The sequence below is a fragment of the Nuphar pumila genome, chromosome 13, assembly GCF_984573655.1.
Source record: "Nuphar pumila chromosome 13, dmNupPumi1.hap1.1, whole genome shotgun sequence".
Taxonomy (NCBI): domain Eukaryota; kingdom Viridiplantae; phylum Streptophyta; class Magnoliopsida; order Nymphaeales; family Nymphaeaceae; genus Nuphar; species Nuphar pumila.
The window spans coordinates 48711004-48855182 of NC_143261.1; the positions used below are offsets into that span (position 1 = coordinate 48711004).

The 144179-nt window shown below is 39.5% G+C and overlaps 3 protein-coding genes across 3 annotated transcripts in view; 1 reads left to right on the plus strand and 2 right to left on the minus strand.

Moving 5' to 3' along the window:
* The first annotated feature begins 8259 nt into the window (after positions 1-8259).
* On the plus strand, positions 8260-53871 carry LOC149818301 (uncharacterized). Its single transcript, XM_089984868.1, has 8 exons — positions 8260-8894; positions 49207-49386; positions 49477-49569; positions 49645-49755; positions 49954-50073; positions 52827-52964; positions 53046-53363; positions 53521-53871. Exons 1-8 carry the CDS (start codon positions 8388-8390, stop codon positions 53818-53820), a joined length of 1767 nt encoding a protein of 588 aa, XP_089840994.1. The 5' UTR covers positions 8260-8387; the 3' UTR covers positions 53821-53871.
* Positions 53872-69228: 15357 nt separating this feature from the next.
* On the minus strand, positions 69229-78938 carry LOC149818302 (phosphatidylinositol/phosphatidylcholine transfer protein SFH13-like). Its single transcript, XM_089986503.1, has 16 exons — positions 78843-78938; positions 78351-78479; positions 78073-78188; positions 76326-76623; positions 75789-75888; positions 74616-74882; positions 72597-72674; positions 72417-72518; positions 72286-72335; positions 72092-72191; positions 71880-71975; positions 71690-71800; positions 71091-71232; positions 70209-70567; positions 69671-69745; positions 69229-69578 (listed from the first exon to the last, which is right to left on the minus strand). The coding sequence occupies exons 3-16, from the start codon at positions 78077-78079 to the stop codon at positions 69549-69551; spliced, it is 1815 nt and encodes a 604-aa protein (XP_089842629.1). The 5' UTR covers positions 78080-78188; positions 78351-78479; positions 78843-78938; the 3' UTR covers positions 69229-69548.
* Positions 78939-144045: 65107 nt separating this feature from the next.
* Positions 144046-144179, minus strand: part of LOC149818303 (homeobox-leucine zipper protein HOX32-like) — a 1041-nt gene continuing 907 nt past the window's right edge. The window contains exon 3 of the mRNA XM_089984649.1: positions 144046-144179. This exon is cut by the window's right edge and continues 119 nt beyond it. Coding sequence (XP_089840775.1) covers positions 144089-144179 — 91 coding nt within the window. The 3' untranslated portion in view covers positions 144046-144088.

The following is a 144179-nucleotide window of genomic DNA, read 5'->3' on the forward strand; positions in this document are numbered from 1 at the left end:
TTTGAGATAAATCTTCTCACACAGATTTATCGCCTCAGACGCTGCTTGTGGGCGGGCTGAGATGAGATGTAACAAAATCCAGGGTTGTTGAATTAAGAAGCATGTCGAATTTTGGAGATATCATGGGATAATAACTCAAAAGAGTGAGAGTACAATGAGTTATGATATCCGCTATATATACGTATATGGGATACATCGCCCTAACTGGGTTAGGATGAGGTCTCGTGTATATTTAACTATATGGAGAGACCGACCTTGCTATCTAAATGTCAAGGGTAACCTGGTTGACCAGATCTAAGGACTTGAATAGACATTGCATGGGAATGTGCATCCTGAAGGACTCAAGTTAGTTTCTCGGGGAGGAACTGAACTAGTAAAGATCTGTACGGCAAAGAATTAATGGTGTATACATACACTCACTGGAGTGAGAAAGTCTTACCGTAATACGTGAGTCATACCACGTATGTCGCACCATAACTTTAATTCAACCACAAAAGGAAATGAAGAATGATCCTTACTTCTTCATTGTGTGAGTCCTTGATATATATATATTGGTGTCCTTATTGACTTTTGACCTTATTTTAAGGAGAAAGATGAATGTTGCTATTTTAGCATGTTGCTTAAGGCCATGTATGATTCGGTCTAAAAGAACATGTCTGGGAAAGCAACTTATCTTGATTTAAAGAATAAGAGTTGAAAAGAAAGATCATTTGACATTTTCAGATTATGCACATGTTAAAAGCTAGCTTATTTTTTCACATCCTAGGGATGTTTGGATTTATGATAAAACATGTGATATAGTCGAAAACCATGTCTAGCATAGCTTGGCACTATGATATGTGCAAAGGGATTCAGTATGCTAGAATGTGAAAAATATATTTAATCTAGGACACAGTGAGCTTCTTACCTGGCTTGTGCAGGTATACTTTGTGTCATCTTATTATTTGCAGGTTTAGGCTATTATGTTACACTAACCAGTACATAATATGCCTCCACTCCCTAAGCTCACGGGTCGCACGGTCCATTTGCCAGTATGGATACTCGATCTTATTCACCATATGAACACGTTTAGTGTTCCTTCTTCTGATATCTCTTTCCATCATGTGCGAGTGGGAGAATGTTGGGTTGGGTACCAGGTTCGCCCATGATGGGCGAGATCTGGACCCGTCCCACCATTTGAGGAGAGGGCGGTTTGAAAACCGCTCACCTTCTCATTTTTTGAGGACTCCCTCTGATATGCGTACAGATAAGAGAGGCAAAAAGAGGTGAGTCTAAGAGATGCACAAAAAAAAGAAGAAAAAAGGGAAAAATACACATAACAGAAAATAGAAAGAACTGGACTGTGTAGGAGTTCTTTTCTTTGTAGAAAGACTCCATCATCAAACAGGAGCAGTGTGCTCAGTGTATGCACAATGTGAAAGACGAAAAAGAGGGTGACGTTTAAGAATCAGAGGGCATTTGGACTTGTGGAATCATCGTTCTCTCCAAGTGAGAGCACTAACCCGTTGAGCAAAGCAAGCATCAAAGATCCTTATTTCCGCTTTCGCAATAACGATAAAAAGGTATGTATCGTTATCCTACAGTGCTAATATAAACAATCTCAACTTACCACCACTGTATATTTATAAATATCTCAATACCTATTTTTTTTTTCATTTAGCAAAGTATATAACAACAAGAAAGTAATGTATATAACACATAATTCTTGTAAAATCCTTGACATAAGCAAAGTATATGACACATTATTCTCTGTAAAATTCCTGACATAAGCAAAGTATACAATAACAGTTTATATAACACATTTTCTTGTAAAATCTCTGACATAAGCAAGTATATAACAACAAGAAAGTAGAAACTATAAAGAACATCCCACATACTGTAGAGATCCATAAATTCATCATTCATCTCTCGTAAACCTAAGATTGCAATAATTTTTAAGCAATAGAATAGTATCAAAATATAAGTTTTAGGCATCATTAACAAAACAAGAACCCAAAATATAGTCAAATGTATATGATAAGACACAATATTCATTAACAAGAACAAAAGTTCAAGTTTAAATTTCTCAATCATAAAAGTAACTCTCCATCATGGTCCCAATCAAGTTATCTACATTCACCAACTAATTGATCTCACTGCAATGTAATTCCCTACACAAAACAAAAGATAAAATAACGTATAACTTAGTACAACTATGAAATAGAACGTAGTCACTACTCACAAGTCTTGTTCTCGGGTGTGGTATAATCTCTGCTATGAAAAATGCCACAAAACATTTTCAAAAGTCTGATTTTTCTCGAGAAAGTACAAGTGAAAAATATAAATTATGCATAAAAATATAGCAAACATATAAATAATACAAGAATTTTACAAAAAAAACATTGAATTAATATCACATTAAGGTGACATTAAAAAACAAGACATTGACAAAATAGATGACTTTTTTTAATAGTCCATTTTTAATGAGAAAGTAATGATCAATGTAAATAACACACGTTAAAATCGAGATAATGCTGGTGACATTTGTCACTATGGTTGAAGAAAGTTCTAATACATTAATTACACACTAAACTCAGGTTAGAAGCAAGTCATTTTCAAAATAGATGATTTTTCAAACAATATTGGTTTTTAAATGGTAAAATAATGGCCATTGCAACTAAATATCAGGTTAAAATACAATATTCTTAAAATGCCAGCTACATTTATTATAGAGAGCGAATAAGGTTAAAGGCGACTCAGGCGGTAACACTCTTTGAGGCGCCTTGGATGTCGTTCACCTTAAAAATGTACACCCATCAAACTGTGAATAAGGCTCATTATGAGCCGTTCATTTTAAAAGATTCAGATGGACACATCAATAAAAAAAAAAGTGAAGCCCATCCAAGTGATGTGCATCTCATTTGTACAGGTTTGGATGTCGTTCATCTTAAGATCAATGGTATCCAAAGAAGCTCTGACGATATTCAGATCAATGAATGCCGTTCATCTTAAGATCCCATCTCTTTAGTATATGGTCATCGCACTTGTCGACACCCATAACCTATAGCAAATGGCCACACCTTGGGGGTTTAAGGGACATGACATGACGTACAAATGAAATTTAAACATCATGTTTAATATTTTTTTATGTTTTATTATTAATAAATATTTTTATATTATAATTACCAAAAAATACTTATATTTTAAATATTTAAAAATATTTATCATCATGTTTAAAGAATTAAAGTTGTGAGTTGTGTGCCATGTACCATGTCCAGTGGTTCGTTGTGCCACCCCTATTACAACATCACTTCGAAGCATCTATGAAAATCAATTCTTCATCAAACTTGAAAAGAAAAATAATCAAATCAATGACAAGCATATTAAATCTAAGAATACAAATGAATAAAATACAATTACAAGTACAAAATCAATCACACGCATAAAAGAAATAACAAACTAGTTAAAAATTATTATTATTATTTTACCTGTGAAGTAATTTATTCTTAAAAGCCTTTTTATCCAATAGAAGTACAAACAAATGCTTCTTAGGTTGATATTGATAGCAGTCTACTACGAGATTCATCGATGACTCGACCACTGATACTAAATGCTGACATCAAAACAACTGCAGTAATAGGAATGAACAATATATCACGAACCATCGTTGAGAGAATAGAAAATTTCAATTCTTTATTTTTCTACCATACCAAAATGTCAATCTTTCCAGATGCTTGCTTAACTAACCTTTCTTTTAAATATATGTCCAGATATAATTTGGTATCTTGGAAAGAAACATGTTTTGACTCTCAAAGAAATCTCTAGTCTCACTGATGATGTTAAACCTATAATCAAGCTTATTAATTAATGTCCGTCCTATTATTAACTTGACTTATACTAATACCATACTTAACAATATAATCATTATAAACCACATGCAAAATGCTTATCATTAATTTAATATGCATAACTTTTCCTTTTTTATTATAAACAAATGAAAAATAAATTGCAATACCGTTTCCTGTAGCCTTGAGTTTAACACTGATGCAAGATCATTGATATACTTTTTAAACTTATAACTTTTTTTTTTTGCCATTGATCTCAAAAACCCAACCTTTGCAATCTCAAGAAAAAAATAAGTTTAACGTTGGATACTGTCCATGAAAAAATGCAAGTAACATTATAGAAAACTTTAAGAAAATTACATGTCTCGTACCTTATCCCATTATTCTTTTCAATTACTCAACGAAAAATTTGATTAACCACCTTATAACGGGCAAAGGCATTTTTTGTATATCAAGGTACACTCCAACAGGAGGTACGTAGAGTTTTATTGAGTTGGAGCATCCAAAAACAACTTCTTTGATGTAGGAACATCAAATTCATTTGTTACAACCCGAAAATCATGAAGTCTTGAAGGAGAAACCATGCTCTCTTTAATGAAATATATTTAAAGAAACATAAAAACACCAACATATAAACTAATTGTCAAAGACAAATCCAACTCTAAATCACAAGGATACCCCAATTTACCACTATGTGTATCCTCTTGTGTACTACTTTTGATAAGGTGCCCATGTCCACATTCTCCATGTCGAATACAAGTAAAATCATCCCAAAACATTTCAACTTAAAATTCAATCAATTTACTCTAGTAATCATTCATAATCTCCTGTTCATTAGGAGCAATTTCTATTTTTTTCCTTATTTTTTAATCAAAGTATTTTTCTATAAGAGATACAAATAAATCCAAGTGACCAAGTTTGACTTGTTTGCTGGCTCGAGCCTCAAAATCATGTTCGAGCTCAACTCCTTTGCTGGGTCGAACAAGCTTCGGGTCGAGCTTAACCGAACCGAGCCTGGCTCAGCTTGGTTCGTTGTGCATGCCTTATAAAGAAAGTGATGTGTGGTTGTAGTATAGTTAAAGTTAATTCAGTAACTTTAGCAAGGAAGGTGATACATGCGATCATATGAGCAATATGCATGAAAACACATGCATCCCTTAAAAAAGTTTTGGAAGACATGCAGTTAGATCGTAAAATTTTGCAAATAAAACTATTTGCTTTGTACACTCACTCATTAGTGTTACTTATTGAATGGTTCATTTGAGTCATTGTTGATAAAAAGCAGGTCTAATGCAGCTAGAGCCACGTAGAAATGAGCTCAAAGGAAAACATTAGACATGCCTCCTTTAAAGCAAAAGTTGCCTCACTTAGGAGCCCATCCTTTGATACAAAGTGAATTCAAACACCATTATGTTCTCAAGATTCAACCGAGCTTTGCCTAGCTCACTAGGTTCAATCTATGGCTTGTATTGGCCGAGACTAAAAAGCTCCACATGATCACCTTTGAATAGTTCTCAGCAATGAATGATTTGTAGAGAAAAGTAACAGAAATTTGGAGAATTCCATGATTCAATAAGAGGACTTGAGTTTATATAAACTGAAATCCATCAGTTAAGAGCAAATGACCAATTTATTACTATGGTCAAATAGCAGCTAGTCATTGAATCGCCTAATGATCAAATAATTTAACCACTCGCTCTATTAAAAATCCAACAGTCAAGTACTGGCTAGTTAACGGGTTAGCTGACCACTAATTTGGGATTAGCGCAGTGAGTGTACGTACATTTGAAAACTGTTGAGATATTCGCCAACCTGGATACTGAGATAATGCTTGATCCATGCGAGTGTACGTACATTTGAAAACTGTAACGTGTTGTATAAATCCCTAAATATGAGGGAATACTGTATTTATTCAGCATGATTCTCTTAATGAGAAGAACAAACGAAGTTTGTAGATAAGTAGGTGCACAACATTAGATGAATTTGGAGTACCACCGTAATTAAGTGTGTAGACAAGTAGGTGCATCAAACACCCACTATATATGTTATATATGCGAATAATGTACATGTGCATGAGAGGGAGATGTGTGTTGTTTTTTTTTGACAAAAATTAGTCAGGTTTTAAAAAAGTTGAAAAAAATGCTGCTATGTAAAAATTAACAAGGAAAACATGAAATATTAAAAAGTGTTTTTATTTCTATATTTTCAAAATGAGCCATATCTTTAAAATATCATGATTTTTTCATATAATTAATATCAGCTTAATTTGAGTTGAGATCACGACATTTTAAAAAATATCACCAGTATTTGTTACATTGTTCGAAAGTGGCCAAATGATCAAATCTGGATACATGAAAAGTCTAGAGAAATACAAATTCTAATTTTCACGCAGCTCGGACACCTAGGGTTCTTGTGTTTGGCAGATTTATGGTATTTGTTTTGAGAATTCTCATTTCTCAACAAATTCCACATTTCAAAAGTCAATATCAATGTTTAGTTTTCCTATCTAGAAGGTAAAAAGCTGATATCAGTTTGGTATGACAACTATGGGCTGCTGATAATTGTTGTTGCACCTTTCTTTTTTTTCTACAGAGAAAGCCGGGGTTAGACAGATTACTACCAGTTATACAACCATACCATTGGGAATCGAACTTGCAACGTGCCAACACAAGGTGACGTGCACTAACTGCTCCTGCCAGACAACCGGATCGCCCCGTTGGTATTGTTGGGGGCACTTATTATTATCACAAAAACGACTTTGTTATCCAAAGGAAAAGTTGAAAAAGAAAAGAGTAGGAGAAGGACAACTTGATCATCACCTACCATGCCTCATTAAACCCACATGCAGTGCGTTCTAATTCCCACCTATCCTGACATTGAAAACTCTTTACTATCACACTGCCCTTCTACATGTTTAATCATATAAAGCTTTCACAATTTACCCTTTCTACTGCATCCATCTTTTTAATAGTAAATAAGAGCACGGTTAATTAATGCACCAAAGCTGAATGCAAGCAATCAAAACAGAGGTAACTATGTCAGTGGTAATTAAACCACATACCTCTAAACTCAATCCAAGAAATGTCTTTGCCAGATCATTTAAACCTCATGCTCAAATGATTTAACATGTCTACTTCAGCTGCTGCCCTGCTTCCAACTCTTTGATAGTAGCTTGATAGAGAAGGCAATGAGGTGCAGTTGTAATAGATTTTTTTTTGTTTGCTCACTAATTTCTGAAACACAAGTACAAAATATTTTCTTATTTATTTATTTGATGAGGAAGAACCCTTGCCTAAGCGAGGAAAACCCCAGGTGAGGCTCCACCAAGTATTAATCTTTATTAGTTGGAGTTGGACATTACTGCATCCCTACCCTCTCGCTTTTACCCATTTGGGAGGTGAGAGCAGAGAGACGCATGGACCTCACATCTCCCTATTTCGCTTTTACCCATTCTCATCACCCCTCGCATTTTCGCTCCAATACCAACTCCACCTTAGCTAAGGCGACCTTGGTCTGAGGCTTGGTTTTACTCCCCTAACGGGCAGAGGAGTACCTCAAGGATTTTATTTTTTGGGATAACCCAAGGGAAAAACACTTCATCATCGACCGCACCTTGGCTGGCCTTCGGTTGGTAAAAACCCTTACGGCCTCCCTGCCCACCGGGGAGTACACCCAGCTTTGACCTTGCAGCCACCCATGAGTTTTGAACTTGTGACATCCGTCAAGGGTTTTCACCAACCAAAGGCTTGACATTGTGCATTTATTGGTTGGAGGGTTTGTTTTGGCTAAGCAAAATAAAACATTCATTTTTTTTTTTAAGATGAAAAAAACTTCGCTGAGAACCGAGTCACTTAATGGGCCGGCCAGGCCTCCCCCCTGCAAGGTAAAACTCTGGGTTGAGGACATGACCACCCAGCTGTATGCGACCCAACCGTGATAAAACAACGACGTCACAGCAGGATTCGATCCAGGGCTTCAGCTTGACACAGGACCCCGCTGACCACATCGGTAACCGCCGTTTGTTTTGGTCATAACATTCAATTTTCTTAGTTGAAGTTCGTCGTATTACCATTTTTCTCACGGCGAGCACTGGAAACGATGTTTTCAACCGTCCATCCTCCAAATCAATGGTCCGATAAAAAGCCACCAGGCTCACCACGGCGCCAGGGTGCTGAACCGTTATTAACGTAAATGACGTCGCGTAATCTCGTAATTAATCCCCGATTTTCTTACGGCGGGAAGACGGAGAACGTTTTTCTTTCAAAATGATCGGACGGCCGAGTCGCTCCCCTCAACGTCTTTACCGCCACGTGGCGGTTGCGATTTTTAAAACCCTCCACCATAACGCCGCTCCCAATTTAATAATTTCCGGTCACCCAACTTCAACTCTCTCTCTCTCCGCCATTTTGTTCAATTCTAACTCGTGAATTTCATCACCAATTCTTCCTTTCTCCCCCTCTTTTTGGAACCTTAAAACCCTAATTGTGAAGGAAGAATTCCGGCGGCACGGATAGCGGATTCCGACTCCGGAACTCTTTGTCCTGAGTAGTCTTCTCGCCGGAGATGGCGACGGCCGCCTTCAAATCCACGACGAAGCGTTCGCCCATCGGCGTGGCGGAGAATCCGCCGGCCTCCTCGCTGAGGGCCGAAGAAGACTCCCGATCGTCCAATCGGAGTGCGATCCACCGGCGAACGCGGAGCCTGAGCCGCGGCCCCTCCCGTTTCTCAGTGTTCCGCGAGCCGGAGTCCGGAGTGACGGGCGATAGCTCTGGGAGGTTTGTCAATACCGAGCGTGGGTCGGCGTTTCCGGAGGTCAGTCTTGAGGATCTCGTTAATGAGTTCCTTGCTGAGGTAGCTGTGGAAGAAGAGGCCAGGGGGAGCGCGGCGAGGAGGAGCTCGTGTGTAGGGGTGCTGGAGTCGGAGACGTCGAAGAGAAGAGGAAGATCAGTGTCTAGGCACGGTAGGCCGGCAGCGGCGGCTGCAGAAGCAAGGGTTGCAAAAGGTTGTACGGAGAACGGGAGGAGGCGGCGTTCGGTTTCTGTTGCGAGGTATCAGTTCAGCGATTCTGAGGTACTCTTTGCATGATATATGAGTTCTTTGAATTCTTGCATTTTATCTGATGTTGATGATCATTGTGATGCTGATGGTCAATTGAGTCATCGACAAAAGAATGCCTATCTTTATGCTCATTGTAAGAAGTTCAAATATTCATGTGGTACTTCATCAACTGCAACGCAGTTTTATTTCGTAGATTTTTAGTCAACACTTTCTCACATTCCGTGAGGTTTCTTAGTTACTTTGCTAATCTGTTAGAATGTACGCATGAATTTTCATGTAGTTCTTGGTATACGGCGGTACAATGCAACTTTTTTTCCTTTTAATGTTTAGGTAGACTTATGTGTTTAAAGTTTGGATTGCTTGGGATCTCAAAGATAGACCGTTTTCTCAGAAGACTCCTACCTGGAATGGACATGTCAGCACCTTATGAAGAATCCAACAGAGAGAGAGGGTGAACATGCCAACTGCAGGGGGAGTCCAATTGGAGCTGAAACAAATGTTTCCCAGTTGGATAAGGTTGCTGATGAGATCTCTCCAGATAAGTTAAATGTCAAGAAGCTGGGAAATGCAAAAATTCCAACACGCAAAGTGGTTTCTGACGAGGACTGTGTTAGACTTAGGGAAAATCGTGAGATGAGTAGGACTCTCCCAAAACCTTGTATTCTGTAAATTTATAAATATTCAGTGGAACCTCTCCTCTCAGGTGTGTGAAAAAAGTGATAGAGAGAGAAATCCTTTTAGATCCTCTCTATATCGAACCATGTTAAATCCCGTGCAATTGTGAGTGTTTGTGTGTTGAGCCTTACTTTCACATGGTATCAGAGTTGCATTGATCATGCGTGTGGCCTGTGAGGATCTGGCTTCTTAAACGTTTCCTTCTGCAAGTGTGCCATCCTCTCTTTGTGTTTCAATGTTCATAATGGCTGAAAACAACAGCTCTACATCAAGTTCAAACAATCATTTTCCTTTTATTCTTGCTCCAACTAGTTTACAACATTTTTGTTTGTAAAATTGTCTACATTCAATTTTTTACTGTGAGAATCTCAATTTATCTCAATATTGAAAAGCTATAATTTAATGGGCTTTGTGGATGGGCCAAAACCCCATCCGAATATGTTTATTATAGAGCCTAACAAAGAGACTAGGAAAAACCCTGAATTTGAGGAGTGAGAAAGGATGGATCAACTGTTATTAAGCTGGATCTTGTCTTCTCTAATTGACACAGTACATTGTCAAGTCGTGGGCCTGACTACATCCTATAGTGTGTGGAATACACTGAGAAAAACATATGTTGCTCACTCTAAAGCCTGAATTCAACATAAATCCCAGCTACAGAATTTGAAAAAGAGGAATAACAATAGTACTGCCTATTTTTCACAAGGCCAGAAGTATGGCCCATCAATTGGCTATGGCAGGAAATCCAATTTCAAATGAAGGTATTACTATGCATATTTTAGTCGGTTTACCCATGAGTGAATATGGCTCCCTAAGGACTGTGCTAAACACCATGATTTATTGAGGATATTGCTAGTACATGAAGCTCAATTAAATGAGCTTGAAGATCTAGAACCTTCGATGGCCAATCTGGTTTTTCGGCCAAACAATCCAACCTAGTCTCAAGGAACTTGTGGGAACCAAAACCGGTTCAACTCTTCCAGGGGACGAGGCATGCTTGTAGTAATCAAGGCCACATTGCTTCTCAATGTCGTATAACATGTCAAGCCTGTAGAAAGCAGGGCCATGGAGCTTTGCAGTGCAAAGTATTTAAGCTTCAGAGAGAATACTCCAAAGGCCTACAATGCAACAATAAAGAATCACTTTGATGATGGAGCATGCTTTTCGGACTCTGGAGCTACACATCACGTTACTGCAAATCTGAACAATCTCTCACTGCAATAAGAATATCAGGGACATGATCATATTAAAATCGGTAATGGTTCTCACTTGAACATTCAACATGTTGGTAATTCAATATTTGTTTTCTCTACGCTTGTCCTAAAGGGTATTCTTCATGTGCCTGAGACTACTCGTAATTTATTATTTGTTTAAAAGCTTAGTAAAGACAATTATGTGTTTCTTGAATTTCATCATGACTGGTGTTATGTAAAGGATTGCAAAACTCGAAAAACAATTCTACAGGGAACCAATCATCAAGGGCTCTACAAATTGGACATCTCCAAAATCGACCAGCCATTGCAGAATCCTCCTATGTCAGCTCTTGTTGGAGAATGTGCCTTTGTGGAGCAACAACACAAAAGATTGGGATACCCTTTTATTCGTATTGTTAATCAGTTTTTGCACAAACATAGTTTACCTTATTTGCATAAAAATTCTAGTTTCGTTTATAAAGCATGTCAAATGGGTAAAAGCCACACTTTACCGTTTGACTCCTCTATGCATAAGGTTAAAAGATCTCTTGAGTTGATTTATTTTGATGTTTGAGGATGTGCTTTTGTTCCTAGCAGTAGAGGCCATTTATATCATGTGAGCTTTGTTGATGCTTTTTCTAGATTTACTTGGATATTTCTTATTCAGAAAAAATCTTAAGTTTTTCCTATGTTTCAAAGTTTTCAAAAAGTGATTGAAAATAAGTTGGGATGTCCGATTAAAGCCCTGCAAACTGATTGAGGAGGATAATACCATGGTTGCCAGTTGAGGAAGCGGGAGCGGGAAGCGAGGCACTTTCAAAATTTTAGGAAGCGGGGAAGCGTGGGACCACTTAGGACCGATTCGGGAAGTGTCTCGGAAGCGACCTAGGAAGCGTCTCGGAAGCGTCTCGGAAGCGAGGGGAAGCGAAAAAAATAAAAATAAAAAATAAAAAATACAAAAAATTGAAAAAAGCAGGGGAAGCGAGGGGGAAGCGTGGGGGGAAGCGAGGGGAAGCGTGGGGGAAGCGAGGGGGAAGCGTGATGGGAAGCGCTCTTCCCATTAAAGGGAAGCGTGATGGGAAGCGCGCTTCCCATTAAAGGGAAGCGCGTCCCCCATTAAAGGGAAACGCGTCCCCCATTAAAGGGAAGCACGCTTCCCAAAAAAGGGGGACGCTTCCCCCCACGCTTCGGGGAAGCGCGCTTCCCCTTTTAGGTAGGCGCTTCCGGTAACCCTGGATAATATTGTTAAATTATGTAAATAATCATGTAATGTAATATATATTATATATATATAAGGTAATACATATACATATATTAATCTATGTCACACGGACTCTGCTAAGGAGGTGCCGCACCCGAGTCGACACGCCCCGACACGGGTGCGGCTTCGGACTTGGCCCGGACTCGGACAACGCCGAGTCGGACTCGGTCAACGAGTCCAGGTCGAGTCCGTCCACATTTTGGACTCAGTCAACTTTGACCGAGTCCAAAAATGTCCCTAAAAACCAATTTTTTATATTTTTTATTTAAAAATATATATATAAAAAAATATTTGAGGCATATATTGTGACACTTGGTTCACCACATAAATAATATCAGACCTTGTGAATGTAATACTCCTGGACTTGGTAGGATCATCATATAAATTTCCTTCATCGCGACTAAGTTTCTGATTTAATGGACTGGAAGATAAGAGAGCCTTACAAGTCTTTCATGCCGGCTTTGTTCAGTAGATCAATAGTATATTTATGTTGCTTTAACACCAATTTATCCTTTCCTCTATCAACTTTAACTCCCAAGAAATATTTCAGCTTACTCAGATCCTTCATCTTAAACCTACGACTCAAGATTTCTTTGATTTCCGCTATATGCTTCTCAAAATTTCCTGTAAGTATTATATCATCTACATAGATGAGTAAAACAATTAGCTAGCCTTTACCTTTGTATATAAAAAGAGAGTGATCTAGTTGTGATCTGACAAATCTATGCCTTTGAATCTCAAGGGAGAAGCTCTCAAACCAGGATTTGGATGCTTGCTTAAGACCATATATAACCCTATTTAATTTGCATATATATGGATAGAAATCTTTTTCACTATATCCCTGAGGTTGCTCCATATAGACTTCCTCCTTCAAGTCTCCATGTAAAAATGCATTCTTCATGGTTTTATCATAGTCTAACCTGTATTCCTGTGTGAAGTCTTCTGCCACCAACCTGGCTTTGTACCTTTATATACTTCCATCAGGTTTATATTTAATCTTATAAGCCCACTTCGATCCCACAACATTTTTATCAACAAGTCTTGGAACGATGTCTCATGTTTGACACTCATATAGCGCCCTTATCTCCTCATTCATAACTTTTATCCACCTGTTCGATTTTTATGCAGTATGATATGTTTTGGGCTCTTCGTGCTTCAAGACAGCAGTAAAGAGTAATTGATGATTCCTATGTGAAGTCTTCTGCCACCAACCTGGCTTTGTACCTTTATATACTTCCATCAGGTTTATATTTAATCTTATAAGCCCACTTCGATCCCACAACATTTTTATCAACAAGTCTTGGAACGATGTCCCATGTTTGACACTCATATAGCGCCCTTATCTCCTCATTCATAACTTTTATCCACCTGTTCGATTTTGATGCAGTATGATATGTTCGGGGCTCTTCGTGCTTCAAGACAACAATAAAGAGTAATTGATGATCTATACTGAAATTTTTGTAATTGACCCATCTCTCTACCGAATGGGTGCAACGAAAAGAAACCTTATGTAAGGTCATAAGGTCAAATGCTTTATTACAATGTGCAAGAAGACTATGCCAAAGATTAGAATCACCTCACATTGACTCGTTGACAAAACATGAAGACAAAATATTGGATTGCTGCAAGCTTCTATTGAATCTAGCCACATGATCTTCCTTGAAGATATACATATTTTCTCGCCTTTGTCTTTTAGCGTACATCCTCTTCATGTGAAGATCTTTCACGTAAACGGAAGGAGTAAAAACAACACATGAATTGATATTATCAACTAACTTAGAGACAAACACTAGGTTCGTTTGAATATTTGGGACAAGAAAAACATTTGACAATTGGAGACTAGTGGGAGACATGGGAATAGAAACTTTTTCTAGTGTGAATGATGGAGTGGCGAGTTCCATCTTCAATAATGACTTTATCATTTTCAACATAAGAAATCAAGTTTCAAAATTTACCTGCATCCCCAGTAATATGATTGGCGGCTCTTGAATTGACATACCAAACACCCTGTTCATTTTGCTTCAAATTGAGCCCTGCAAGTGCTGCCAATAAAAGTTGTTTATCCACCAGTGTCTGGGACTCTCAACTTGCTTATGCTCCTCCCACTTTATCTGTTGGTTTTCCTTGATTTTTAGCTTCTGAATTGTATTTGGGATCGCCTTTATACCTGTTAAGATTAATGGTCCTATTGAGGTTTTAAGCTTAAGTTTTCTTAAAAGGTAGGTTATTGGATATTTCATAAATAAGGAGGGACTTGTAAGTAATTTTTTGTATTGGCTTCTCTCTATTTAACTTAGAAGAGATTAGCCCTAATTGAATTAACGTGTTCTCTCCTCTCACAGTTGATCTCTCTCTCTCTATCAGCCTCGGTTCTGGTGCACCTTATTAAGGTTTTCACATGGTATCAGAGCGGTGGATCTCGGGAGCGTGAGCACGTGATTGATCGACATCAAAAAGGTTGAAAAAAAATAAACAATGTCGATCTACATAAAAAAAGGCCCGAAAAAAATTAAACCGTAAACAGGTGTGCGTATCTTTGCTTGTCTTCTAATTGCAATAGATCTGATCACCGATCTGATGTCTGACTAATGTCATGACACAAATATGTAATCAGATCTGAAGGTCACGGTGATACATATGTTAACTGGATCGGGTTGCTGTAGAGTTGGGTGTTGCGAGCAAATAAATTTTTTTTTATGTAAATCCTGTTTTGTGGGAGAATTTTTTTTATGTCGTGGGATTATTGTTGTGGGATTACTGTGGGAGTACAACTGCTCATAATGGATGCCGAGTTTGATTATGTTCTAGTTTTTCAGATCTACGTTTCTGATTTTTATTATTGGTTCTGATGTGGGTTGAATAACCCAATGAGATCGTGAAAAATGCTGTCTCTGCTGGCGTGAATTCGATTCTGATGTGGTGAAATAGCCTTGTGTGGTTGTGAAAGTGGCTGTTGCGTGATCATAAAACACGCTGTTCCTGTATCAGTTGAAAGTGTGTCGTGAAAGTGGCTGTTGCGTGATCATAAAACACGTGGTTCTTGTATCAGCTGAAAGTGTGTGGTTGATGAACATGTTGTTCCTGTATCAGCTGAAACTGTTAATTCAACACTGAAGTCGTGAAATAGTCGTGTGTGGTTGATAAACATCCCAGATTCAGAATCTGAGAGATTAATACAATGAATCTCTTTTGGTTAATTGCAGTTGTATCACCGTGTGAGTACTCTTCATTATGGGTGAAGTTTCGAAATTTGCTTCCAAAATTGAAACTAGTGGGGAATATAAGGCATTTGCAAACCCCTTCTCGTATGGTTCTTTTATGGGATTGAATGAAACAAACTATGCCAGGTGGTCCAAACCTTTTATGATGTCGATATCTGGACATCGTAGAAAACACATTTTGTTGAACCTAATGAAAAGGTGGGAAAATATATTACTTGGGACGAAGATAATGACATAGTTATGTCATGGATCATGAACAGTGTCGAACCTCATATTGTAGATGGATTAATTTACTATAATACAACCAAACAGATGTGGGACAATCTTCGAGATACGTACTCTCAAGAGACTAATGTGAGTCGTATCCTGCAAGTCGAACAGGAGATATACAATTTGCAGCAAGGAGATCAGACCTTGGCTCAGTATTATGCCTCAGTAAGAACATCATTTGAAAGACTAAATGCCCACATGCCTCTTTGTTGTTCGCATCAAAATGATCATCAAGAACAGACTATGGTTGCTCGGTTTCTCATAGGTTTATCTTCAGAATTCTCTGTTGCAAAAGTCCAAATGTTAATTGGATCTGATGTACCTACTCTTGCTGATCCATACAATCGTCTGAGTAGACTTGTGATTTCTCTTCCACAATCTCAACCTATGTCCCAGTCATCTGCTCTAGCTGTCCCATCTGGTTATGGACGTGGAAATTTTCAGAATATTAGAGGACGAGGACGAGGACGAGGACGAGGACGTGGAAGAGGTATGGGAGGCAGAGGCAAACTTCAATGTACTTTCTGTGGAAAATCTGAACATTTAGAAGATCGTTGCTGGGATAAGCATGGACGACAAACCTCTTTTGCATCAAAGTCTGATGTTCCAAAAGCTAATGTTACTACACTAGAGATAGCAAATGCAAATGATAACACTTCTGCAAATGACAATATCATCCTTAGTCGAGCAGAATATGATGAGCTGATAGCTTGTCGTCCTTCAAGCTCCTCTTCTCCTGTAGCTGGTGTGACCTACTCAACAGGAGATCATCTTCATCTGAATGATAGTCAGTGGATTATTGACTCTGGTGCATCCAAACATCTGTGTGGGAATTCGCTTTTCTTTTCAGATCCAAAGGATATTACTGTTCATCGAGGAGTCTCATTAGCAGATGGGAGTTTCTCACCTGTTGTTGGTCAGGGAAATATTTTTATATCATCTTCCTTACAGTTGAAAAATGTTCTTCATGCTCCCTCAAAGTTTACTCTCTGTTAGTTGTCTTACCAAAGAACTAAACTGTAGAGTGATATTTGACCCGATCGATTGTCATTTTCAGGATTTGCTGACGGGGAAGAAGATTGGTGGAGGCTATAAAGAAAATGGAGTCTACTACCTACATCATCCAGTGGGCAATGTTTATGCTGCAGTAGAACACTCATCCAGCCCTGTTCAGTGGCATCGCCGTTTTGGTCATCCTTTATTGTCAAAGCTTCGTTATGTCTTTCCTCAAATTCCTTCTATTACATCATTTCAATGTGAAGCATGTCAGTTGGGCAAGCATCATCGTAGTTCGTTCCTTTCTAGTCAGAGTCACTCTAGTCATAAGGTTTTGAAACTTCTTCATGCAGATGTATGGGGTCCTAGTAATATTCCTACCAGAACTCAGTGTCGTTATTATCTTGTTATTGTTGATGATTTCTCGAAGTTGTCATGGGTGTTTTTAATAAAAGAAAGATCTAAAGTTTCAAGTATTATCAAATCCTTAATTCTTGAAATAAAAGCTCAGTTTGAATCTGCTGTCAAAATTGTTCACACTGATAATGCTCTTGAGTTCAAAACAAAAGCCTTATTGCAATTTTATCAAGATCATGACATTCTACCCCAAACTACTTGTGCCTATTCATCTCAACAAAATGGTGTGGCTGAGCGAAAACACAAGCACCTTCTTGATGTCGCACGTACCCTTATGATTCAATCCAATGTTCCTGCGTTATATTGGGGTGATGCGGTTATCACTGCTTGTTATCTAATCAACCGCATGCCTTCATCTTCCGTAGGAGATCAAATTCCGCTACATATCCTAAATCCTAATGCCCCACTCTTCTCTTTCTCTCCTAAAATATTTGGGTGTGTTTGTTTTGTGCACAAACTTGGACCTGACCGTGATAAATTATTTGCTCAAGCTACAAAATGCATGTTTATAGGTTATCCAAAAAATCAAAAGGGGTATAAATGCTATGATCCAATTTCTCGGTGAGAGTATGTCAGTGCGGATGTATCTTTCTTGGAATCCATTCCATATTACTCTAGTACCGACACTCAGATGCAAGTTAATCCAGTTTATTCTTTTTCACTTCTTGTACCTCCTTTTCCTTTGGAATCTGAGCCCGCATTATCGAACCAAACTTTATCTTCCTCACGGTTTCATAATCCTCCATTGGTATATGCGTAGAGCTCCACCTCCTCCAGTGCCTTCATCTTCTTCTTCTCTTGAGGTAAGTACTACTGATAACAGAGACCTTCATGATGATGATAACATGCCAATTGCTCTACGGAAGGGGACACGACAATGTACCTTATATCCCATATTTCATTTTGTGTCCGATGCTAGAATTGGAAATCAGATGAAAGCATTTATTTCAGCCTTATCAGCTGAAACTATTCCTCTGAACTATCAACAGACAGAGCTCGATAACAGGTGGAAGCAGGCTATGCAAGAAGAAATGGATGCCTTATTGTCTCAACATACATGGGATCTAGTTGATTCCCCAGTGGATGCTGACATTGTTGGATGCAAATAGGTATATATAATAAAGTACAAATCAGATGGTTCTATTGAAAGGTACAAGGCCAGATCAGTAGCAAAAGGGTATGCTCAGACTTATGGTATTGATTTCTTTGAAACTTTTTTCTCCTGTTGCACGGATGGATACCATTTGTCTTGTTCTCTCCGTTGCCATTCACCATGGATGGAGTTTGTGTCAATTAGACGTGAAAAATGCATTTCTATATGGGGATCTATCTGAGACAGTATACATGCAGCAACCTCCTGTATTCGAGGTTGAGGGGGAGTGTCAGAAGGTGTGTAGATTGAGAAAGGCGATATATGGTTTGAAACAAAGTCCGCGTGCATGGTTTCAAAAGTTGTTTGAAGTGATGTCAAGTTTTGACTTCAATAGGTCGGCGGCAGACCATACTCTATTTTTTAAGAAAACTAAATCAGGTATTGTTGTTATGGTGGTATATGTGGATGACATCATTCTTACAGGAGATGATATGAAAGATATTGAAGCTACAAATGCTCATCTTCAGAAACATTTTGTTATAAAAGACCTTGGTTCACTTAGATATTTTCTGGGTATAGAAGTTGACAGGAGCCGTGAAGGGATGGTTTTGTTTCAACGGAAGTATGTTCTTGACTTATTAAAAGAGACTGGAATGTTAGGAGTTAAACCAACAAATATTCCCATGGACCATAAAGTTCAGTTGTTTGAAGAAGGGTCAAAACTTGTTGATAGCAAAAGCTATCGCTCACTGGTAGGGAAGCTATTATATGTAACTGTGACCAGACCTAATATCGCTTTAGCAGTAAGCAAGGTTAACCAATTTATGGATAAACCTACTGAGGTACACTGGAATGCAACAATAATGATTCTCAGGTCCTTGAAATCTTCTCTTGGAAAAGGTTATTATTCAAGAAAGGTGGAACCCTGAAAATAGTGGTTTACTCTGATGCTGACTATACAGGATCTGTAGTTGATAGAAAATCTACCACAGGATTCTGTGTGTTTATGAGAGATAACCTAATTTCATGGAGATGTAAGAAGCAAAATGTGGTTGCTAGGTCGAGTACAGAATTTGAATATAGGGCTATGGCCCAAACAACTGTTGAATTAATATGGGTTCGAACAATACTAAATGATCTTCAGGTGAAGGTTTCATCTCCTATGACAATGATGTGTGATAACAAGGCGACCACATATATAGCGAACAATCCAGTCTTCCATGAGAGGACAAAACATATTGAGGTTGATTGCCACTATGTAAGAGATATGGTTCAAGCTTGTCATATTGCTACCAAATATCTAAAGTCGGAGGACCAAGTTGCAGATATGTTTACAAAGCCTCTTGCTAGACCAAATTTCGCAAAATGTTGTGACAAGCTGAGCATGATTGATATCTATGCTCCAGCTTGAGGGGGAGTGTTAAGATTAATGGTCCTATTGAGGTTTTAAGCTTAAGTTTTCTTAAAAGATAGGTTATTGGATATTTCATAAATAAGGAGGGACTTGTAAGTAATTTTTTTATATTGGCTTCTCTCTATTTAACTTAGAAGAGATTAGCCCTAATTAAATTAACATGTTCTCTCCTCTCACAGTCGATCTCTCTCTCTCTCTCTATCTGCCTCAGTTCTGGCGCACCTTATTAAGGTTTTCACAATACCGTTAATCTTTCTTTACATGGCTGGCTTTTCGTAAACATAACATGTGAGAATTCTTCTTCCTTGATTTGTCAGAGGTGGAACATCTGGAAGTGGAAGTAGACCTCGACCTCCCTGGTTCTCAAATTGACCACGTCCTCTACCACCTCTCATTCCTTCTCAACCTCTTCCATACTGGGAATCAGTTATCAATACATTATGGCCATCAACACTGGAGGAGTTGTTTCCTAAACCTTCTGACATGTTCATTTCAAACATGAGCATTTTTGACCTCCGAGTCTCAAAGTCTGTCTGCTCAGGTAGGCACGATAATATGGTGTAGACAAAGGATAAAGAAAGTGAGACCAATTTGAAGTAACAGAGGATGAAGCTAAGTAAAGAAAATAACATTGAAAGCCCATACGATTTTTCTCAACAGTTTTTTTTTTTGCTAAACTTCAGGTATATCAAATATCAAAATATATATAACTATTTTTTTATCTGAAATCAGGTCAATGAAGACAAAATTTTTCCTGTGAATATAAACGTCACGTGTCTTGGATGGAACCCTGATAAGAAAATACTTTATTTTTAGATATGAAAAACAAGATATCTTCAAATCTGAAAATCAATATAATATTCTAGATCTGAAAATCGGATCAATGGGTTCAGGATGAGAAAGACATTTTCAGATCTGGAAACCAAAATAGGATTTTACACATCTGAAAAAAAAAGATTTAGAAACTATAGTTTTCTTTCCGAGAACAAAACTTCCAGATATGAAACGAGGTTCAATGTAACCCCCCAAACATCCAGGACTTGTAACTTTTAGAATAATTTAGAAAGCTTTTGAAATTATCAGAGTTTAAATAGCAATTCAGCGGAAAATAGTATTTTTAAGACAAGTCAATGGATCTTGAGCACATTACAACATAAACTTTCCTTTGTCGAATTTCGCACAACCATTGAAATCAAATGGTTGCAAAATGCAGTTTCAATAATTGAGAATTTTCATATCAAATTTGCAACTCATTATATTTATTGAAACCAAAAAGAAGTTCAGTATAACAATTTTAGTAACTCAAGGTTTAATTAAAAGAGAATTTTTGAAAGACACTTTATAACAAATTTACCAACATGTCCTCAGTAGCGAAACGTCAGGGAAAGAGCTTCATCTTGATCTCATCACATCATCGTGCCATCACAAGGTGTATCACTTGTACACCACCTGCTCATAAATGAGTTAGTTTCACAAAAAACTGGTAGGTACGCAAGAGAGTCGATATAAAACTGAAAAAAACAATTAAAACAAGTTATGAGTTATATTTAGCAGGTGCAATAGACTATGCAAATGAGTAAACATTTATAACATGAACATTTGAATATGTAAACAAATAAAGGTTTACAAAATTTTACGGCAAGTAACTACCTAACTTATAAGGTGCAAGCAATTGCACAACAAACAGTTTATAAGTTGCACACGGTAACCAATCATACAACAATAGTTATACTAATCACAAGCTGTAAGCAACTAATAAGATAAGCAACTCCATTAGCCCTAGTTATAAACAATTCATGGATTACGAGCTGGAAGCAGTCACATTAATCTTAAGATGCAACTAGTTTATAGATTACGAGCTGTAAGCAATCACATTGACAAACCAGGATAGTTCGACCAAGTAGTAAAGCATGTCACATGTGTCATATTGCAACTAGCATAATGCTATTATCATAAGCATTTAATTAGCATGAACATCCAATTATTACTAACAAGGAACTAGTGTAACGCTACAACAATCGTGCATAATTCAACGAGTAGAATATTGAACTAAACAAGCAAGTCATGTCACAACGTGCATATCTCAATAATGTGAATAGTTTATCTTATGTTTCGATATTAGCTGACCAGGCGGGTACGCGCAATGCACGAAACATAGAAACAACCGAGACCAGTCTGGGCGTTTATTATGCTACGCATTTTAGATAACCCGGATGACTGACTGAGTCCGCTCCTAAGGGGATGACCAGTGACCAAGAGAGTAAATCCCCAAAGGCATAGGTGGTCCGTGGATGCATCCAACTATAAGCTACCATTTGTAACCCATTTTTTTTAACTCCGATGACTGGGGAATCCGAGTCTTTTGCCCATAACTGCCATTAAAGGATTTGTCCATCGGAGTTTTGTACAATTCGTCCTCTCTCTTGACGAACCGTGTCAAACGAGCACGACAGAGGGTTTCTTAATCGTCGCCCCGTTCTACATGCTCCGGTCTTTTGACCCACTCGAGCATCTTGCCTGTGAAGGCGAAACCATCACCATTATGTGAGTTATATGCGCCATTGCACGTTTAAGGTAAACATGAACCTCTCATCCTACTCATCGTAATACGCAACGTACCTGTTCAAAAGTACAACCATGATGAGAGGAATGGATTTCTTATATGAAATCCCCAACACATTTGCTTCGTAAAAATACACAGTGTAACCACGTGAGTTCATATTTGTCATGCTCTGGTCCTTTAGACCCTCACGAGCCTTTTGCCTGTTAGGCGATCATCAACATTACATGATTACAATAAGGTGCCAAAACACGTTTCGAGGTTACCACAAACCTCTCATCTGATCATCGTAACACCAATGTGATGTACCTGTCCAAAGGTACGGCCTTACTTATCAAAAGGTACGACTACGATAAAAAGGGAAACGATTTCTCAAAAGAAGCCCCAACATTTATCTTTTATAAAAGCGATACAATAATTACTCAGTTTGATAAGATCAAGTCTTTTAATTTATATTAATAACAATGGCATATTGCACGATACGAGATTGCCTTGAATCTCTCTTTTGGAGTAATAATACAGCATTGCATGCAGAGGATCGCTACGGATCTTGCTTCCGTTCTCTAAAGATATGGCAAATTGGGAGACTTGCTTGATATATTGCAACTCCCCAAAACCTTCGAGCTTGCTTTGCAAGACTGCGCCCTCGATAGGTTGTAGCCATTTTCAGAGTTTCTGAATCATTTCAAAATATCAAATTATAGTTGTAAAACATTCTTTTTGAAAGTGTTGACTTGGAAAACTTAATTGCACTTTCGCAACCTGCATGACTTTCAATCTTTGCTTTTGCAAAATGGTGCATTTGAAAACTGGATTCGCATAAGGAATCCTTTTAAAAAGAACTGTTGCGCACAAGCGCCACTCACATCCTTCGCAAATTAGCGAAAATAAGATATATAAAAGACTGCATTTACTTGTATACCACAACTGCGAGCATGTGCCCATTATAGCATGACAACAAAGTGCTAAGCAATACTCGATGAGCAAAATTGCACATTGAGCGATAAAAATGCATAAGCAAAATGAATGAGATACGAAACCGTACCTCGGCCAAAAGACGGACAAGCAAGTAAATGTGTATGCAATGCACGAGGTACGAAACCGTACCTCAGCCAAATATCTGAGCAAGCAAGTAAATGTGTAAATAATGCACGAGGTACGAAACTGTACCTCGACCAATAAACATGCAGGCAAATAAGTACAGGAAAAATAAAGTAAATTTAAGCATATTTAGCATGGCCATTTTAATAATTTTAATTTAATCTGGTTCATCTACTGTCCTTTTTGCGCAACTTTCCCCTACCTTGAGGGTTTTAGGGTTGCACGCGTCGTTTAACGTAGTAATGTACGCCTCAGGATGCAGGACGCGAGCGTGCTTCGTCGTGCAATCTGTGAAGAACAAATGAATAACAACTTCAATAAGAAATAGAAGGGGCTGGGTGGACTCGGCTGTGATCCTGATCCAACTCGACATCAAACAAGGGATGTCGGTCTGCTAGAGCATCTGGCGGTGACAGAAGGTGGTAGGGGCCCGACCCTCCGCCAATCTTCTGACATCGCAGACAGAGGCAAATGCTAGGTTGCTGCCACCTGCCAGAAGGCAGAAAACGACAGAGCTTAGCTCCTACCTATTAGTTGGAAATCATAGGAGGCAGCAGGGGCTCAACCCCTGTTGACCGGCCAGTTAGGCAAGGAAACGGCGGAGGCTTAGCCCCTGTCGTGTCTATCCAAAAAGGAGGCAGGGCTTAGCCCCTGTCGACACACTGAAAGAACTCAGTCGACAGGGGCTCAACCCCTACCGATTTGCCAGAGAGCGAGTGGCGGGGGAAAAGCCCTCTGCCGGAAGGGGGTGCATGGCAGGGGCGGAGGCCCCTTCTCGTCAGAAACATCAAACGGCAGGGGTCAAGGCCCTTGCCTGATAAAAACCCCAAATGGTAGGAGTCGAGGCCCCTGCCTGACGAGAGCAACAGACAACAGGGGTTGAAGCCCCTGCCTACCAAACAAGTCGAAGGGAGGGGTCGGGCGAGGACGATGAAAGCAGGGATCTGGGGAGGTGAGCGAGCACATAGAGAGGGAGACAGGGAGTTACCTGAATGACTACGACGTCGGGGCTCCGGCGATGCTGCGAGGACCGGTGGCAGGGGGAACGCCGGACGGGAGGGCATGCTTACCTGCAGGATCGTCAGCGACGGTGGCTATCGGGGAAGGCTCACGCACAAGGGCTCGTTGGAGATGCAACAACGAGGAAGCGAAGGAGGAGGAGAGGGGCTGCGAGGTTAGGGCCTCCTCTCCCCTTGCGTGTTTTTAAAACATAGGGGGGGGGGACATTTTGGGAAACCCTCAAAGGGTTTCCTCTTTTTTTCGTAAAGGGGGAGTGCGGCGCATGGGAGGAGAAGAGGGTTTAAAAGAGCCCTTGTCCCTCCGTGCTTTAACCCTAATGGGTTCGGGTCGGGTCTGGATCCGACCCCGGTCCGACTTTTCTTTTTTGTTTTTGTTTTACAGGATTTACATTCAGATCTTAAATAAAGGAGGAGAAAAATACTTTAACCCAAGAGAATTTGATCAAGATCGATGAAGAATATAGGTTGACAACAAAGGAAGGAAGAAGGGAACAAGAATTTTTTAGAAGGGAAAATGACAGAGAATTGAAGAAAATAACAAGATTTGAGAAAGGAGATTTTTTTTTGCAGCCAAGATTTTTTTATCTTACCTCGATGTTCAGTCTTTAACAAGCGACCCGCTCTAATACCATGTAAAACTAGATCTTTGCTTGGAAGAAGAAGATGATGGAGAGGAGAAGAAGTTGCTGCAATACCCCAAAACGTCAACAACAGGGATGATTGTGCTCTTTTCCTTATATTAAAGAAACTTTCTAATTTACATGAACATTTACAGTATTCCCCTATATTAACAACAATCTAATATACAAGGAAAGGGGCAAAACTGAAAAATACAATACAATACTCATAATAAAACATGATAAGCAAAAAATAACTTCAGCATAGACCAAATCTGGATCCAGATCGTGAATCCATGCAAGGATGTCACCTCTCAACAAATTGTTAGTGAAATACATTTCTTCTTCGGACAGCTTGCAGATCTTATGACTAAGCATGTTTCTTCTGTAATGAAATATGCGGAAAAGCAAAGAGTGCATTAAGCACTTACAACATCCACTAATGAGCAAACAAAAAGGGCTAATACCCAAACCCACAAGAGACAACACAACATAAAAATATAAATGTCTCTTATTGAAAGAGAGAGAGCTCTCAAGAGTGAAAAATACAAGAGGGGTTCACCCCTATTTATACACAAGAGAGGGAGAGGGAGAGGGAGAATGGCCAAGAGGCCTTAAAAGGAGAGCCACCTAGGGGCTCCCCATGTAGTCGTTGGGAGCCCCCAACGGTCACAAATGTGACCGTTGGGAGCCCCATCGACTACATGGTGGGGCCCCTTTTGTGTGAGCAAAAAACATAAAAATAAAAAATATGTTTTACAAAAAATAAAAGGGAAAATAAAAGAGGAAAAACAAGTACCCCTATCGGGTACTTGTGAAATGACTAAAATACCCCTATCGAGTATTACATATATATATATATATATATGTATTACATGTATTTTAACATCCTCCCTCAAGCTTTACGGGGATATAACCGAAAGCTTGTTAAGGAGAAACAAAACCGAGGAGCCGCAAGAGCCTTAGTGAAGAAGTCCGCCAACTGGTATTCTGATGTGACGTAAGGTAGTGCTATGGTTCCTCTTAGGTATTCATCACGAACGTAATGACAGTCCATCTCAATATGCTTAATACGCTCATGGAAGGTGTGGTTGCTTGCAATATAGATTGCGCTTTTGTTGTCGCAACACATCTTCGAAGGAGTAGAGATGACAATGCCCATATCACTGAGGAGACTTCTTAGCCACACAAGTTCCATGGTTGTAGTGGCCATAGCACGATATTCTGCTTCCGTCGAGGACAAGGATACTTTGTGTTGCTTCTTGCATCTCCAAGAAATCATAGAGTCACCTAAGAAAACACAAAATCCGGTAGTTGAGACTCGGTCATTGGGATTTCCTCCCCAATCTGCATCAGTATACGCAATTAAATCAAGTGACGAGGCAGAGTAAAGAAAAACTCCCTTAGTTATGGTACTTTTGATATATCTGACGATCCTTAAGACTGCACTCATGTGCACGGTTGTAGGTGCATGTTGAAACTGACTGACAGAGTGGACGACATGAGCAATGTCTGGCCGTGTGATGGATAAGTAGGTTAGAGACCCAACAAGTTGCCGGTAGGGAGTAGGATCCTCGAGAGGTGTTCCATCTTCCAACTTTAATTTTGCATTGATGACTTCTGGGGTTTCTGTCTTCTTATCATTGGAGATACCAGATTTGGAACAGATGTCAGCAACAAGTTTCATCTGAGAGAGAATGTACCCTCGAGGTGAGTACACCACTTCTATTCCTAAAAAATATCTTAAGAAACCAAGGTCAGACATATCAAAATTTTCTTTCAAAACCTTTTTAATATCATTAATGCCTTGCTCATCACTTCTTGTGATGATCATATCATCAACATAAAGTAGTAAAATAACAACTGAAGACCCTGCACTTTTCACAAACAAAGCAGTGTCAGTATAATATGAACGAAAATTCAAACTTGTCATTACATTACTAAATCTATCATGCCAAGCCTTTGGGGCTTGTTTTAAACCATATAATGCCTTTTTAAGTTTGAGAATCTTATTTTTACCAATACATACTCCTGGTGGGGATCCATGTAAACTTCTTCATTTAATTCGCCATTTAAAAATGCATTCTTAACATAGAGTTGATAGATAGGCCATTTTTTCACTGACGCAATAGCAATAAGAGTCCTAACACTAGTCATTCTAGCAACAGGTGCGAAGGTTTCTTCATAATCTATACCATATTCCTGAGCATATCCTTTAGCAACTAACCGTGCTTTATAACGTTCTAATGAACCATCACTCTTGGTTTTAATTTTGAAGACCCATCTACATCCTATTGATTTCTTTCCAGTGGGTAACGAAATTATTTTCCAAGTTTTTGCTTTTTCAAGGACACTAAGCTCTAAGTTCATGGCTTCAACCCATTGGGGAATATCTTTGGCCTCATTATAGTGTGAGGGTTCATGAAATGAATGCAACGCAATTAGACATGCTCTATATCTTGGAGTTAGGGACTCATAGGAAACAAACCTATTAGGAGGATTGGAGATTCGACTGGATCTCCTTAAAGAGGTTTCTTCTATGTTGGATCCTTGAGAGTATTTTTCTAAGGCGCTCATTTGAGTTTGTTGACCACGCCTAACATATGTTTGGATTGGTCTATTATTCTCATCTATAACATTATCAAGAGGAATTTCCTCTAGGTCATTCAAAGACTCATTAGAGATTTCCTCTTCTTGAGATAGAAGATCAAACAAAAAAGTATATTCACTTTCGTCAATATCTTTAGTTTTCACAAAACCATTTTCATTTTCCAAAAATGTTACATCTTTGGATACATAGAGTTTGTTATTTTTCAAGTCAAAACATCTAAAACCCTTTTGATTTTCTCCATAACCCAAGAAAACACATTCAATAGCTTTAGGAGATAATTTGTCCCGTTTATGAGTAAGGACAAAACATTTACATCCAAAAACTCTTAATCTATTGAAGTCGGGTGTTCTTTCAAATAGTTTTTCGTATGGAGATGTATTTTGTAAGGATGAAGATATCATTCTATTTATTAAGTTGAGGTTAAGGCCGCTTCGGCCCAAAAATTCTTTGGAATTTCTTTGGAAATAAGGAGTGTCCTAGTGGTTTCCATGATGTGTCTATGCTTTCTTTCGGCCAAGCCGTTTTGTTGGGGAGTCCTAGGGCACGATCTTTGATGACAAATTCCATTTACTTCTAAATAGTTTTGAAATTCATTTGATAAATACTCTCCACCCGAATCAGATCTAAGAGTAGAGATATTACTTGAAAATTGATTTTTAACTATCATATGATTTTTTTTGAAAAAATCAAAGACTTCGGATTTTAAATTGAGAAAGTAGATCCATACATACCTAGTGTAGTCATCGATGAAAGTGACGTAATAGGAGTACCCTCCTTTAGACATGACGGGGGAAGGACCCCAAACATCCGAATGGACTAACTCAAAAGGTCTTTTGGACACAAAAGTTCGGTTTGGAAAAGGAGTAGATTTCATTTTGCCAAAAATACAATTCTTGCAAACAAAATGTTTCTCATTACAAAATTTCTTTCCAAATGGAAAGGAGTACATTTTTGAGAAACTTGGATGTCAAGTCTTTGATGCCAAATATCAATATTTTTATCTTGGACATGGTTACAAAAAGAGTTAGTGGGGAGTTTCAAGTTGCTCATGTAATAGAGATCTCCCCTCCTATGGCCTTGCCCAATCAGCTTCCCGGACCAGAGATCCTGTATAGAGCAATCCTTAGTTGAGAAGGAGATTTTACATCCATGATCACATATTTGAGCAACAGAGAGGAGATTTAAATTAAGTTGAGGTACAACTCTCACGTTTGGCACAAAGAAATATTTTGAAAAGTTTAAGGTTCCAAAACTTTTTACTTGTAAAGATGTACCATCGACAGTTGAAACATAGGAGTTTTTATAATTATTACATAAATCAGAAAGCTCATTTTCAAGGGGGGTCATATGAAAGGAAGCTCCAGAGTCAAGGGTCCAAGACGACATACCTGGAGGAGAGGAAGAAGCTACGGCGGCACCCGAAGTGATGGAATCTTGAGTAGAGTTTGTAGTGCTTCCGATAGTTGAGCAAGAGAAAAAGAGTCCTTTCCTTTGATTGCTTCCTCTTTCTTTTGAGTAGCTTCTTCAACAGAAGCAACCTTATTTTTTGGTGCTTCATTCAACTTAGGGCAATTAGGTCTTATATGACCCGGTTCTTGACAATGATGGCAAATGGCTTTTCTATAGTTGCCATTATAGTTATTTTGCCTTCCAAAATGTGGAGGTTTGTAAGTTTTCATATGGTTGCCGGGTTTAGATACGGCCAAGACATCATCTCCTCCTTTAATCATGGCAAGACGGGTTTCTTCTTGGCATATTTCGGCTATGGCATCTTCCAAGGGAAGAGGCTTTGATCTATGTAGGAGGGAGGATCTAACTTGTTCATATTCGGGCCTAAGCCCATGTAAAAATTGGAAAAAGTGTTCTTTTTCCATTTGTTCTCTCCTTAACTCCACATCTATACTAGAAACCCATTTTGGTTCTAGTAAAGATAGCTCATCCTATAGAGGGCCAAGATTGCTAAAGTAGTCCCTAACACTCATTTCTCCTTGCTTGATAGTTCGGATTTTTTCTTGAAGAAAGAATTGACGAGCAAGGTCTTTTTGGGTAAACATACCTTTCATGAAGAACCATGCTTCATTTGCCATCCGAAATTTGGCAATGTTGGCGCAAATCTTGAGCTCCACATTGTTCATGAACCAAGCAAGAATCTTGGCATGCTTACTTTCCCAATCTTCTATTTTAGATTGGTGATCTTCAATGGCCTTCATGCGGGCATCTCCTTCAAGAGTTTTTTCTTGATCACCTTCCATCTTAGTTAGTTGGAGTTGTGGTTCCGGAATGGTGCCCATAACATATCCCCAAAGCTTTTTTCCTTTGAGGTTGTTTTCCATGGCGGCGGCCCACATCATGTAGTTGGAGCCATTGAGCTTGAAGGAGAGATCAATCTTTTGTTCTCCTTCCATAATAATCACTCACAAGAGGATAAAAGAAGAGAGATACAACACGAAAAAAATATAGCTACACAACTAGCTATATCTAGAAGAAGAGCATACACAAGGCTCTGATACCATGTAATGAAATATGCGGAAAAGCAAAGAGTGCACTAAGCACTTACAACATCCACTAATGAGCAAACAAAAAGGGCTAATACCCAAACCCACAAGAGACAACACAACATAAAAATATAAATGTCTCTTATTGAAAGAGAAAGAGCTCTCAAGAGTGAAAAATACAAGAGGGGTTCACCCCTATTTATACACAAGAGAGGGAGAGGGAGAGGGAGAATGGCCAAGAGGCCTTAAAAGGAGAGCCACCTAGGGGCTCCCCATGTAGTCGTTGGGAGCCCCCAACGGTCACAAATGTGACCGTTGGGAGCCCCATCGACTACATGGTGGGGCCCCTTTTGTGTGAGCAAAAAACAAAAAAATAAAAAATATGTTTTACAAAAAATAAAAGGGAAAATAAAAGAGGAAAAACAAGTACCCCTATCGGGTACTTGTGAAATGACTAAAATACCCCTATCGGGTATTATATATATATATATGTATTACATGTATTTTAACATTTTCATCCAAGTTCACTCGGTTACGTGACAAGCTCAACACCCTCCCTAGGCCATTGAACTTAAGAGGGGCTATTAAGGATTCATTGTCAGATACACATAAGAGTTGTGCTAAACCTAATGAGATGGCTCCTTCTCAGAAGACTCCTACCTGGAATGGACATGTCAGCCACCTTACGAAGAATCCACCAGAGAGAGTCAGTGAACATGCCAACTGCAGGGAGAGTCCAACTGGAGTTGAAACAAATGTTTACCAATTGGATAAGGTTATTGATGAGATCTTTCTATATAAGTTAAATGTCAAGAAGCTTGGAAATGTAAAAAGTCCTACAACACACAAAGTGGTTTCTGATGAGGACTATGACAGACTCAGGGAAAATCGTGAGATGAGTAGGACTCTCCCAAAACCTTGTGCTCTGTAAATGTGTAAATATTCAATGAAACCTCTCATCTCAGGTGTGTGAAAAGAGAGAGATAGAAACCCTTTCATCATGGACGTAGATCCTCCCTGGATCGAAACACGTTGAATCCTGTGCAACTGTGAGTGTTTGTGTGTTGAGCCTTACTTTCACACATGGGTACAATTATGACAAGTGTACAACACAAATTTTTTTTAAAAAGATGGGTACATGGTGTGCATATATGTGCAAAAGTGTTCCTTTATGATACATTTTACAAGATGTTCTAGATATGAAGTTAGTGACTGTCGATTATAAAAGAAAAGCCTAAAGCATGTCAAAAATATGTAGCTAACGAACAAATAGTGATGTAGCCTACATGATGATTGGATCCTAAGATAAACAAAATGAGTGGAGTTTAAGTTTGAAACCTAGACGACCAGTACCTAGGGCTAGGAGTACCCAGTACTAGTACGGGTATGACACAAGTAGGAGGGTTTGGTAGAAGTACCCATGTTATATGGCTTAGTCCTTTTTTTTCCTTTAAGGATATCTTCAAGTGCCTGTCATTTTGTCTCACTTTCTTGTTATATGTATTGATATTGCCAACATTATACAAAAATTGGATGGGCCTCCACATATGATCATTTTGTTAAAAAAATAGTTCTTAATATCTGCAATTCTGGTGATGAATTTTCATTGTAGCAATCTAAGGTTGAAGTTACACCATAAACTGGATTCAATGATATTTTGCTTTATATGCTTTTTCTAGAATGAAACAAGTCTAGTAAGCTTTATGAATAGTTCCTTAACTGCTTAGGTCAATTGCATCAATGGATGATATTGTGATGCAAACAATAGTAATGGAAATTATGGTTATCGTGAAAGGAGAAATGGTCCATATTTATAAGCAGAATCTATGAGTAGCATTGCAATTTGGTGGCAACTCTCATGACATGCATAGGCAAGCCAAATATTTGATGTTGTTTGAAGTTTGAACGTTGTTGAGGCCAGCATGGTATCCATGGATAAACTAGATGAAGTACTGCTAATCACCTATTTTATACGCCTATATTAAAGGCCCCACCCTACCAATCAAAATCCAACAGAAATGAGCCGAGCTTCCAATGTCTCAACTCTCAACTGTATCTTGAAGGAAAAAAGAATGACAATGTGAGTTCAAGTGTTCAACTTTCAGCATGACTGCACAGGAATTTCTTAAATTGCACAAAGTGCCAACTTTTTAATATAAATGTTTGCCAGCTTTGTTGTTGTCATAGGCATATGGAAGTGAAAGTTTTTCATCTTGTACCTGTATTGATTGAGAGAGAGAGAGAGAGAGAGAGAGAGAGAGAGAGAGAGAGAGAGAGAGAGAGAGAGAAGAACCCAAAGTGACGATTGCGGCTGTCACGATTTCTTCATATAGAAATCGTGACCTAATGGCTGTATTAATATACTTAAGTTTACATTGTGGGTCGGGTCGGGTCTAGTGTAATATCCGAACCCGGATACAAGTGAAAATACAGAGGACTTATACATTGTGGGTCGGGTCGGGTTTGGTGTACCAGACCCGAAACACTGTTCACCTTTTTCACCCCCCCTCAAGTTGATCATGATTATGGACCATGAACAACTTGCCTTAAACATCCAAAAATGATCCTTTGTTAACCTATGTCACAGGGATTCGGCTAGCAGGGTGCCGCACCCGACGCGACGCGACTCGACGGGGGTGCAGGTGCGGTACCGGGTGCGGTCAACCCGATCCTGGGTGCATTGACCGCACCCAGGATAATTTAGGTCCATTTTTTTTTGGATTTTTTTTAAAAAAAAAATTGCCCTATGAAATGGGCTGCGGAATTTAAAAAAAAAAATCTGCTCACAGCTGCTGCTCTTGTTTTATAAAGGGGCACTTTTAAAACCATCTAAAATTGAAGAGCCTTTTCAATCCAAATCCTTCTTTTTCGTAAAGGATTTTCTCTCTCCATAATAAATGATAATGATGGTGGTAGCCTTGCTGGCTATTAGTATTCACTGTTCTCCTGACGAGATGGGCGCTCTAGCTGTAGCCTTGTGTAGACCTCTCTTTTCCACATGTCCAATCCAATAATTTTTTTTTAGCTGTCGTGCAACTGTATATAAAATGAAATTTGAAGAATCCTATGGTGTGACAGTGGAGTTGTAGGCCTCATGAAGACTCTCTCTCCAACAAACCACATCAAACCTTGCGCTTATATTTTTTTTCGTGAAGACCAGGGAGTTTCAGACATGATTGAATCATGACAGTCAGCAGAACGCAGCAGGCTGGGTCGATCGGATTGCCAATCCTTTCGTTTCATCAATTTTGTCCCGTTGCCTCAAAGTACACAACAAGCAGAACGTGGGTAACGAGTCTTCAAACAAACACACCAGCAAAAAAAATTGGACCCTCGACCCGCGTCGGGGGAACCCCCCGGACCCCCTTATATATGTATTACATTTTTGCCCCTACCGCACCCCCGTACTCGGGTTTTTTGGAAGTGCCGAATCCCCGTACCCGCACCCATGTGACATAGTTGTTAACCCTTTCGTAAATAGGTATGCAACTTGTCTTTTAGTATTGACGAACTCAGACTCAAACTCTTTTTCTTCAACTTTCTGTCGCACAAAGTGTTGGTCAATCTCAATGTGCTTAGCACGACTGTGATGTACTGGATTGAATGACATGTTTATAGCACTTTGGTTGTCACATAGCAAGATAGTGTGGGAGATCTTTTCTCCTACTTCAGTTAGTAGATGTTTGATCCATGTGGCTTCGACAGTAGCAGCAACCATAGATCTATACTCAGCCTCAGTACTTGATCTAGTGATAGCCTTTTGTTTTCTACTGCTCCAGGAGACTAAATTTCTTCCAATGAAGGCACAATATCCTGATGTAGATCTTCGTTCATCAGGATCTCCTGCCCAGTCTGCATCACAATATACAGTGAGTCTGTGCTCATCTTTTCCATGTGACTGTGGTGAGTATATCAATCCATCCCCAATAGTCCCTTTCAGATATCTAAGGATCCTCTTGACGGTTTCCATATGTCCAGTACGTGGCGCATGCATAAATTGAGACACTTGATTGACTGAATAAACAATATTAGGTCTAGTGAATGTGAGGTACTGTAACATTCTTATTATGCTTTGATACCTGGTGGGGTCATCACACAGATCTCCATTATGAGCGCTAAGTTTTTGATGAAGCACACTCGGAGTTCTCAGAGGTTTGCAGTCTTTCATGCCTGCCTTGTTGAGAACATCTACGGTGTACTTGTGTTGAGTGAGTGTCAAGCCATGAGCCTGATTATCAACTTCTACGCCAAGAAAATAGCGTAGAGCTCCAAGATCTTTCATTTTGAACCTCTGACCTAGTAAGTCTTTTACTTCTTGGATGTGGGCCGCAGAGTTTCCTGTGATAACAATATCATCGACATAAATTAATAACAGAGTAGTCACAATCTGACTTCTGAAAATAAACAATGAGTGGTCCAGCATAGAACATGAAAATCCATGTTTCTGAATCTCTAGTGAGAAGCTATCAAACCAAGAGCGAGATGCTTGCTTCATACCATAGATAGCTCTTTTTATCCTGCACACATGATGTAACGACCCCAACTCCTTCCTTTTCAAAAATGCAAGATTTTTTTTTTCCATATACAGAAACCGTCCCAAGGATCTGGGGTCCTCACAGTTCCACTTTCCGTTGGATATCCCACCACCACAATGTACCGACAATCATCATCAATGAGTAGTAACACCAACCATTTATTCATTGACCGAAGTAAATTGTTATTATCGTTCTTCATACAACCAAAGAGTACAAGAACTGAAGAGAACAATGGACTAAAAGACAAACATAAAATCCCTCTGCCACTGCCGAACTATCCAACCCAAAATGTGAACCTCGTCCATCCATAGTGAACAACTCATCTCTCATTGCTCTCCATTTCCTGTAAAACCAACGAAGTAGAAGGGTCAGAACAAAATTCTGAGCACTACTAATTCAAGGAAATTAGGTGAGACAAAGATCATGAGTAAGATTTCATATGTTGGTTTGATTGAGTGCAGATACAACCAACATGCAACATCCGATTATACAAAAGGGTAACAGATTATTCATACTCACGGCTAAAGGACAGTAAGACAGTAACACATAGAAATACTAAAACATTTCAACATGCTTTTAAGAAATGAATTGCATACATTTACCATATCATGAACTAGAGATCATTTCAATTGATGCATGACATAGTGCAAAGAAGAAAATGCATGACTTCCTTATTATCATACATTTACATTTGAGTTTTCTTTCCATATGCATGACCTTATTTAATGCATACAACTTTAAGTTTCTCTTTTAAATTTCCATCGCCCGCGGATACACCAAACGGGTAAAAACCCCGAGGTCAAGTAGGTTCCCAGGGTAGATTAACACACAAATTTGTATTTTATTACTGGGTCCCAACCTAGCCCTCGACCGAGTCACCCTCGGAACATTAGACCTCCCCATCAAATGTCGGGGACACAAGGGACACCCCACGCCCACAAGTGCCACTTCCTTTGGTACCAAACAAATTCACAGCTGTGACCAACACCACCACTCCCGGGTAAATTGGCGGGTTCTCCTAAAACCGTGGCCAGGAGAAAGAACCTCCATATCGGGTTCTGGGGACCAAAAATTTACGCACACGGAGTTTTTTGTATCCTCACAGCCTCCCCAGGACTGGAAACTCTAAGATCTCCATTCTCCAGACGGATGACCTCAGATCAAAAGTTACACTGTTCTTTATTATGTGTTCATTTAATTCAGTTCTAAATTTTGCAACACCCTATGCAAAAGTGAAGTGTAAAGCTCGCATACACCCCTGCGAGAACTCATATGGGACTCCCGCCCACGAATACCATGTGAACAGTGTAGTTGTATGCCACCATCTTACGTTGTGTAAGTGATGCAGCCAATGTGGAAACAAAACCAACTTTCTTAATAAAGTGCACAAATTACCACACCATATGCATGTACTATCCATGTACAAGTGTCTCTATGACACCCCCTACCTCTTATGCATTCATCCATCGTTCATAAATTCATGACAACAATCTATGCATGATATCACATTTTAAAACCCACATTGATCCATATATGCACATGAGGCTTTAAACAATACATACTTCCATGTAACATGCCACATATTTCAACAAGCATTCATGATTAAGACAAACAGCAGTATACTAACCAAGCTCACATTTAAATATCATGAAATGAAATGCTATCATTCATCCATCCATCAGAATGGTGTAAAATCCTAGCACCTACTATAAGAAGTAGTTAGGCTTGCCACACTCGGCCTTTCGTCCTACTGTCTAAGTAGTCCACACTACTTAGACTGCTGGTTGGACTAGCTAGATGAGATCATCCAGCACATCCCCTGCTCATATTACTGCACATACACCATCATAAAAAAAAACAGAAAAGAAACAAACAGGCTAATCCCCTACGGCTGGTGGTCTTTATACAAAGAAAACACACCATTAGCAGCCGATTATGGAGAAACAGTAATAGCATTTAGAAGTAATGTTAATAATGGCAGTCATCGGTACCCAGACATCTGTTGACAGGGGGGTGTCCCCTGCAAATCCTCATAACATTAAAATGAACATCTTAAACTGCATTATGTAATTGTTTTAGATTTAAAGCATGCAAAATGTATACTTAAATTATTTCAGAAACATCGGCTTAAGAGTGTCACTATAAATCCCCAACTATCACCATTGCTCTCATGAACTGCAAATGAAATTTAAGAGTTATTTTGATACACTCATAACTGGTTGAGTCCAACCCTCAATACCTTAACACAGCTCAGAAAAATCATAGACTTCAGCAGACCCATGATAAAAATGACACTTCGCAGCCCTGAAGTTATGGTGAACCGAGCTGCTAATATGAGACTCCCTCATACATACACCAAATTTAACCCACTGTTGCAACTTAGTATAAAGCCCATGATCAAGACTATTGTAATCAAATCAAAACTGTAAAAAGATACTACGCATAAAATAACTTAACGTTCATGGTTTTAATTCTATCAACACCCCTGTACAGGAGAATCAGATTTGCTTTACGAGAATCGTGTTTACCCCAAAATCGACCGATGAAACCCTAGATTAGGCAAATCAGGTGCTTCCATACTGATTCCCTAAATTAATACACACCAAACCCACAATCGGTGTAGAGCACGCATGTAAAATCAGGGATTTACATTGACAAGTTAAACCCTCATTGCTGTCCGAGTTAGGGCTTCCCCTATAACCCCTCACATGGAAGATCCGAAACCCCAATTTCACCGATTTGGGGTTTTAGGTTTAGGGCTAATGTAAACCCCAAATCCTACCCTCAAACCCTCATACAAGATCGAACCCACGTTCGATCCCTCATCCATTTCTGAGAATAGCCGTACCTTTTTACGGCGATTTTCCGGTGGCTGGAGGCTCCCGTCGCGAAGAGGTGCAGGCTAATGGCGTTCCCCCCTACTGCCGTGAGGGAAAATCCTCGCAAGAGCCTTGACGGGTGCGGATGGTCGAAGCTCCTGCCGTGAAGGACTCCTTCCTCCACTGTGTGCGCACCAATCGTGAGAGAGAGAGGGAGGTCGAGTGGGAGAAAACAAAAACCTGAATGTAGGGCTTCCCCTCCTTTATAAACCCGAGCTTTCCCCCCCCCTTCCGAGAAAAGAGGGGTTAGTTACGTTCGGCATAACCTCCCCCTTTCACCTTTCTCGCCTTCTTGAAATGCAAGAATCGTGCTTGAGGCACGATTCTTGATTTTTATTTCATAATGCTCGCACTCGGGTCCGGGTCCAAACCCTGCGACCCGCAACACCCGATCCAACATGTGCATGGATCCGGGTCTTTCTGGGCTAATGGATCCTCAGTTGGATCCTTGCGGGTCCAACTGTGGATCCGACCCTAATACCTAAGTATTTACCTAATTACATTTATTATAAAATCTAAATTTAACACCCATTTATTGATTCCTTCATGGGTCCGGATATCGGGTCCTAGACCCAAATCGACTAAATATACCCTAATTCTTCCGGATGTTACATCCTACCCCCCTTAAAAGAATTTTGTCCACGAAATTAGAACGTACCGAATAAGTGTGGATAATGTTGGTGCATGTCCGCCTCGGGTTCCCACGTGCATTCATCCAACCCATGATGCTGCTAGAGCACCTTTACAAAAGGGATTGTCCTACTGCGTAACACTTTTTCCTGGCGTTCCACAATCGCTATCGGCTTTTCATCTGTAGTTAAGTCGGGTTGTACCTCGATTGCCTCATAACGAATCACGTGCGAGGGGTCTGGTACATACTTCCTCAACATAGAGACATGGAACACATCGTGAATCTGCGAAAACTGAGGAGGAAGTGCTATACGATATGCAGTTTCTCCGACCCGACCAAGAACTTCGAAAGGTCCTACGTATCGGGGACTCAACTTTCCTTTCTTACCAAACCGAAAAATACTTTTCGTAGGTGAAATCCGAACAAAAACGTGGTCGCCAACCTCAAAATTGAGCTCGCGCCGCCGCCGATCGGCGTAGCTCTTTTGCCTACTCTGAGCCGCGACCAACTTTTGCCGTATTAAGCGCACCTGATCCGTATAATGCTGAATGATTTCGGGAGACTCCCCCGCTCTAATCCCAACTTCATCCCAACACACTGGAGACCTACATGGTCGACCATATAAAGCTTCATACGGCGCCATCCCAATACTAGCATGGTAGCTATTGTTGTATGAAAACTCCGCAAGTTTCACGTGCTTATCCCAATCTCCTGCCCAGTCCAGGGCACACGCTCTCAACATATCCTCGAGAGTTTGGATTGTACGTTCTGATTGCCCGTCCGTCTGTGGATGGAAAGCTGTACTGAACTTCAAGGTAGTACCAAGAGCCTTCTGCAGTTGTCGCCAAAATCGAGATGTGAACCTTGGATCTCGATCTGACACTATAGAACGAGGCACACCATGGAGCCTAACAATCTCCTCTACGTAGAGATCGACCAAGCTCTCCAAACTCTGGCTGATCCTAATCGGAAGAAAATGCGCACTCTTAGTCAAACGATCCACAATTACCCAAATGGCGTCATGCTGACGTCGAGTCTTAGGAAATCCTACGATAAAGTCCATTGAAATATCATCCCACTTCCATTCTGGAATCTCTAGTGGCTGCAGAAGTCTACCAGGTCTTTGGTGCTCGATCTTTACCTGCTGACAAGTGAGGCATCGGGACACAAATTCCGCTACACCCCCCTTCATTCCACTCCACCAGTACGTCCTCTGAAGATCCTTGAACATCTTGGTGGAGCCAGGGTGAACAGAAAACCTAGACCTATGAGCTTCACTTAATAACTCTTCTCGCAAAGCCTTTGGGACCCACCATCTATTCCCAAACATGATGGTTCCATCCTCTGTTCTGCGAAATTGTGCTTCTGGTTTCTTAGCACTCTCACATAACTTCTCAAAATCTGGATCTTCCGACTGAAGTTCTTCGATCCGTTCCAATATTTCTGGTCGTACCTGCATCCCTGAGCAAAGGATGCGTCCAGAGTTATTCACAAAAGGTTGCCATCTGACAAACTCCTCGACCAGATCCCAACTACGTTCTATCAAGATTGCCGCTGTGACTGATGCCTTTCTGCTGAGCGCGTCCGCCACCACATTCGCTTTACCCGGATGGTAAGCGATGAAAAAGTCATAATCCTTCAAGAACTCCAACCACCTTCGCTGCCTCAAATTCAAATCCCTTTGAGTGAAAATATATTTGAGGCTCTTGTGATCGGACATAACCTCAAACTGTTCCCCATAGAGGTAGTGACGCCAAATCTTCAACGCGAAGACCACTGCCGCCAACTCCAAGTCATGTGTGGGATAATTCTTCTCATGCACCTTCAGCTGTCGGGAAGCATATGCTATAACCCTTCCGTGCTGCATAAGAACACATCCTAACCCAGTCCCTGACGCATCGCTGTATACCACCAAACCACCCGTACCGGAAGGCAATGACAGAACTGGGGCCGTGGTCAACCGTTTCTTTAATTCTCGAAAACTATCTTCGCATCGAGGGGACCATTCAAACTTTACCCCTTTCTGCAACAACCTAGTCATTGGTGCTGCAATACGAGAAAAGTCTTGGATAAATCGACGGTAATACCCCGCCAATCCCAAGAAACTTCTTATATCAGTCACTGTCTTTGGTTGTTCCCAAGACAACACAGCTTCTACCTTGGCTGGATCAACCTCAACACCCTTTTCTGATATTACGTGACCGAGAAACATTACTTTATCGATCCAAAACTCGCACTTTGAGAATTTAGCGTAAAGCTTATGTTCCCTCAGCGTCTGCAGTACAATACGCAGATGCTCCCTATGATCATCCACGCTTTCCGAGTAGATTAAGATGTCGTCAATGAACACGATGACAAAAGAATCCAGCCATAATCTAAAAACACGATTCATTAGATCCATAAACGCCGCAAGAGCATTGGTGAGTCCAAAAGACATCACCAAGAACTCATAATGCCCATATCTGGACCGGAAAGTTGTTTTTGCAATATCCTCAGTCTTAATCCTCAGTTGATGATATCCCGACCGAAGGTCAATTTTTGAGAATACTTTGGCCTTTCTCAATTGATCAAACAAATCGTCAATTCTCGGCAGGGGATACTTATTCTTTATGGTCACTTGATTTAACATGCGGTAGTCAATACAAAGCCGCATAGAGCCATCCTTCTTCTTAACGAAAAGGACCGGTGCTCCCCAAGGAGACACACTTGGTCTAATAAATCCCTTGTCCAGAAGCTCCTGCAATTGTTTCTTTAATTCTCCCAATTCCGTGGGTGCCATACGATACGGAGCGCGAGAGACTGGTGCCGTGCCAGGCACTAGCTCAATTGAGAACTCAACTTCCCGCTGCGGTGGAAGCCCCGGTAAGTCCTCAGGAAAAACGTTTGAAAACTCGCAGACAACATCTAGTTGATCTAAAGGTATCGCCTGATTATCTTGAGCGGATACACTGGCCAAGAACACCATGCAACCTTGCTTGTAATACTTGGATACCTTCAAGGCGGAGACAACCTTTACTCCACTGGTCGGTCTTTGCGGAAGGAAAAACAACATATAGAATTCGGGGCGCTCCAACATCACTTTCTTGCCCCGACACTGGAGAGTCGCGTTATGTTTTGATAACCAATCCATACCCTGGATAACGTCATAAAAGGTCATATCCAAAATAACCAAATCAGCGGACAATTCATGGCCCTCGATCACGACGCATATCGCGGGAAAATACTTCCCGCAGGAAGAAGACACACCCATTGGTGACATCACATCCAAAACTTTTTCGAGGCTATAAGGAACTAAATTGAGTTATTTTGCAAATGCAGAAGAAATAAAACTGTGGGTTGCACCCGAATCAAACATCACACGTGCAAGATGATCAGCAACTAGGAATATACCTTCGATCAGGTCAGGCTGATCGTCCTGAGGGGCTGCTGTAGCAGCGTAGACTCGCCCATTGGTTCTGCGTGGACCTTGTTGTTGTTGCTGTTGGGGCCTCTGTTGTTGGCCTGCGGCTGCTGGCTTGTTTGGGCAGAAGGGAGCGATGTGCCCCGGTTGCTGGCACTGAAAACAAACCCCTTTGAACAATGGACAGAAGCCTGGTTGATGGCTCTTGCCGCACTTACGACACACGGGCGAGGCCCTCCCCTGCTGCCTCTGGTGTTGGGGTCGTCCCTGTTGTCCCCCACCATGGGTCCGCTGTTTCTTGCCACCATGCACTTTACCCCCAGTTGGTGGATTCTTCCTTGTTCCACCAGAAGAACCTTCTCCGTTGCCGCCTCCTTTCTTAAACGTAGCTCGTGACTTCTCCCAATCTTTGGTTAGGACAGTGGCTGACTCGATAGCATCGGCCAACGTAGGAGGCCGGCTAGTCAGAACACGAGTCCTCAACCCATCTTTCAGTCCGTGCACATATTTGGCCGCCCTTGCCTTCTCGCTCTTAAAGAGGTTGGGACAATACTTCTCGAGATTCCGGAACCGGGTAGTGTACTCCATCAAACTCATGGTTCCCTGAGTCAGATCAAGGAACTCTCGTTGCATCTGTTCCTCAGCATAAGGAGGAAAGTATGCATCCAAAAACTCATCCTTAAACAATTCCCAGGGAATCCCGTCCTGGCCGGCGAACTTTACCCTTCGCAGGGTATCCCACCATTTCTTGGCATCTCCCTGCAGACGGTACGTGCCAAATGGAGTCTTTCTGTCCTCGGGAACAGGTAGGACGTCGAACGCTCGTTCCATTTCTTCGACCCAGCTCTCGGCGGCTTCTGGGTCCGACTTTCCTGAAAAAGTTGGCGGGTCCAACTTCAGGAACCTTTCGAACGAGACACCACCCACATGTGTACCAATGTCGACCGGATGGTCACGCGCTGCCGCCTGTGCTGCCTGAGCAGCCTGCGCTGCCTGAGCAGCTTGCGCCGCCTGCATGGCCTGTGCAGCCTGCAAAGCCTGAGCAGTCTGATTTGCCTGAGCCGTCATAGTCTCGGTCAGGGTGTGAATGGCTTCCATCATAAAGTCTCTCGGCTCCTGCCAGTTTGCGGGAGCAGCAGTAGATGACGAAGCACCTCTGCAGGTATAATGTGACATCTACAACACCCACATTATTAACATGATTAGCCTCATAATGGTCCTACCCTCTCGGGTTTAATCACGAACAAGACCGTTCGTAAAAACATATTAAACTTTTAATTCCCTACTAATCAAACACATCGAACTATGAATGCAATCAATCAGGTATAGTTCATATACTTTTAAATAACAACATTAAATAACTTTACCAGGGAGGATGACTGCTCTGGAGGACGGGTCACAACCAGTGGATGTTTCGGGCAGGGCTCTCTTACAAAAATACAGATCTCTTACTACTTAGGGATGATAAAAATTTCAGTCCTTTATGGTGGTTTTGATACCAAACCTGTAACGACCCCAACTCCTTCCTTTTCAAAAATGCAAGATTTTTTTTTTTTTTTTCATATACAGAAACCGTCCCAAGGATCTGGGGTCCTCACAGTTCCACTTTCCATTGGATATCCCACCACCACAATGTACCGACAATCATCATCAATGAGTAGTAACACCAACCATTTATTCATGGACCGAAGTAAATTGTTATTATCGTTCTTCATACAACCAAAGAGTACAAGAACTGAAGAGAACAATGGAGTAAAAAACAAACCTAAAATCCCTCTGCCACTGCCGAACTATCCAACCCAAAATGTGAACCTCGTCCATCCATAGTGAACAACTCATCTCTCATTGCTCTCCATTTCCTGTAAAACCAACGAAGTAGAAGGGTCAGAACAAAATTCTGAGCACTACTAATTCAAGGAAATTAGGTGAGACAAAGATCATGAGTAAGATTTCATATGTTGGTTTGATTGAGTGCAGATACAACCAACATACAACATCCGATTATACATAAGGGTAACAAATTATTCATACTCACGGCTAAAGGACAGTAAGACAGTAACACATAGAAATACTAAAACATTTCAACATGCTTTTAAGAAATGAATTGCATACATTTACCATATCATGAACTAGAGATCATTTCAATTGATGCATGACATAGTGCAAAGAAGAAAATGCATGACTTCCTTATTATCATACATTTACATTTGAGTTTTCTTTCCATATGCATGACCTTATTTAATGCATACAACTTTAAGTTTCTCTTTTAAATTTCCATCGCCCGCGGATACACCAAACGGGTAAAAACCCCGAGGTCAAGTAGGTTCCCAGGGTAGATTAACACACAAATTTGTATTTTATTACTGGGTCCCAACCTAGCCCTCGACCGAGTCACCCTCGGAACATTAGACCTCCCCATCAAATGTCGGGGACACAAGGGACACCCCACGCCCACAAGTGCCACTTCCTTTGGTACCAAACAAATTCACAGCTGTGACCAACACCACCACTCCCGGGTAAATTGGCGGGTTCTCCTAAAACCGTGGCCAGGAGAAAGAACCTCCATATCGGGTTCTGGGGACCAAAAATTCACGCACACGGAGTTTTTTGTATCCTCACAGCCTCCCCAGGACTGGAAACTCTAAGATCTCCATTCTCCAGACGGATGACCTCAGATCAAAAGTTACACTGTTCTTTATTATGTGTTCATTTAATTCAGTTCTAAATTTTGCAACACCCTATGCAAAAGTGAAGTGTAAAGCTCGCATACACCCCTGCGAGAACTCATATGGGACTCCCGCCCACGAATACCATGTGAACAGTGTAGTTGTATGCCACCATCTTACGTTGTGTAAGTGATGCAGCCAATGTGGAAACAAAACCAACTTTCTTAATAAAGTGCACAAATTACCACACCATATGCATGTACTATCCATGTACAAGTGTCTCTATGACACCCCCTACCTCTTATGCATTCATCCATCGTTCATAAATTCATGACAACAATCTATGCATGATATCACATTTTAAAACCCACATTGATCCATATATGCACATGAGGCTTTAAACAATACATACTTCCATGTAACATGCCACATATTTCAACAAGCATTCATGATTAAGACAAACAGCAGTATACTAACCAAGCTCACATTTAAATATCATGAAATGAAATGCTATCATTCATCCATCCATCAGAATGGTGTAAAATCCTAGCACCTACTATAAGAAGTAGTTAGGCTTGCCACACTCGGCCTTTCGTCCTACTGTCTAAGTAGTCCACACTACTTAGACTGCTGGTTGGACTAGCTAGATGAGATCATCCAGCACATCCCCTGCTCATATTACTGCACATACACCATCATAAAAAAAAACAGAAAAGAAACAAACAGGCTAATCCCCTACGGCTGGTGGTCTTTATACAAAGAAAACACACCATTAGCAGCCGATTATGGAGAAACAGTAATAGCATTTAGAAGTAATGTTAATAATGGCAGTCATCGGTACCCAGACATCTGTTGACAGGGGGGTGTCCCCTGCAAATCCTCATAACATTAAAATGAACATCTTAAACTGCATTATGTAATTGTTTTAGATTTAAAGCATGCAAAATGTATACTTAAATTATTTCAGAAACATCGGCTTAAGAGTGTCACTATAAATCCCCAACTATCACCATTGCTCTCATGAACTGCAAATGAAATTTAAGAGTTATTTTGATACACTCATAACTGGTTGAGTCCAACCCTCAATACCTTAACACAGCTCAGAAAAATCATAGACTTCAGCAGACCCATGATAAAAATGACACTTCGCAGCCCTGAAGTTATGGTGAACCGAGCTGCTAATATGAGACTCCCTCATACATACACCAAATTTAACCCACTGTTGCAACTTAGTATAAAGCCCATGATCAAGACTATTGTAATCAAATCAAAACTGTAAAAAGATACTACGCATAAAATAACTTAACGTTCATGGTTTTAATTCTATCAACACCCCTGTACAGGAGAATCAGATTTGCTTTACGAGAATCGTGTTTACCCCAAAATCGACCGATGAAACCCTAGATTAGGCAAATCAGGTGCTTCCATACTGATTCCCTAAATTAATACACACCAAACCCACAATCGGTGTAGAGCACGCATGTAAAATCAGGGATTTACATTGACAAGTTAAACCCTCATTGCTGTCCGAGTTAGGGCTTCCCCTATAACCCCTCACATGGAAGATCCGAAACCCCAATTTCACCGATTTGGGGTTTTAGGTTTAGGGCTAATGTAAACCCCAAATCCTACCCTCAAACCCTCATACAAGATCGAACCCACGTTCGATCCCTCATCCATTTCTGAGAATAGCCGTACCTTTTTACGGCGATTTTCCGGTGGCTGGAGGCTCCCGTCGCGAAGAGGTGCAGGCTAATGGCGTTCCCCCCTACTGCCGTGAGGGAAAATCCTCGCAAGAGCCTTGACGGGTGCGGATGGTCGAAGCTCCTGCCGTGAAGGACTCCTTCCTCCACTGTGTGCGCACCAATTGTATCAACTCTGTCATCAAAATTTTGTTCATCAAAGACAACATTTCTTGAGATTCTGATACGTTTGTTGGTGGAATCAAAACACCTATATCCTTTGTAGTCATCTGCGTATCCCACAAACCTACACTTCTGGGTCTTGTCCTGAAACTTGTTTCTCAGGGACCGATCAATATGCACATAGCAAACACATCAAAAAACACGCAGATCATGATAACTAGGATGAGCTCCAAAGAGACAGTGATAAGGAAACTTATTTTCCAGAACGACCATGGGCAATCTATTTATCACATGCATGGCAGAATGAAAAGCTTCTGTTCATAGGTTGATGGGAAGATTACTGTCATGAAGCATACTCATGACACTTTCAACGATATGTCTATATTTTCGTTCAGCATTCCCATTTTGTTGAGGGGTGTGAGGGCATGACACCCTTCTTCCTATTCTGTTATTTCAAAGAAATGAAATAAAATCACGGGATGAGAATTCCCCCACCTCCATCACATTGGAAAAATTTAATGGACTCAGAAAATTGATTTTTGACCAAGGAAAAGAAATTTTGAAACAAAGAGAAGACTTCTGACTTATTTTTTATGAAATATATCTAAGTGTATCGAGAATAACTATCAACAAAGATTTAGATAATATCTGCTTCCAGACCCATAGACAATTGGGACGGGTCCTCACACATCAGAACAAATAATCTCAAAAGTTTTTGGCTCTCTTATTAATAGAATAGACAAATAATCTTAAAAGGTTTTGAAGCTCTCTTATTAATAGAATGAAAAGGCAATACATGATTCTTTCATGAAAGACAACTAGAACATTTATGACTGCTCTCATCCCCATTAAGACTTTCTTTTGGAATGAGATTATTAGAAACAAGTTTCTCAATAAAATGACTCCCACAATGTCCTAACCGACTATGCCATAAGATTGACTTACTACATTCAGAGATGCTAAAAACACTGGCAGAAGAGGATGAACACGACTTTAATGAAGGCTTCGAAATCAGGTGAGCAGGACGAACAACATGACATGAAGCTTCTTCAAAGGCATATATGTTGCCTCGTCTCTTTCCTTCAGCGAATGTTTCCCTCATGCGTAGGTCCTTGACCTGCACAGAGAAGGGAGTGAATTCAACTGAAGCATTATTATCATCAATAAGTTTGGAGACAGAGACAATATTTTTCTTAATGTCATGAGCATGAAGAACGTGAGAAAGAGTAAGGGTAGAATGTGACATGGGAATGACAGTCTTTCCAACATGAGAAATAGGATGGTGGAATCCGTCTCTAGTGACAATCTTACTTTTTCCGAAATAAGGAATAGGGTTAGAAATTTTACATGCATCGCCGGTTACATGAGTTGCTGCCCCTGAATCGACAAACCATGTGCTTTCATCACTCTTCTTCAATTTTAACTCTGACAAGGCAGATATCATCAAATCTTTAATCTCTCCATTGTCTCTGGTATTTGTGGACTTTCTTTTGGTTTCTGTCTGTGGACCCTTTCCTTTATTCTCTGGATTATGCCAACAATTCGCCTTGATATACCCTTTTTTGTTACAAAGGAAGCAAGTAGGAATGGATCTTGGTCCTTGCGCATAAGTTAACATGTTTGGAGTGGGAAGCAGACCACGCCCTCTGTGTCCACTTCGCCCTTGCCCTCCTCGTCTCCGTCTTCTACCATAAGTCACTCCTGTGGTCAAAACTTCTTGAGTATTTGGATGATTATGAGTTTCTTCAGAGAATCCCTTCAGAGTCATTTTATACTGGATCAATTTGGCTCGTAGCTCATCGAAGGTGGGAAAAACAGTAAGGCACAATAGTGAAGTGACTATCATATTGTAGTCAGATCCCAATCCACTCAGAGTTTGTTGCACCATGTCATTATCACTAACGTCACACCCTATAACAACAAGCTGGTCTTTGATGATCTTTATCTTGTTCAAATATTCCATGATGGTCATAGAATCTTTCTTAGCAACTGAAATTCCCTTTTTAGAAAGACCACCCTTGCTTGAGAAACCTGCGAATACGTCTGAACCAGTCGTTCCCAGAGTTGTAGCGCTGTACAGTTGTCAGGAATGACAACGAGAATCTCTTGAGACAGAGTTGATGTGATGTATGCAACAACTGATTGATCTTTCTTTTCCCAATTGAAAAATTCAACATTTTTGACATATACGATTGAACTCGCCCCTTGATCATCTTTTTTTTCTCTTGGGACAAATTTTGGTGGGACTGAAGTGGTTCCATCCAGGTGACCTAAGAGACCTTGACTCCTTATGAAAGGAATAATTTGTCAATTCCAAATCAAGAAATTTGAGGTGTTTAACTTTTCAGAAACAAGTTGGTTGAGAAAAATTGAAGAAAGGTTTGATTGAGAGTGATAAGAATCCATTGAGAATGAGAATCAACCGAAGTATCCACAAAAAATTTTAACCCTCTTTTCCTTTTTTTTGGAAGAGAGGGTCGTAAATGGTCAGAATCGGAGGATGCAGGAACTGATGTTTAACTTGTGAAAACTGATATCCAACGACGTGTGAAAAACACCTTCACACGTTAAATATACCTCTCCCTTTTGACAAGTGTAGAAATGAGTAATCAAAGTATAGATTGCACAACGAAGCAATGAGAAATTATGGGAAAAACTGTAGCATTCGAATATGCAGAGATAGATTTGGAAAGGTAGGGCAAAAGATGATCAATCAATGAATAAAAATGATTCTCGTGAATGGGTTCACGTGAATCAGTTCACGTGAAATCCTATAGCCCCCTTTTTTGCACGATCTGGGTTCAAATGAATGGATTTCACGTGAATCACAGATTCACAAAAGTAGTCCCACGCGAGATGTGAGAACACAGGGGACTTCAGAAAAAGGAAAAAAACAGATAAGGAAGGGGAGTAAGAGAGGAACGAAAAACTTTGGATTTTCAGATTGTCAACTCTGCCGGAATTCCTTTTCAGCCTTTAGGGGATCTAGGCTCTGATACCATGAAAGTTTTTCATCTTTTACCTGTATTGAGAGAGAGAGAGAGAGAGAGAGAGAGAGAGAGAGAGAGGAACCCAAAGTAGCGATTGCGGCTGTCACGATTTCTTCATACAGAAATCGTGACCTAATGGCTGTATTAATATACTTAAGTTTACATTGTGGGTCGGGTCTGGTGTAATATCCGAACCCGGATACAAGTGAAAATACGAAGGACCTATACATTGTGGGTCGGGTCGGGTCTGGTGTACCAGACCCGAAACACTGTTCACCTTTTTCAGGAAGATCATCTATTGATGCCAGAAATTGTAATTTTCTTTTTTGACTCAGTAGATGCTTGTAATTGCTCATCCTTTTATTTGGTTGCTTAGTCAAGTAATTTATTTTATGTCTCTTGTCCTTGGCTTCAGAGCGACAAAGACCATTCACATAGTTTAATTGAACATAAACCTGTGGCATCTGTGAATGAGAAATCTATGAAAGGATTCTTGAATAAAGCCCCACCTAACACCAGCCTTCCAAACTATCAACGTGGCTTGAGGAGGTCCTTGAGTCAAAAAGATCTACCTAAGTTCCAGGGTAGCCATTCGGTAAGTGTTTTATCTCTTTGATTTTGATAGTCAAAGGAAGTATTTTATGAAGAATTTGAAATACATTGGAATCTATTCTCGTTGCATCAGGCCTACTCTGCCCTTACTGATGATGAAGGGCAGGACACTTGCTGTAATAGAAGTGGAGAGAAGACGATAAGGGCTGTTTATGCTCAGAGAAAGGTGTGCCCTTTCCACCAGCTTCTGGCAGTCAATGTCTGTGGCAATATGAAATAACAAAATATTGTCTCTCTTCAGGCTGAACATCCTGATGGTGATGAGATTGGTGCGGGAGCAGATGGACTATATGAAGCTATGCGCAAGGAAGTCAGGCAAGCTGTTGCAGAGATAAGGACAGAGCTTGAACAAGTCAGTTTAGCTTGATGAACAATTGATGATTACTTTCTTTTGTTTCTTTTCACCACTTAAGTGTTCTTTTCATTTATGCCCAACATCTTTGATTTTGTCTTTAATATTTTGGCTTGATGATTGGCAAATGAATCGTCAATTTATTTTCTTATTTTTCGCTTGGCATTTTCTGTTTTACTTCTTGTGAATGCTCTTAAGGTCATGGAAAAAGCAAAGTCAACCGAGCTTCCTGGTGGTGATTCCTTAGGATCAGATGATAAAAATGTTGTACAAGCAATTGCTGACATAAAGAAGAATTATACTACAAAACTAGCACAGGTACTATAGGAGAAAACCTTTTCTATTATCAAGACTGTTTATTATGGGTTTGATGTGAGTGATTTAGTTTGTGACACTAGTGTTGTAGCTGAAAATTCTGCGAAGTTGCAATTTGCAATCCTGGCTGCATGTTATCTTTACTGTTTGCTTGCTAACTTTCTTTCATTTAGTTGCTTTGGTGTTAGAAAAACAGAAAAAAAGACAATATGAACGTTGACTTGATGCCATTAATATGCAGCTAGTTGTGCTGTTATAAAGATACTTAAGATTCAGGATGCAATTAACTGTGAATAATTATGATTGTGCCTTTGAAACATTGCCCTTCTATCTTTTTGTTTTTTCCTCTGGATTTCACTTAATGATGATGATGATGAAATCCCGCTTGGTGGTACTTTGTTGCTAGATAATTGTTCCTTGATAATATTTTGAATTGTAGGTGTTTGTAATTAGTAGTTCACTTTTATTCTTGAGCTTTATAAGACTATGTAATGAAAAGCACAGGTGACACTTAGTTGCAAGGCCTTGCCTGGTTGCCTGACTTGCCTATCCATGTTTAGGTGGTGTGCAGGATTGCTTGGAATAAAAAGAATAAAGAAATTTCTATAATATAGAAAAAAATGATCATGATAATTAGCAATCTTTTATTTGCGATAACTGCATGATGAAATGACATCATTAATAGTTTCATTATGCAAAATCAGTTAGCTACAAAGCAGAAATCACGTCAAGTGTGATACTTTCTGCAGTACTGCTTAATTTACAAGATTAAAGCTTTAAAGAGTACAAAACATCAAAATAATCATCCTAATCTAGTAAAATAGAAAAATAATGGGGGATAATCTTTTTTGTATGGCATTCACAGACCATTCTTTCATTCTTCACTTGTTTTTTAATCCCGATGATGCTCCACAACTCTTCTCAAAGCCAAATGTATCTTCACCATTATCATCATCACTTGATGCAAATCCATAATCACTCGAGTCATGAGTCATCTTGCCCAATACATACCACCTTTTCCATTTTTTTCAAACCTGCTTTTTCTTCTTCTAAATATTATAGCTTTGTTCACGATTTTCCTTTCCCCTTTTCTGCCTTTCTGTTTTCTTGTAATAGGCCTGCATGTTCGGATGCTCCCATTGCTTTTCAAACAAGTTGTCATGTCAGAGAGGGGTACTATTGATGGGCCCGACTATCTTTGTGTTGTGTGTTATGTAACATGGGTACTTTTATCAAGCCCTAATGCCCGTCATATCATGTCAACAAGGGTGCTAGTATTGGGTACTCTTTATGGGTCAGTTGGGTTTCAAACCCAGCGCCACCCCTTTTTCTTATTCTATGATCTGGTGAACTTATGGCCAAGAGTCCTTTCTTAACTATACATTTGTTGATTATTAATTGTTAGTTAACTATATATCTTTGACATGTTTTAAGCTTTTAGTTTATGATTCACAGTCATGTATAGAGGATTTTGTAGATATAGCATAGTTGTGTGTTTTTTATACATGTTTGTATTTTCTTTTATACACATACCTGTCTGTTCAGAAATTACATGCCATGCCCTTCATTCCTATGTCGCACCCCTTATCTGCATCTGTACCTTTCTGACATATGTTGTGGGATTAACCACTCGTCATTCTCATTTGTTTTCTACTTTTGTTTTCTACTTTCCTTGGCTTTCAGCATGATTGGATCACTATTCATCCCACTACCGATATGATCAAGGTAGTGCTTTTTGTAACTTGTATTGCACGTGCACAAGGTCATTGAGCTTCTTGTGCAAGAGGTTGTTCCTCTTCTTTGTGCATATATGATCTATTACTAATTACTACTCTCAGAGTTGCTCCAATTATGTCCGCAACTAATTGTACTACATGCAAGGCTAAGAATTTATGAAAATAGAGAAATGGGGATGAACAAAGGCAATACAGGGATCATCCAGTCACCCAAGCTCACAATAAAAAACCTGAGATGAAACACCAAAGATGGCTTGTGATCCTCTTCATATTCCAGTTTCATGCTGAACAATGATGCTAATCATACACTTGCTTTTCTTGTCAAAAAAAAATTATGAAAAGAAAAACCACAGAGACGATATCATTTGGCAGAATGTGTTACGTAGGACAGTGTTATCGTCTGCAACGAGACACCAAAGTTTGTTTTTTCATACACAATTATGTTTTCTTCATATCTTCAACTGATGGGGAAAGGAAAAAAGGTGGGAAAGACAGCTTCATTGAGGTAAACTGAAATTCAATCAGGTACAGACTTTGAAGTCCACAAGTCCATCCTAAGAGAGAATTTCTGATGAATACATCTTGGTGCCAATCGCCAAGAGGCTTCCATATATTCCTCAAGACCAATGGCGCCTTTGGCTCCAAAATTTTCAATAAACATGGATTACATGCAGACGCTAACAGGAAAGCTCCTACTGCGGAAACTTATACAACATTACCAGTTGTAAACAGCACACAAACTTGAAGACAAATATGAATTCTAAACAAAGCATTGGACAGGCCATGACCTATGACAATGCATACCAATCAATTGTTGACCATTTTGAGAACATTTTTGGGGAAGTTCTAGTTTATTTCCATACTTCTGCTTTGGTATGTGGATAAATTCAATTTCAGTATTGGTTGTATAGCCATTTAGCATTGTGGTTTGAATTACACCATGTTCTCTACTTATCTTGGTAATTTCCAAGAGGCTCTCTTTCAGTGTACTATGCTTGACAATCTGTTATTTTGTCCTAGTCGGAGAAGCGGACACGAGAGCTTTTGGCTGAGTTGGCTGTTGAAGGGCAGCGAGGCCGTGAACTTTCAAAAATTGTTAGAGAGTTGCTTCCAGAACCAAAACAGTCTGAGCCCGCAAAGTCATCACGATCAAGAAAAGTAATTCTTCTCTGCTAGCACTTTGGTTCAGCTTTGTCATTATCATACTTCAATTGGCTGATGCCATCCAATATCTTCCAGAGAAGCACGGATAGAACCAGAATGTCAAAGTGCCTGAGCCAGGAGGCTGAGAAATATTTTGAGGATTTCATATCAAATGTTGAAGATACAGATTTTTCATCCTTTGATGATGAAAAGAGTGATGCTACTTTAGGAGAAAACACGCGTTCAGGGGATCGTGTATTTGGGAATACACGCAGCAATCCCCTGCCTACAGACAATGATGGGGTTGTGCTACCATGGTTGCAGTGGGAAGCAAGCAATGATGGCCCGTCTCTGTTGCCAGGGAATCAAATCGAAACACCAGCATCAAAGGGACACCTGTATGATCTAGCTCAGGTAATTGCATGAAAATAACAATATACTTGTAAAAAGCAGTTCCACAGCATGTTATATTTTTATTTCTCAAGCTCTTGGAATTTGATAAAAGTTTCTAAATAATATCATGGGATTTTCCATTATTCAGGCTAACTTTGGAATGTTGTTTTCATGGCAGGAAACCAGCGTTGAAAGCAAGTCAAGATATAACAATACTGATCATGTAACAAGCAGCCGAGGGAGTTGGAACCCTGAGGACATAAATGAACCCACGCTCTTCGCATCTGTTGATTCATACACTAAGATAGTCGGAGAGATGGAAAAATTTGGAAATGGTTCAAGCTGTTCCATCAAGTCATTTGATATGGACGGTTACCTACAATGTCTACACAATGAAGACCTCCTCATAGAAAGAGTGAGGCAGAGACACAGAATATATAATGGTGGGCTTATGTTATGTTTCAACAATATCTCTTGATCTCTGCCAGGCTTTTTTAATCTCAATAGATGTCAGTTTTTTGCTTGGTATTATTTAGTTATCTTCGATTTCTGCTGATGTGTCCTTGTCAAAGAAACCAAGTTTAAAAATTTCTGTTCACGTGTCATCCGGCCAACCTTTTTGACACTGGCGGCACCTTATATTTTATTTTTATTTTTACTCGGAGAAACCGCTCTGGCTCAGCCTGCCGTACTTATGGTCTCTGTCCATGCCAACGTAATTCTCCGAGGGCTTACCCTTAGACCCCAGGGAGTCGCCAAGCTTCTGCTTTACACATGTGGGTGATGCCCCATGAAATTTAAACCTAGACTGCCCGTCAATCTGTATAGGCCCCATCCCACTACTGCAAACCCCATGTGTCGATATTTACTTATCCTGGCTTTCTCTATCGCCTGTTTTGTTTCCTAATATGAGCTCGGAAACAAATTTACAGTTGCTGCTGAAGTATGAAGGCATTTGTTCACTGAATTGACGGCCTGGGGTCTGCAAACCAGGCTAAGTGGGTTACTTAAGGTTTTCGAGTTGAAAGTGGCCAAGAGTTCAAAAACTGCAGTACACGTACGTTACCTTACGGTGCGTTTGAATTCTTCGGATCTAAAATTCAAGGGATTTTAACTACAGAATCTCTAATACCACAAACGCCCGTGTGCCCTCCGTACCCCCCCAAAAAATTGGATTTAAAATCCGTGGATTTGTGGGGCTCTTAGTTTTGAGGTCCTCTGTTTGTATGGAGGTTGGATAAAGGCATTGGGTGTAAAAACCCACGTAAAAAATCTGGACCCGGTTCGGATCCAGATTTGACCCGGATCCAAACCCGGTAAGGCCTCCCCATTATTTAAAGCACTCTGGGGGTAGGGTTTCTCATTCGAGAAACCCTCCCCTGCTGCCTTTCTCTCTCTCGTTTGCCAGAACCTCCTCTCAAGCCTATCCTTTCTCGAGCCCTCGTTGGAGCCTTGTCTCACCAGCAAGCTTAGTCCAGCGAGCACCTCCCCGTGCTCTCTCTGCTCCCCTCTCACCCTTGCCCGACCCTCTCTATTGCTTGTCCACCGACGCTGACACCGGCGACCTCAGCCCTTTTCCATGGCTGTTACAGGTAACCCCCGACTCCCCTCTCTTTCCTCTGTCGTCTTCATCTTCTTCTGTTGTCTTCTTCTTCTTTTGTTTTCTTTTTCTTTGCCCCCCCTTTCGCTTCTTTGGCAGAACGGCAGGGGCCACGCCCCCTTGTCGTCTGCTTTGGGTCGATCGGCATGAGTGACACCCCCTGCCATGGCCTTCCTTTCTGGTCGGCAGGTAGGGGTGACACCCTTGCTGCCCCCTCTTTACTGACAGGCGGGCAGGGGCTGCGTCCTTGCCCCTCTCCCTTCTGTCTGAGCGACGGGTAGGGGTTGCGCCCCTGCCTCTTTTTCTCTGTTGATCGGCAGGCCCCTGCCCCTTTCCTTTTTTCATGATAGGTTAATAGGGCAGGAGTTGTGCCCCCTGCCTCCCCTTCATTGTATTCTTTGGATCGACCCCTAATGCAGGTCAACATGTCTTTCTGTTTTAAAGTAATCACTTTTTGCCTTTTGCAGCTTGCACGATGGATCCCGCTCGCGCCCTACGACCCGAGCGCTTTATTACATACTCTCGAAGGCAAGCGCAACCCCGAGACTCCCCAAGGTAGGAAAAAGTTCCGCAATGGACTTTGGATGAACTGAACTAAGCTTAAACATTTAAAAATAAAAATTAAAGCAATTAAATATATATAGATATATATATTTATAGAAGTATACTTTTTAATTCAAGGACACAGTTTTGCGATCCTTGTCCTTTCCATTATGTCATTTACATTGCCATCGCGCTTTAGCGCACAAGCTACTGCTTTATGTCATTTACTTTGTCGTCGCACTTTAGTGCACATGCTACTGCTTTGTGTCATTTACTTTGTCGTCGCGCTTTAGTGCACATGCTACTGCTTTATTTTATTTACTTTGTCATCGCACTTTAGTGCACAAGCTACTGCATTATGTCATTTACTTCGCCGACGCACTTTAGTGCACAGGCTATTTGATTTATGCATTTACCTGCTTACGCATTTATTTAGCCGAGGTACGGTTTCATTCTTCATGCACTACTTATGTATTTTTGTGCTCGATGCGCAGTTTTGCACAACAAGGATTGCTTGGGTCTGGCATTCGTACTGGATTGTACTCGAGCTGACGTATTGCTGACTTGCACTTTCGTAAGTGCATCCTTGAGTGTATCCCGTTTCACTCATTGTTTTAAAAGATGTGAGTCGCACTTATGCCTTTCAATTCTCTAAAAAGGGGATTCCTAGCGCGAACATGTTTTCCCGAATGCGTATTTTCAAAGCAGAAATTAAAAGTCTTTCCTATTGCAAGATAGCAACCAAGTCTCTCAAATTGCTATATTTGGGAGAAGTATCTCTACTGCTTCTGTCTGATATGACTTAGAAAACCCCAATAGGGGGCACAACTTGTGTTTTGGTATAGTTCCTTCGAAAGACCCTTATCCCGTTTATCGGGACCAATATCATGAGATATGCGTAGCATACGATACTATGATAGTCGAATAAGAGATTCGTGGTGATCTTGCCTCGTACAAGTTGCACAGTGATGTACTCACGGTTTGGAAGATAAATCATGATCAAAATAAGATGTTTGGTTCAACATATTCCAATTATGCTCTTTTTCAAAAGATGCGGGTTTGCATGTGAGTGCTAAAATTCTAAATAAAAGATTTTTTATTCATGAATTCAGTTTTCCAAATATACAGTTTTGCAAAGTAAAGTTTGAGAGTCTTTTTATTGAAAAATAACATCCAAGTCTTCCAAATCAACGTATTTGGGAGTAGTGTGTTTGCTACTTCTGATTGCGTATCTGATACAACTCGGATAACCCCGATTAGGGGCATGGGTATGAGTTTGGGTGGGGTTTCTGTTGAGAAACCTGTATCTTAAACAGTATCGCAAGACATTCACAACATGTTGATACTGCGATAAATTGGATAAGAGATTCGTGGCGATCTCGTACCGTGCAAAGTGCACAATGTTATTCAAGTGGTTTAAAGGACTTGAGCATGTCAAGTCAAACTAAATATTTGTTTGACACATGAATGAAATCGCATAATGATGATGTTTCGCCTTCACAGGCAAGATGCTCGAATGGGTTGAAAGATTAGAGCATATAGAATGAGTATTCAGTTAAGTAACACCTGACGTACCCATTCGACCCGTTGTTTTCATCAAGAGAGAAGATGGATTGGTACAAAACTCCGATGAACAAGTTATTAACAACCACCGCTCGGGCAATGACACAGTATCCTCAGTCATCAGAGTTAAGGGACAGGACTACCAAAAATTATCCTAGGTGGTAGATTCCATAGACTTCTGCAGAAGTATGATGCATTCGTTGTCTGCGTACGCCTTTGGGAAGTCATCTCTCGGTCACCGACCGTCCCCTTAGGAGTGGAATCAGCTAGATATTCAGGGTATTGAAAATACATGGCATAATAGACCATGAACTAGTCTCGGTTGTTTCTACGATTCGTGTCTTGCGTGTACTCGCAGGCCAGCTAATATCGAAACAAAAGTTATATAGTTCACATTACTTGTTGGTTGCGCACTATGCACTGATTAATTGTTAATGCTAGTTGTAGCATTTCGCATGCGCTGATTGACTGTTAATGCTAATTATAGCATTTCACATATGCTGATTTACTGTTAATGTTGGTTGTAGCATTTCGTGTGCACTGATTAACTGTTAGTATTAATTATAGCATTTCGTGTGCACTAATTAACTGTTAATGCTAGTTGTAGTATTTCACGTGCGTTGATTCACTGTTAATGCTAATTGTAGTATTTTGCATGCGCTGATTTATTGTTAATGCTGGTTGTAGCGGTTCGCATATGGTGATTGACTGTTAATGCTAATTGTAGCATTTCACATGCGTTGATTAACTATTAATGCTAGTTTTAGCATTTCTCTTGCATTAATCAACTTTTAATGCTAGTTGTAGCATTTCTCTGTGGTGATTAAACTGCTAATGCTAGTTGTAGCTTTTTTCCTGCACTGATTAATTGTTAAATGCTAGTTTTAACATTTCTCTTACCCTGATTAACTGTTGATGCAAGTAGTAGTTTTTTACTTGTTTCAATTGCTAAGCCTGATAGAATTAAATATAAATACTTAATTCTGTTATATATTCTCACTTGTGATCAGTTTTTCGTGAAACTGACCCATCTTATGGGTACAAGTGATGATTAGGTTTGTACAGACTGCGATGACGTGATGAAATTAAGATGAGACTCTTTTCTTGACGTTTTGCTCATGAAGACAGTTTGGTAAATTTGAAAGGCTTTCTTAAAAACTCCTTTATATAAGTCTTAAATTATTATAAAGTGCATTTCAGAATCTATTTGGTTTATTAAATGTATAAAGTTTCAAATCTATTGTGAAAGAAAGTTTGCACTGTAATGCGCCCAAGGTCCATTGACTTGTTATTTCAAATATTATTTTTCGTTGAATTACTGTTTAAAAACTCTGATAAACAAATCATTACAAAGCTTTCAAACTTTTCATAAAAAGTTATAAGTCCTGGATTTTGAGTCGTTACAAACTTGGTATTAGAGCGATAGGGAAAATAATGAATATTGATCATTCAGCATCTGCATCGCACTGTGAGTATTATTATTTAAATTGTTTAGTATTTATTTTAATTAAAGGAATGTGTTTCTGCTTAAATGTCGTTCAAATGAATTGAACAGGTCAATAGATGCATTGACCGGAGTAGTTGAACAACTCTAAGCAATCATCCAAAACCTGGATTATAGGGTGGATGGGTTGGTTTGCGAAAGCACCAACCTAGGATGTCATGATAATCAGATGAAATGCCATCAAAACTCTCTCAACACAAATGTGCCCTTGAGATTCTTATGATTGTGAGGCTTATAAAAGCGTATAGGTGAATGACACATCACGCCTACAAATGATTAGTTTTGACTTATGAGGTGAATGATATATCACACCTACATAGTTTCATTGCAATCGGCCACGTTATGATTGTTGTGGTGAATATATCATACCTGTATAACTTGATTGATGAGTATCATGAATATCTAACTAAATTACCTAGAAGGTATATGCGTGTGTTTCACGCTGGAATAGTCGAATGAGATTTGATTTGATTTGATATAAGAATTGTGAATGCATATGAAGATAATGCAGTGATTTGAATGTCTTAGATGCATATATGTCTTGAATCCCGTGTGCATAACTCGAACTACATAGGAGTTATGTATGTTGAGGTTTAGTCGCTTCGTGTTATAAATTGTGCATATTCATGTGTGCATGCATAGACCTTATGCTTTGTTTACGCATGCTTTGAGGTTCAATTTGCGAAATGCAATATTCCTTATGGCCATGATATGAGGCGTATGATATTATGCTTCTGTATGATATGATTTAAATGCCACATGATATGAAATTATGAATGCATGTGATAAATGTTTAAGTTTAATAGTGAACTATGGTTCATGAAATCTTATTGGTGAAATGTGTGATTTTATAATTTAAGTGCCATATGAAGTGATATAATGTGTATTGATGGTATACATGCTTGTGCCCATATTGGTGGTTATCGACCTTGAGAGCGGTCATTTGTATTAATGCATGTATCACAATAGTTTTCACAGAATATGGTACTTGTTGATGAACTGTCCCCAAAGAATTCTCTGTAAGGGTATGTATGAACAAGATTTGGTAATCCAAGTAGACCAGTAAATATTTGTGAGGAAATACACTATCTAAGAGCGGGTAGCCGCAAATATGGTATATTCTTATGAGGAAGTGTATTGTCCAAGACCAGGTAGACCATCTAGGGCAGTGATTTCTTGTGAGGTTGTATATTTCCCATACTAGGTGATCCGGCATGGATCTTGTAAATTTTGATTACATAAAGAGTTATGGTGAGTTGTGATGGTCTTTTGAGGTTGATTGAGATGGCCAGTTCTGAATCTATAGATTTGACTTTCTGTTGTAACATGATTAGAGAATCAGATCCTTATTGATTCTAGATCTTGATTCAAGGTTATGCTTGGGTCTTTTGTGAAAATGTAGGTCATTCTGTGAAAGAATGACACCTTAAGCAAAGTCACGACAGGAGACAGCTGACCGCGCAAGGCCTTGAAAAATAGAAATAAGTTAAGGTTATTCAGGACAAAGTGTTACTTAGAAATGGTGAGGGCATCAAACAATAACCTGATAATGATAACATACAGAGACCTCATTCAAGAAACAAAAACAAACTAGAGAAGTATCTCACCGTGTCTTTTCCTCAGTGATCAAACAGGTTGAGAATAGCGAATAGACACTCTAATAGTCTTAGGTTAAGACCTTTTGTATTTTAAGTACGGATTTTGTCAGGCAAAGGTCCATTAACGAAATCACATATGAATTTTGTTCTATCGAATTGAAAACTCAACACTTCTTGGTTGTACTTTTTGCAATGATATTTTTTAAAACATATTTTCAAGAAAAGTTTTGAAAAATCGACAACCAAATAAATAAAACCGACTTTCCACTTTCGTGGTGAGTACGGGTCGAATCCTCAGGGAACAGGATAATATTCTAATTAAATCTAAAAAATTTAATTTATTAATATAACAAATATTTACAATAAAATCAAACACTACAACTAAGTTACCAAAATAAAAAATAACTACAGCTAATTCTAAATGCAACTGCTCAAGCTTTCTCCTGGTCACAAGGGCATTTTCGTTATTTCACCAAGTATAACTTTCTTGCGCTTGACGTAATTAACCTTTAATCTGTAAGAGACTTGTCAACCTATAGAAAAATAAAATAAATAAGTCAGTATTGAAATAACTATAATTAATTCTAAATTACAACTAATTCTAATTCTAAAAATAACTAAAAACTAAATTGTAAGTAAAATAAAAACCAACTAAATTATAAATGTTAATTAAACTAACTAATTTGTATTAAAACTAATTAAATTAACTAACTATAATTACACTAACTATTATACAGAACAATATGAAAAATTATAGAAAATTAACTAATTAGTAAAATGTCTATTTTGCCCTCACTATAATGCATAAATCACTTTCTGATAGGTTTTAAAAAATAGACAGTTTGAAGGGTCAAAACAGATCCACAAATTTGTTTTGTTTGATTCCTGACACGTGTAGGAATCTGATCCTTTTTACAGATGGCAAAAGTTCATCTGGAAGCTCCAGATATAAGCGTTTTAAAATCAGTAAAAATCTAAAAATAGGTCTGTCCCGAAATTCTAAGTTCCGAAAAAATAGTTTTTGCAAAATATTTAAAAATCCAACCAAATCAACTCTGAATGAGTTGAATTTTGGTTTTCAGACAGTAGACACATGAATGAAGAAAATAGAAGTGATTTTTCATAAAAACCTTGAAAAATTGCACATAAAACGATAATTGCAATACGCGATAATTTCTGGTCCAAAAATTCAATTCAATTTAAATGCAAGTCATTCAATTCGTGCACTATTAAGATGCAATAAAAGAATACTCACACCTATATGCTGCTAAAGTACAATTAAACAAAATTAATTATGCTAATCATTAAATTAAATCTAACACAAAACAAAACCTAAGTTATCTTAAAAGAATGAACTTACTTTAAGAACAAAGAAATACATCATGAGCTTATACGAGAACCTAAACTAAAATGTTATCTAAGATAAATGCAACCTAAGGTTAGAAATGCTAATATGAGAACCTACCAATTAATAAAAAACACAATATGCAGACCATAAAAGAACACATACACTTATACACTTACCTAACTACATTAACCTCAATGCTATATCATATGACCCGTCCCCTAGGTGGGACCTATTTAATAACTAAAAAAATATAATGAATCATTAAACATAATTGACTAATTAACTTAACAATATGCACGGCTAAGGATGAAATGAAATGCAATAAAAACTCAGTCAAATCCTTCATAAATGGTTAATGGAATGTTAAATACAAAATATATGAACATAACCTAACTAGAGAACGACAATTAGTACTTAATTAGACTAAATGGTCTTAAGGTGGGGCCCATGCACTCTTGCCTTAAGAAGGAGATTAGATGTTCAAAGTAAAAAACATCAGCCTTGAAAGGCTCACACATTTTTTACTAGAATCTAGTAATTAAGAATGAATCCTTCCCTAAATTAAATTAATTTTGAAAATTAAGGCAAGATATGTGAAAATCAAACTCACTTGCCTAAAATGCAGATAGGAAAATCTCTTTTAGTATGGGTCTTAAGAAGACCCAGACTTTCTAAAAATCGAATGCAACAAAATTAGAAACTTCCCCTGAATGACAAAATCGCCACTTGCTATGCATTTACAACAATGCCCCCCATTCAAAATTCGAACATCACAATTTATACTAATTGACTTACTTAACTCAATACTAACCCAATTAATATTAATACTAATTGCATGGCTATACTTGTAAAAAAAATCGTAAGCAACTAGGAATTTTAAACAAATAAAAAAATCTAATTAAGTTAACTATTGACTAACCTAGATACAATGAACCAGACTATGAAAATGAACTTTCCTAAACCTAATTAAACCTTCTAAAAGTTAACCACACCAAGTTGAACCATCAATGGCTTCCGTCTTCTTTGAGGAAGACGCCAGCCCTTGAACTCAAGAACCCGCTTTTACCTATACTAAGAAAAATGATTTTCACTACATAAAATACAACAACAAAAAAAAAAAATTATTTATATCATTCCTCTAGCTAGACTCGACCTTAGAATATGAAAAAATAAAATATGCAGCTACCTTAAGTTGCTGTAAAAAAAAAACATACATAAAAAAAATTTGCAAAGACTCAAATCGGCTAGACATAGTCTAGCCAGTTTTCACTAGTTGGAAAAAGAAAACACTATCAAATAACATGACACATTCAACTACTACCAGACTCAATCCTATACCTAAAAACATGATTTGTAGACATTGTTAATACTGTAAAAAAAATCAAAAAATAAAAATGCAATTGGGTATGACATAACTCTACAAGGGTAGACTCGATCTAATCTAGAAGAAAAAGGGAAGAAAGACTCACTTCAAGGGTTGTCCGACGATGAAGGGGGGAGGAAGAGCGGTTGATGGAGCTTGAAATCGTGCCCAACACGTTCTTCAATGGGCTGCAATACCCCTTTGCACTGTTGCATCCACCTGGAAGCCGAATCAAGAGAAGGGATCAGAGAAGAGAAGAAGAGGGTCGTATGGAGAGGAGGCAAGGTCAACCCGCATTGGTGTAGATGGCACACCACCGAGGCAAGCATCCACATGGTCGCAACACCTGCAAAAGAACAAATACAACACATAAAGAATGACAAAAACAAGAAATGAAAGAAGAAGAAGAAAAGAAGAACACACGCACAAAGAGGGGGGCATGTGAGAGAGGGAGAGAGAAAAGAGATAGATAGATAGAAAGGGTTGGGTGGAAATTCCAAAGCATCCAAAAATGTTGAACCCTAAAAAAAACTATTTATATTACCTAAGTTAGTCCTAATTCTAAAAACCACCTAACAGAAAAGTTAATTCTAAGTAAAGCTAAAACTATGTATTATTTACCTATAACTACCTAAATGCATTAGAAAGAGGGGGTTTTCAAAAAATATTTATAAAAAAATACTTTGAATCACATGGGTTTATGGATCTACAAGGTTTCGGTCCAGTCTAAGATCCAAACTTGAGCTCTTGGGTTGGATCTGGATCCGTTCTGCCTCAAAAATTGATCTAAAACCCTAAAAATACATTATTTTTTTCATTTTAACTCTGATTGGAGTGAAATTCGAACTATAGCCTCTTTGTACCTAAATATATCAATACATGAGTTCTAAAACATTAAATCATGTGAAAATGCATGAATATTCTATAAAAATGATATGAATTTCATGCATCACCACTTCTCTTAAAAACACATTATGAGTTGTCTTGATCCTTTAGAAGCGTATACGTTTGGGATCACACACACATTATGTGCATCTTCGTTGACATCGATTAACTTAGACTATGATCTCTATAGTTAACCTCTAAAAGAAATTTCGCAGACGAAATTCTTTTAAGGGGGGTAGGATATAAAAACCCACATAAATTTTTTTTAGACCCGGTTCAGATCCAGATCCGACCCGGATCCAAACCTGGTAAGGCCTCCCCCCGTGCTTATTTAAAGCATGCAGGGGGTAGGGTTTCTCATTCGTGAAACCCTCCCCCGCTGCCTTTTTCTCTCGTTTGCCTGAACCCCCTCTCGAGCCTACCCTCTCTCGAGCCCTCGTCGGAGCCTCGTCTCACCAGTAAGCTCAGTCCGACGAGCACCTCCTCGTGCTCTCTCCCTCATTCTCTCTCAGCTCCCCTCTCACCCTCGCCTGGCCCTCTCTATTGCTTGTCCGCTGATGTCGACGCCGAAGACCTCAACCCTTTTCCGTGGCTGTTATAGGTAACCCCAACTCCCCTCTATCATCTTCTTCTTCTTATTCTATTTTCTTTTTCTTCGTCCCCCTTTTCTCTTCTTCGGTAGGATGGCAGGGGCCACACACACCCTATCGTCTGCTTTGGGTCAATCGGCAAGGGTGATGCCCCCTGCTGCCTGCGTTTAGTTGGTCGGTAGGGGCTTTTAGCCCTTGCCTCTAGTTTTCTGGTAGATCGGCAAGGGCGACGCCCCTGCCGCTTGCATCTAGTCGGTCGGCAGGGGCTAAAAAGCCCATGCCTCCCCTTTTCCTGGCAGGTCAGTGAAGGCAACCCCCCCCCCCCCCCCCCCCCCCCCCTGCCCCAGTCCTTTCTCCTTTAGCAATGGAGGGGCCGAGCCCCCTCCCTGCTCCCTCATTGTGTAGGGAGGGGCCAAGCCCCCCTCCCTGTTCCCTCTGATTTCAAAGGAGGGGTTGAACCCCACTCCCTACTCCCTTTGATTTCAGGGGAGGGGTCGAGCCCCTCCCTGCATCCCTGTTTTGGCAGGGGAGGGGTCGAGCCCCTCCCTACTCTCTTGCTCTCAGTTATCGAGGAAGGGGTTGCACCTCTTCCCTTTTCTTCACTAAAGTCGGAGAAGGGGTTGTGCCCCTTCCCTCTATGTGTTGGTGACAAGAAAGGGGTTGCGCCCCTTCCTTGTTGACCATTAGGGTGCGAGAAGGGGCACAACCCCCTTCCCTTCTCTTTCTCTTTTTTCGGCCAGTCGGCAGGCAGTGGTATTGCCCCTGTCGTCGCCTTCCTTTCTGGTCGGTAGGTAGGGGCGATACCCTTGCTGTCCCCTCTTTACTGACTGACAGGCAGAGGCTGCGTCCTTTCCCCTCTCCCTTTTGTCTAAGTGATGGGTAGGTTGTGCCCCCTGTCCCTTTTTCTCTGTTGATCGACAAGCCCTTGCCCCTTTCCTTTTTTAGGACGGGTTTATAGGGCAGGAGTTGTGCCTCTTGCCTCCCCTTCATTCTATTCTTTGAATTGACCCCTAACATAGGTCAACATGTCTTTCTGTTTTAGAGTAATCACTTTTTGCTTTTTGCAGCTCGCACGACGGATCCCACTTGTGCCCCGCGGCCCGAGCCCTTCGTTACATACTCTCAAAGGCATGCACAACCCCGAGTCTCCCCAAAGTAGGGGAAAGTTGCACAATGGACTTTGGGTGAAGTGAACTAAGCTAAAACATTTAAAAATAAAAATTAAAGCAATTATATATATATATATATATATATATATATTTATTTATAGAATTATGCTTTTTAATTCAAGGATGTAGTTTTACGATCCTTGTCCTTTCCATTATGTCATTTACTTTGTCGTCGTGCTTTAGTGCACAGGCTACTATGTTATGTCATTTACTTTGTCGTTGCGCTTTAGCGCACAGGCTACTGCTTTATGTCATTTACTTTGTCGCCGCGCTTTAGTGCACATGCTACTGCTTTATTTTATTTACTTTGTCATCGCACTTTAGTGCACAAGCTACTGCATTATGTCATTTACTTCGCCACCGCGCTTTAGTGCACAGGCTATTTGCTTTATGCATTTACTTGCTTACGCATTTATTTAGCCGAGGAACGATTTCATTATTCATGCACTACTTACGTATTTTTGTGCCCAATACGCAGTTTTGCACAACAAGGATTGCTTGGGTCTGGCATTCGTACTGGATTGTACTCGAGCTGACGTATTGCTGACTTGCACTTTCGTAAGTGCATCCTTGAGTGTATCCCGTTTCACTCATTGTTTTAAAAGATGCGAGTCGCACTTATGCCTTTCAATTCTCTAAAAAGGGGATTCCTCGCGCGAACCTATTTTCCCGAATGCGTATTTTCAAAGCAGAAATTAAAAGTCTTTCCTATTGCAAGATAACAACCAAGTCTCTCAAATTGCTATATTTGGGAGAAGTATCTCTACTGCTTTTGTTGCATATCTGATATGACTCAGAAAACCCGATAGGGGGGCACAACTTGTGTTTTGGGATGGTTTCTTCGAAAGACCCTTATCCCATTTATTGGGACCAGTATCACGAGATATGTGTAGCATACGATATTGTGATAGTCGAATAAGAGATTTGTGGTGATCCCGCCTCATACAAGTTGCACAATGTTGTACTCATGGTTTGGAAGATAAATCATGATCAAAATAAGATGTTTGGTTCAACATATTCTAATTATGTTTTTTTTCAAAAGATACGGGTTTGCGCGTGAACGCTAAAATTTTAAATAAAAAAATTTCTATTCGTGAGTCCAGCTTTCCAAATATACAGTTTTGCAAAGTAAAGTTTGAGAGCCTTTTTATTGAAAAATAACATCCAAGTCTCCCAAATCAACGTATTTAGGAGTAGTGTGTTTGCTACTTCTGATTGTGTATCTGATACAACTCGGATAACCCCGATTAGGGGCATGGGTATGAGTTTGGACGGGGTTTCTGTTGAGAAACTTGTATCTTAAACAATATCGCAAGGCATGCACATCATGTTGATACTGCGATAAATTGGATAAGAGATTCGTGACGATCTCGTACAGTGCAAAGTGCACAATGTTGTTCAAGTGGTTTAAAGGACTTGAGCATGTCAAGTCAAACTAAATAGTTCTTGCATCGAGTTGGGGTTCTTCTAATAAACCAATACCCCTTTCATCATAATTGTGCCTTAAGACAGGCACAACATGCTTATATTATGCTGATTGGATGAGAGGTTCATGTAACCTCAGAACGTGCAATGACACTTGAATGAAATCACATAATGATGATGTTTCACCTTCACAGGCAAGATGCTCGAATGGGTCGAAAGACGAGAGCATATAGAATGTGTATTCAGTTAAGTAACACCTGATGTACCCATTCGACTTGTTGTTTTCATCAAGAGAGAAGATAGATTGGTACAAAACTCCGATGGACAGGTTGTTAACAACTACCCCTCAGACAATCACTCGGTATCCCCAGTCATCGGAGTTAGGGGACATGACTACCAAAAATTATCCTAGGTGGTAGATTTCATATACTTCTGAAGAAGTATGTTGCATCCGTTGTCTACGTATGCCTTTAGAAAATTTTCTCTCGGTCACCGACCATCCCCTTAGGAGAGGACTCAGCTAGCCATTCGAGGTATTGAAAATATATGGCATAATAGACCCCCGAACTAGTCTCAGTTGTTTCTACGATTTGTGGCTTGCGTGTACCCGCAAGCCAGCTAATATCGAAACAAAAGTTATACGGTTTACATTACTTGTTGGTTGTGCACTGTGTGCTAATTAATTGTTAATGCTAGTTGTAGCATTTCACGTGCGCTGATTGACTGTTAATGCTAATTGTAGCATTTCGCGTGCACTGATTTTCTGTTAATGTTGGTTATAGCATTTCACATGCACTGATTGACCGTTAATGCTAATTATAGCATTTCACGTGTGTTGATTAACTGTTAATGCTAGTTGTAGCATTTCACATGCGATGATTGATTGTTAATGCTAATTGTATCATTTCACATGCATTGATTTACTGTTAATGCTGGTTGTAGCATTTCGCGTGCGTTGATTGATCATTAATGCTAATTATAGCATTTTACGTGCATTGATTAATTGTTAATGCTATTTGTAGTATTTTGCTTGCGCTGATTAACGGTTAAATGTCAGTTGTAGCATTTTTCTTGCGTCGATCAACTTTTAATGCTAGTTGTAGCATTTCTTTGTGGTGATTAAACTGCTAATGCTAGTTGTAGCTTTTTTCCTGCACTGATTAATTGTTAAATGCTAGTTTTAGCATTTCTCTTGTGTTGATTAATTGTTGATGGAAGTAGTAATTTTTCATTTGTTTAGACTGCTAAGTATGATAGAATTAAATGTAAGTACTTAATTCTGTTATATATTGTCTCACTTGTGATCAGTTTTTCATGAAACTCACTCATTTTATGGGTACAGGTGATGATTGAATTTGTACAGACTGCGATAGCACGATGGCGTGATGAAATCAAGATGAGACTGTTTTCTTGACGTTTCGCTCATGAAGACAGTTCGATAAATTTGCATAAAGGCTTTCTTGAAAACTCCTTTATACAAGTCTTAAATTATTATAAAGTGCATTTCAGAATCTATTTGGTTTATTAAATGTACAAAGTTTCAAATCTGTTGCAAAAAAAAGTTTACGTTGTAATGCGCCCAAGGTCTATTAACTTGCTATTTCAAATACTATTTTTCGTTGAATTACTGTTTAAAAACTCTAATAAATGAATGATGACAAAGCTTTCAAACTTTTCATAAATAGTCCTAAATTTTGAGGCGTTATATTGGGCCATGCCTTGATCCACAAGGCCGAAGTTCTCAGAGATCCAAAGTAATTATACACACCCTTAAGGCCAAAGCTATCTAGGCAACAATCCTCGATAAGCAAGGGAATGAGTTTTACATTCAAAATGGGGCCATGGTGAATGCACCTCAATCTGTAACAGGATGTCCGAACTGTAAGTCATTATGAGAAAAGAAAAAACCATGAATTACATGGCACCTCAGTGTGTAACGGAGGAATGCCTGAAGTCCGAACTATAACGGACGCTACGGGAAAAAAAAGGAAATAAAACCATGAATTTCATTAGTTTTCGGATAGCATACAAATGTTCAGTGCGTGTTAATAATACCTATGAAAAGAGGGTCTCTTGAGGTAATAATACCTATGAAAAGAGGAAGTCTCTTGCGGTGGTCGGACAGACCCCTTGACTGGGACCCTGTTCGGAACCTTAGCATTTTTGTTCTCTACATATTTTAGTACCAATGGAAGGGGGCCTAAACCCCAGATCACTTTTATTTGTTTCTTATATATATATATATATATATATATATATATATATATATATATATATATATATATATAAAGAGAGAGAGAGATGTAAAACTTTCCTTTCATGGCACAACTGACAAAGACCAAATGTACAAAAAGCTGTTCTTTGTGTCTACGTATACTCAGAAGTCAAAACGATTGGCATCTTCGAGAGCCCATGTTCGCTCTGAAAAAAATTTGCATATGGGCCGAAAATCGAATGGCATGTGATTGTCCAAATAACTACATTCTTTGGAGAGTTGTCAACGAGAAAAACCGTTCAATCAATATGATGTCATTTCAAGGGTATCAGCGTATTCGTCTTTGTAAGCCCTCTCCTAACAAAGTGCCCTTTTCTGCCACAAGTCACCCACCCGTTAGCCTTCAAAGATGAGCAACATGCACACCCACACTCTGTACGCATTATGGACATGCGTGGGGACGTGTTAAGAATGCTATCAAGAATGACTTTTTTGAATCATCAATGCACGACCAGACTTGCTTACTTGTGTCTTAAAATCGTGGATGTTCTCAATGGACTCGGATAGCTCTAATTGCTTCAGCACCGTTGCCTGTAATGCCTGCATGTTTTCGAAACAATAAGATCAGACTCAAGAATACTCGGGTGTATATGTATGAAGACCAGAGCCCAATGTGGCTCGATATTTCAGAATCAGATGACACATGCAAAGCCGACTAGTAGGATCCGTGTAAATGAAGGATGAATTTCAGGTCCTTCCGTAAAGGAAATGCAGATATTGCCACAATCACGCTTTTTCCTTTTCTCCCCTTCAAGCAACTACAGCATCGAGCCTTTAAATTGCGTTTTTTTGGATTAAGAATGCTCTACTATTTTTGCTGAAGGAAGAAAATGTGTACTTCAAATGACAACAGAAAAAAAACTAAATTTTCTATCAATAATGAAAAGCCCGTTAGGCTAAAATACATAATTTTTATTTCAGTAATTTTTGAAATCTGGCCCACGATTTCATTAATTTCCAATATGTTCCACTACCATGAAAATTATATGATAAATGGACTTACTTTCTTTGTCTTCTCCAGGTCACATTCCATGGACTTGATCCGATCAAGTGAATCCAGGAGCAGATCCTCCTTGTCTTTGGGAATCGACACTGGCCTTGTGCTTAGTTCACTGACCATCATCTCCAGTCTCTGGAGATGCTCTAAACATGGGCGAGCACATTCTTCCATGATGTCATGATGTTCACACAGAGACTCATGTTTAGGTGCGTTTGAGAATTGGATGGTTTCTTGCTGTTTCTGCCCACTAAAAATGGCACGGAATAGTGCAAACACTTCAATAAGGACTTTGATAATCACTCTCACCATACACGAGAAATAATTCTCTGATCTATTATTTACAGCACTGACATCTTTAGTACCTGAAAACCAACAAATATCTACACGTAAGCCTTGCCATAACCCCAAACACTCATGCCCATGAACATCAAAAGCAAGAACTTGTAAAGCCACCAGTATGGAACTGAAAACTCAAACCAGTAGACAGGGATATATCCATGCATACGTGCTCAAAGAAAAATGGTGGAATTCCTTGCATATGTGAAGGCATATAGAATGTATTCTCATGAATATTGAACAAAACATGAAAAAATAATTTCAACTTGGTAGAAGACTTTCCAGGAAAGTAAAGGGAAAAAGAATGAATCCCCAAACACCAACAAAAACCGGTCACCCACAAAATAGAAAACGAGAGAATGCCTAGGTGACCATAATTTGGTATGAGTCATGATAAAAATGACACAGCCAACATGTCCATCATTCCCGGAACAATAACACTCTGAAATGTGATCCTATAAAATCTTAAAAACCAGGCAGCCTAACTACAGTTTATCTAGTGGGAATCTTATGTCTGAAAAAATAGTCAAGGTCTGCGTATTATTATACCATCAGTACGAGGGGAATCATTGTCTTTACTACTTGATGGATTTCTTGCAAAATTTACTCTTTGCCCACAGTCTACAGCCTTATCCACTACAGCAAAGTGGTCATCACAACTGTGATAGGCAGCTGAGTCGGTTGTTCGGACCTGCAATAACAGACAAAAGAAAAGAGTCACTGTAACATAAACAGCAACAACTTGCAGGAGCAGCTGCTAACCAATTACCACTCTTTGAAGTAGGAAAAAGAAAAAAGGTATTTTCTAGGAATAGCTTCATATTCTTGACAAAGATTTAGACCATTGAACAGTGATCACATTCTGCAGAGAGTATAACATTTTCCCAGGATTTTGAATGCATAAAGAGCCTAGGCTGATTCTTGTGGCATGAGTGATCTTCAAAGAGAAAATTTCAGGAAAAAAAAGGTTTTTTTTAATGAAATTTGCATCACATGATAAAATCATGCTCAACAAATGGAGTATACCATGCAAAGATCAACAAAAAACCCGAGTTATGAATCTCCTGTATGAAGATGGCAGCAAGAAATCTTCAGGGATTCCTGCTAGCATAACTCTATCAAACCAAACAAGTTAAAAAGAAACTCACTTCTTCATGAACTGGATCCAGTGGAATGAATGAACCACCACGCAAACCAACCGGAGAACCAATGTCTTCAACATCTGATCCAGACTCAGCTGTAGAAGTATCACTACTTCCCTGTTTCTCATTGAAATAAAAAGCACATAAACCAAAGTACGAAAGAACATGCCAAAGATTCGAAAGTTTGAAATTTTACCTTTAAATATGGTAGCCTAGAATTTTGTTTTGTTCTCTGCCATGCATCTGAAACTCTACTGACTTGTCTGATTTTGGCTTCCCCACTATGTACAAGCTAAACAATCAAAAGAAGTGAACTTTGAAATTTTCAGCATCAAGCTTTCAATAATCCTTACTCTATATTTCACAGGAAGAAATAGCTGAAGCAAATGTAAGACCCACAAACAACACCTTTATAATTTCAGGATCATTCCATGGCCCTTTGCTATATTTAAGACAACCTCCTTCAGCAGAACATGTGCAAGATCCACCCAAGAACTCTGGAAGCTGGCTGGAGATAATAAAAAGAAAATAAAAAGAAATTAGTATTTCAACCGTCCATCTTCCACACTCAGCAAGAAGAAAACAGATAGAAATGAACATACCATGAGTCAATGTTTTCAAGCAATTTAATCTGGTATTTTGGACCCAATACCTGAAATTCACAAGTGTAATTACAACTGGGCAGCTCAAGACACAATGTCAAAATGATTTAAGAGCCATATGTCATCCATACATTTATCTTTGCAGCAGTCATTGGGTCCAAAAAACCCTTAACAGTGTTCCAAAGCAGCTTGAAACCAGGTCCTGCATTTATGATGAACATTTGATGCAAAGTCTGCACACAAGAATAAATATAAGAATGTCACAGCTTTTGCAAAGTGACCTCAACAATGCCACGTGATGAGAGAAATACCTCTGGATAATAATCACAATCAATTTGCTGAATACGCATCAACAAATCTCTTGCATTCTTAGTAAAATTCTTCCAACCCTGTCCATCTCTTATAAGATCAGTATAAAAGATATGCCAGACAAATGAGAAATTCTCTCAATTGATTTGTTTTCATAAAACTAACCAATAGGAAAAATAAACAAGAATGAACATCAGCTACACTTAAAATAAACTATACTAAGAAAATGCCTCGGTCACAAGACAATGAAGGAAAAACATCAAACAACTTCTAAACAGTTTTTTCCTGAAATGTTACGCAAGAATCATCCTGTAAACATTGCAGAGGGAGAGAAAAAAAGAAACATCAGATCAGAAAAAGAGAGCACATTCCAAGACCATGGCACTAGCAATGACTAGCACTTGCAACATTAACTCTCTAGATATGCAATTGGACCCATAGCTAGAAATACGTGGAACCAAAAAAACATTAAATACTTCATGATTCACAAGGTTTTGCATTAAAAAAGACAGATGAAGAAAATGGCGTAAAATGAATTACAAAAGATCAGCAAACAATATAGACTGGTCAAATTTGGACTTAATTTATAAAATGGGAACAAACTAGTGTATAGAAACTATGGGATTCAAATTCAAGAATCAGTGGGATCCAATTCCGAGATATGATAAAAATTGGATCCACAATTGGTTTTTTGTGAAAAAAAATTATAAATGTACCTTTTATGTTCTAAAGGTTTCTCTTAAAAGAATAAAAATTTTGCTCATTTTTTAAAAAAGGACACCAATTTTTTTCATTTTCAAAGCTTTATTAGAAGGTGTGTTTTAAACATAGGTTTGCTCCCTATGGTTGGACCCAAAATTCATTATAAATTCAGAACACCGGAGAAGTAGATTTTTCAGAGTGATAAGCTGAAGTGATGACATCAAAGGTTCAATAGGTACATGCATGCTGGTCCTCATGTCATAACCGTTGGACAACACATACAAAGAAAGCTGTATGATCATTTGGTAGAAGTGCCATATGTGAACTAGTATTTGTATTACTCTACAGTAAGTAAATTTTCCCTCTTCAAATCAAGATGGAGTGCACATTACTTATCCGAGGCTAAAAATCTGGAATTGATCACTTCCACTAAAACTAATATTTTCTCTTGCTGCCCATTACATCAGGCTGAAACTTCATCATAGAGATGAGCGTCCAAATGCAAAATGCAACTGGGGGAAAATTGTTGAGGATAGCTTGGTGGTTTGTTTAGTGAGAGAGGAGTGAGAGATACTTCCAGAACAAGGCATCCTCCATGGAAGGCCTTATTGCCTGGATGAAACTAGGTAGTTGGCCATTCTTTTCCATAGCTTTTTGCTAGCTCGATGGTAGGTTCAGAACAAAGCATGGCCAAATTCATCCTAATCCTGGTAGGGGCCTAAACAAGGATCGTTCCACTTTCCTGTAATTGTTGATGCTATTTTTGTTGTTTTGGGATGACTTCTCGTGACAACCATATTCCTCTTGCGCCAAGCGAGAGACACACACAAAATAAGGCCTCCTCCATTGAAGGCTTTGTGGAATGGACGACACTAGGTAGTTGCCTATCCATTTCCATAGATGTTTGCTAGCTCGTAGGTAAGCTCAGAGCAAAACCTGGTCAAATTCATCCTTATCCTGGTTGAGGGCTAAACAAGGATTCTTCTGCTTTCCTTTGTAACTGTTGTTGCAAGTTTTGTTGCTTTGGGATTTATTGTGGCTTGCTTTCAGAACAAAATGAAGGAAAGATCAAACATGCTTGAAGAAATGATTTTCTTTTAAAAGTAGCACTTAGTTTTGTTTAATTTATAAAACAAAAAAATTGCCATCACCTGTAGGGAAATTTCTAACTGTGTAAACATTGATCTAGAGCTAAAGCATTCGTGCACCACAGATATTGCAAGAGAAACTTGGCACCAGGACTATTTAAAAAAAAACAATACTTTTCATGTAGCACAATCAAGACACATGAAGACATTGAAATCAACTTAGTAACATACCACACCATGTACATCCAATATTGTAGTTGTCGAACCAATATGTCTTTTAGCTGCAATAGAACATGCTGGAAACTTCTCATTCAAAGCGTTTTCAAACTCTTGCACATGATACTTTATGTAGCGATCCAGGGTAGTGATGTGCATAAGCCTATTTGGTTCTACTTTTCCCAGCTTTTCGATGTAAACTGGTCTGCCTTCTTTATCAACACCATGATAACCCTGTGGGTAATACCTGAGGACTTCTTCTAGCTCTTCAAAATTGAATTCCTACATACAGTTCAACGGTTCAACCCACTATTATGTAAGAAAAAATTGAAATAATATCAGCAACAAAACCATATAACATTATTCCCTTAAAAAGGAAAAGGCATCATCACATTCCTCCCAAAGTGCATCTACTGCATAAAAGGAACTGTGTGTAGGGCAGCACATAAAAGCAACCAAAACAAAGAATCTCAGTAGAAACAACGTCCAAGGACTTTGCATTCCAATAGACCAATGTTCAATTTTTACCCTATGCCAGTGAGATGACATGTATGCTCAAACGTACGATAAATGATAAAAATGAAACTAGTATAATTTATGGCTTCAAGTTATTTTTGACCACCACAACAGAACTAGCTAGTTAGGATCAGTTCTGAGTACATGCAAGCTCTGCATGAAGGAAAAATTCAGAGACAAAGAATCATACATATGTTCTTTTCAGCAAAAGGATTGACAATCCTAAGTAATTTGACGGGAATTTATCTGGTAAAGTATAGAAATTCTAATCACTATAAGCAGACTCCGCCCCAGTCAACTTTCTAAAAGATTCCCTTAAGCTGTTTCGTTAATTGTGTACTGAAATTCAACTTTTAGAACCTATATGGATACCTGTAACTTTGAAAATATTGCAATTTTGTAGGAATACTATGAGACGAAATGTATATTTCAGGGTTTTTTTTTGATGGATGTTTATTGTAACTATAATCCAATTGAACTGAACATCTTCCATTTTTTCCTGTCAAGTAGTTATGGAACTAATTAACCATCCTAACTGGCGTCACGTATATAAAAATTAGAGTGCATTATGTGTAATAAGTTTGACAAAATACATGTTTGGTAGCCAAAATATAATCCAGCCTTGATGAGATAACAACAAAAGGCGTCCTTAAAAAAAACACGATTCCTCACCTCAATGATAGTGTCAGTTCCAAAATCTTTTCTCCACTGGAGCATATCTGCCCACAGTTGCATTGCTTTTTCGGTGTCAAATTTCCTGGCTTTTAGAAATCTGTGCATATTTCAACATACAGTGAGCAGTAAAAGGTTAATGTCATGCCATCTTTAGAAATAAAGAAAAAGAACAAAAAGGTATTGGGAATATCAAATCGTGAATCAGAAAATGCAAGCCACTATCTGAAGGAAATGACAGTTCGAGAGAGAACAGTGATGTATTATCAGAGTGGTTCAACATTCAAGCTGGTCTGAAGCTTACAATGCCCAAAATTGTTTCTCTCGATACATACCATATGAATCACACAAATAAAATCCAAGGCTCCAAACACTCTAAGAATGTCATACCTTAATTGCTTGTACACGTATCTAATACTTCATAAAAAACGTTTGTCTGGAATAATTTTTGTCTTAATTAAAAGTGGAAAAGGTTTTTCTGGAAAAAAAATGTAACAGAGAATCTCAGCAATTCTCCATTAAATAGAAGCAACTAACCTGAGCAAGGTGTGATAATCGTCATGCCTAGGAGGCAGCAGCTCCGCAGCAAGAAGTGCTTGACGGAATGCGTAAACAGCCTTCTCCTCCTCTGCGTCTCGAACATCCTCGATTGAGATCGATGGCAACCCCCCAACTTTCCTTTTTCCCCTTCTCTTTAAGGAATGCGTAAGCTTGTTAGAGGCATTTATGGCCTTCTTCTTTAGAGCCCCGATTTTTGTTCTCCTCCTCTCATCTTCGGAAATATCAACATCAGATCGCCTTTCCCTTCTATCATCTTGAGGGAATCCATCCAAACCTGAAGGTGATAAGACAGATTGAGACTCGATGGAAAAATACTTTCTTCATTAAATGCCGAAAAAGAAAAACAGAAACATATCCTTCATGGCTCCAAGCCAAGCGGGGTCAATTCGGAGCATTAGAAGTCAACTAAAACTGCAATTAATGTGATCATTGTCACCAAGATGGTAGATCTGTTTAGGCCCGTTCGCAAGCACCCCTGCTCCTGCAGTTTCCAAATGGCTTATCTTTTTATATTGCTGATTGTTTCTACAATACTTCAATCTTCCTCCGGACAAAAGAACAGTGCATTAACCATTTCTCTAAACCAGGTCCATCATAGACAGCTCGAGAGAATATAATAAGATAGACAACCATTAATACTCTCGACTGCGCGGGCTTCATTGACAACACATTAGTCCCATCCGTACTTCAAAAGAAGGTGGCGCCATCAAATCGATCATTAATTAGAAGGGACAAAACATTCCCAGCATAAATCCCTAACGGACTCCGATTTCACGTTGTTTTCCCACTTCCTCCGTTGCATCGCGTCTTCTAACGCACAAGCTATACGATACGCTTTGAGTGCGGATCAGGTCAGGGGTACTCCCTCAGGGGTCCCTTTGGTACCGTTCATCCATGGTGATGAACGGCATCAAGCAACCATGGCTGGATAACTTATCTCTGCGACGGTACCCACAAAAATTTTAGAGCCATTGATGCTCGGAACGAAGGGGATCTACGAACAGCATCAAAGGACCCCTTAACCCGATCCGCGCTCGTTTTCTTTGCGGTGAACCAATCCTTTTTTGTTTTCTGAAGTGACATCTACAAATTTTTGCTACACTCGAATAAAAACCATGACAACCATAACACATACAGAATCAAAATAAGGAATAAACTTTTCTTTTTATTTCCCCTATACTCAACTATGTTTACCATAAAATATTACGAAAAAATCTGTTTCTAGTCGGTTTTCCTGCTTTTATTGCTTCATAAAACATATTATAACGCAGCTTTACACAGACAAATAAGCATTTAGAACTTCAGATCTGTAGCCGCAAAAAACCATGACATAACATGAATAATTAAATGTACAATACCAATTTATTTTTGCTTATTAAAAAAAAGAAATAATGACATATTTCGTGACCATAACCACGCCCAGAAATTTTTAAATGAATGTTAAATATATATCTTATCTTCCCACCGATTTAATTTACTATTCGTAAAGATCAAATTTGATGTATTCTGAAAATAAATAAGCAAAATATTTAGCTACCATCAACCAAATGAGAGAAGGAAAAAAAAGGGAAAGGGAGAAGAAAGAAAACCACTTCAAAGGCTTGTGAGAAAACGATTATCGATTATTCAGGCAAACAAAATTAGGGAGGAGAAAAACCAAGGGAAGCAAAGAATCAAATGAAAACACAAGTGAGAAGAAAAAATAACTAATATCACAACTTACTCGACATATTTCCTTCCGATTCAACAGAAATCCCTCTCTACTCTGCCTGGAAAAGCCCGGGCCAGAACATGCGCCAAGCTCTCCAAGAAGCACGCTATGATTGCAACTTCTCTTCCCTATAAAGATGAAATGCAATATAATATAGGAACAGAACAGCATGTGCATTTTCTTTCCCCCCAAAACAGAGTAACTATTACGTCGAAACAGTGTTTCAAAGAATCTTAGGCAGAAATTTTGAACAAAATCTTGAGAGAAAAGAGTTCAAGAACGAAAATGACCTACTGACAGAGAGTGCCCGCCATAAGCAATAGAATTCCGGAAAAGAATCTGGCGGAATCACTCAAAATCAACATCTGCATCGTCTACGATCGTATCAGCGAAAAAAATCCACCAGTTTTCATCATGCTCTGCAAAAACTACGAAAAAATTAATACATTCTCCACACGCGAAGATTCATGTCCGCCCGGAACTCGATGAACCATCATAAAACCCCAGAACTTCGAAAAAATAGGGCTAAAATCGCTCAAAAATCGAACAAATATAGTGGTTTTCAAAACCTCCAAATGCATTTTTCAGATCTAACGACAAAAACCGCGCAAAAAAAAAAAACCGAAGATCCACTCCAACAACCAATAGCACCCACAAACAATCCAGAAACCGCCGGAAACTCGAGCTTTTCGGCCAAATCCACTGATCAAACCGCCAAAAAATCGATTAGCATTACGTAAAACATCGAAAAGACGGCCTCAGAAACCGAAAAACGAGCTCACCTCGCATGAAATCTCGACCGAAGAGTTCGTCGATCGTAGGGAAACGGTACTCCGATCGGATCCGTTCCTCCCTTTCTCTATCGCTCTCTCTCTCTCTCTCTCTCTCTCTCTCTCTCTCTCTCTCTCTCTCTCTCGCGCGCGCGCGCGCTCGCTCTCTGAGAAAAGCAATGCAAATCGAATGTTCTGAGGGTTTCCTACTGCGCTCTCTCGCTGCTTCAAATATGTACGCGCACCGTCGATCCTCACTAACGCTTTTAATTTCCGCAACTTTTTTGTTTTTTACGATTCCCCAATTTATTAAAGTTTTGTTTTTTTAATTTACTCGTGTCAAGAAATGTGAGCGGTTACGAGAAATCGGCAAAGAGCCGATCTTTTGCTTTTCTGCCGATTTACTGCCATGGGCGTCTTCCCGCGGTAATTCGGGGTAACGAGAAACCACTGTGTCAGGGCAGGCTTTACGCTTTTATGCTGCGGTGCGTGAGTGCGAATTCGCGGACCCGAGAGATCCATCCGCGTGTCTCATGCCGGCCATCATCGACATCGACATCGACATCCTTGGATGAAGATCATTGTCCCTTGATGTGTGGTTGATGACCCATTGCAATTAATGAAGTTGGCAATTGGGTAATGACCAATGTTGTCAGTTTCGGTATCGGCCCTGAATCGTTGTGATTCTTATTGTATCAGCTCGATACAGATACTTAGCTGAATCGTTATGTATCGGCTCAAAAATAATAAAAAATTATTACGTGTCAATCATAACTTTACATGTGTTAAAACTATTAAAATAATATTTAAAAAATAATTTTTGATATTTTTTACATTTATTAAAAAATAATCGATTCGATCCTGCAGTTGCCAATACTATGTGTATCGGCCGTCGATACTGATAACATTGGTGTGGTTTCTAATGAAAAAAATAAAAAGTTAGGGGTTACCACCAGGTTTTGGTTTGCTGCTGCACTTAATCACCTGCCATCGCTGTTATAAGGAGCCAAAGATGTAAGGTGATGAGCTACAGCAGCACACTAAAAGTATTCAATCACATTACACTTTTATTACAAACCCACTGTTTTTCTTACTTGTTTTTAACCTATTTGACAAGTTTCGAACAAACTCTTTACCAGCCAACCTGCTTTCTCACAGGTGTTAATTATGTCACTTGGTTTGGAGGGAGGTTTTGAAATCTGTTCCTCAGATGAGGAATCGTGTGTGGTCCGATATAGGTTCTCTCAGAGCTCCAAACCAAGTGTGCAACAGTATAATTTTCATCTATGTTTGACGGATATATAATTTGGATCGGCGTTTAAGGTCCGACCATGACCCACCCGCATCCCCTGACACAGGATTTCATCCAACGGCTTAGATGGAGTTATTCACAAAGATCAACGGGGGGGGGGGGCGTTTGTATTAGAAGTTGCAGGCTAGGCCCTGGATTTGAATGCGTGGAAAAAAAACATGGCAATTATTTGATCGTTTTTTATCTCTTTTACCCTCTTCGGTTTTTTCAAGTTTCGGTTTTTGGAAGTTTGTTCCTTAGTTTGATTTGTTAATTTTATTTTTCATTCTTTAAAAAACCAAAAAAGAAAAAGAAAAAGAAAAGAAAAGAAATGTCCTCATGGAATGGGGCCCACTTAGGGTGGTATGTAGGACACTGCCCGGCCTTTGTGGTGTGGGTGTCGCAGAATTCGGCCATTGCCACAGTTACAAGCCACGGAGGGCTGTTCCTCGCTGCAGCAGCACCCTACACCCCCAGCAATGTGGGCCCCCACACCGGTGCCACAACAATGCCGTGAGAGGGGAATTAAAACGTTGGGCCTTTCCCTTGGTATCGTTTTGAGGCCGGTGGGGCCCGCAAGAGATGATGGGGCCCCACTCTGCTGGACTTTTTAAATGGCCTCACCTGACCGCTTACCAGGGCAGTGCTTAGGTGCACCCACTCTGTGCAAATGCCTCTCTCTCTTTATATATATATATATATATATATATATATATATATATATATATATATATATATATATATATATGTGTGTGTGTGAAAGAGAGAGGAGGACCATGCTACCAAAGGAAAAGAAACACCTGTAACTAGCGATGATCCTGTTCCTATTGAAAACAACAGGTAGATCAGATTCATAGGGTCAATTGAACCCAAAAAAAAAATAATAATAAAGTTTTCTAAGTTGATTGTATATATATATATATATATATACACGTGTCTTGACCTTTGTCTTTGGATTTGCGCAAACAACAACAACAACTACACCTTCATCCCAAAACAATTGGGGTCAGCGATATGAACCAAAAAGAAATTCATTTTGGGTCTTCCACATGAATCCTTTTCCTCCAATCATTTCTATCCAACGCCATGTCCTCGGTGAGGTTCAAAGCATTCATATCCTTTCCTATCATCTCCATCCAAGTCTTCCTAGGCCTACCCCGACCTCTTTTAACTAATATATTTTCTCATTTCTCCAACCTTCTAACTGGAGCATCATTAGGCCTTCGCCGAATATGTCCAAACCACCGTAAACGATTCTCTCGCATCTTATTTTCAATGGGTGCAACACCTACCTTCTTACGTATCTCTTCGTTCCGAATCTTATCTTTTATTGTATTTCCACACATCCATCTAAGCATCCGCATCTCAGCTACACTCATTTTTTGACAGCCCAACATTCCGTACCATCGGCTGGCGACACCCCAATGGCATGTTCCACCCTTGTTGTGTGTGTGTGTTTGGTAATGGCACGATATTGTAGAAAATTGTGTGTTTGAACTGTATGGATGGAATATGACCACACAAGCATGTTCATCATGCTTTATTTGCTAAGGATCACACATTAAATCGTGTTTTTTCATGTATAATCACACATTTTTCTGAACCAAGAAATCTTTGAACATATAAGTCGATTTTTGAAGCCATAAAAAAACTGGCCTACATGTCAGAATCGCACTGTCCATATAACTCATTTCTTACTAAATAAACTCTGTAGATCTGTAGACTTTGATACGTAAAAAACTGTAAAAGAAACGTGAAAGAAGTGTTGCTTGGACATGATGGTGCCCTGACCAGATATTATCCCTCAATTATAAAGAGAAAGTGTTATTAGTTATACGTCATTTTATTTCAAAATGTCTGCCACACTCTAAAATTTCCAGACGACTTTTTCTCATTGAAAACGATGGGCCACCATATATCACTGCATTTTTAAGACTAACTTCAATTCTCCAGCTGTTCGGTTTTCTAACAAAGATTATAGCCATTCCTGCAATACTATCCAATCCCCAAAACCAGTATGTCATGCAAACGCTACTGTTTTTTTTTTTTTTTTTACGAGGAACTCTCATCGAGAATCAGGTCGCAATAATGGACTCGCCCCGGCCTGTAAGGTAAACTCTGAGCCGAGTCGCGATTAGGGGTGGCTCAAGAAAAGTTGAGGCCCTAAGCATATCTCATTGGAGGCCCATATTTTTTTCCATGTTTTTTTTTTTTTTCATTGGAGGCTCTTAGCATGAGGCACACGCATGTGCCATGTTTCATTGGAGGCCCCAAGCATATGAAATATAAGCGTTATATAATTTTTTTCATTTGAGGCCCTAGGCGGGGGAGGGTGGTGTATGTTCGCCCCCGATGATTCACTGAATCCCACGTCTGTGTTCGGGGGGTCGAATGAGCGCCACGTATTTATGCACATGGGGCTTGTATTCCCGTGTATGTTGACATAACTTTGCATCGTAGTCTGGTGCTGTTGCAAAGACTTAAGTACCCTTTCTTGCTATTCTTACCCTGAAATGACGGCTCGAGGAAATGACAAAAATATCCTCCATTGAAAAGTTGGGAAACTACGGTTCGAGAAAAGGACAAAAAAGTCCTCCATCCAGAAAGTTTGATGTTAACTATTTAAAGTGGTGACGTTCCCTATTCATTAAACTTTTGCGCAATCTGTTGCAACAGTAGCTCCCATTATCAACCCAAACTTTGCCTTCGTCTCCAGTCGAGGTTTCCGCCTTGTATTTTATCATGTTTTACAACACATTGTCACCTTCTCGTGCCTGCCTTGTGTTACAAAACATTCCCGTGTCTTCTCTTCATTTTTGTTGTCGTTAGGCATTATGGAAGAAAACAATGATGCACAAACATTCCAACCAGTGCCATTAAGGCGGCGTGAGTAGCTTTCCATCTCATCATGCTATCGATGAAGAAGGCATGTCGTCTTGTGTGCCATTAAGGCATTGTTTGGTTATTGCAGGTAGATCTTGTTCTTACGATGGTTGAAAACTTATTGATATTTGTAAGACGCTGTGACCTGTTGACAAGAATGCTTGTTTACAAATGCTAGGAAGGGCCTCTACCCCATCAGGTATCCTACATTCACTCATTATATGCATTGTATCTCAAACCGCTGTATTAGTAACATATTCCCGTTTTTGTGAGATATATTTTTGTTAGTTAATATCGATTTGTTTGCTATTATGCTCAATTTCTTCCGTATCGATTTGTAATTTATTGTGCGATATATTTAGCGACCTTTTAGATATTATGGTTTTGTATTGTTGAGTTGTAAGTTATTATGCTGAACTACCGTATCGATTTTCAATATATTATTCGATATGTATATCGATTTGTAAGATATTATATGTTTTGTAATATTTATTTCTAAGATATTTGTACACAGACTTTGAAAACGTGTGCATGCAGAAACACATCGTTACACGCATGCGGGGGCGATTTTCGCATTCATATCGCTGCTCTGTCAGTGATTTCTATTGAACTCGCTTTACAGCCTCGTGGATATAATAAGAGCGTTATCGTCAACACACATGTACGACATGTGTCTTTTATTGTCATGGTAAGTGACAACTCGATGCTCAGTATAAGCAAATATCAAACCGCACTTGCTTTGATACTATCATTCATTAAATCGTTGCTTTGACTTGCTTAACCTTATCGGTATCCGTTGTTATATGCATCCTGATTAAATCGTAGTAAACGTATGCGCTTGCTAACGCAAATTGATATATTGCTTACAAAACATTCCACTGTCTTCTCTTCTTTTTTGTTGTTGTTAGGCATTATGGAAGAAAGCAATGATGCACAAACATTCCAACCAGTGTCATTAAGGCGGCGTGAGTAGCTTTCCATCTCATCATGCTATCGATGAAGAAGGCATGTCGACTTATCTGACATTAAGGCATTGTTTGGTTATTGCAGGTAGATCTTGTTCTTACAATGGTTGGAAACTTATCGATATTTGTAAGACGCTGGGACCTGTTGACCAGAACGCTTGTTTACCAATGCTAGGAAGGGCCTCTACCCCATCAGGTATCCTACATTCACTCATTATATGCATTGTATCTCAAACCGCTGTATTAGTAACATACTCTCATTTTTGTGAGATATATTTTTGTTAGTTAATATCGATTTGTTTGCTATTTTGCTGCAAACACAAATTGATATATTGCTTAAAACATTGTTGAGCTATCATCAGGTTGTAATAAAGATGATGTAGCTCAATCAATTGAAAGATCTGGAGAATTGAACATCTATACTAATGACGCAACTGAAGAATTGAACATCTGCACTAATGATGCACATGAAAAGAAGGGTGCAGACATTAGACCCACTCTTGACTTGAATGTTCCAGTAGAAGAAATGCAATTCAATAATAAGGTAGATTACCATGACAGTACACATAATAAAAGTGTAGGCACCGGGAATGTACATGGAAGTACACTTGACTTGAATGTTCCAGTAGAAGAAATACAAATTAATAATGAGGTAGATTTTGATGTCAGTATACATAATAAAAGTGTAGGAACTGAGAATATACAAGAAATTACACTTGACTCTGTTCCTGTAGAAGGAATGTAGTTTAATAATGAGGAAGTTGCATATAAATTTTACAATGATTATGCCTTAAAAGTTGGCTTCAGTGTAAGAAGGTTTTCTTGGTCAAAAAATGCACAAGGTGTCTTGGTTAGAAAGACATATGTTTGTTCCAAGCAAGGTTGGAAGAAATCAATGGGAAATCCAACAAGGAGCATGCCAGAATCAAGATGTCGATATCAAGCGAGAATGGTTTTGAGAAGACATCCGAATGGGAAATTTGTAGTTCGTACTTTAATCAGTGATCATAATCATGATTTATCTGCATCATTTATGACTCCTATGCTAAGGTCACATCATAAAGTAACTGTAGCGCATGCTGCAATGACTGAAATAGCCGATAGCGCCGGCATTGCACCAAGGAAGACATACAATTTGTTTACCCACATAGATGGTGGTCGCGATAATGTGTCATTCACACCTTTGGATCTAAGAAACCACTTGAGAAGGAAGAGGACAGATAACATGAAGAATGGAGAAATATGTTCTTTGGTTGATTACTTATAGAATAAATCAAGCAATGAACATGGTTTCTTTAGTGCAATGCAAGTGGATGAAGATGGATATGCTGTGAATATGTTTTGGGCAGATTCAAAGTCAAGAGTAGATTATGAATGCTTCAATAATGTGCTTGTATTTGATATTACAGTAAAGATTAATACTGAACAATGGCCATTTGCGCAGTTTGTTGGAGTGAACCATCACGCACAGAGTTGTATATTAGGTGGGGCATTTTTGTATGACCAGACCAAGGAAAGCTTTGAGTGGTTGTTCAGAGTATTTACACAGACAATGAACGGGAAGCAACCTGAAGCTGTACTTATAGATGATGATCACGCAATTGCGGCTGCAGTGCTTCATGTGTGGCCAGATGCACATCATCGTCTATGTTTGTGGCATATATTTCAAAATGCAGCAAAGAACATAGGACACATATTTAATCAGAAGACAAGGTTTGACAAAAAGTTTACTAGGTGTGTGCTTGAGAGCGTAGACGAGATCACCTTTATGTCTGATTGGGAGGAAATGATTTAGACATACAACCTTGAAGATTGTCTGTGGTTACAAAATTTATATGCAAAAAAAGAGAAATGGGCATTGGCATATGGAAGACAATACTTTTATGCTGGTATGATAAGCACACAAAGAGTGGAATCTATGCATGCCACGCTGAAGAAAACCCTGTATTCATGTTTAACAATGTTTCGTTTCATGGAACAATATGAATTATTTGTAGACGGTCTAAGACAGAATGAGCTTGAACAAGACGTGAAATGCTTCAATACACGACCTCTAACTTTTGGCATGAAAATATTGATGTGACCTGCAGCTCTGTATACACTAACTGCATTTGAATGAATCAAGAAAGAGGTGTTACATGTCATGAATTGCAAAATAGAAGGACTCGTGCAAACCGAGAATATGCATAAATACCATATTTTATGGCAGGGCGAAAAGCATCACGAAAGGCAAGAAGCACATGTCACGTACAATGTTGACAACAGAAGAGTTGAATATTCGTGCAAAATGTATGAATTCAAAGGTATTTTATGATGTCATGCATTAAAGGCACTCAATCAAGAGAATATACAAGAAATACCTAAGTCTTACGTAATGCGAAGATGGAAGAGACGTGCAATGATTGAAACCATTGTTATGGACAATGTGAGTAAATCTGGTGTTTACGAGAAGTGCCACATAGCCTCCCGTTACCAACAACTGTGTAGGTCATTTATGCATGTTGCTGGTTTGGCATCGAGAAGTGAAGAAGGCTATGTATGCGTGAGAAAAGCTTCAATGGAGTTACTTGAAAACTTGGAGTTAATTCACCTTAAGTCGTCGAAGGGCAAAGGGTGCACTAGAATTGGTTGGCAAGAAAGGGACTAAGAAACAACCAACCTGTAATAAAAAACAACAAAGCCCTTTGAATGAACAGGTATGTAAGACATTATATTGCTTCCCATTACGTGAAGCTTGTCAATATCTAACTCGTGTAATGTCTAACATGTAACAATACCCTATAGAAGTAACACCAAACGTTGAAACCTTCATTCCTCCCGACCAGATTTCCGGCAAAGATAGCTTCAGTTTTACAAGTCTTTTGGTATGTAATCAATGTTGGGAGGAGGTTTGCATTTCTTGTGAAACTTAATGCAGTGTCTTATATTTTCTATTTCATGACAGGCTCTGATGCATTCGACAGATAGGTATGGGACACAGGAATCTCGTGTGGGCTATTAATTTAGTTGTCATGCCTCTTTGCATGACCCGATTTCCACATTGTCGGATTTGTTAAGAGTTTATAGTGATTTGTCAGTGACGACTTGCGGTCCGTGGTTGAATTTGCTTAAATCGATAGATAGTGATTTGTGGCTTCTGCAGGAAGTCGATTCATGACATCACTGAATGGCGATTTGTGGTTATCGTTGAATAGCGATTTGTGGCATCGCAACATAGTGATTTGCGGGTATTGTTGAAATGTCAATCCAAGCGGGGTGAGAAGGGTTATTCCAGTAAGCTTTTTTGGGCCATTGATCAAGGTTGCGATTCATTTTATGATCTGAGTAAGCTTTTACCTGCATTTTTCAGGTATGTGGTTGCACAATGTTGGACTTGTGTAATGATAATAAAAAGAAATCATTTTATGATATGAGTTTTTTGGTTGATTTAAACAATTTCTTTATTTATTGAATTGCAATTTACATCAAATAAATAAAATGTGTCCCAACATAGCGGCCAATCTACTTCCAAGATAGTGTCAAGTTCACAAACTATGAGTGTCCTTTTTCTTTATACTTGTTCTTCTTGACAATTTTTTTATGGTGCATGCTCGCCCCTTGCAACTAATAATCCTTTAAGCCCTTATTGACAAGAAAAATCGCTGGGTCTACATGATAAATCGCCTTAAAGTATAAACAACTTGTAAAATAGATTATTATTTTATTTATCGTCATTTGCCCTTTAGAAGTCTTTTGATATGTAATCAATGTTGGGAGGAGGTTTGCATTTCTTGTGAAACTTGTAGTATGTGTCTTATATTTTCTATTTTAATGTTGGGAGGAGGTTTGCACTTTACAAGTATTTCGATTTACACAATGATTAAAGCGCAAATGACGATAAATAAAGAAGGGCACTCATAACTTGTAAACATGACACTATCTTGGAGGTAGATTGGCAGCTATGTTGGGACACATTCTATTTATTGGATGTAAATCGCAATTCAATAAATAAAGAACTTGTTTAAATCATCAACCAAAAAAACTCAGATCATAAAATTATTTCTTTTTATTATCATTACACAAGTCCAACATTGCGCAACCACCTACCTGAAAAACGCAGGTGAAAGCTTACTCAGATCATAAAATGAATCGCAACCTTAATCAATGGCTCAATAAAGCTTACTTGAACAACCCGTTGGAAGTTGACAATGGTTTACGGCTTGACATTTCCCATCTCGTAAGATTCCATCTATATGAGTATTGTGTCGTGTACTGGGGTCATGAATTTACTTTCGGCCGCATTATTCTCAGATCGGTTTCGTCAAAGCCGTTTTGGGAGTCGACGTTAGCGAGTGGATCTATCGCACGGCATACCATGCTCCTTTACAAAATAATGGCGTTGATTGCGGCGTATTTGTAATGAAGTACATTGAAGCGATATACAATGGTGCAGAACCCTGTTTCGACGTTGTATGCCATTTCTTGGCCTCTATTATTGGGGATTAAATGCATGTCTATTGGTTCCACATTACAATTTGTTTTTGCAGGTTAATATACCTGGATTCCGCGAAGAACTCTGCAAAAAATTGACGTCCTTTCTAATTGCAGAGGAGAAACTAACGGAGCTGCCACGAGGATCTAAAAGGCAATGACCAACGGTGCCCACCACGCAAGAGTAATTTCATGTTCGTCTATTTCAAGTAGATTTTAGAGACGGTACAACCAACTTGTGTGTAATCTATAATATGTTGACCGAATATTAGAAGCCGTTGTTGACTGCATGAATCACAATCTTTTTTCGCGGTTTGCATTTAAAGTGTCTCAGCAAAAGAGCGATTCCTGATAAGCAAACAAATCTTACCGCTATTGACCTTTATCATGGGCGCATATCTTACAGCAAAATGTATATGTTCGCCCGAAAAATAATAATACTCAACAGCGATAAGGAACGGTTGCTGTTCTGAAATCGCAATATTCTTTGTCGTCATTTAATGCAAATCGCAAGAAAAACATAGGATTAATATGGTAAGCATGTGCAAATAATGAAAGCTTGTAATTGGTAAAAGATGTGCGCTCAACCCGCATGATTGATAGTAGCAGAATTAGATTATGATGTATGCAATGAACGAAGCCTTCTGATGTTCGAAATGATAATAGTCAACATCGTTATGAAATGTTTGATGTTTAAACATCGCTTTATTGCTGACACGCACAGAATGAAAATTGCAGAAGAGATTCGAGATGAATACGGTGAACAAGAGCCATTAATGTCGCTTTCGTAATTAGAAATAGTACACAGCGATAAGACAAGTTTGTTGTTCAGAAATGGTGGTCTAACGTCATGTTCACTGCTACTACCATGAAATCTTGTGTAAGAATTTGAAAGTTTTTTGAATTTTAAACGACGTTTCCTTTAATTATGATATTGCAGACATATGAAAAAAGTCTGGACGGATACCTCAACTGCGTCGAAGCCGCCTATACACTCGATTCAAGAACAAGTCGTTTTTGCAGGAATTGTCGGTTTGCCGGTTCCTTATTCGCGAAGCAAAGTGGAACACATCCTTAACCTGTGTGATGTGTCATTCAAATATTAATGAAACGTCCTATCACCCTCCGTCAGTTTCCAAATAAACACGACAGTTTTAATAAATAAAGAGCAAATCTCAAATAAAATACACTCCGCATTAATGAAATCAAACAATGTCATGTCAGAGAGCTATTCTCAAAACTAATCAATGCGATTGGACCTGGTAGTTCAAATCACGGTAGCACGTAGCATGTGGGTTTGATTGTAGAAATATTTTTTGGTCTTATATAAATCAACAACTTCGTTCACACACGTCCCAACAAATCGCCTTAGGTGTACATTATGGACTTACACCTCGACATTGGGTTGTCCCGAGTCACTCTCATCTAGCTATGCAGTACATTCGTTCATGATGGGGCATATATATTACGATTCTCATTCTCGTAAGTTCAGCAACACAATGATTTCTGAGAACAAACCTTTCTTATCGATAAATACTTCGTCATTTGTTCAAAGTGAACATTACGTGCCTTTGTGGACCACAAATCGCGGAAATCTATTTTCGCTCTTTTCGTTCACGTAATGCCAGTTATACAACGATTTCAGAACATCAATAAAATATCTTTCGTTGTACAATATTTTTAATTACTGAAGAGCAGCATTACTAGCATTGGTTAAGCGCATACAACATAAAACTATTTCTCGATACGATTTAGTTTTCGTAGATGAAGCAGTACAATGATTTACAAGCGTGTTTTGTAATGTTCAAATTATATTTCAACGGAGACAGATTTACAAAATTTGTAGTCTTACAAAATTTGCCTACCAGAAGTCCTTCTCCTACATATCTTCAGTCTGTCTCTCTCTCTCTCTCTGTCTCTCCGATTATGTTGATACCAGAAACCAAACGATTCAGATTTCGACGAGATGAACCCCCGTCACCGGAACGACCGCTCATCTGAAACCTCCTCCTCGTGAGGGAGAGGAAGAGGACGCGATGGAGCTCCTGCTGGCCACCCTCAGTGCGCTGACTGCGTCCCTCACCACCGCTGACGACCGCAAATTAAATGCCCGCGACTGCACCGCCGGCAGCTCCACGTCAGCCAACTCCACCTCCACCGACTGCTCCTCACCATACTGCGACTGCACCGCCGGAGTTGGGTGAGAACGGTGATGGCGGAGCTCGTTAGGTTGTACAGATAGAGCAATCGATAGGTTTCACATTACATATTTTGTCTGCCGTTCTTTTTAAACTCAATCAAATTTCTGCATATTTCCTCGCGTAATTCTGGTATATCTTCTTGCAACAAAATATGTAATGTGAAACCAATATATAACAGGAATCCCCAATAACAGCGAATACAAAGCTTATACAGCGTCGAAAAAAGGTTCTTCTCCTCTATATATTGCTTCAATATGATTCATTAAGAATATGCCACAATCGACCCCATTACTTTGTACAGAAGCATCGTCAGCACAGAGCAACATCCACTCGGCAATATCGACACCCACAAGGTCGTTTAGGAATCCCGCCTGTGATAAAGGAAAAATATAGTATAGTCTGGTCCACCTCAAATAGCTACGATTCACCTATGGGCAGAAGCTTACCAAATGCATAGTGTCACGTTCTACACCACTGTGGCAGTCCAATGAGTTGTAGCACAATAGTTGTTTTTCCAGAAAATTCATCTCATATAAGACCCAATGTTCGGGATTTTTCCAGAGTATAGGAAGTAAAATCTGCGAATCGATACAATAATTTATAATTCCATAGACATATCGTGATGGGGATGTAACGACTAAACTTTGGAGAAGAGGTTTGTTCACTTACCTTTTCAAAATTTGAAAAGTCTACGCACTCATCATTGTTGTTCCAACAAGGTAGTGCATATAGGAATCCACTGGTGTATGGCTTTCGCCGGACGTACATCTGTTGCACGAAATAGTAAGGTTTAACCACCAAGAAAAGTGAGTAAGTCATAAAATCAAATAAAACAATGGCAGACCAGACATACCATGAAATAAGGAGTGATGATGTGTACTATATTGCTCGTTGCGTTGCTTTGAATATAATTGACAAAATCACACATTGTCTGGTTGCAAAAATTTATGAACTTCAAAACATACGAACCGATGACCTAGAAAATGATAGTGGTTACATATGTACAAAATTACTAATAGTGTTCCCGTCTGCAAATTCATCTTGCATCTGCTCGATGTCATCTACGAACTCGTTAGGGCGTTGCCGCCACCCTTGTCTGTGGATGTTGCACTGAGTGCACCATGAGTGTAGTATTCAGAATTCGACATTAAAATTATTTTCTACAGTAAACAACACAAGTCGAAATACGACATAAAAAGGCAAATGTTGACTAAACCGATCAGGAGGTTCAAAAAATATACGTCTTAAGCGCTAGTGCTGGTACTGTGGAAGTGGTTGTCTTCTTCTTCAGTGTCGTGCCTGGTCGTATTGCTCCCATTGTCCTCTCCTTTGGCACCATGCCTGGTCGTATTGCTCTCATCGTCCTCTCCTTTGGTGCCATGACTGGTCGTACTGCTCCCATCGTCCTCTTCATCGGCGTCATGCCTGGTCGTATTGCTCTCATCGTCCTCTTCTTCGGCGCCATGACTGGACGAAGATATTGATGTCACATTTGCAACGCAGATACAAAATCGACGTCGTTAGTCAAATATAAAGGAAACGTCCTTTAACATGCCGCCCTTTTTCAAAAACCGTCCGCAAATTAAATGATTGCATTTTAAATAAATAAAAATATGTCTTTTCACATGCTGCCCTTTTTCGATAAACGCCCGCAAATTAAATGATTGTGTTTTAAATAATTAAAAAACCATCGTTTCACATGCTGCCCTTTTTCGAAAATAACCCGCAAATTAAATGATTGCGTTTTAAATAATTAAAAAACCGTCGTTTCGAATGCTGCCCTTTTTCGAAAACAACCCGCAAATTAAATGATTGCGTTTTCAATAATTAAAAAACCGTCATTTCGACTTCATATTATAACAATAGTTGAGTGAGAGATTGACCCGACCCGAACAAACCCATTTTTCATGTATGAATAATCTTTAACGATTATTGAATTGATTATCAAATATGGATATATCGATATATTCATGCCACATATCTTAGCCCTTATCGGTTTTTTAACAACAAACGTTCATTATCGCTTTATACTAGTATCATTTAACATCGCAAATCGATCTTGACTTACAACGTTTACAAAGGGACAAGCCATTGCCGTTTGCGTTGTTGACCTCATGAATTGCAATCCTATTTTGCGGTTTGCATTGAAGGTGTCCCTGCAAATGAGTGATTTCTGACAGGGAATCATATCGTACCGATTTTGGTTGACCGACATCCTATTGCGCGATTACAATTTACTTATGATCATCAATAGCGATTTCTGAGCATCAAACTTTTCTTATCGCTATTGATTGTTATCATTTACGACGTCAAAACTCGTTAAATTATTGTTTACGACATACATCGCAAATCCTTTTTGCGATTTTCTATCGAGGTGGAGACAAATACAGTGATTGCTGGGCAGAAATGCTCTATCATAACGATGGCGACCTTAATCATTTTCTAACGTCGATTACGGAACCATGTTTACCGCATAAATCACATGTTTTTTGCAATTTTCATTAAAAAATGATGAGTTATATTGTGATTTGTGAACAATATTACTCGTGCCAATCTGACATCTATTGCGACTGTCATTCAAAAACGACGAGTTAAATTGCGACTTATATTGTGATTTTCAATCAATCAAGGAGGTTAGGCAATGCCACGCATTCTGAACAACAGACATCTATTTTCGTTTAAAGTTTATTTATTTACGAGATCCACAGATGAAACATGTTTGTTAGATATAATAATAAAGAATTAAACAATAAAAGAATGTCACGTTACGATAATTAATTATACAATTACAACAAATACCTATCGTGATAAAAAAGAATACCTAGGGTTTATTCCGAGGCACTTGAAGAATCAGATGAAATATCATAGACTTGTTTCTCTCTTTTTATTGGTAGACTGTCTATCCTGGGTGGCCTCTTGGTTGCGTCCATCTTACTAAAAAAACTGGTCATCATTTCCACCACTGAGTTCAATTGTATCCCCATATTGATTACTTCTGTCCTTAATTTCTTATTCTCCCTCTCCATAAGTTCGAACCTTGCGACAGAGACAATATTCTCTTTTGTAGCAAGTGTTCACTCTTCATCACGCTTTGTTACTGAGGGAATCGTTGTTGTAACCAGAGAGAGATGACGTTTTGGTTGTAGAGGCTGGGCTGCAACATGAGAGGGGGCAGTTGGGAGGCATGGGTTCACAATTTTCTCAATCTTTCGATTTCGCCGCATTGGTTCCCAATACCTTTCGAAGTAGAAGGGATCAAATTGTCGTCATTTATCATACGATACGACACAGACACCACCTAAGTTCCAAATTAATAATTCATCCATGTAGCGATCGCGCCAATTCACGTTCCTGCCTCCACCACTATTTATCTTCCTTCTCACTTCCAAAGGCTTATTTGGGATAGACTGCCCCAAGCTAGATTGTAGGAGAACTCGACTACCATGCTGCAACTCGGCTTCATAATTGCAAAACAGTCACAAATCGCGGTCAGACAATCTAGCAGCCTCTGCAACAACGTCTTGGTCATCGTCCTCCCCATCTCCATAAGGTCTCCACAAAACCTGTACATTGGTAATTCTTTTTAATAACGAGTGACAAATATGTTACAATTTACTTAAGCATGATATGACGACAATGATATGTACTACGGAAGACAATCCTGCAGCGATGATTACTTAAGAATGCTAAACATTATAATGATTTATAATACTCAATGATAAATGCTGACACGATTGTAAACAATTTTAGAACGTTTACCTCATTTAGTTGCAGCCCATCTAAAATGGACTTAGCATTATGAACTGTGACATTTATTTTAGCCCAGCGACCGATCTTTGGAAAACCACAAATCGCAGGGCCACAACGTGGACACAATGGGATAATATGTTCCCACGCCCAAGCCTAACAAAAACAATATTATTAGTAACACTACAACCTTCAATGAGATTAGTCTACAATTACTAAGTATGTAATCAACAAATACCTGAATAAATGGCCAAAATCCCCCAACTGTTTTCGTACTATTACTCGCACGATAGAGTTGATTGTATAAGTGTGCGAGCATAGCGGCACCCCAGGCATAGTTGTCGACTTCGTCTAAGTCTGCCAGGTACTGCAGCCACATGGAACTTATTCTCGAACCAGAACAATCGGAAAATAATGTAAGACCAAAAAAATAAAGAAGGAAGCCGCGCAACTCTTGATCAGCTGTTTCAGATGCACAAGTAGGGGAGCGACCTTCCCATTTAGTACCAAAAAATGAGACTTTCATTGATGTGGATTTGATTCCACCAGAAATACATTGACTCCATTCGTCCATTGACATTCCTAAAAGGGCCGTGCATTTTTTCCTTTCGTTATAGTTTGAATGTCGTAATAGGACAGCACTGCCATCGCACTTAAGGCCAGTGATCCTCGTAATATCTTTTAGAGTCATGGTGATCTCAAAAAAATCAAACTGGAATGTGTTTGTCTTATCATTTCACTTATTTACCAGGTGGGTCATGGTATTCCAGCAAGTTTCAAAATATTGTTGGTTCAAAAGGCCACCGAAATGCATATTTCGTAATCGGTCCTTCTGATATGCACTCAACTCACCATACCACAACAGAACTACAGGCCATTGACACTGACCTTCGAGCTTTTCACCTAGTGCTCTACTTCTCATGTGACCTCCTTGTAACACAAAATAACATATTATTCCTACCAATTGTAAATTAATTTCATTTGTACTTATAAATAATATTCTACTAATCGCTATAAATAATATTGGTTGCACAGAAACTATCACAGTAATCGCTATACATATTAATACCTAACACAATAATCGTTATACCAAAATCGCTAAACATATTATTAAATCTTCACAGACAGCACAGACTTATTTACCTTGGTCGCTCTTTTCTCCTGTTCTCCCTCCAACCTAGGCCTTTCAGGTTGATCCACTGCCTCCCACTGCCTTTCCCTTTCCTTCTCTTCCGGCTTCAACCTCTCCTTCCTTTCTCTCTCCTTCTTTTTCACGCCCTCCTTCTCATTCCTTTCTCTCTCCTTCTTCTTCTCATTCTCCTTCTCCTTCCTTTTTCTCTCCTTCTTTTTCTCGTCCTCCTCCTTCCTTTCTCTCTCCTTTTTCTCCTCCTCCTCCTTCTTTTCTCTCTCCTTTTTCTCCTCCTCCTTCTCCTTTCTTTCTCTCTCCTTTTTCTCGTCCTTCTTCTCCTTCCTTTCTCTCTCCTTTTTCTCCTCCTCCTTCTCCTTCCTTTCTCTCTCCTTTTTCTCGTCCTCCTCCTTCCGCCGCCTTTCTTTCTCTTCCAAGTCTTGTTTCCTTCTTTCCTGCACTTCATCCTCCTGCTTCTTCCTTTCTCTTTCCTTTTCTTCCTCATTCTCCTTCCGCCACCTTTCTTTCTCTTCTAAGTCTTGTTTCCTTCTTTCCTGCACTTCCTCCTCTTGCTTCTTCATTTCCCTTTCCTTTTGTTCCTCCTCCTCCTTCTCCTTCCGTTGCCTTTCCTTTTTTTCCTCATCCTCCTCCTGCCATTGCATTTCCTTACCTTCCTCAAACTCCTTCTCCCTCCTTCGCCTTTCCTTTTCTTCCTCATCCTGAGGCTTATTTTGTTCCTTCTCTTCTTCCTCCTTATTCATTTGCCTTCGCCTCTCCTCCGCCTCCTTCAGTAGCTTTGCCTTGTTTCGCCTTGCTTTATGCTCCAAGTACATCATCTCCAATTCTGCCTTACTCTCCTCCACTACATTGTTAAAATGCCTTTCCCTCTCCTCCTTATTCTTTTTTTGCCTTTCCATCTGCTCTGCCTTCTTCCTTCTCCTTTTCTTTTCATTCTCCTCCTTATTTCTTTGCTTTGCCTTCTCTTGGTCATCCTTCTTCTGCATCTTTAGTTCTTCAACATCCTTCCTTTGGTCCGCAGCCTCGATATCTGAGGGATAATCCTCCGCATAATACAATTCCAAGGCTTTTGCCCTGTCTTCATCGTTCTCAATCTTAAGTATATTTTGGTACCTCTCAAAAACCTTAGATAGATGAGACTGGTGGATCACTTCTCTAATACGCAAACCATAGAACGACGGGGCATCTCTTCTCTGATGAGCCGCAGACATTGCTAACCTACACAACACATTAAATGATAATGATTAGAAATTGTCGAAATATTTGGGTTCATAAGTACACATCGTTGTAAGATTTATCAAACTTACAAATCGTTGTATAAGAAGAAACCTTCAGATTGAATAACGAAACCTTACACGAAACTCACCGAAACGATAGGATTTTGGATATTCCAACTATAGAGTAAGCAACAGTAACAACTAATACGCAACAGAAGGTGGCAACGATGCTGCGACTACGCGTAAGACGGAAACGGATGCTCTGGAACAAAGGAAAGGATGCTACGTTGTACACAGATAAAAGCAAAGTATGCTCCGGTAGAGTTTTCTGCTTAGTGCAAGAATGGATTGTTTTGAACTATTTAAATCCTACAACATACAACTTGCTACATACGCAAACTTTGAGGAACATTTTGGCGCGATAATGATGGAGGGCAGTTTTGTCCTTTTCACGAACCGCCGATTCAGTTTTCTAGATGGAGGGCATTTATGTCCGTTCGAGGAAGAGGAAGAGAATGGCGATAAAGGGTACTTAAGTCTTTGCGACGACACCAAATTACGATGCAATATGATGCGGACACACATGGGGATACATGCCGGTCTGCATCTTATACGTGGGGCTCTTTGGGAACACCCGAACATGAGATGGAGTACCGGCCCTGTTCGAGTGGGGGGGGGGGGGGACATATAACCTGCTTCGCCTAGGCAGTGGCCTCAAATATCAAAGAGGCCAGTTGGCCCATGCCACGACACTAAGTCCTTCCAAAACCCACCAGTTAAAAGCACATGCACATCTGATAAGAGTGAAACCTGAAATGAAAGAGTCAGCACCTTCTCCCAAACCCGCTCGAACGACCCGAGCAGGTGTCACCCAAACTCAAACACTACTTCTAATGTGCCAGTCATGGAAGAAACTACCTTCTCATTTCATTTTGAGACCATCAAAACTTGAAACCAAGGGTGAAGCCATGTTAAGGGGAGGGTGGACACATGCCCACCCTGAGCCAGAGAAACTTGACAATGGTTTATGAGTGCCCACCCTGACCCAAAGAAAACATGGGCATTGGTGTTCAACCCAAAAGGGGGCCAACCGACATCGGCTCGCCCAATGCTCACTTTTTCCCAAATTCATCCTCATTCCCCCATCTTGTGATATCCAAAGGCCTAAGAAATCTCTCTCTTTCTCTCTCTCTTTGGCCCTCCACCATCCCCACGACCCCATTGTGGCCCCTTCTTTGTAGCTTCGCCCTTGCTCGTGACACTCTCTCTCTCTTTGGCCCTCCACCATCCTGGTGACCCCATTGTGGCCTCTTCTCTACAACTTTACCCTTCTCTCTCTCTCTCTCTCTCTCTCTCTCTCTCTCTCTCCGCGATCCTCGTGACCCCACTATGGCTCCTTCTCTGCAGCTTCGCACCGGCCTGCAACCCTCAATCAGGATCTTAATCTCTCTAGCCCTCCACCATCCCCACGACCTCATTATGGCTCCTTCTTTGTAGCTTTGCCCTTGCCCATGACCCTCAGTTAGTCTCTCTCTCTCTCTCTCTCTCTCCTACCCTCTGTGGATTCTCCCTAACGTGACCCCTCTTTGTCGCTTTGCCCCTGCCTACACCCCCACAGTCGAGTCCCTACTCTCTCTCTCTCTCGATTCTCTCGCAACCTCTGTGGCTCTGACTTCCTGCGACCCCACCATGTGGCCCCCTCTTTGTGGCTCCATCATTGCTCGTGTTCTGGACCACAATGTTTTTTACCTTTTGCTCTGATGTATATACCTCTTTGGTACTCTCGAGTGCCCCACAAGGCCTTACGACTTAAGTACCTTGTGTATTCGGACCATCTTTTCCCCTCTTGATGTACTTTGCTTTCAAATATCTATAAAGAAGCTTTTGCATCCTTGCCTCTTTGCTCTCTTTGTGATTATGCATGCGTGTACTCTTGCTTTCACTCATGTGCGCGTGTGTTGTGTGTTGCTTATGCGCTTAAAAGGCCTACCTTCAGTGTTTGCGATTATCCGAAGTTATATCACGGGGGCCTTTGCTTCTAAGCCCGTGACAAGTTGGTATCAGAGCCTTGTCAACATTGGGAGTAACAATGACACCAAAGAAGAATATCATGACTCCTTCAGGTAGCATGGTTCCTGCTGAAGAAGATTTCATGGTCGATGATCGGGTGTCAGCCATCTCGCGCGATGTTGTGGAGCTGACTGGGACAATGACCAACATGAAAAAGTTGGTTAATGAGACTTGTATGACTTTTAAGGATATTAATGCTGAGATCAAAACAACAGTAGAGGGAGTGCAAGATTCGGTAGAAAGTCTTGCTACTAATCTTAACTACTCAATGGAGGACTTTTCCACCAGATTTGATGATTTGTTGGGTCAGTTCAACATCATGGCTACTGAATTAGATGTTGTCCAACGAAAGAATGAACAGTTGGAGTGGCAGTTGAGGATTGTCCCAGATGGCAGCGTTGCGACATAGGTGAATAGACCACGTTACAGGATACCTGAGCCCGCAAAGTATAAAGGCACGTGGGACTCGAAGGATCTCGAGAATTTTATCTACGAGATGGACTAGTTTTTACAAGCTGTGAGAATAGAGGACGATGCAGATAGCCTGAAGACCGCAACAGTGTACTTTACGGATGAAGCGACTCTCTGATGGAGACATCGCTTGGGTGATGTTCAACGGGGTTTGGTTGCTATAGTCTCGTGGGAGGACCTCCAAAAGGAATTGCAAGACTACTTTCTACCTAAAAATCAAGAGAAAATGGCCCACAAACGGTTGTTGGCACTGAAACAGACAGGGTCTGTGCATGACTATGTCAAGGCATTCTCTTCAATAATGTTAGAAGTCAAGAGAATGGATGATCAAGATCGATTATTCTTTTTCATTAACGGTTTGCAAGGGTGGTCAAACACTGAACTTGTTCAGCATGACCCTGCGACGCTAGCCGAGACACTTGTGGTTGCAGAAAAACTTGCTGAGCTTGACAAGAATAACGCGGCATTTCAAGATAGACATCAGAAAAATAATCGCAACAATCGAAGGGACAACCAAAGGAATGACCATGGGAAGAATGTTGGCTACAAAAACCAGCAGAATCAGGGCCGACAAGATGGCCAAAACAATAATCAGAATTGGAATAACTTTCAAGGTGGCAACTACCGTCGCCGCGATTGGCGTATCTGCTACAATGATCATTGGTAGGATACATGTCCCAACAAAAATCGTAGTCAAGGGAATGGAGATAACCGTGCACTCCGAGCTACGAATGTTATTCAGAGTGACGGAGATTATCAAGTCGATGAGACATCAACGTGTTACGACACTGAAGCCGTACACTACAAGAAAAATGCTAATTAGCGACGGATATTTGCGACGGAAAAAATCCGTCGCAAAGTAGCGACGGATTAGCGAAAGAAAACTATTTGTCGCTAACATTTGAAATATTTGCAAACGTAGCGACGAAAATATTTCCCTCGCTAAATCCGTCGCTACTTAGCGATGAATTAGCGACAAAAATTTTCTGTCACCAAAACACTACAAAAAATACTAATTAGCGACGGATTTAGCGAGGGAATTTTTCCGTCGCTAATCCGTCGCTATTTAGCGACGGATTAGCGACGGAAAAATTCCCTCGCTAAATCCGTCGCTAATTTTCGATTTAAACCATCCCGCCTGAGGCGCGAAATTTTCCCTCCCTCCTTCCCCCCCGTTTGATTTAAATCGCCCTTCCTCTGACGATGCGCAGCAACCCTCCGAGCGTCCTCCTCCTCCCGCTACCTCTCCCTCGTGCCGTCCTCCTCCTCCTCCCGGCGGTGCCCCTCGCCGGTCTCCACTGCCCGTCCTACCTCTCCCTCGCCTGAGGCCCTCCGAGCGTGACTGGCGTCGACCCCCGAACCGTCCTCCTCCTCCTTCCGGCGGTGCCCCTCGCCGGTCTCCATCGCCCGTCCTGCCTCTCCCTCACCTGAGGCCTTCCGATCGTGATTGGCGTTGGCCCCCGGACCGTCCTCCTCCTCCCGCTACCTCTCCCCCGCGTCGTCCTCTTCCTCCCGGCGGTGCCCCTCGCCGGTCTCCTCCTCCTCACGCTACCTCTCCCCCGTGCCATCCTCCTCCTCCCGGCGGTGTCCCTCGCCGGTCTCCTCCTCCTCACGCTACCTCTCCCCTGTGCCATCCTCCTCCTCCCGGCGGTGTCCCTCGCCGGTCTCCACCGCCCGTCCTGCCGCTTCCTCGCCTGAGGTCGTCCGCCGTGATTGGCTCGCTGCGGAAGAGCATCTCGACGCCGGAACCCGCCTGTGCAAAAAAAATTGTTTCCTGCCGGAGAACACGCCGGCAGAGAGCAATTTTTTTTTTAATTTTTTTAAAAAATTTAACGACGGATTAGCGACGGAAATTATCCATCGCTAATTTAAAATAGCGAAGGACTCGCGATGGATCATGTCCGTCGCTAATCCGTCGCAAATTAGCGACGACAGTAGCGACGGATAAGTTCTGTCACTACTTAGCGTCGAAAAATTCGCGATGAAAGTTATTCATCGCTAATCCGACGCTAATCCGTCGCTAAACCGTTTAGCGACGAATTAGCGTCGGATTAGCGACGGATTTAGGTTGTCGCTAATCCACAGGTTTCTTGTAGTGGTACATGATACTTCAAGTATAAGGTTTTGATGATGAGCAAGTGAAATCAACTGCATTTCAGCTAAGGCAATGAAGACATTGAAGAATTCGATGAAGAATCTTTGAAGACTAGTGTGCAAATGTTTAATTCATTAAAAGTCTTAGATTCTTGTAAGAGCCTTACTTAGAGTGCATATTTAGATTGCATTTCACCTAAAAAGTCTTTAAAAAAACTTTTCTAAAAGAACCCCTCATGAAAATCTTTTTAGAAAACTTTTTTCTTAAATTTTCGTGTTTATTAGTCGACCAATAGACTTACCAGTCGACTAATCCTTTCGCGCCATATTTTCTAAAAAGTTATTTTTGTCAAATTAGTCGACCGAAGGTTTTATCAGTCGATTGGACATAACATGTGTTTTCTAAAAATTTAGCAGCAGTCGACTAATGCTTTTATCAGTTGACCGGACAGAATGTATGTTTTTCAGAAGATTTTAGCAGCAGTCGACTGAAAGGTTTTTCAGTCTATTGATGATATTATCAGTCGACTAATTTTATCTCTAGTCGACTAAGTTTCAAAAGTTCAGATTTTCAAACAGCTCGATTAACAGATCAATCGACTGACGATAACTGTCAGTCTACTAATAACTAACTATTAGTCAACTAACTACTGTTTCAGTCGACTAATTTTGTCGTTTTTCCTGAAACTTCAAAAAGGCGTGTCTTTTCATTTTTCAAACGTTTTGATTATTCAAAATAGACTGTTTTGACACCCTTTTATACCCTCAACGTATAAAATCTTTCAACTATAACTATGAGTACATTTTACACTCAAAACAACTGAAATTCAATCAATTTGAATCAATTACTCTTTGCTTTTCACTCATATTCATTTTCTTACTCACTTGATATTTTCACTTCAGTTTTTCACTCAAATTCTTTTGAGAGATAGTGAATTCGTGAGTAGAGTATTTCAACAACCTCAAAAGTCAATTGCATCTCATTTGCATTAAAAAGAAGGGCTCATAGGTTGTATTGTAAGTTGTTACTTATTTCAATTTTCTGTAAAAGGAAGGACTCCTTGGTTTAAAGGAGTTGTTTGCTTTCAGTAGGTGTGTTACTGAAAGTGGGACCGGATTTGGTCTGTGTATGATCTTGTAGTTACACAAGGTTGATAGTGGAAATCTCAAACAGGTTTTGCTTGGGGACTGGATGTAGGTCGGGAAAGACCGAACCAGGATAAATTACTGTGTACTTTGTGTGTTTGTTTTTCAAATTGCAAAATACGTTAATATTCCGCAGACAATTTTTAAAAGCACTATTCACACCCCCTCTAGTGCTTGTTGCCTCGATCCTACTGCACTTTCACAATGGTTGGTGTAATGCAAATGATGAATGTAGTGAAGGTGGCAACTGCTGCAGAACCGATCATATGTAAAGAATTAATGTATTTAGAGCTTCTGCTCAATGGAAGACTCACCAAGGCATTGGTAGACACAGGGGCTACGCATAATTTCATTTTGCATGAAGAAGCAAAACGGTTGGGATTACAGTGAGAATGGAAAGAGAGCTATATGAAAGCGGTTAATTTGGAGGCCAAGGCCACATACGGTGTTACTCGTGATGCACCGGTGAAGATCCATAACTGGTCGGGAAGGATCACGTTATCAGTCGTACCTATGAATGATTTCAAAGTCATCATCAGGATGGAATTCTTGAGAAGCAACAAGACAGTGTTGATGCCCCACCTCAACGTTATCAACTTTGAGAGTGAGAATCAGTCCTGCATGGTTATTGCGATGTCAAGGAAGCCCTGTGAGCGCTTGGTGTCTACGCTTCAGTTGGAGAGAGGCATGAAAAGTGGTTATGATACTTTTCTTGTCACAATCTATGCTACGGGTGAGGCAGAAGAAGCCGCGGATGTTCTAGAGGCCTTAGCGCCAGTATTGGAGAAGTTTGGCGATGTTATGCCTGTCGAGATGCCGAAGAAGCTATCTCTGTGGTGTGAGGTAGACCATCAGATTGAACTAGTATCAGGTGCACGACCACCCGCAATGGCTCCTTATCACATGAAAATTCCTGAGCTACAGGAATTATGCAAACAACTAAATGATATGCTCGAAGCAAGGATCATCCCCAACCATCCAAAGCTTCTTTTGGAGTGCCCGTGTTGTTTCAAGCGGAGCACAATGGGTCGAAGCAGTTGTGCGTTGACTATAGAACACTGAATAAAATGACGGTGAAGAACAAATACCCGCTTCCTTTGATCGCGGACTTGTTTGATCAGTTTGGAAAGGCGAAGGTCTTCTCTAAGTTGGACTTGAGATCTGGCTACTGGCAAGTCAGAGTTGCAGAAGAGGATGAACCAAAAACTACCTGTGTAATGCAATATGGGGCGTTTGAATTCCTTGTCATGCCCTTTGGCTTGACGAACATGCCTGTTACCTTTTCGACCTTAATGAATAAGATTTTCTACCCGCACCTTGATAAGTTTGTCATCGTGTACCTGGACGACATAATGGTGTATAGCGATTCGATTGAGCAGCATGTTCATCACCTTCAGATTGTGTTTCAGACTCTAAAGGACCAAGAGTTGTATGTCAAGCGAGAAAAGTGCCTATTTGGCCAGAAGTAAGTCCATTTTCTTGGCCATATTGTGGGAGGAGGTACTCTAAAAATGGACCACAGGAAGATTGAGGCTATTCAAGCTTGGGAGCCGCCCTCAAAGGTTTCAGAGTTATGCTCCTTCTTAGGGCTTGCAAATTATTATCGAAGCTTCATCAAGGGATACTCGCAGATTGGTACTGCGCTCACAGATCTGTTAAAGAAAGACAGACCATGGCTATGGTCTGATTGCCAGAAGGATTTTGATGGGTTAAAGCATGCCCTGACAGAGAAGCCATTGCTGAAGTTGTCTGACTGTCGGCAACCGTTTGAAGTACAGACTGATGCGTTTGACTTTGCTATTGGAGGAGTGTCGCTCCAAGAAGGACATCCTATCGTATTTGAAAGCAGAAAGTTGAATGATGCTGAGCATCGATACATTGTACACGAGCACGAGATGTTGGCGATCGTGCACTATCTTCGCACATGGAGACACTATCTTTTAAGGTCGCAATTCATTATACGCACTGATAACATTGCGATAAGCTACTTTCAGACTCAAAAGAAGCTAAGTCAAAGGCAAGCGTGCTGGCAGGATTTCTTGGCAAAATTCGATATGGTCCTCGAGTACAAGCCAAGCAGGACTAATATTGTGGTTGACGCCCTGAGTCAGAAGGCAGAACTCGCAGCTTTGCTCGCTTGGGATGGCAGTGTGAGCCAACCAATGAGTGATCTTCTCGAACAGGTGCGAGAAGCTTCAAAAAGTGACCCGATGGCTCAATAATTGATCACATTGGTGAAGAAATGAAAGACGCAGAGATTTTGGCTAGAGGATGATTTGCTCTACGTTGCGGGCAACCGTCTATATATTCTACAGCAGGATACCTTGAGGAGGTGCTTGATGCACAAGTGCCACAATACTACCTAGGCGGGTCACCCAGGGCAACAGAGGACCTTGGCATTGTTAGAACACGCGTTCTACTGGCCGCAGATGTGTGATGATGTAGATGCTTATATGCGGACTTGTTTGATTTGCCAACAAGACAAGCCCATCAATCAGAGACCCGGTGAATTACTAGTGCCCCTATCTATGCCAAGCCGTCTGTGGAAGTGCATAATCATGGATTTCATTGTGAGCTTGCCAAAAGCACAAGGCTGCAGTTCGATCTATGTGGTTGTGGATAGGTTCTCGAAGTATGTTGTTTTCGTGCCTGCCCCTGCCACATGCACAGCTGCAGATACTGCAAAGTTGTTCGTGCGGAACGTAATCAAGCATTGGGGAATTTTGGAGAGCATCGTCAGTGATCGTGATGCACGCTTCACTGGTAAGTTTTGGCGAGAAGTGTGTCGCTTAATGGGGACAAACTTACATTTCAGCACAAGTTTTCACCCCCAAACTGATGGACAAACGAAGAGAATAAATGGTATGCTGGAGGAATACTTGCAGCACTTTGTTGGTGCCAACCAAAGGGATTGGGTTGATTTACTTGTTGCGGATCAATTCTGCTAGAACCTCTAAAAGAGTGAGTCCTCTGGCCACAGTCCATTTGAAGTCGCAATCGGACAACAGTCGCAGACTCCACACTCCCTTGCTGCATGAGAACGTGGCAAAGCACCTTATGCATATCAGTTCGTTAGGAACTGGCAAGATTAGACAGAGATAGCGAAGGCATACCTAAACAAGGTGACCAAGCGCATGAAGAAATGGGCAGATGAGAAGCGTCGTCCAACAAAAATTTGTATTGAAGACAAGGTGTTGGCCAAGCTCTTTTCCGACCGCACAACTATCTTTTGAGGCCACCACTGAGGCCTTATTCGCAAGTATGATGGTCTCTTCACCATTATCAAACGCGTGGAAAACTTGGCATACCGGCTGGACTTGCCAACAAACTTTCAAGTGCATCCGGTATTCCACATATGTAACATGAAGTTGTTCCACGAAGATAAAGGAGATCCTCAATGAAGCATGCCTCAACGTGCTTCGATCCTGCAGTGGGCACCCTCAATGGTCAGCATACCAGGAAAAGAACCAGAAGTCACCCTCAACCATTCCAATAACACTACAAAAAAACAGTTGATTAGCAACGAAATTTAGTGACGACATTATTCCGTCGCTACTTAGCGACGAATTAACGAGAGAAATGCATCTGTCGCTATAATTGGAGAATTTTACGAAAATAGCGACAGATTATTTTCCCTCGCAAAATCTGTCACTAAGTAGCGACAGATTTTGCGAGAGAATATTTTGTCGTAATAAATACGACATTTAGCGACGAAATATATTCGATCGCTATTTAGCGACGGCCTAGGCGACAAAATATATTCTGTCGCCTTTTTCGTGTTTTGAATTACGATGGCTTAGCGATGGAAGTAATCTATCGCTAAGCCGTCGCTAAATGTCGCATAACCCCTAATCCCAACCCTCTTTTTCCTTTCTTCTTTCGCTGCTCCCGCTCCCGCCCGCCGCCCTCTCCCTCCTGCCGCCCTCTTCCTTCGGTCGCCCTATCCATCCCGTCGACCTCTCTGCCGGGCCCCACCGTTCGCTGGAAGTCGATCTCCGTCAACCTTCCGCCGCCGCCGCCCGGAGGAAGCGCAGGTATTTCTGGGCCCCACCGTTAAATGGATTGGGGGTCGACCCCCTGCATTTTCTGGCAGGGGGTCGACCCCCTGCATTTTCTGGCAGGGGGTCAACTCCGCCAGGCGGTCGACCCCCTGCCGTGTCCGACCGAGGGTCAACCCCGGCAGGGGGTCAACCCCTTATCATGTCCGGCAGGGGGTCAACCCCTTATCATGGGTCGACCCCGGCAGGCGCTCAACCCCGGCAAGGGGTCGACCACCTGCCGTGTACGGTAGGGGGTTGACCACCTGCCATGTATGGCAGGGGGTCGACCCTGACAGAGGGTTGACCCCCTGTCGTGTCCTGTAGGGGGTCGACTCGCTGCCGAAAACGGTTTCTGGCAGCGGGTCGACCCCCTGGGGTTTCCGGCAGGGGGTCAACCCCCTGCTATTCCGGCAGGGGGTTAACCCCCTATGTTTCGGCAGAGGGTCGACCCCCTGTGTTCCTACAGGGGGTCGACCCCCTGCGGTTTCGGTAGGTCATTGGGTACTAGGCTTCTCAAGCCCTGTGCAAGATGTTTTTATTTGCTTCGGGTTTTTTTCGTGGTGACTTCATTTTAAAACAACATTTTTTTTGTGCAGATTTTTCAACGGAACTAGCTCGTGCTCAGCCACTTGTGGTAAGTAAGGGACAAAAACAATGCAAATCGGGTAAATACCCATGGTGAGTAAGTGATGCAAGCGTATCACATGTTATTTAATTTATTAGATGTAACACTTTATTGTTCACACACTCACTTAGTTGTTAATATTTAGGGTTGCTTTGTTGGAGTTCGGAGATCATGCTGAGCATGATTTTAATGTATGAATATTGAAGTGTTCTTATTTTTTGAGTATGGAGTCCATGCTAGGCATGGTAGTAGTTAGTGAGATATTAAAGTGTGTTTGCTGCAGGTACATGTTTGCCATTTGTTTGATATGAATGATTACAATGTATTGCAATGTTTGATGTAATTGTATCCATGCTTGCATGTAGTTACTTTCAATTTGATTATGACTTTCATGTGAAATTGTATAATGAAAGCATGCTTCAAATGATTGTATTGTGTCATTGATAGTTTGCACATGAAAATATTAAGTTATCAATGCATGCATCAAAATTCTTGTTATTGTATGACATCATATATTGCATGATAAATTTGATATGTTCTTCATCGTAGCATTCTGATTGTTTTCTTTTAATTCGTTAGGCTATTATTCGTAACATCATAAGAAAATGACTGCAAACCGTGAATGGATGTACCGTAGGATAGTGAACAATGAGTTATCACATGAATATATGGATGGTGTTGACAGTTTTATTGAATTTGCAACGGCAAGTGTCAGTACAGTGGATCCCACAGGTCAGATTAGGTGTCCCTGCAAGATTTGTAAGAATAATCGATTTGTAGAACCTCATAGCGTTAGACATCACCTATACAGGAAGGGTTTTGTGAGTGATTATCAGAACTGGATGTTTCATGGAGAAGAATTTAGAAACGATTTTGATGCACGGGTGAATGTGGTGCACGATAATCCATATACGGATTTGATATTTGATGCCGCAGGAACAGAACTGGGTTCTGCTATGAGTTCTAGTAATGTAAGAACTGCCGTAGATGAAGAATCACCAAACGATGCAGCTAGTAGATTTTATGATTTACTTAGAGATGTTGATGAGCCACTTTGAAACGGTTGCGAGAGTCACACTATCTTGTCTGCAGTTCTTCAACTAATGAATTTGAAGTCCGAGTATAATTTGAGTCAATCATGTTTTGATCGTTTGTGCATGATTGTGAAGAGTATGTTGCCCAAAGATGAGAAATTGCCACAAAATTTCTATCGTGCGAAAGTTATGGTCAACGCTCTAGGTATGGGTTACAAAAAGATTGATGCGTGTCCAAATCACTGCATGTTGTATTTCAAAGAGCAGGAAAACAACATATCATGCCCGTCATGTGGGCATCCTCGGTTCAAGCCAAAGACAAGAGGCAATGGTAGCACGAGATCAAAGGAAGTTTCATATAAGTCGCTCCGCTACTTTTCTATCACTCCTAGATTGCAACGATTGTATATGTCTTCAAGGACAGCTAAACACATGAGATGGCATGCAAATAAAGTTCGACACGATGAAAACAAGATCACACATCCTGTTGACGCTGAAGCTTGGAAGCACTTTGATCGTACTCATCAGAACTTCGCAATGGAAGTGCAAAATGTTAGACTCGGTCTATGTACAGATGAATTTAATCCATTTGGGGGTAGATCAACTCCATACTCATGCTGACCAGTATTTGTAACTCCATACAACCTTCCACCAAGCTTGTGTATGAAACGTCCAAATCTTTTCTTGTCTCTGTTGATCCCTGGTCCGACCTCACCTGACCAAAATCTTGATGTATATTTAAGGCCATTGATTGATGAACTAAAAGTATTGTGGGATGACGGTGTTACCACATATGATGCCCACAAAAAACAAAATTTCAACATAAAGGTCATTGTTCTATGGACAATCAGTGACTTCCCTGCATATGGTATGCTATCTGGTTGGAGCACACATGGGAGGTTGGCTTGTCCGTACTGCATGGAGGATTCCAAAGCTTTTAGATTGAGGCATGGAAGGAAGCCTTGCTAGTTTGAGTGTCATCGTCGATTTCTACCCAGCGATCATCCGTTTCGACAACAAAAGAATGTGTTTAAAGCAGGCACAATTGAAATGGAAGGTCCATCCTCAAGATTGTCTGGCATAGAGATTCTAAGAAGATTGTGATACTTTCCAGATGTATTAACAGATGCCCGCAGTCCTACACTCTTCCGTGGATTTGAGAAGGATCACAATTGGACGAAGAAATCTATTTTTGGAGAACTACCGCATTGGCCGACCCTATTGATACGACATAATTTGGATGTGATGCATGTAGAGAAAAATGTGTTTGATAATGTGTTCAATATAGTAATGAATATTAAAGGAAAAACGAAGGATAATCCGAAGGCCCGTATGGATTTAAAATTAATATGTAAAAGACCAGAATTGGAACTCAAAGAGTATAATGGCAAAGTACTGAAACCAAAGGCAAAGTACGTGCTCGGACCTGATCAAATAAAATATGTATGTCAATGGTTGAGACAACTGAGATTTTTAGATGGATATGTCTCTAACATTGCTCGGGCTGTGAAGATTGACGATGGACAGTTATATGGGTTGAAGAGCCATGATTGTCATATCTTTATGCAACGATTGATACCCCTAGCATTCCATGATATGTTAGACAAACCTATATGGAGGTATTGTCTGAGTTGAGCGGATTTTTCAGAACATTGTGCGCATCGGAGGTCGTAGTATCCCATGTAAAGAATCTCGAGGACTCTGTCATCACTACGGTTTGTCTGCTAGAAAAGATATTTCCGCCAGCATTTTTCGATGTTATGGAACATTTGATCATACATCTGCCATATGAACTAAGGGTTGGTGGCCCTGTGCAATATCGATGGATGTACCCATTTGAAAGATATATGTTTTTTTATATTTGTCTCTTTAATGACATATATTTAAAATTTGAAATGTATATTCTTGTCAGATGCATGTTCGACCTAAAAAAAAAGGTTCGTAATAAAGCAAGAGTAGAAGGCTCTATTTGTGAGGCGTACACTTTAGAAGAGATTTCAAATTTCTCATCTATGTACTTTGAACCTCATATTCCAACACGTTACACATGCCCGCCCCGTAACGATGATGGAGAACAAGTAACTGTAGCTGACAAGCTGTCGATATTTCAACCACTTGGGCATGCATTTGGTAGTTGTCGATCAAGGCTATTGACAGATCGAGAGTAAGACGCAACACACATCTATATTCTTTTTAATTGCTCAGCGATCAACCCATACATCGAGTAAGTATATGTATATGCAACTCAATTATAAATCCTTTTATGTTCTATATGTGGATACATGGCTCGGTAATATAAGTATTTGTGGTTTGCAGACTATTTGATCTGGAGTTGCAAAGCGAAGTTTCACATCTCATTGATGCAGAAGTACAAAAAGAACGTGAAACTAAGTTTGTGGAGTGGTTGAAACAGTTGGTAAAGAAGCTAACATAAATTTTGTACTTATAAACAACACTAAGTTACTAAATTGATCGTTATCACAATCATTGTTTATGTATGTGCGTAGGTTCGCCATGGTGATGTTAAAGATCAAGGAATATGTGATTTAGAAAATGGTCCGACCAAAGATGTGCAATGCTACAACGGGTATATCGTAAATGGTTATCGATTCCATACAAAAGATTACGGTATAAACAAATCAATGATAAATAGTGGTGTGTGTGTCAAGGGTAGCAGCTACGGTGAAAATGAACATGATTACTACGGTGTTATAGAGGAAATAATGGAGTTGACTTACTTAGGCATGAATAACAGGGTAACTTTATTCAAGTGTCATTGGTTTGATCCAACTGCAACAAGACTCGACAAAGCTTCAAGCATTGTGGAGGTGAATCATAAATCCAGGTTTGGAACATATGAACCATTCATATTAGCCTCGCAAGCTCAACAAGTTTATTATACTTCATATCCGAGTATAAAAAAGTCAGATAGAAATGAATGGTGGGCAGTTTGCAAGGTGAAGTCCAAACTATACCCCGAGTATGATCAGTTACAGGAATATGAGTTAGCTGAAGACAGCGATTACTATCAATCAGATGATGTCTATGACTTCGCTTATGGTCACGATGTTGCGCATGATATGCATGTCATATCTCCATTGGTCGATGAAACATTCATAGAGGAATGTGATCCAAATGATGTACCAAGTGGATGGGCAAACAATGAAGAAGAAGAAGAAAAAGAAGAAGAAGAAAGTCAAACTAGTGACGAGGAAGAATTCTCAAGCTAGTGAGCAAAATATTATACTATAAACCTCTATTTAAATGCATTGCAGTACTTGATGTGAGTTGTATTGCAATACTTGGTGTGAATGATTAAAAATTTATTTGAATGTATTGTGATACTTGATACGAATTATTTGAATGCATTGTAATACTTGATGTGAATGATTTGAATTATTTGAATGTATTGTAATACTTGATACGAATGATTCGAATGCATTGCAATACTTGATGTGAATGATTTAAATTATTTGAATGTATTATAATTTATGCAACGAATGATTTGAATTATTGCAATACTTGATGTGAATGATTTGAATTATTTGAATACATTGTAATACTTGATGCGAATGATTTGAATGCATTGCAATGCTTGATGTGAATGACTTGAATGCATTACAGTACCTGATATGAATGATTTGAATTATTGTAATACTTGATGCGAATGACTTGAATGTATTGTAATACTTGATGTGAATTATTTGAATCTATTGTATGACATATGTTATTTGTTAGAATATGGTTCGTGGAGGTTACAGTGGTCGCTCATTCAGTAGTAGCCAGGCCCAACCTTCATCTTCACGGGCTCCTGTGATAGGTATATTGATTAACTAATTGGATGCTTGATTAGTTCAAATGCGCATTCTGAGAACTTCTAACGTATTTTTTTACAAATGATGTTTCGCCTATAGACGACCCACCTACACCAGTTGATCACACAAGTCAGGAGCCAACACAAGAAGCAGGGTCTTCTCAGTTTGGCACAAGAAGACTCATTCAAATAGTGTATATCGATAATCGACCGTAAGTATTTTGTTTTCAATTATTGCATATCTTATAAATATTTTATATTGATATTTACTGTGCAACAATTTATGTGCAGCACGAGGTTTGAGCCACAAGAAGTAGTACAGAAGATTAGGAATTCACTTCTTCAACATCTACCAGGACCGATTGCTCAATGGAAAGAGTACCCAAATGAGGTGTTAGACAGATTGTGGTCCTCATTCACGGTATACAGTTGTTCCTCATAGTTAATGGGTTTCATATTTAATTTATTTAAGTAATATCTACTAACTTTCTGAAAATATTTGTATGCTTCGAATTACTTCGCAACTACGGTAGAAGAAAATGATGCAAGGAAGGTGTGGCAGAAGGTGGCTGTCAATCGATTTGCAGACATGCTGCACACTATGAAGACTGCAGCAAAAAAAGCATCTGGCATAGTAGATGATCCACTACTGTGGAAGGGCCATGACCCTATTACTATCAGGAGAGATTACTGGGATGAAATGTGCGATAAGTGGGCGGGAGATGCATTTAGAACTCGCTCTGCGAAGGCTGTACAAAATCGAGCGAAGATGCCCGAAGTCCATCTACACACAGGTGGATCTAAGACATTTGGGAGCCACCTGAAGAAAATGGTAACTCATCAATATATAATATTAATTTTATAAGTATTGTTGCAAACTTGTGTACTAGATCTTTTGTCATTTAACTTCGCAGGAAGCAGAAAAATGAGGCAGTGTACCATATAAGGATGTGTTTGTTGAAACACATAAACGGAAGACCACGGGAGTCTTCGTATCAGAGAAGGCGAGAACAACGACGGTATGTATTTATTCTATTAATAATCATTGCAATATGCAAGTTATCATAATGTTATCATTAATTATTAATGCATACTTTAAACATTATTTTGTAGGAGGCATATGAGCAACAGATGGTAGAGCGATATGGCGATGACGCTACTCAGCATCCATCATTTGATCCTGTAACATGGGTCACTGCAGCAGGTGAACCCCAAAAAGGCCGTGTGTTCGGGTTTGGGAGTAATCTGAACACTTCACCAGTTATTGCTTCTTTCAGTTACGGCTCAAAGGCTACTTTCGCCGACATAAACTCCAAGCAGCAGCCTATTCTTTCCGGTGATGATGTACGCCAGATCATTAAGGACACATTGGATGACTACTTCCATGACACTGTTGCCCCCTTTCTCCGAGATGAGATCAACAATCTTGTGCTGAACAGGGAATCTTCGATTGCAGGTCCCTCTCAGGTATAATCACATATTCGGTTTTTTGATTGCCTAAGAACACATATGAGCATGATAGAATCACATATATAACTTTTTGCCTGCCTTAGAGCACATATGAGCATGATAGAATCACATATAGAGTTTTTTTATTGCCTTAGAGCACATATGAGCATGCTATAATAACATATAGAGTTTTTTTATTGCCTTAGAGCACATATGAGCATGTTATAAGCACATATGATTTTTTTTGCCTGCCTTAGATCATATATGAACATACTATAATCACATATTCAGTTTTTTGACTGCCTAAGAACACATATGAGCATGATAGAATCACATATAAAGTTTTTTTGACTGCTTTAGAACACATATGAGCATGCTATAATCACATATTCAGTTTTTTGACTACCTAAGAACACATATGAGCATGTTATAATCAAATATTCAGTTTTTTGACTGCCTTAGCACACATATGAGCATGATAGAATAACATATATAACTTTTTGCCTGCCTTAGAGCATATATGAGCATGATAGAATCACATATAGAGTTTTTTTATTGCCTTAGAGCACATATGAGCATGCTATAATAACATATAGAGTTTTTTTATTGCCTTAGAGCACATATGAGCATGCTATAAGCACATATAAATTTTTTTTCCTGCCTTAGAGCATATATGAGCATGCTATAATCACATATTCAGTTTTTTGACTGCCTAAGAACACATATGAGCATGATAGAATCACATATAAAGTTTTTTTGACTGCCTTAGAACACATATGAGCATGCTATAATCACATATTCAGTTTTTTGACTGCCTAAGAACACATATGAGCATGTTATAATCACATATTCAGTTTTTTGACTGCTTTAGCACACATATGAGCATGATAGAATCACATATAGAGTTTTTTTACTGCCTTAGAACATATATCATTTATGATAGAATCACATATAATTTTTTTTGCTTTGCCTGCCTTAGAGCACATATGAGCATGCTATAATCACATATTCAATTTTTTGACTGTCTTAGCACACATACGAGCATGATCAAATCACATATATAGCTTTTTGTCTACCTTAAAGCACATCTGAGCATGGTAGAATCACATATAGAGTTTTTTTAGCTGCCTTAGAACACATATGAACATGCTATAATCACATATTCAATTTTTTGACTGCCTTAGCACACATATGAGCATGATAGAATCACATATATGACTTTTTGTCTGCCTTAGAGCACATATGAGCATGATAGAATCACATATAGAGTTTTTTTATTGCCTTAGAATACACATGAGCACATGATAGAATCACATATAGTGTGTAATTTATTTCATTATATTTTGTTTATCAATACTGACTGTTCTTTTCTTGTGTAGGCTGCTAGCGATAATCAGCGTAGCGGAGCTGAATGGACAGATAAAGGCAATGAACAAGAAGACACACAAAATCTTGCCGATGATTAGAGAACTGTGTTGAAGAAGTTCTATTTTTTTATGTTTCCTAATTGTAATTGTTGAATTGTAAATAATTAAACTTGTTAATTTTAAGGTGGAACGATTAATTGTTGTAGATTCTTTTTATATGGAATTTTTTGTGTGGTTTGTTTTTTATTTACAGGAAATATAAATTGTACAGGAAATATAAATTGTACCGTTCTCGGTATTTAATTTTCAAATAATTTTTTTAAATTTTTTTCGTGTTTGCGACGGAACCATCCGTCGCTATTCATATAAATCTAGCGATGGCCTAGCGACGGATGTAAATCCGTCGCCAAGCCATGGTCACCGTTTAGTACCGGCGGATTGGCGACGGAATACAGCTCTCGTTAGTCCGTTGCACTTAGCGACGGACCTGGCGACAGATTTATTCCGTCACCAGTTAGCGTCAAAAAATTCGCGACGTAAGCATACCGTCGCCTCGTCGTCGCTAATCCGTCGCTAATAGGCGTAGCGACGGATTAGCGACGGAATGTGGTTGTCGCTAATCTACTGCTTTGTTGTAGTGTAACTATCTAAAGAAAGTCAAAAAATACTTAGTACAGTGGAACGAATTGCCAGAATGTGAAGCCACCTGGGAGAAGGCCAGCAACATGTTTTAGCATTGACAACTTATAGAGGACTACCATGAACAATTGGCATCGGGGACGATGCCAACTTAGGCAGGAGAGCGTGTTCTGGACCGCCATGTTTTTTACCCTTTGCTTTGATGTATATACCTCTTTGGCACTCTCGAGTGCCCCATAAGGCCTTACGGCTTAAGTACCCCATGTATTCAGACCCTCTTTCCCCCTCTTGATGTACTTTGCTTTCAAGTATCTATAAAGAAGCTTTTTCATCCTTGCCTCTTTGCTCTCGTTGTGATTGTGCATGCACCTACTCTTGCTTCTGCTCGTGCGTGTGTGTTGTGTGTTGCTTGTGTGCTTAAAAGACCTACCTTCGGTGTTTGTGATTACCCGAAGCTACGTCACGGGGGGCTTCACTTCTAAGCATGTGACAGCTCGTGACCCCATAGTTGGCCCCCCACTCTTTTTCTTTCTCAGTCGATCTACTCCTAGCCTCCACCCTCCCCAGGACCCCACCTGTGGGCCCCTGTTTTGCCCACTACGGTTTTGCCCCTACCTGCAACCCCACATTGACTCTCTCTCTCTCTCTCTCTCTCTCTCTCTCTCTTGTGTTTAGGGCATAAATATATAATTGGTGATGAAAGAATTAAGGTTGTGATTAACATTTAGGTTTAGGGTTTTTATGTTTTGTCCCTTAATTAGCATTTAGGTTTATAATGAAATGCATATTAATTGGATATTTTTGTATTTTTTTAATCAATATTATACATGATTCACATGCTTGATTTTAGTTATAAATTTAGGGGTTTTGTTATTTTTTGTTTCATTTAGTTTATGTATGAAAACTATAAATGAAGTTTGTTAGGATTGAGGTTTTTATTTATTTTTTTAAAATAACATAAATATTTAATTAGATTTTTTATTTTTTTGTGTTTTTCTAAAGAGTATTTAGATTATTATTATTTTTTAAATAAGATAAATATTTAATTTAGGTAATTTTATATTTTTTAATTAACATTAAACATGATTGAATGGTATAAGTGTATAAATGATGATGTAAGAATTAGGGTTTCGATTAGCATTTAGGTTTTTGACTTTTTTGTATTTCTTTTTCTTAATTAGCATTTAGGTTCTTAATGAGATGGATATTAATTATTTATTTTTGTATTTTTTTAATCAATATTATATATGATCCACGTGCTTTACTATAGTTAGAAATTTGGAGGTTTTATTATTTTTTGTTTCAATTAGTTTATGTATGAAAACTATAAATCATGTTTGTTAGGATTGAGGTTTTTATTTAGTTTTTTTTAAATAACATGAATATTTTATTAAATTTTGGTTTTCTTGGATAAAATTTAAAATTTTATTTTATTTTTAAATACGATAAATATTTAATTTAAGTATTTTTTAATTTTTAATTAGTATAAACATGATTCTACATGCTTAAATAGCATAAATACATAATTGATGATGCAATAATTATGGTTTCGATTTTGTATTTGTTTAAATGACCTGAATTTTAGATTATGCTTTTTAGGGTGTTATTTTTTTTTAATACTTGACTTTGGTTAAAACTTAAAATTTTAGATTTTTTTTCAATTAGCATGGATGAGAATTTTTGTTTTTTATTTCAATTAATTTAGTTCTTATTCACTTATTAATTAACTAATTATTTATTTGTAGGATGTTTGTATTCTTTTGCCACATCTTGTTTAATGCATTTCAAGATTCAAACTTGAGTTTAGTCCCACTGCATTATTCATAGAAGGAACTTTATTTAATTATTTTATTAAATAAATTTAAATTTTAAAATATATATATATATATATATATATATATATATATATATATATATATATATATATATATATATATATGCATGTTATTATGGTACTCTGTTGTTGTTAAATAAGTTTTCTTATTACTGAAAAAACATGTTTAGTTTTAATCATGGTTCTTCTTAATTATGAATATGACACTTTGTAGTTTCTCAAAAAAAAATTATTTGTTAATATAGTTTATTATCATAAAAAAATTAAATATTTTTAGTGTGCATTTATGTCCACTCTAACTTAAATTAATGGCTCAGACACCTGCTTGAAACAATTTAAGTCACGTAAGCAAAGCAAGGGATGCACAAACAAAGTTTGTTTGTTTTTTTAGGTTAAGCGGATCCCTGCCAGTTATTACCACCATACCAATAGGGTTGAAACTTGCAACGTCCTAACACCAGGTTACGTGAACTAACTGCTCCTGCCAGACCTGTTGGTACTCACTCAAGGACAAAGTTAATGTGTAGAGAAGACGACGCAGCGACGATGTAACGTAACGGGGAACATCCGCGAAGGCTGCTGAGCGATCGTGATCGGTCGACATCCAAAGGCTTTGGATTTCATGAAACCAAACGGCGTACGTAGGTCTGGCATTAAGGCCCATAACCCCTCAACGATTACTGCCCTCGATCCACTACAATTCCTTGTCATTTATGAAGAGGTGGGAATTGAGAACTCAACGCGCTCGCTTCCCCAAAAGAAAACATTCCACTAGAGGACATTCTCGTCATTCTGAAAAAGTGAGCGACTCGTTTCACCCGCCCTCTGTCAAATAATCGCCGATTTAAACGGCCAGCCAGTCTTTGAGAAAATTACAAAAAGCCTACTCAACCTTTCGACTATTTACGAAAAGCGATTCATTTTTGGCTTTTCATTACGTTTAAGAAATTAACTTCATATGACCATCTAAAAGGTATATACTTTCTTTATTGATAACCTTGAAATTGAGTCTAGATTAGTTATTCTGATTGATTGAAATGCGCAATTAGGGATGTCATGGTTCATATTTGGATGGGATATCCAACCGAATCATAATCCATCAAGTCTCTTTCAGTGAAAAAAAAAGAGTCATTATTACTTCGATTCTGATTATGTTTCAAGTTTTACAGTTGAGTTTAAATCTATACTTGATTAAAACCCAAGATCTTCAACTAACCACAAATATGAATCAGGTGTAAATAAGGAGTCAATTTGATTAGCTATATAAATTAATTAGATCAAGATATGGTTAGCAGCTTTTGCCCAAGCTCATTCAAAACTCACAATGAATTTGACTTGTCCACATCTTGCTATACAGGATTCAGTAATCCCTAGATTTAAGCTGAAACCATCCGGTTTGCACCATAAAAATGTGGTCAACTAAATGATGTTGTTAAGGATAATGAAAAAAGATAAATAGGTTGGTCATTGTAATAACCAAAATATGGAACCTTTTTGTAAATACTTGACAAATAGGGCTGCTTTTCGTGATATATATTCCGAATAAAAAGTGCACGTCAGAGAGAGGTAGTGGGGTCACGTCCCTGTCATCGGCTGCCTCGCCCATTTCGACGGCAGATAAAAAGGCGAAACGAGAGAGATCTGGACCGTTCAGAGATGTCGATGGACGGATGTGGTCGTTCCACGAGTTTACAAAAAACCCCGTTTTGCGGAAACGTGTCAACTGACTTTTTCTTTTTTGACGCCCAGAGTTTCGGACGGCGCGTCACGTGTCACCATTGGGATTTTTTTTTCTTCACTTTTTGCCAACTGTAACGGAAATGACCGAAATGCCACGGGTTTCTCAGGTTGTTGGACGGCAAAGGATAGCATTGATCACGCTGACTGGGTTCACGTTGGCCTTTCCCTAAAGCTCTTTCCTGAGGGCGCTTAGCTCCTAGTCTCTTGTGGTTGACCGAGGTAGGGATGTAAATACGTCAAGCTCGGTTTGGATCTAAGTATTACTGAATTCGATCCGGTTACTTAGGGATGTCAATCAATTGGATTGTATCCAATATCCAACTGAATTTGATTACATTTGGTTGCATTTAGTAAGCCAAAACCATATCCAATTATAATCGGATACGGATACAGTTTTGACTTGTTGCTACCGGATTTGACAAATATCCGAATTTGATGAATATCCAAATCCAGCAGATTTGGTATGAGATTTTTACCATCCAAATCCGAATCTAAAATTTAATCCATTTAGCACACATATGCTTACTCGGCTATGGTATTGGCCACATCTGATCCAAATCCAAATTCAAATCCGTTTAGCCCATATCTGATGAGTCGGATATGGTATTGGCTACATCCGATCTGAATAAAAATTTAAATCCATTTAGCCCACATCCGATTAGTCACATATGGTATTATTGGCTACAGCTGGTCCGAATCTGAACCATTTACATCCCTGGATCTAGGGCAGTCAATAAGTCGGATACCCGCCCAAATAACAAATCACCAGGGGTTTTGTCTGGTCACGAAAATAAAATCCCTGTACCTGCATATTTTCAGAATTTTGTTATTAAAAATACATATAAATACTCAGGTTAGATCGGATACCCAACAAAAAAGTCGAGTTGGATTAAATGCCCGGCAAAAATCATGACCCGCATATTGCTTGGGCCAGATTCGGGTTGACCAGAATATTATTTGGGTCAGCATTTTCATGCCTATACCCGATAATTCAGGTTCGGGTCGGGTGCCCGATTCGTTGACAGCCCTACCAAGATCTAACATAATCGGATTTGAATTGCCTGTGAAAAAAATGTCACACCTGGGTTTGATTAACTATGGGGTATATTTTATGGGTAATTGGGATTAGATAATTAATAAGATTCGGATTCAAATGAAAATGTGCAAATTGAGTGCAAATCCATTATTATCGGATTCTATTACTCGATCCAACTAATCGGATTCAAAATCGATTGGATATCCAACATCTATACCGATCACTCGTGCGTATGTAATCTGTCACAGGCAAAGGATCCATTGGGTGCTTCATATTTTTAAATCTTTTATTGTTTTATATAGTTTATCTAGTAGAAATTATGATGTGTAAGCAGACTTTTTAAATTTTTTAAAAAGGTTTAAAAAAACAGTAGCTCATAACACACCAAAATTCATGATTCAAAAGTTATAATATGTATATAGAAACAATATGATTGGAAGTACAATTCTTCTAAAAAAACAAAAAACAAAAATCATGTTCAACAGGATCAAATTTGAGTAAATAAGAGTTTTTTTGCAAATCGGTCCCCACTTTATAGCCTATTTGCAAAATATTTCCTGCCTTATGGTATTTTGCAAATCAGTCATCCTCTTTCTCACCGTTATTGCAAATTGGTCCATCTGTCAACAGCGCCGATCACCAAAATGCTCTTCATCAATAGTTAGTGTACTAACTTTTTGCAAATTAGCCCCTACCTTATTCACATTTTGCAAATCCATCTTCTTGTAGCGGCACAACCGTCCATCTGTCTATCCTTTAACAGTCTAACATCTGTTCGGGTTTACTTGGACCCAACCCCAACCAAACCCTATAAGCTTAGGGTATGGTGATAAATAATAAGACTCAATTAAGACCCGGGTCTGAACGCGAAGGTCCGATTAATACATGGACTCGAGTATAGTTTGTGAAATTTTATATCAGACCTGGACACAACTCGAGTTCTAATTAAGACCCACAATTTTTCAATGTAAAAATGATAAAAAAATTACAGTTTTACCAGGTATGGTCCGGGTCTGATTCATGTAGTTCTTATCGGGTCCGGGTATGATTTTTCTTATAGTGAACTTGATCAGACTCAGGTCCAGACCCGATACCATACCCGAAACCTAGTCCAAGTCTGGTACCACCTGGGTCCGAATCAAACCAGACCCGTTGACACCCCTTCTCATGACTATTTGCAAGGGTTAATGAAAAAGGTAGGGAGCAAATTGCAAAATAACATAAGGTAGAGACTAATTTGCAAATCGACTATAAGGTAGGGATCAATTTGCCTTGCACCCTTGATCTCTTTGCTAAATATAGCCGTTAGGTTGACTGGACCAAACAATGACCCTTATAGGGCAAAATATCAATTACACTGCGCTCCTTAGTTGACATTCATAAGAGCATTAACATGGTTAACATAGTCATATTCTTTTATATAAAAGTTGAGTTTTTTGACAAATATAAAAAATGATTTTTTGAGTAAAGAGCAGTGGCGGAGCCAGAAGTTTTTCGTTGGGTGGGCAGACTTCGGGTCTCGGGGACAATGCTATGGTCTTGAAGGACGATCCATTTATTCGAACCAGTGGCGGAGCCAGAAATTTTTTGCTGGAGGAACAGTCGTTCGTGGAGAGATAAAACTTAAATAAGCCTTTGAATTAAAATAACAATTGTTACAAACACAAACAACTAAATTTATGAACATAATAAGATAAAACCTTAAATTGTACTTTTAAACTAAAATAAAGTTTGTTCACTTAAGAAATACAAACAACTAAATTTACCAAAATTTTATAATTGGCATCTTCTATCTTTCATATTTTGAAAACAATTCATAATTGCATCATCATTGATGGTATCAAATGTCTCCTTCTCTATGTAAGTAACCAAAGCATCATTGATCCATTTATCTCCCATTCTATTACGTGGATGACTTTTGATATTGTTCATAGCTGAAAATGCTCTTTCAACACTTGCTATTGCAACTGGCAAAGTTAATGCCAACTTAATCAATAGATACACATGAGAAAATACAATATGCTTTTGAGTTGCTGCCATCATCTCTGCTAGCTCTGCTAAAGATTTTAAACTCGAAAACTGATCACTGTTTCGCATTTTTGCGATACATATATCCAATTGATTTTCAAATCTAATTATGTTTACTCTAGAAAAGTCCTTAGGGTAAAGCTCAACAAGACGAATCAACTTATCTTTATGAAAAGCAGAAAAAAAATTCTTTGGACTCAAGCATGCCATTGAAAAGAGGAGCTCTATATTTGCTTCAGTGAAACGATCATTCAACTCTTGAAGTTGCAAATCAATAATAGCATAAAACACATCAATACAATAATGATGCAATGTGGTGATCTTTTCAACCTTACTTCATGGTCGTCCTTGAGGTCCCCTAGATAAGGAATTAGAATATCAAATCTTTTACAAAATATAGATACTTTGTTTATGAGAGAATCTCATCCATTGTCTCTCAGACCTTGAAGGAACTGTTTTGATATAGTGACTAAACTCATAGCATTCACAATGTCTTGATCTTTTCGCTGAAGTTCTTGTGAAAGGTCATCAGTTATTCCCAAAACTTTACACATCAAATGTAAGCAAAAAACAAATTCAAAATCTTGCAACTGATGATATAAAATAATTGCATCTGAACTTTTTTCCTGAATATGTATCTTCTACAATGAAATCTAACACTTGAATAACAGAATAATACATACTGAGTAAATTAACCAAAGCATCATAATGAAAACCCCACCGAGTATGAGCAGGTCATTTGAAACTTATTTCTTGATTTAATCCTAGTCTTGTTTCAAGCTCACCCAATGCAAGTGCTTCCGCAATTTGCATAAATTCTGCTTCTCGAATAAGCTCAGATCTCTTGCATGAAGTGGAGAAAAAAGTTGACAACCTGCCTAATATATTGAAAAACACATCAAGTAATGAATTTTTTTTAGCAACACCAACTAATGCAAATTGAAGTTGATGTGCAAAACGATGAATATAATATGCAGATGCATTTTCATGTAATATAAGACTTTCCAATCCATTAAACTCCCCTCTCATATTACTTGCTCCATCATAACCCTGTCCACGCAAACTTGATATGTTTAATTTATTCTTAGAAAATGCTTCTTCAACTGCTTGTTTGAGTGACATAGAACTTGTTTTAAGAACATGCACAAGAGTAAGAAATCGCTCAACCACTCGACCTTTTTCATTAACAAACCGTAAAACAATAGTCATTTGTTCTTTAGTTGATACATCACAAGAATCATCAAGTAAAATAGAAAAAAAAGTATCACCAAGTTTCATGATAATAGCATTTATGGTTTGTATAGAAGCAGCCTTGACAATATCCTTTTGTATATAAGGAGATATCGATTTGTTATTTTGTGGAGCACTTTTCAATACAACTTTATTTATATCATCATTGATCTTTGCAAATATCTTCAACAACTCAATAAAATTTTCTCTATTAAGAGATTCTTCAGCTTCATTGATCGGATTTTTGTAATCGTTATTTTAAAACCTTATTTTATCATTGAAAGCGTTTTGAAAAATCATCAATCAAGTAATAAAACCGACTTTCCACGAATGTGGCAAGTATGGGTCGAATCCTCAGGGAACGAAAAATACTCAAATTAAATCTAAACTTTGCATTTTATTGATATTGAACTTGTTCAATTACAAAAAATATTACAATGAAATCAAAATTGAACAAGAACAGGAAAGAGACACACAGTGACTTAAGCCTGCGAGTGCAAGGGCATTTTCATCATTTCATTGATGTGACGATTAACCACTGGGACGAATTGCTCTTACTGCAACTTAATATCACTGGTGGCCTATTCCGGCAATCCGACAAATGAGGAGGTAGGGGATGAGCGAAATCTGCCTCAGGTTTGCGCTTAAAGCCCTCACTGATGTTGTCTAACTCTGCTTTGCTGCAGGGTGTTGGACACCGCAACGAGTGGCACTGCGATGGTGGCGTGAAGGCAATGGTGAAGAGAGTCGGATAGGGGTAGGGTCGGCTAACTATGGAAGGGCAGACAACACCCTTGACATAGCTGGAGCACTTCCATGTATGTTGGTTCCTGCAAAATGAAGCATGAGGCGTTAGGTTCAGCAATAGAGAAAAAGCAAGGTAGATATGTAAGAGGGAATGGAGGAAGAGAGGTGGCGGCTCCAATGGAGTTGCAATTTTCAGCAACTCCAAAGGAGGAAGACGAAGATGGGTGTAGGGGCGGCTGTGAGAGGAGAGGGAGGAGCAGGAGTTGGGTTGTATAGGCACAAATTCCAAGGCAGAGACCCCATTTTAGGGTTTCTTCTTCACTTTTATAGACAAATCACCTTTTTCTGGAAATTCCAGAAAAAGGATTAAAATGCACTTATTGGCTAGGCGCCTGTTCTGAGGGGGGTTTCAACAATTATTTTCTAAAAATCGTGAATGGGCTGAAGTGGGTTGGATCTTGGATATTTGGCATTGATCCAGGGCCCAGATGGGCCATTTGGATCCGTTTTGACCCGCTTCGCCCTGAGGTCTGACCCGCTACACTGTAAATGCGATATCTTTCTCATTTTAAGTCCGATTCAAATGAAATTTGAACCATAGATTAATGATATCTAAATGCATCTAAGTGAAGGTTCTAAACCTATAAATGATGCATTTATGCAATAAAAATATATTATCATTACAAATAATTAACGCATCATCATTCATCATGCCCTCGAAATGCCAATCATTGACTTAACAAGTATCTGATTACATTAACTGTAAAACCCATGAATTTTAAGGAATTTTCAATGAAATAAAAACGTGTGTTTATGTGAAATAATATGGTTTATGAAATATTCAATGTGATTTTGAAGCTTGCGGGCCAGTAGAGCGAACCCGGTAATGAATACTAGAAAGGGTACTTGGATCCGAATCTTGGCAAGTTCCGATAACAAACCCGGTTCACAGGAACCAATGATAAATTAAATGGTTTCAGGATAATAGCGTGAGATCCGAAACACATTTAAGGTAAGGGAGGGCAAGTTTAGAACCAACGGGTGAAAAATTCACCTGAAAATGGAAGAAATCCATCGACAAGAAAAAAAAATAACATCCAAATATGACATAAATAGAATTTTCTTGCAAAAGTAAACACCAAGTGATGGTGTGGTGTAGTGGTAGGATGCACGGTTGTGGGGAGTCACAACCCAAGTTCAAAACCCCGGAGTGCCCACGTAGAAATGAAAAACATTGTTTTTTTTTCATAAAATCCGGAACAAGACTAAAAGAGTTAAATACACTTTAATTCACACACTTTGCAACGAAAAATAGTGTAGCACAAGTGGTGGGGCTCGTTACCCCGTAGGTTGATGACCCCGGTTCAAAACCCCCCTGTGCATGGATTTTTCATTTTTGCACCAAAAGAGGATGATGAAAAAAAATAATAATAATAATAATAAATAAACTCTACCTCATAACCACCTCCCACCAAAAACGTGTTGGAGTGGTTTTAGCTCCTCTTTTTTTTCAAGAAACAAAAAAAAAAATCCCACCAAATGGGGGAGGGTACCACAAAAGAAAAAAAAGATGGGAAGTTGAAGATACTTTTGCCATTTTGCCAATGTGAGAGAGGGGCAAAGTTGGGACTTCCAAGCACCCACTAAAAAGGTGGGCTGGAAGTTGGGTTTTTGAAAACCAAAACTCCCCTACATGGGGAGAGAAGGAATTAAAGGTGGAGGAAGAGAAAGAGTTTCAGATTTCTCTTTCTCTCACCCTCTCTCTCTCTCAACGTTTTTCCTTTCCCTCTCTCACGGTGGTGGTCGACCCCCATTGTCGGACGGCGTGGACTCCCATTATCAAGGTGTGTGTCGGCTCCAACGTGAAGGAAAGAGAACCACCATTATCGCCGGCAAGAAGCTCCAACAAGGTAAGGAGTCTTATGTTGTATGTAGTGGTCGATGGCCTGTAGTGTAATTATGCTGCAGCACTATCACGATGTATTGAGTTGACACCATCAATAAGGGTTGGCAGCAGAATAGTTAGTTCGTTCAAGGGGTGGACCGAGTCACCTCAAGAAAAAAATCAGATGTAGCGTCAATAGATATGGACTTGGACTCAAGATTATATTGATTTGTTCAAGTACCCATTAGTTTCATTTAGATGTAAGTTTACATCTAAAATGTATTTAGATTCTCATTGGTTGTGTTACAGAAACCTGAAAAAAACAAATCTATTAATTTAACGTATCATATCTGGAAAGGTGTTTTTGTTTCTATTTATTTATACATAGTTAAACGATAATTAAGAATAGGATAAGATATTTTTTTTCTAATAGCATCGAATGTGCTGGACGTTATCATCTGTGTAAACAAAATAAATTTGTAGTTGAAATAACATGCTGAAAGTTTACTGTTAATGTGTTGTATTGTGTACTCTGTTACTTACTTTCCTTAGGTTCACATAAATAAAACTCATAAAGTTACAGTTATAAGAGCAATGTGTTTCAATCCATGACCCAGCTACTACCAAACGATTATTGGGCAGAAAAAAAAATATACAAATATGTAGTTGAAATAACATGCTGGAAGATCACGTTAGACATGTGATGTTATACATGTCAGTTTGTTATATACATTTAGTTTCTCAATAAGATCACGAGATGTAGATATGACCTTGTCTTTAATGCATACTTTTGAAATAAATCTAAACATATTTTTCTACTGTATATACTAGTATGTTAACCTTGTTATAACCTGTAATTTGATTATATAGTCAATTTAAAGGCTGTACACGTTATTCCATTTCTGTTATAAGGGATCCAAATGATGGGTTGTCATAAAGGCACTTAGTTTCAAAAAAAAATATATAGGTTTAATTGTGAAAAAATGTGTATATCCGACCTTTTTTGTAACAGTGTATCTTTGTGATTACTTTACCTTCTTTTGACATGTTGTATATGACAACCAACCAATATTGTTAGGCATACATCCTGGGTATTAATTAAATTAGATGATTTTTTTTCCATGTTACATGTGCTGTTAAATATGAATTTACACTCAGGTAGATTGTTTAACAGGAAGCTGCATACGATACTAGTCTTACATAGACACATACCATTAACCTGAATATGGAAAAAGAAAAAAAAATCACTTGGGTATAGGTATGCCTTGTTATTTTTATTTTTGGTATAACTTTAAGACTTTATATCAGGAACTAGATCTCTAAAAGACACCCAGTTCATGGGGTGTTATCTTGGGCATCCATGATGACCTGCCTTGCCCAACAATGCTACGGTCACAAATTTAAAAAAAAAAAAAATTCTGGATATAATGTGGGGTAACGTGATCCAATAGGATGCACGTTACCCTGGCACAAACTGATCGTGTGGGTTACCTTGTGGGGGACTGGCCCGACCAGGCCAGTCTACTCCTACTAAGCTGGGTAGTGACCCATTTTGTGGGGCATTACACGCTGCTCATGCTAGTGTCATCGGTACCACTTGTACCAATGGCATAGCTGCCTGTGTTGGGCTGCGAAAATGTGGCATCAAAAATACTGGTTGTAGGCTTGCCACGATCGGGATGCTGGTGCTTATAAGCTGCAGATCTGCAAGGGGGTTGCAGTAACCAGCAGAATAGTACCATATATATATGTATATATATATATATATAATAATTGATAATTTCCCATTTCTGGGAATTTGGTGGGACCACAGTGTGACAGGCTGGACCCATGGGTCCAACTCCTCCCCAACCGTGGGCGATGAGAAAGTCGCATGCTTCGGGTCATATTACCCCAGGGTGGAAATCATAAAGCATTGTCGAGTGCAGACTCATTGCGGCCGAGTGCATACAACCAGTCTCACCAGATCATGGTCATTCATATGTTTAGATCAAGCCAACCGTGCCACATGAATGGCATGATTCTTGGGTACGAATGTTTACACAGCTCGTAAAACAAATATAAAAATTTTGGGCTCCGAGTCGAGCCATGTTCCGAGAAATGCTATCTTGATGGTGCTCATGGCACCCTGACAAACAAAAAAAAAAGGAAAAAAAAAAAGAAAATCATACAATGTGTGTGAACCCCCCCAAGGTGGGTTCGGGATTTTGAGAATCCTCTGTGGTGCGATGACTCGCACAGGAAAATAATTGAGAAATCAAATATGAGATTTTTGAGGCTCTGGGTATACCTGAAAGAAGGTATATGTTACCAGACCCCTCGTAGTGCGATAGCTCGCACTTGGTTATAAAGAAAATGTAAAATGAAATATAAAACATAAAATCTTTGAGATTTTGGGTATACCTGAAAGACGGTATATGTTACCGGATTCTCTGGGCTCTGGGTACACCTGAAAGATGGTGTATGTTACTGGACCCATGGTCTACCGTAGATAGGGTAGGTGGTACAAGCTTCGTGGACATCCTAGGTGGTAGATCCAAGTCTTCTGCAGAAGTACAGGGTGCATCCTAATTATTGTTCTAGCCACTGGGGAGTTCTCTCTCGGTCATTGACCGTCCTCTTTGGATACCCGTACGGCTAGTCATACGGGTTATTAAACAATAGACCCCCGTATGGTCTCGGTCCGCTACAAGGTCTATGCCTGTGCGTACCCACAGGGTAAGAGTAAGATAAACATTAAGTAAATTAAGTTAAATGAAATACTCCTTGAAGAATCGTGAACTGTTGATATGACTTTCGTAAAACTTGTAGAATCTACGGCTTATGCTATTGTGAATAAATGTATCTTTAGTTCAGTTATCTTTTGCACTGTATCATGAATTAGAAAGCATAATCATTTTCTTAGAATGATATAAATTTCCATGCTGGTTATATCTATAGTTGTTGCACATAATTGTACACATGACACTGAGCACCACATATAAATATAATGCTTCTTACGCAGACAGGGGAGTCTGACCCTTCTGCTTTAAATATTTTTCAGGTAGTAATTAAATCAGAGCATCGTTGGCGTTGCGTATGGAAGTAGTCAAGAGATCTCAGTTTTTCAGTGTTTACTGTTTGAACTCTGATTAGTAGATTTACATTTCTGTTATGGGATGTAATTAATGACATTAATGTTTCAATTAATGAATGGTATGTTTAGTACTTCTCTGTTTTACCCTGTAATGCACCCGATTTGTGTTTTTCGCACTTCCGCTATTTCAAAAAAAAAAATTTACTCCAAAATTTTTACTATAAAAAGTTGGGGCGTTACAGTTTTGGTATCAGAGCGGGACTGAAAAATATGAGATCTTGACTCTTCCAGCGACCACGATGGCTCTGTAAGTATGTAGAAATGTTATTTTCTCAATGTAGAGGTAAAAATATATAATTGCATATTATATTTTCATGAATTTATAACTAAGGTTGTAACAACCTTTTTATTGCCCAAATAAATAGCTTGGGTAAACCGTTGCAATGATATTATGGAGATGCTACATAACCTAGCCGAAGTGGTAGGTCAGCAGGCTTCTGTAATGCAGCTGGTGGGCGACAATTTACATCATGTGACCCATTAGAGGATACATAGAAGATGAGTGCCACTTAATGTATTATATAGATATTTTTTTCTGGATGGGAAATATGGATGCGCTTGAGGGCGTAGCTTCCCAAGCTAGTTTTGTGACAACTCCTGTGAGAGTTGAAGTTCTGGACCGAAACTCAGAGACTGCTTGTGTATTTTACCGTCTCAAGAATGATTGGTGAATCATAACGAGTCTCAAAATTATTATCTCAATCACATTAGAAACGATGATTGTTTTGATAAGAGTCATGGGATTAGGCTCTAAGTTAATGTTTTTCCTTTTCCAACTTCGTTGGAGATGTTAGTGACCCTAACATTGATGAAGGGTACCTTCCCGAATATTTTTTCAGACAAAAGGCGAAAGCTTTGTCTGTGCTCGTTGAACTTTTGAGTTTCTCGTAGGAGGAGGTTGTAGATCCCCAGTTGTTCTTGGTGATGAGAACGTAAATGATGTTATATGCTTAGCAAATGGCTTCTGGGTTGCCGATGATGGCAATCGACTCCTGAGAGGGTCATAGTTGGGGACTACATAACACCAGACTTCTGGGTGTTATGGTTTTTGAGAGAGCGTTGTGGGAATTCTTGTTTCCCAACCACAGTCAAAAGGGATTGTGGTGAGTTGTGTTGGCTCAGGTGGTGATTCCTGTTAATGCCAATATTGTCATTAGGGTGGTGATGCTCTAATGATGTCATTAGAGTGGTGATTCTCTAATGAGTGTTGTTGAAGTGGTGATTCTTCAACAATGTCGTTAGAGTGGTGATTCTCTAACGATACCGCTAGGGTGGTGATTCCCTAACGATGCCATTAGAGTGGTGATTCTCTAATGATGTTGTTGAAGTGGTGATTCTTCAACAATGTCGTTAGAGTGGTGATTCTCTAACGATACCGCTAGGGTGGTGATTCCCTAACGATGCCATTAGAGTGGTGATTCTCTAATGAAGGTTGTTGGAGTGGTGATTCTCCGACAATGTCGTTAGAGTGGTAATTCTCTAACGATGCCGCTAGGGTGGTGATTCCCTAACGATGCCATTAGAGTGGTGATTCTCTAATGAAGGTTGTTGGAGTGGTGATTCTCCGACAATGCCGTTAGAGTGGTGATTCTCTAACGATGCCGCTAGGGTGGTGATTCCTTAACGATGCCATTAGAGTGGTGATTCTCTAATGAAGGTTGTTGGAGTGGTGATTCTCCGGCAATGCCGTTAGAGGGGTGATTCTCTAACGATACCGTTAGGGTGGTGATTCCCTAATGATGTTGTTGAAGTGGTGATTATTCAACAATGCCATTAGAGTTGTGATTCTCTAACAATGTCATTAGAATGATGATTTTCTAATGAAGTGATGATTCTTCAACAATGCCGTTAGAATGATGATCTTCTAACGATGTCATTCGAGTGATGACTCCTTATTTATGATATCAGAGTGGTAATTTTCCGAATAGTGTGTTAGAGTGGAAATTCTCTAACGTGGGTCGTCTAGAATGGTGATTTTCTAACGATAGCGGCCTTATGCGGTGTCGCTTGAGGTTGTTCGAAGAATATATGTATAGAATGAGTTATTGCACCAATAAATTTTATTGTGGCACTGTTTGAATTGCGCATTGTGCATTTGAGAACTATGAAAGATTGCTAGTGATATTACTTAGCAAGCATGATTGTGTAACCTAACGATTAACTATTATTATGCTTCTGTCCTGATAGATGGCATTGAAGGCCAGGTGCAACGATATCATGGACACTGTGAACAACCTTGTCGAGGTTGTGCAACAACAGGTGGTTGCAATGCAACAAGTGGGTGCAAACCTCCAACAGGTGGCCCAAGATAGGCAGAACATAGGTGCAGTCACTTACAAGCGCTTTATGGAAATGGATCCTCCTGCTTTTAAGGGCAAGACGGACCCTGAAGCTGCAGAGACATGGATACGCGAGATAGAACGTATTTTTCGTGTTCTGAATGTTCCATAGGAACACAAGGTGAACTTCGGTGCTTATCGTTTGAAGGACCACGCTGAGAAGTGGTGGGACACGATCTCTGCGATCAAGTTCCAGAATAAAAAGGTTAGTTGGGACGAGTTTGTTGAGGTTTTCAACTCTGCATATTTCCCTAAGCATGAACGTAGTAAGAAGATGCAAGAATTTTTAGACCTACAACAAGGGGCAATAACACTGGCAGATTATATCACTAAGTTTCGCTGTCTAGAACGATATTGCCCAAATGTATACACCGTGGAAGAGGATCGAGCAATGAAGTTTGCTCGTGGATTGAAGTCAGCTTTGAGGACCAAGGTGTTCACCCGAGGGCCAAAATCACTCGATGAGACCATCGAAGTAGCGACCCTATTGGAAGAAGACTGGGTCAAAGAGCAAAAGAATCAATGGAATAAACCCAAGCAACAAATCAAGGTGAGTACTAATGAGAAAAATCCTAATGAAAGGGAGTTCACACCACCTACAAAAAAGAAAATGCGGCAAGAAGGCTACCCGAACCGCCAACAACAAAGGAAATCGCAACACCCAAAGGTTCAACAAATTTGTCGACGGTGCAATGAGGATCATCCCTTCGGAGTTTGCCCTCTCTATAATGGCAAGTGTTTCAAATGTGAGAAACCAGGACATATTGCTAAGTTTTGCCCGAAGAAGTCTACTGAAAATTTAGTTTAAGCTGATTCGACTCCATTGAAAGAAAAGACGTGCCATTAACTAAGAAATACCATAACTTTTGTATTGATTGATGTTTGTAATTTCGCGGACGAAATCCTTTTTAAGGAGGGTAGGATGTAAAACCCATGAATTTTAAGGAATTTTCAATGAAATAAAAACGTGTGTTTATGTGAAATAATATGGTTTATGAAATATTCAATGTGATTTTGAAGCTTGCGGGCCAGTAGAGCGAACCCGGTAATGAATACTAGAAAGGGTACTTGGATCCGGATCTTGGCAAGATCCGATAACCGACCCGGTTCACAGGAACCAATGATAAATTAAATGGTTTCGGGATAATAGCGTGAGATCCGAAACACATTTAAGGTAAGGGAGGGCAAGTTTAGAACCAACGGGTGAAAAATTCACCTGAAAATGGAAGAAATCCATCGACAAGAAAAAAAAAAAACATCCAAATATGACATAAATAGAATTTTCTTGCAAAAGTAAACACCAAGTGATGGTGTGGTGTAGTGGTAGGATGCACGGTTGTGGGGAGCCACAACCCAAGTTCAAAACCCCGAAGTGCCCACGTAGAAATAAAAAACATTGTTTTTTTTTCATAAAATTCGGAACAAGACTAAAAGAGTTAAATACACTTTAATTCACACACTTTGCAACGAAAAATAGTGTAGCACAAGTGGTGGGGCTCGTTACCCCATAGGTTGATGACCCGGGTTCAAAACCCCCTGTGCATGGATTTTTCATTTTTGCACCAAAAGAGGATGATGAAAAAAAAATAATAATAATAATAAATAAACTCTACCTCATAACCACCTCCCACCAAAAACGTGCTGGAGTGGTTTTAGCTCCTCTTTTTTTTCAAGAAACAAAAAAAAAAATCCCACCAAATGGGGGAGGGTACCACAAAAGAAAAAAAAGATGGGAAGTTGAAGATACTTTTGCCAATGTGAGGGAGGGGCAAAGTTGGGACTTCCAAGCACCCACTAAAAAGGTGGGCTGGAAGTTGGGTTTTTGAAAACCAAAACTCCCCTACGTGGGGAGAGAATGAATTAAAGGTGGAGGAAGAGAAAGAGTTTCATATTTCTCTTTCTCTCTCTCTCTCTCAACGTTTTTCCTTTCCCTCTCTCACGGTGGTGGTCGACCCCCATTGTCGGACGACGTGGACTCCCATTATCAAGGTGTGTGTCGGCTCCAACGTGAAGGAAAGAGAACCACCATTATCGCCGGCAAGAAGCTCCAACAAGGTAAGGAGTCTTATGTTGTATGTAGTGGTCGATGGCCTGTAGTGTAATTATGCTGCAGCACTATCACGATGTATTGAGTCGACACCATCAATAAGGGTTGGCAGCAGGATAGTTAGTTCGTTCAAGGGGTGGACCGAGTCACCTCAAGAAAAAAATCAGATGTAGCGTCAATAGATATGGACTTGGACTCAAGATTATATTGATTTGTTCAAGTACCCATTAGTTTCATTTAGATGTAAGTTTACATCTAAAATGTATTTAGATTCTCATTGGTTGTGTTACAGAAACCTGAAAAAAACAAATCTATTAATTTAACGTATCATATCTGGAAAGGTGTTTTTGTTTCTATTTATTTATACATAGTTAAACGATAATTAAGAATAGGATAAGATATTTTTTTTCTAATAGCATCGAATGTGCTGGACGTTATCATCTGTGTAAACAAAATAAATTTGTAGTTGAAATAACATGCTGAAAGTTTACTGTTAACGTGTTGTATTGTGTACTCTGTTACTTACTTTCCTTAGGTTCACATAAATAAAACTCATAAAGTTACAGTTATAAGAGCAATGTGTTTCAATCCATGACCCAGCTACTACCAAACGATTATTGGGCAGAAAAAAAAATATACAAATATGTAGTTGAAATAACATGCTGGAAGATCACGTTAGACATGTGATGTTATACATGTCAGTTTGTTATATACATTTAGTTTCTCAATAAGATCACGAGATGTAGATATGACCTTGTCTTTAATGCATACTTTTGAAATAAATCTAAACATATTTTTCTACTGTATATACTAGTATGTTAACCTTGTTATAACCTGTAATTTGATTATATAGTCAATTTAAAGGCTGTACACGTTATTCCATTTCTGTTATAAGGGATCCAAATGATGGGTTGTCATAAAGGCACTTAGTTCCAAAAAAAAAATATAGGATTAATTGTGAAAAAATGTGTATATCCGACCTTTTTTGTAACAGTGTATCTTTGTGATTACTTTACCTTCTTTTGACATGTTGTATATGACAACCAACCAATATTGTTAGGCATACATACTAGGTATTAATTAAATTAGATGATTTTTTTTCCATGTTACATGTGTTGTTAAATATGAATTTACACTCAAGTAGATTGTTTAACAGGAGGCTGCATACGATACTAGTCTTACATAGACACATACCATTAACCTGAATATGGAAAAAGAAAAAAAAAATCACTTGGGTATAGGTATGCCTTGTTATTTTTATTTTTGGTATAACTTTAAGACTTTATATCAGGAACTAGATCTCTAAAAGACACCCAGTTCATGGGGTGTTATCTTGGGCATCCATGATGACCTGCCCTGCCCAACAATGCTACGGTCACAAGTTTAAAAAAAAAAAAAAAATCTGGATATAACGTGGGGTAACGTGATCCAATAGGATGCACGTTACCCTGGCACAAACTGATCGTGTGGGTTACCTTGTAGGGGACTGGCCCGACCAGGCCAGTCTACTCCTACTAAGCTGGGTAGTGACCCATTTTGTGGGGCATTACACGCTGCTCATGCTAGTGACATCGGTACCACTTGTACCAATGGCATAGTTGCCTGTGTTGGGCTGCGAAAATGTGGCATCAAAAATACTGGTTGTAGGCTTGCCACGATCGGGATGCTGGTGCTTATAAGCTGCAGATCTGCAAGGGGGTTGCAGTAACCAGCAGAATAGTACCATATATATATATATATGTATATATATATATATAATAATTGATAATTTCCCATTTCGGGAAATTTGGTGGGACCACAGTGTGACAGGCTGGACCCATGGGTCCAACTCCTCCCCAACCGTGGGCGATGGGAAAGTCGCATGCTTCGGGTCATATTACCCTAGGGTGGAAATCATAAAGCATTGTCGAGTGCAGACTCATTGCGGCCGAGTGCATACAACCAGTCTCACCAGATCATGGTCATTCATATGTTAAGATCAAGCCAACCGTGCCACATGAATGGCATGATTCTTGGGTACGAATGTTTACACAGCTCGTAAAACAAATATAAAAATTTTGGGCTCCGAATCGAGCCATGTTCCGAGAAATGCTATCTTGATGGTGCTCATGGCACCATGACAAACAAAAAAAAAAGGAAAAAAAAAAGAAAATCATACAATGTGTGTGAACCCCCCCAAGACGGGTTCGGGATTTTGAGAATCCTCTGTGGTGCGATGACTCGCACAGGAAAATAATTGAGAAATCAAATATGAGATTTTTGAGGCTCTGGGTATACCTGAAAGAAGGTATATGTTACCAGACCCCTCGTAGTGCGATAGCTCGCACTAGGTTATAAAGAAAATGTAAAATGAAATATAAAACATAAAATCTTTGAGACTTTGAGTATACCTGAAAGACGGTATATGTTACCGGATTCTCCGGGCTCTGGGTACACCTGAAAGCTGGTGTATGTTACTGGACCCATGGTCTACCGTAGATAGGGTAGGTGGTACAAGCTTCGTGGACATCCTTGTTTCCGTGAGAGCTAGGCGTCTCACCAGGTCCTCAGTCCACGAAGTTAGGGGACCAGGACTACCCGTGCATCCTAGGTGGTAGATCCAAGTCTTCTGCAGAAGTACAGGGTGCATCCTAATTATTGTTCTAGCCACTGGGGAGTTCTCTCTCGGTCATTGACCGTCCCCTTTAGATACCCGTACGGCTAGTCATACGGGTTATTAAACAATAGACCCCCGTATGGTCTCGGTCCGCTACAAGGTCTATGCCTGTGCGTACCCACAGGGTAAGAGTAAGATAAACATTAAGTAAATTAAGTTAAATGAAATACTCCTTGAAGAATCATGAACTGTTGATATGACTTTCGTAAAACTTGTAGAATCTACGGCTTATGCTATTGTGAATAAATGTATCTTTAGTTCAGTTATCTTTTGCACTGTATCATGAATTAGAAAGCATAATCATTTTCTTAGAATGATATAAATTTTTATGCTAGTTATAGCTATAGTTGTTGCACATAATTGTACACATGACACTGAGCACCACATATAAATATAATGCTTCTTACGCAGACAGGGGAGTCTGACCCTTCTGCTTTAAATATTTTTCAGGTAGTAATTAAATCGGAGCATCGTTGGCGTTGCGTATGGAAGTAGTCAAGAGATCTCAGTTTTTCAGTGTTTACTGTTTGAACTCTGATTAGTAGATTTACATTTCTGTTATGGGATGTAATTAATGACATTAATGTTTCAATTAATGAATGGTATGTTTAGTACTTCTCTGTTTTACCCTGTAATGCACCCGACTTGTGTTTTTCGCACTTCCGCTATTTCAAAAAAAAAGTTTACTCCAAAATTTTTACTATAAAAAGTTGGGGCGTTACATTAACAGTTTCCCAAAGGTGAAGTCTATACTCATCTTTTTGTCGAACACTTTGTTTATAAAGTACAACATCAATATGTTATTTTTGTTGCATCAAATTTTGACACTTCATTCGTGCTGAATTGTGAAAATTGCTAGAGCTTCCAACATGTTTATCAAACATCTTCTTGTCTTTCTAGTTATCAAATCATTTAGATACGAATGCCTCTCCACTAATCTTCTCTATGTTGTTTGGCCTAAAAAGATAACACTGCAAAGAATATGCTTTATGTTTACTTGTATTATACTTCAACCAATCCTTATACTCATCATACCAAGCTGGAATGAACCTTCATTTTTGGTGGTTTAGTTGAAACGTATAATCTCAAGGTTGACAAGGACCTCAGATCATATATGTTCTACGAACATTATCTTGGATATTAGGATGATAAGTAGAAATAAAAGGACGAAGTGCAGGGTCTCCAGGTAACTCTGATTCATCAATTTTTGTTTTGCTTATTTTCTGACTTGGTTCTCCTTCTCGAGTTTCAGAAGATTTATCAAAGATTGACCTTTTATTATAAACTTATTCATTCCTATGCAACGAAAAAAATAAGACAATGTTCTATGAGCCAAATCTCATTGAAAAAAAAAGATCGAGCAAAATGAAAATGACAATCTTCTATGAGGCTAGTAATATGCCATTATGCTTAAAACGTTAGTAATATTCCGCTAAAAGAATAAACACACAAGCATAAGTCGAGCCTTAACCCATCATCGTATGATCATACGAAGGGGCTCGGTTCCCCGCTTGCAGGCAGAAAGGCTCCCTGCCTGCAAGCTGCAGAGACAGAGGTAGAGACACTGCACCGTGCCTGCAAGGGTGTCAGGGCAGGGGCCTCACCTCTGCCTGGCAAAGAGCAGCAGAAGCAGGGAGCAAGGGCTCCCTTCTTGCCAGGACAAGTAAGGCAAGGGAGGAAGAAGAGACTCCCTATCAAGCCTGCCACAACAGAACAGGGGGGCACAACACCCCCCCGCTGAAAAGGAGAAAGGCAGGGACTCCACCCCTGCTGGCAACAAGAACAAGGCAGGGGGGAAGCCTCCTGCCGGCAATCAGAGAAGGCGGGGGAAGCAGAGCCTTTGCCGACAATTGAGGGAGAGAGGGGCAAAGCTCCTTGTCGGGAAGGGCTCGCAGAGGCAAAGGGGTGAAGCCCCCTGCCGGAAACACAAGCAGAGGCAGAGGCAGGGGGGGGGGGGGTCACCCCCTGCCGGAAACCAGGAAGAGGGTAGAGTTTCTTTGCTGCCACCTCTGACGGCACGCAACTCGCCTGAATCTTTGCGTCGTCCTTTTTCTGTCACGCTCTCCCCTTGGTCCCCCATCAACACCTGCACACACAGTGAACTACACCACAGTTCACAAGTTGGAATCCTCTCCACTTCAATTCCTCACTATATTACCTTTGGCACCGTGAGTTAGGCTAGTAAACGAGACGAGCTGCTTATGGTTATGATTATGTTGCTGTTTCATAAAGAGTAAGCTCCGTAAGTTGAATGTGATTGACATGTTTGTTGGGCTCAGCTCAACTCATACAGGCTCGTTAAACAGTAATAAATATATTTTAGATATGTTTTGTATCATAATAATCACAAGTATTTGGTTTGCAAGCAATTGGTTCCGCTTGTCTGGTAGGAGCAGCTAGTGCACGTCGCCTTGTGTTGGGACGTTGCAAGTTCAAATCCTGATGGTGTCGTTGTATAACTGGTACTGGTGGCCGTCTGCCTAACCCCAGCTTGCCTTAAAAAAACAATGGTTTAGAGTTTAAATGCTATTGCCTCCAACTTTTAAAACATTGTATTGTTTCTATAGACAAGTCAGCTTGACCTTATTAGCTCCATGAGTTTAGAGTTCAAAACTTCAAATCCTATTACTCTCGGTTTTTTATGTAGATCATGAGCTCAAGTTTGGCTTTACTCGTCGCAAAAATGAGGCAAGCCGGAACACACAAACTTTGTTCGGCTCGCTTACCAACCCTACACCAAGGAGGTTCAAAGGACCCGGGACTGTTGGAGAACATTGGGTAGTTGGGGGTAACTACTTCAAGTATAGTTGCACCAGACTGAATGAACGCCCATAACCAAATTTGATACAGCGCAGCTGCTGCTCAACAATTCTCGAGATGGAGACCATGCCCATCTCGTGAAATGCCAAGATGGGTACATCATGCAGCGCCGCTGCATATAATGTGAACACTTTCATTATTTGCAATTAAGTACCAAAAAAGAAGAGAGAGAGAGAGAGAAACCAATGAGGGCTCGACATTGTTGGTAGGAGCTGTTGGCGCAAGTCTTCCTGTGGTGGGACGTTGCAGGTTCAAAACCACAGTGGTAAGTTGAATAATAACCGGTGGGGTGTCTGCATAACCTCAGCTTGCCTTTCAAAAAAAAAAAAAAAAAGACTTGGTTGGAAGCAGTTGCATGAACTTGCGTGCTCAACACACTTAAAAAGTTTTAAGTCACTCCATATTCCTTCTCCATCCCAAGTCTCTTCTTGTCGCATCAATGTTTCTCATGGAAGGTACGTTGCCTCGTTTCTTATTATGATATGTTGCCCCGTCTATCTCAAAATACAACTCAGTCTCTGGTCCTCTTTTTGTCAGCTAGCCCTGAGCTTATATATGGAGTATGTACTCGTTCGTTTTACTGTCCCGTTGCTTATTGAAGATAACAGCACAAGATTACCAGATATTTCATTTCTCTGTCCACTGTTTGTACCATATAATAAATGTATGCTCTAATGATCTTGTAGAAACGGCCATCCAATAAAGGGGCATGTAATTTCATCGTACATCTAGCAGGATTTTCTCGGCAAAGGAAAATCTCACGATAAATTTAAAAGTTTTGTTTTTCTCAGAGAATCTGGGAAATTATCGGTATATTTAAATTTTAAAAATATATAAGAATGATCAGAGGATCCGAGGTGGCATGAGACGAGCTGATGTGGCGCAGACCCATGCTGAGATTTTTGGCTTCTCAAACACAGGATGATCAGAGACCCCCTCACATAATGAATTTGAGAATCCGATCTCAGATCTCCGGATTTCAAATCCAAGGATCTCTTCGGATGCAAGGGATTCAAACACCCCCCGAGTGCATAGAGGCAACATAACAGTAGCAATGACGGAAAAGCATTTTAAAAACATTACCACGTGAAATACCTAAGGAAACAAAGGCAAAAATAAATAAATAAATGTGAATTTGATCCTTTATGCAAAGAATTTGATAGAATGTAGTGGGACTGATTTTTATGGTACTGCATCATGATCATTTTGAGGTGGTCATCATCACCAATAACGTAGACTTTATATGAGACAATCATGAGATCTGCATCACTACTTAATGTAGGAATGCAATGGTTCCATGATCCATGTAGAACTAGTTAAGATGTATTTGCTACGTTTAGATATATAGAGATGCAGCAAACAATACGAATATGAACAAGTCATAAGTATTTAAAGTGTAACTATATTAAAAAGTATTCTCAGCAAATCCGATTAAGATCATATCTATATAAACTACTAAAACCTAAAACAAATTTCATAAAAAAAAAAAAGATTGATTTGCCATGTAGGCTGACAGAACAATGAGGATTGCCACAAATAGTTGTGAAAATAGAGAATGTGGTGCAACTCAAAATTTATCCTTGGGCAGAGAGGGGTCAAAAATATGAATCACAGAGCCTGCCAGATAAGGATCTATAATGATCAGCAGGGCATATTAAGGAACAATAAATGCCCACTTACAACAAATATTATCATTGATTACAGTCAGAATTAATGGCTTAAAAACTAAACTACTCTAGCAATACAAATTCTTGATGGCATAATTAAAAAAAAAAACGCTGATGATGACATAATCTTTAATTTATTGTTAACAAGGACACTTTGATTGGAGCATACATGTATCATAAATATAATAAAAAATGATGACCTTATCTTTAAAAGTTTGTAAAATAAATGAAAATTTGACAATGTAAAATTACTGAGAGGACCTAGTTACTTGTTTTTTTTTTCATGGAAGGGGAAATCACCCTTGAGGGGTGTAAACCTGGGCACAACTCTCGACCCCAGGGAGCCACCTGCTTCGGCTTATGCAAGGGAGATAACGCCCCCGGGAATTGAACCCTGACTACCCTTCTGGCAGGCGAATTCCTTTCCAACAGAGCTAACCCCACCAGTCTACCTAGTTACCAAAAAATAAAAGTATATTTGTTCTTCTTGTGATTGTACCAAGAGAAATATGCATGATTATTCACATTATGTCAAGACTGAGGTGAACCCACACGCGAGAGGAACGTCATTGGTGTCAAGGAGTGAGAATGAGAAAAGAAATTGAATGTTGGACAGAGAAATGTTTTGAATACGATTCAATGATAAATCAAGTGTCCTTTAGATCTCTTGGCAAAGCATAAAAGGAATAATTAATGGATATGATATGAGTGAATGCGATGGCTTGAGAGGCATCTTGATTCGAATCTTGGATAGGAATCATACTCTTGCGTATTTGAAGAAAAAGAAGAAAGAAGAATTTCAGTAATTCTTAAAGAAGAAGACTGCTGATTGTTCCCTACTTAGAGAGAGAGAGAGAGCATGAATGGCTGCGTGAATTAGAAGTTATGACACCCACTGTTGAGCTTGTGATCGGTACAACTCATTGCTAGAAAACAAGTGTGATACGCAAGTGATCCAACATTTAACTCATCGATCTAAATAATCGTTTTTTTAAGATAGCTAGGCAAGCTGGGGTTAGGCAGACCTCCACCAGTTATACAATGTACCATTGGGTTTTGAACTTGCAAATTCCCAACACAAGGTGACGTGCAATGAGAGCTCTTACCAAACAAGTGAAGCCTGTGCTGGTATCGATCTAAATAATCTTAGTATTCATATTAACAGACACCCATCTTCGCATTTCTCTAGATGAGTGTGGTGTTCATCACGAGAAATGCTGAGATGGATGGTCATCAGCAGCGGAGCTGCCTGCTAAACATGGCGCCGCTGCATAAAACAAAAATTACCTCAAAATCATATTCCTTGACACCCATGGTTCTTTTGGACTTTGGACCCATTCAATCCATAGTTTCAAAAGCAAAAATTGGTTTATTGACTTAAAAAAAAGATTTGATTTAGTGCTAAGCTATACACCCTGATGCTTGTTAGAAACATAATGATAAAAGATGAAATTTTCAGAGCCGGGAGTCGACTAATCTAGTAAAGAATGAACATAGAGAGAGAGAGCTGAAAAGCGATCAACGTTACTTAAAAGTGAAACTCAACAAAGCGTTGAGACCCACGAGCACAAACACAACAGCAAAACATGAGAACACCAATAACACAAAACAGAACACTTATAGAGGACCACAAACATCTATATGAGGATTGGTTTGTGGCAGAGGCAGGTCTTTGAGATATATGCGTAAGATAGCATACACATCAGCCAAGACCCTATGGGTCAAACGGTTAAGGTTGAACAGGACATCCCGAAAAGTAGCATCATTTCTGGCCATCCATATGAACCACCACACTGTAAACAACCAAACTCTCCAAATAGTCCTCCACTTCTTTTCGCGTCTACTTATAGCAGGGCCGAGGATAAGATCTAACGCAAAGCAACCCTCCCGCACAACAACTGATGGAGCCCTCCAAGTTTTAGAAAACAATTCTTGAAACACTTCACACGACCAGAAAAGGTGTTGTGTAGTTTCTTCAGCCTGTTGACAAAGCACACACCAACTGAGAAACTGAAAACCCATCCTCTTGATATTGTTATGGGTCTGTATCCGATCATGAAGAATCAACCAAGCCAATACCTTGGTCCTCGGAGATGGTCCCTTCGCCCATAGAGCATTGTTGAAGATCCAGCTCTGACCTGGAGGCAGAAGAGAACGGTAGACCTTGTGGACTTGGAAAACTCCCGCATTCGAGACTGCCCATTGAAGCCAAGATCCGTCTACCCCTACGTCCAAATCTCTGTCAAGAAACAAACGCAATGCCCTAAACCACATTTTCCTCAAATGCGATGTGTATGGTCCACGAGCCCCCCGGCGAACAGCAAGCGAATCGATTAGACCATATTTTAGCCGTAGGAAGTTTGCGCATGCATCCTGTGACGTATGAGCCAACCAGCACTGCTTCACAGCCAATGCCACACTCCTTTTACGCAAAGCAAAAATTCCTAAGCCAGCCATAGTCAGAGAGAGAGAGATTAAAAAGCACAGGTTCCTCTTAATAATTCCCAAAAGAATTCACCACGTCCTTTGCCAAAGCAACTAATCATTGTGGAATGTGCTATCAGATGGTCCATTGACATTAAGTACATGAAATGAAATTTACAGGAGAGAGAGAGAGTGATATCATGTCAGGTGGGTAATGGAAAAATTGTATGAGTGATGCAATGCACTTTTAGTGTGCCGCTGCACCTGATCACCCTTCATCTTGGAGATAGGGCCTATTTTGTGGGGCCCAAGAAATGATGGATGGCGATCAGGTGCAGCTGCACACTAAAGGTGTGTGATCACATTGCACCTGATCCTCCCTCTCATGTCTGGGCCTCATCTCACCGGCTTTTTAAATTATCAGCAAATTCGTCAAGAAAAAGATGCTTGTGATGATGAAAAGCGACCTTACACGGGATCAAATTTGCAGTGGGATGAAGACTTCGCAGTTACGCTTGAAATCGTCAGAGTCTGAACTCTCAATTCTTCTTCTTTTCAATACTTTAGTAACCACTGTTACTTTATGTGTATGTATGTTCGTATGTTTTCATACTGCATTTATAGACTTGAAAATGGTTCAAGTTTTCGGACACACTACAAGAAAAATGTGAATTAGCGATGGACTCTTTTTGTCGCTAATCTGTTGCTAACGTGTTTAGCGACAGATTAGCCACGAAAAGAGTTTGTCGCATAATCATGGTCGTTAAATAGCGACAGAACTGATCTGTCGCTAATTAGCGACGGATCAGTTTTGTCACAAATTTGTCACTAAATAAGCGACAGATTTAGTTTTGCAATGAATAATATCCATCGCTATTTTAGCGACGGATAATATTCGTCGCTAATCTGTCACAAAAGTTTAAAAAAAATAAAAAAAAAGTGAAATATAACACCAACTATTTCAATAGAAGGCAGTGATATTCATGATAAAGTTTTTCATGTCTAATGCTTGTCCATAGATAATCTGGCATTGTTATGAAAATGAATCATGAATAGTTTTGTTCTTATAGGAGTCACGGAAAGAAATGTTATT

Bases quoted from the DNA above. Each gene is read 5' to 3' on its own strand.
- LOC149818301 (XM_089984868.1), top strand. From the start codon at position 8,388: ATGGCGACGGCCGCCTTCAAATCCACGACGAAGCGTTCGCCCATCGGC. The intron at 8,895-49,206 runs GTACTCTTTGCA...CCTTGGCTTCAG, and splicing joins ATCAGTTCAGCGATTCTGAG to AGCGACAAAGACCATTCACA. The intron at 52,965-53,045 runs GTAATTCTTCTC...AATATCTTCCAG, and splicing joins AGTCATCACGATCAAGAAAA to AGAAGCACGGATAGAACCAG.
- LOC149818302 (XM_089986503.1), bottom strand. The intron at 72,675-74,615 runs GTATGTTACTAA...AGAGATGGACAG, and splicing joins TATTGGATGTACATGGTGTG to GGTTGGAAGAATTTTACTAA. The intron at 71,801-71,879 runs GTAAAATTTCAA...AATGAGAAACAG, and splicing joins CTAGGCTACCATATTTAAAG to GGAAGTAGTGATACTTCTAC.